This window comes from Podarcis tiliguerta (assembly GCF_965153285.1).
Source record: "Podarcis tiliguerta genome assembly, chromosome: 9".
Classification (NCBI taxonomy): domain Eukaryota; kingdom Metazoa; phylum Chordata; class Lepidosauria; order Squamata; family Lacertidae; genus Podarcis; species Podarcis tiliguerta.
Genome location: NC_139542.1, coordinates 28,197,253 through 28,341,431, shown reverse-complemented (window position 1 = coordinate 28,341,431; position 144,179 = coordinate 28,197,253). Strand labels below are relative to the sequence as shown.

General features: G+C 42.5%; 2 protein-coding genes across 2 annotated transcripts; both read left to right on the top strand.

The window, feature by feature from the left end:
* The first annotated feature begins 8,908 nt into the window (after positions 1–8,908).
* On the top strand, positions 8,909–37,820 carry QRFPR (pyroglutamylated RFamide peptide receptor). Its single transcript, XM_083457466.1, has 6 exons — positions 8,909–9,686; positions 25,908–26,066; positions 28,226–28,287; positions 30,752–30,987; positions 32,855–32,952; positions 34,769–37,820. Exons 1-6 carry the CDS (start codon positions 9,347–9,349, stop codon positions 35,164–35,166), a joined length of 1,293 nt encoding a protein of 430 aa, XP_083313592.1. The 5' UTR covers positions 8,909–9,346; the 3' UTR covers positions 35,167–37,820.
* Positions 37,821–69,723: 31,903 nt separating this feature from the next.
* On the top strand, positions 69,724–130,122 carry TNIP3 (TNFAIP3 interacting protein 3). The gene is made up of 13 exons (XM_083457485.1): positions 69,724–69,783; positions 81,503–81,605; positions 91,023–91,100; positions 91,728–91,802; positions 93,208–93,273; positions 94,697–94,828; positions 97,736–97,843; positions 103,854–103,973; positions 109,031–109,156; positions 112,771–112,824; positions 113,485–113,643; positions 117,481–117,541; positions 128,754–130,122. Exons 1-13 carry the CDS (start codon positions 69,752–69,754, stop codon positions 128,831–128,833), a joined length of 1,194 nt encoding a protein of 397 aa, XP_083313611.1. The 5' UTR covers positions 69,724–69,751; the 3' UTR covers positions 128,834–130,122.
* Positions 130,123–144,179: the final 14,057 nt, after the last annotated feature.

Here is a 144,179-nt window from a genome sequence, read left to right as displayed (position 1 = left end):
GTTAAACTATGGAATTGCTTACATGAGAGGTAGTGATGGCCACCAATATAAATGGCTTTCAAAGGGAATTCAACAAATTCATCGGGAATAATGCTACGATGGCTACAAGCTGCCTCTGAATACCGATTGGGGGAATAACAGGTGCAAAGAATGGCATTGCACTCAGGTTGAGGGTTGGAGCTTTCCATAGACCTCTGGTCAGCCACTGTGTGAGACCAGAATCCTGAACTAGATGGACTTTGATCTAATTCAGTAGGGCTTTTCTTATGTTCCCTTTTCTAGTTCTGCATTGTGCTGGAAGCATTTCCAACGTCTGTTTCTAGAGTGCTCAGCTTGACTGTATTTTGGGACTGTATACTGAATACAACATTTTTAATAAGGATTGAGGGTCTTCAACAAAAAATGTCTGCCAGTACTATAATGGAAAGACAAATATACCAATAGTTTGCCAGAAATATTTGATGCTGATGATGTTTTCAAAAGGGGAATTCTCCCAACTAAATGGCACTAACAAATCACTTGTTTGGAAAAATTTCCTTGTTTTTGTTGTCCTGGTGCTTTGTGAGTACTATTCTTTCAAAGGCACCCTTCCAATTAAATAGATTAATGGTTTTTTTGGATGATGTTTTCAAAGCATTCTGAGAGAGGTTGACTGTGGAAATCAGTACTCCATGGTGGATTTTTCAACCAACACAACATGCTGCTCTGTGTATCTCAAATGTGGAATAAGGAGTCAAAACTTAATTGGCATTTTTCAGCTGCCCCAAACAAGCACCAATTCTTTATAAGTCATGCAGAGATCCTAACATGCAGTTGTGCGCATATAACTCGCTACTGTGTAAAAAGATGGGTGACATCTGGCTTGAGAGCAGTACATGTGAAAAGAATCTAGGAGTCTTGGTTGACCACAAACTTGACATGAGCCAACAGTGTGATGTGGCAGCTAAAAAAGCCAATGCAATTCTGGGCTGCATCAATAGGAGTATAGCATCTAGATCAAGGGAAGTAATAGTGCCACTGTATTCTGCTCTGGTCAGACCTCACCTGGAGTACTGTGTCCAGTTCTGGGCACCACAGTTCAAGAAGGACACTGACAAACTGGAACGTGTCCAGAGGAGGGCAACCAAAATGGTCAAAGGCCTGGAAACGATGCCTTATGAGGAACGGCTAAGGGAGCTGGGCATGTTTAGCCTGGAGAAGAGGAGGTTAAGGGGTGATATGATAGCCATGTTCAAATATATAAAAGGATGTCACATAGAGGAGGGAGAAAGGTTGTTTTCTGCTGCTCCAGAGAAGCGGACACGGAGCAATGGATCCAAACTACAAGAAAGAAGATTCCACCTAAACATTAGGAAGAACTTCCTGACAGTAAGAGCTGTTCGACAGTGGAATTTGCTGCCAAGGAGTGTGGTGGAGTCTCCTTCTTTGGAGGTCTTTAAGCAGAGGCTTGACAACCATATGTCAGGAGTGCTCTGATGGTGTTTCCTGCTTGGCAGGGGGTTGGACTCGATGGCCCTTGTGGTCTCTTCCAACTCTATGATTCTAAGACCTGTGGGTTGTCATCAGTGTTGGGCTGAAGCCTATTTCTCCAGTTTCTTGGAAGTCTTCTTCCCCACCATGAAAGAGGCTTTAAATGTGTCATTCAAAGAGCAATTCAGAATCTACTATATGTTTTGGAAATTTGTCTTTCTGTTCTCTATGCATTTGGGCACCTCTTAATATATCATGACCACAATTTTGCATAACAGTTCCTGAGATCAAGGACATTTTCTTTCTTTTTTGCCATATCATTTTTATTAATTTTATAATAATGCTTTCCAATACAATCTCTCATATTATACAATTTGGCTTTTTAGGGCCATGACTTCCTTCAAACCTTCCTTATGATTTTCTATCTTTCATTTCGAATTTCTGCTTTAACCATTGCTTTCAAATCAAAAAGAGCAAAGCATCATATTTTCTTATTCTTCTCTGCAGTGATTTTTATACCTTTCCTTACAAAGCTTCTTACAATCCTACCAACATGTTTGATTGACTACAATTGTCTTTCAAATAATTTACAAATTTAGAGATCAAGGACGTTTTCATCAATGTTTAGTTTATACATTCATTCAAATATTTCACATGAATATACAATTTCACCAATGAATATTGAAAATATGCAACCCAATCCAAACGACAAACAAAGCATTCCATTTACATGAGTCCAATAAAATAAGAGCAGTTATTGAATTTTGATTGCTACATCTGCCTGGAATTCTTCTAAATATGTTTGGAAAAGATGTTTTTGTTGTTTATCATTTTCGCACACTCGACTTTATTGCAGTCAATAGACCCAAAATACACATTACAACGGTAGTATATATCAACAGTTATTAAGGTGTTTGCTGTCCTGTACTCCTTTGAGGTGAGGATAATTTCAATAAATGAAATGAAATAAAAACTGCACTGATCATTACCAAGTTTTGCATGATGGCAGTGGGCGACCTTGGGGTCTCAAATTTCAGTGGTACCCTATGTGATGCTGAAATTTGGCATTCCTTACCTCTCACCTTCCATTCTACATCATAGATCTACATTCTGCATCCCGTGCCTCCGACGATGGTTTCTGAGATCAAGGAGAAGATTTTCGCCTATGTCTGGACACAGTTGGTCAGCATTTTGACTCAAGATGGCAGACTGTATCTTTAAAAGCTGCATTATTTCTTCTTCTTCTTCTTCTTCTTCTTCTTCTTCTTCTTCTTCTTCTTCTTCTTCTTCAGATTTCTTGAGCAATGCAGCTAAAAGGCTGGTAGATTATCATTTTGACAGTTGCAAAGTTGACCTTACTTTTCCATTGTGAGGTGGTCGTGGGTGGTGTGTCTGTGCGGGTCTGTCTTTCTTTCTGTCATGTATTTCCTCCAGGACGTTGCCACTCCCTTGGGTGCTTGTGCTTCCTGATCTGAAAAATCTCTGTGGGAGGAGTTACCTCGTGACATCTCCCTCTGGCCAACAAACCCACTTTAAAAAGAAACAGCAGACTAGTCTCCATATGTCCCTACGCATACACCCAGCAATTTAAAATTTAGTCCAGAAACAGAGTTGGGTTCAGTGCAGTTGGCATAGTGGCAATGTCCCGTCTCAGTTTATAATCTAGCAGTTGAATTCTAAACTAACTGCAGTTTCTGAAAAGTCTTCAAAGGCAACTACACATAATAGTAGTCCAACCAGGAAGTTATCAGAAATGGATAACAATTTATGTCTCCAGAGGTGTTTGATTTTAGTTATTAAAAGTGCATTATTAGCCTGAGGGGAAAATAATTGTGGTGTCTTCTGCTTTTATATATTATTGTTTCCATTTTTGGCTTTACTGGTTGCTGTGTTCCTTTCATGCCATTTAATTTTTTTCTGTTAAGTTTTAGTGCTAAATTTCATCTTTAAGGCTTTTTTTTTTAAAAAAAAATGTTCTCTTTTGTTAGCTGCCTTGGAAACTGCTGGGTTTTAAAGAAATTGAATTGCTTGCTTCTTATGGAACAGTGTGGGCATAGGGTCATTTGTGCGAAGAAATCAATAACTTGGCCTTAAACTTCTTTATTTTTGCCTAGAAAGGAACGAATATCTGAAAAAGAGTTATTATGGGATGATCAGAATCAAAGGCAGCAACAATTTAACAATTTCATTGGAACTAAAAACCATTCTGAGTATGAATAGGTTTGGGTTTTTTAAAGTGCTGAAATTGTGACATCAGAACAAGGACAGCTACCCTACAAATCAAGCAACCGTTGAAAAACCTGGGCTGTAAAGATTAAAGCTGTAGGGATGCAGGTAGGGGACAGCTTATGTGCCCAGAAAAGGTTTTTAAAAATGATTACAAAATACTAAAGCAAATTTCTTACATGGCCATGTTTCCTTTGCAAGTTAAGATAAATAGTGCTGCTACCAAGAGCTTGTCAAAAATGGCTTTGCAAGTCATCTGCATCTTTGCAAGCGAGCTAAACATTACATGCAGTCACAATTAACAAACACAGTATAATGAAGACTGGTCAGCACCTTGCCTCCTTTTAATTTTTTTTTATTTATTTGGTTTTTCAGATTGAAATTTTACAGTCACATATCCAACAGAAAAGCTAGCTTCCAAGGAATCTCTTGGACTTCCCTCCTCCCCTTTGTGGGTCCTACTGTTAATCATTTCCTCCTGCATCTTTTATAATAATCCAGATCTTTTATCTCTCCACTGTATCCAAAATTCAGCACCTTGCCTCCTAATCCAGGCTTCCTCAACCTCGGCCCTCCAGATGTTTTTAGACTACAATTCCCATCATCCCTGACCACTGGTCCTGCTAGCTAGGGATCATGGGAGTTGTAGGCCAAAAACATCTGGAGGGCTGAGGTTGAGGAAGCTTGTCCTAATCCTAACCCCAAACCACAGAAAATGTTCGGCCTTGAAGCAAAAGTGCCATTTTTGGAAACAAAGGGTGGCTATTTATAAATATGCAGTGAAGATGGAAGCGTTGGGCCTGAAGTATCATTTTGGGAACAGTTTCAAATGGATGTTTTGCTGAAGGAATGCTTCAAGCCCCAGCTCTTACATTGGCTCACAAATCCTAATCCTCCTACCCTACTACCCTCGCAACCAACAGCCCTGTGAGGTAGGCTACTCTGAGAGAGAATGATTGGCTTAAGGTCACCCAGTGAGCTTCAGTGCTAAATGGGCATTTGAACCAGGGTCTCCTTGATCTAGGCCCACAATGTTAACTTCTATTACCTGGGTTATGAAGGCGCCCTAAAGACGTTAAAGCAAATATTATGGGATAATACACACAGTGACTTGTGATCTCGATCACACGCAGTCTGTAGTCCGTTGGCAGTAGGAGTACAATATGGGCATGTCTTTAAGTTAACACCTTACATAAAAAACCTGACAGTACCAAATTATCGAAGGTTATTCACCAAAGCCAGACTAAACGTCTTTCCTTCTGCAGTGTTGGATGGCAGGTTGAGAGGAGTTCCCTACCAGGACAGACTTTGCTCGTGTGCTCAAGACATCGATTCTATAAAACATATTTTGCTGCACTGTGCGAAATACAAGCAAGCCAGGGCTGAACTGATATTACCCTTGCTGGTACCTTTCCCAGGAAAATCAGAGGCTCACTATATCAGGTATTGGAAGACCGGACAAACGCTAGAACATTAACAGTGGCGACGTTTTTTATCGGTGGTTGCAAGAACCAATGATCCCTATCTTTAAGTCTGAACAAAATGCTTGTTTAACCTGGAGGTAGGCTGTCTGAATTGTGCATTGCTTTGTAACAATTTGTTGGGTCTCTGGACTGTAATAAAGATTGATTTATTGATATTCCTGAACTTCAACCATCTCCAGCAATTCTTGCCTCTCATTTATCCAGTTCACTTGTGCTCTGTCTTGGCTCCAGAACTAATCTTCCACTCCAACCTTAGTTTCTGCACAACAGGAATGGGGAAATCTTGTTCCTCCTGAAGTCCTCACAGAAGACCTTCCAAGGATCACCTGCTACCAGGGACAAAAGTGGGGGAGGCAATAGATGTGACTCTTAACTTTGTACAGTAGGCTACATTCTAGTCATGCAAAATACAGGTTTTCACCACAGGCAAGCAAGAGCCATCACCACAGTTCAAGGACACAGGGTGCAGAGATGTTGGTGTTATGGCCAAGGTAGAGACTTCACCCACTAGCTGAATATGTGGACAGCATAGCTGCTCTGTGCATTGACAGGGGACGCGAGGGTTATCCTGTACCATCCACGACCTCCTCATGCATGGGAGGAGTCCTTCACTGAATCGGGTCGTTTGTCCTTCTAGCTCAGTATTGTCTGCACTGACAAGAGCGAGCTTTCGAAGGTTTCAGAAAGGAGTCTTTCTCAGCCCTCCCTGAAGGTGTCAATGATTGTAACAGAGACCTTTTCCATAAAATGCTAAGATGAATAAAACATTAAAGGGAATTAACTTTCGGGCAGTTTGAGCCTAAGGGCAGACTTACACAACTCATTTAGCACAACTGTAATGAATTGATGAGCTCAGTGCTTGTGTTGTTTCACTGCTGCAAAGCTAGAGTCTAGCTTGTGGGTGGAACTGTCATTATATGTGCATTATTTTTTTGCAGCTCAAGGACCACGTCCCCTTCAAAGGGCCACTGGTGGATGGGGCCAAAGGAAAAAGTGGGCAGAGAAACAAATGTAAACTTCTCCTTTGTGGAGGAGGCTCATTTCTACGCACACTCACCCATCGACAATTGTGTTGCAGCATTCTGAACCAATTACAATTTCCAGACGAGAGCAAGGGAGGATTCACACAGATTGCTTTGCAGTAATCCAATCCTGTGTTGGGAGCAGAGATAGAAGGATCTGTCAGTTTCAGCTTGCTAATTTCCCCAATCTTAAATTCAGTGCAATTTTTTTTAGAAAAAGAGGTGCCAGAACTCACCGTGAACACCTCCCTAGTTCTCTTACAATGGAAATGGTGCCCACCTGAGAGGTATCAGAACTAAATTCTGGTGAGTTCCAGCTGAAAAACAACCACTGGTTCTTCACATTTTTGCAGCAATTTCTGATTTTTCTTCTTTTTTATAATCCTCATAAAAACCCTTCAGCACTTTCATGCAAAAAATCCTCTCTTTTTTGACAAGCAATTTCTCCTCATATAATGCCATTTTTGCATGCTATTTTTGCTAGTATATTCATTTTAATACACTCCCCCCAATATGTACATTTTTGTAAACATTGGTAGATTGGAGAGCACTTAGTTTGGCTAAGTGCATATTTTGAAGGATGGCTGTGTTTCATTTCTCAAATTATTTTGGTAAGTGTGAATTGATAAATTCATATTTAAATGTGAGCTGAACTGAATTTCTCTCCCATCCCTAGTTGACAGTAAACCTTAATTTTTGTTTTTCTTTCAGCCTACAATCTTTGCAGGCTATTGATATGTGGGCTCCACTGCAATATACATATAGTGGTACCTCGGGTTAAGTACTTAATTCGTTCTGGAGATCCGTTCTTAACCTGAAACTGTTCTTAACCTGAAGCACCACTTTAGCTAATGGGGTCTCTTGCTGCCGCCGCGCCACCACAGCACGATTTCTGTTCTCATCCTGAAGCAAAGTTCTTAACCTGAAGCACTATTTCTGGGTTAGCGGAGTCTGTAACCTGAAGCGTATGTAACCCGAGGTACCACTGTAATAAACTCCAGCATATTGAAGTTACCTGTGCCTTGACTACTGTGGCAAAACTCTCCTACTCCATCAATATTATAGCAGCAAGAGTTGGTAAAGGGTACTCCTAGCTGAGGGTACCCAGGCTTTCAGTGAGAAAGCTGGATTCAAAAGCTGCCCCTAGATTATTTACCCACTCTTTCACTGGGACAAGACAGATTGAGCATATTACACTAATCCTGGCCTGACAGCACTGGCTGCTAATTAGTTTCTGGGCCCAATTGCAAGTACTTAAATGACTCAGGACCGTAATACCTCAAAGTCCATCTTTCCCTTAACCTGGACTTTGCAAGTATCATTTGAGGCCTTTCTTCATGTTCTCCCCTCCATGAGAGGTCCATAGGATGGCAACATGAGAATGGGCCTTTTCTGTGGTGGCTCCCTTTGTGTAATGCTCTTCTTAGGTATTCTCACCTGGCATTTTCATTACATATCTTTAGGTGCCAGATTAAAATGTTGCTGTACAGCCAGTTCTTTGGCTGACTGAACCATCCATAGCCTTTTAAATGAGTTTGGGGGTATTGTTTATTAATATCATGTTGGGCAATTTGTGTTTTTATGGGCTTGTTGGGTGAAAGGCAGTATATAAATGTAATTTTTAAAAAGAAATGGGAGTGCAACTGCATTCAGGACAGTCAACTGCCCAATTCTCAAGCACCAGAACCAGCTCCATCCTGCCAAGATTCAAACTCAGCTTATTTCCCCTCAGCCATCTCACCAGATGGTGAAATAAAGCTGGGTGTCATCAGCCTTCTCATGGCACCTTGTGGCCCCACCACTTTCCTGAGGGCTGCCCCACACCTGGTGTTGGCTCTCTTTAAAGTTGTTACACTCACTTTGGGACCAAATCCCACTGAGCGCAGGGGGGACTTCCCTTCCAAGCTGTACATCCATAAGGTCAAGCTTTAACCTAAAGAAGTTTCAGACTGATGTGCAAATACAGTGGTACCTCGGGTTAAGTACTTAATTCGTTCCGGAGATCCGTTCTTAACCTGAAACTGTTCTTAACCTGAAGCACCACTTTAGCTAATGGGGCCTCCTGCTGCCGCCGCGCTACCGGAGCCCAATTTCTGTTCTCATCCTGAAGCAAAGTTCTTAACCTGAAGCACTATTTCTGGGTTAGCGGAGTCTGTAACCTGAGGTACCACTGTATTCCTTAAGCTGTTTTAAAACCTAGTAAACTAAAAATAAAAATTCTAACCCTCCAGCTCCAGATCAATGTAATTCATGGGAAGACATAAATCTAGGCAGTTGGTTATATTAGATTCCGGAAGCAACGGTCTCACAGGGACCCATCGTTAATTTATTACAGCTAATCCTTCATTTTGCTTCGGCGTGGAGCAAAGCAGAGCACGTCCGCCTGCGCCTGGGGATCCTTCTGCGGCTTATTTGGCAGAGTGGCGTCCTGGACCTCCAAGGCTCCAGAGTCTTGCCCTGTGCCGCTCCATAGCCTCCATTCTGAGCACGCAGCGCTCTCCGATCTCCGCCAGGTCAGTTCTCCGGCTGCTTTGCAGCCTCGCTGCGCCCGCTCCGAGCCGCGTTCCAAGCGCCCCTCTCCGCCCGAGGAAGCGTCAGTCGCGCCCCTCCGGCGACTCCCCAACAAGCGCCAGCCAATCCCCGAGGAGCCCCTGCGCTCCGGGAAACTTTGAAGGACGGGAGGCCGAGAAGACGCTCTTTCTGCTGACCGATTGGCTAGCGGCTCGGAAGAAGTCTCCAATAGGAGCCCTTCGCTGCTTTTCCCAAGCTCGACTTTTCGCTCCTTCCTCGCCTTCTTCTAGACGGGAAGGTTGCGGCGCGCGCGGCGGGTGGACGAGGGCGTCTCGCTCTCAAAAGTTTCACACCCTCGGTTAAGCGCCACCCGTTTGCTCTTCGCTTCTGCTGCCTTTCTCAGACGAAGGACAGATCCTCGTGGAGACGTCTGGGCAATGAATAAAAGACGAGCTGGGGCGCGGATCTTGCTGCAGCCCTTAGCTGTGGGCGCCGTCGAGCACGGCCGAGAAGTGCCTCCCCAATTTTAAATTTTAAAGAAAATTCCGTGGTTTTCTAAGCCTCCCGCCAGGAGCGTCCGCTTGGTCCGGCCATGCTGCAGAGGATCGCCGTCTGACCCGCCCCGTCGCCGCCATGCGCTCCCTGAACATCACCCCGGAGCAGTTCGCGCAGCTGCTGCGCGACAACAACGTGACCCGCGAGCAGTTCATCGCGCTCTACGGGCTGCAGCCGCTGGTCTACATCCCGGAGCTGCCGCGGCGCGCCAAGCTGGCCTTCGTGCTCACTTGCGTGCTCATCTTCGCCCTGGCGCTCTTCGGCAACGGCCTGGTGCTCTACGTGGTCAGCCGCCGCAAAGCCATGCGCACCGTCACCAATATCTTCATCTGCTCGCTGGCCCTCAGCGACCTGCTCATCGCTTTCTTCTGCGTCCCCTTCACCATGCTGCAGAACATCTCCAGCAACTGGCTGGGGGGTGAGTGGCCGAGCCAGAGGGAAGGAGGCGGGTCTCCTACTTCCAGGGAGGAGGGAGAGGGGCGCTTGACCTCCATTCCGACACACCACAACGATTCCCTCCCCCCCAAATTAAGGGAAATGTTGGGGTTCTTTAATTTTAAAAGAACAAGTTTGTAGTCCTCATGGAGATACAGAAGCTGAATACTTTAGAAGTGTTCAGTGAGTGCAGAGGAGAAGAAAGCGGATTCATAGTGGTGCAAAAATAAAACTGCTAACACCTGTGCAAAGCTAAGCTGGGTCAGGTTTGGTTTCAGGGAACCATGTGTTGAGATTCCTGCATTGCAGAGGGTTGGACTAGATGACCCTTGAAGTCCCTTCCAACTCTACAATTCTATGAGAGATTGCTGCGCAAGCAGCCACAGCCATACACCTGGGCCTTCCAAGTCAGGTTTGTAAGTGGAGGGGCTATCTAAATGTGGGGGAAAGTTTTGATTACCTTTCCTTCCAGCATCATTTATCCTCAGTCGCTTTAGGGCAGGGTTGCTTAACATGTGGGACTCAAGATAATCCCAACTCCCATCATGCCTGCTCCTTGTCAGCACTGGCGGAGCTGATGGGAGTTGGGGTCCAACAACACCTGAAGAGCCACAGTTCAGTCTCCTCTGCTTTAGGCCAATGTTTGCAGATCAAGGCAGTGTGGTATAGTGGTTGGGAGTGTTGGACTAGGACCTGGGAGACCAGTTTTCAAATCCCTGCTCAGCCATGAAACTCACTGGGTGACCTTGGGACAGTCAGTCTCTCAAGCCTAACCTCCCTCACAGGGTTGTTGTGAGGATACAATGGGGCGGAAGCATAGGGGCCAAGGTCCCTTTGGGGCCCCCCAATAAAATATTTGAGGGAGGCACCCCCTCCCAGTAGATGGGCATTGTCATTCAAATAGTGTGTGTGCACAGTCTTGTGACTGATTATGAGGGGCAGGATGCTTACCTGGGTCCTCCCAATATTTTATTCAAGTTGGCACCCCTGGATGGAAGAGAGCTGTGTGCTCCCCCTTGAGCTCCACTGGGGAAAGGTGGGGTGGAAATGGGATAAATCGATCTTGTACCAATGTAGCAAAGTTGCAGGGAATCACAGGTGAGTAGTGTTGTTGTGACCAAGTTCTGCTTTGGGGCTTCCCGCAGGCGTCTGGTTGGCCACTGTGAGAGCAGGATGCTGGACTAGATGGGCCATTGAGTCAGAAGGGACCCTGATGATCATCTGGTCCGAGTCCCTGCATTGCAAAAATATGCAGCTGTCCCTTATGGGAATCAAACCTGCGACCTTGGAGTTATCAGCGACATGCTCTAACCAACTGAGCTAGTCCTAAGAGTTAATCATGCTGCTTGATTTCCTATAGCAGCATCCATAACTACATTATCTACTGTCCAGCAGTTAATTCTCCTTCACAAGTTCCATTTAGAAGTGTGTGAGAATGCAAATCTTAGCAGAGTGTGGTCATAGTTCAGACCCAGCTTCAGGAACAGACCATGACATTACTTGTAGTTCAGACCCAGCTTCTGTACTACAATTAGGGACACTGATTAAAGAACACTATATACCGGTAATGTACACAATATATGTGAATTATAACTGCGGGGAGCTGATGGACTCCTACAATTTGCATTGTGATTGAGCGTAGTGACTGAGTGTTCAAAGCACTTCAAATATTATCTTGTAAAGATAATAATAACCCTGCAGGTATTACTATAGTTCTGCAGATGGGAGACTGAGGAGGAGTTGCTAATGAACTCATGGCAGAGGTAGGATTTAAACCTCCTAATTGTAGCTGTCTTAGCTGCTGTGCCACATCAGTCCTCTCTCCCCAAAAGGCATGTAGCTCCAGTTTTCTAAAGTAAAATAATAATTCTAGCATGGCATAATCGTTCAGGCCTTTTTCATACTGTGCACTAATAAATACAATAATTATGTCTTTTGCATTTTATTATGAGATTGACAAATAGGAGAATGCACAGAGCCTCCAGTCTATCCCAGATGTTCACAGCTGCAGTCTTCAATGAGATTTAGGAATTTGGCATTATTGTGACAATTGCTGCAAGTACTAAATGTCACCAACAGAGCATGGAACTATTCATAAATGATATCAGTGTTGCAGAAACATAAGCAAACGCCAAAAGTAAAGTTGCAAAGCATTGTGCTTGGCACTCGTATTGTTCATCCATGCATGTGTAGTCAGTATCCATGAATTGGCTTGTCCCTTAGTCGCAGGGCTGTAAGGAGTTACAGAACTATATGGCAACAGTACTCTCCCAGCTTGTGACCCCCTGCAACCAGCATTCAGAGACTGAACGTTTGTGCAATGTAAGTGTTTAGCATGTTTAAGGAGATATAACAGACCAGCTCATAACTGAGGCTGAAAAACTACATTAATAAGAATAGTGTAATTATTGCTTTTCCAAAAGTGTGACACTCAGTTGGATCCCCATCGCATGTGTATTGTTATGAGTTTGGGGCTCAGTCCGGATGATACCTTGGATCCCTCGCAGTCCATGGGATCCTGAATCTGTGTGGGTAGAATGTGTAAGGGGAACTTGCTAACCAGTTCCTTTGTCAAGGTAATGGCTTTGGCTGGCTAGTTAAGGACCATGATTTTAACATATCCTAAAAAGTTACTGTGTGCCATTGAAGAAAACAGATGGGCCTTTGCCTCACCCATCTGGAACCAGAATTGCTGTGGGTATGAGCTAGAAGCTGGGAGACAGAGAGACATGTCTTGCTTTGTGCTGAATCCAAAGCTGCACTTGGGGTTCTCCTGGAAACTGAGAGGGGAAGCAAGGTCTTTTGGAGTATTAATGCTGTGAGACTCTCCAGCCTCATGCCCAGATTGCATATAAATAAAATTATATTTCCTAAAGACACCACACATTCATAAACACACACATTCATTTCAAGGAAGCGAAATCCTTGGTAAAGCAAAGACACCCCTGGACTCTCTCACTTCTTGGGGATTGGGGTGGTGTGTAATAGTATAAAGTCAGCTTTGGCATTTTGATGGTGCCAGCACCTTGCTGTCCTGTCATTATATATTTTGCATAGTTTCACGTGCTACTGAGTTTCCAGTCTGATACAATGATCAGTTTATCAGAGCAATGAGTAGAAAGTATCTGAAAATCACAGTGAGGGGCAATGTATACATACTCAGAAATACAATGTTTTTCAAATTAGGAAAACAGACTTCCATGCTAATAAGAAATGACTAGACTCTAGGTCAGAAGGTTGGAGGGGCATAGCAAGCTGGTGGAGAAGGGAATTAGTCTATTACTGCTGCTGTCACTGCCGATTAGTTGGCAACATTACCCAGCTTGCATAGTGTAGGCAGGCTGCCTTCACAAGAATGAAGTAGCTTTGATTGACAGCAGTAAACAACATTAATGTTTCAAGAATTAGGAAATGATGCTTAGAATCAGTGAGAGTCATTGCCACCAGCAGAAAGACTAGCCGAGCTCATCTTGAATTTTTCTCAGTCCTTGAATTCTCAGTCCTTGAATTTTTCATGTGCTTTTAGGAGGAACAAGTGGGGGTGGGGTCAGGGGAGTGGACTAGCAACACAGCAGTGGGGGCTTGGAAGCAAAACCTTTTGCATTCCACTCTTTGAATCAGGCGTGGATTTTCTTCTTCTTCTTTCCCCCCAGCAAGGGCTGTTGGCCTATAGAACAAGTAAGTGGGGGCCACAACTGATGGTGGGTAGAGTGGGAAATAAAAGTGGGCGGACTTCACAACAGCGCAGGATTGTATAGCACAATCTTTCTCATTGCCATCATATTTACAGGCCATATAAAATCAGCCTTATGGCTACAGGTTCCCCACACCAGCTTTACAGCTTCCCCTCCCTGTATAATCATAATATATTTTAGTCTTTAAGACAGCAATGGGGAATCTGTGTCCCATGCATGTCCCATGTTAACCTTTCCCATCACTGGAGGCTGGTGGGGTTGCATGGGTGGAGCCTATGAGGTCACATGAGTAGAGCCTAGGAGGTGGTCGCTTGTGAGGTCCCCTTGCAAATTGATAGTGGACACTTAAACCGTACAGTTGTGCAAATGCTTAGCACCCAAGTGTCTAACCTTGATTCAGAAGGTGTCCCTGTTCACACACTTGCTTCTCTGCAATCATATCTGTGGAACACCAGCTGGAGGAAAAGCATTTGAGGAAATCTAAGCATCACGTCTCCTCTCACAGTTTACCCCCTTGAAAATCACCCTCTGCTTTTGCAACTTTGTGACTGTATGTCTGACACCTAGGATTCTGCCAAACTTATTGTTACCACCTCAAATCTTCAGTCTTACACCACTTTACAAGCAAAGTCTGCTAGAGTCTGTATATTGTATGAAAAGCAAACAAGGCTCTTTACAGTGACAACTGGTGATCACGGCTCTGCAGAAAACAGCATGCCTAGAAGCAAATTTGGCATCATATGTTTAATGGAAGGCAAATGCTGGAGGTAATGGAATATTAGTACTCCCACTGTTGTTCCAGTTACTAACAAAGACAGTGTGTGTAGAGAAAAACAAAAGCAATAGTAGTGCACATTATATTTTTGTTGTTGTTTTAAAAATTGTATACCGCTCATTAGCTGGAATGCACTCTGGCAGTCTAGCTGTTCGTTATGTCAGGTTTAGATTTCCAGCCATTCCACAGACTTTTAGTTGCATGTGCCATCATTTTATTCAGCTTTTAACCTAAGAACTCTGCTGGCTCTGAATCTGTGAGAAACCAAGGCATCAGTTCAAGGTCAGTTGCAGCAAAGAATTTGGTAAAGTGTGTGCAATCGAGGCCCCATGTACACCCTTCCCTCTCATCCAACATGGTCCCAGGTTCTTTTTCTGCAAAACAACAGATTTTGCAGAGCAGCTCAAATATGGATTTTTTTGGAAAAGAAAATTAAATACATTACAACATGTGTGGATTCCAGCTAGATAAAAATCAAAGAAAATGGAACTCACTGTTCCAAAAAGGAGTAGAAAATTGTGTGATACAGTATTAAGTTTGGGGTATATTAAGTGGTTTTGTGTGTGTGGTTTTTTTTAAAAAAAGAATTCATTTACAGTGCATTCCTATACATGCCACGTTGAATCTCAGCTTGGGATAAAGGTGGGACAGAAAAATATTAAATAATAATAATCGTGTTTACTTGGAAGTAAGTGCCATTGAGCTCAGTGGAGCTTACTCCCAGATAAGTGGGGATAGGCTTGAAAACTTCGTTGCAAAAGTCAGCGACTGCTTTAAAAATAAAAACCACCTCCTTCTCTAGCCAGCGCTCTCCCCAGATTACAATATAAGCATATCCAGTCTCCAGAATTAAATATTGTGTTCTGTTGCACCCATCTCTCACAAGCAATAGAAAAACACATCTCTCCCCTCTAAGCCAGCTCCCTTCGTTATACAAGCCAGTTCACAATTATCACTCTTTATGTCTCTTCCCCAGCCAAGGACAAAACACCCCCTGATGTAGATAAACAATTTCTTCTCCCCCCTTTACAACAGAAAAGCAAGCTGTTGCATGAGGGACCCCAACCTTTTAAAACAAAAGAAAGACCTTCAGGAACCAAGAAATAAAGGATTTTTCTTTTTTGCCTCTTTGCCTGCACTGAGGAAAGTAACCTGGCTGGGCTGGTACTAATGTCTTGCTTTCTCACGAAATAAATGTATTTTTAAAAATAAAGAAAGCTGAAGCAAGAACCTAGCGCACCCTCTCACAAAAAAGGCACACACATCCTGCTGTTTGAGGAAAAAATGTGTACCAACAGGGAAGAACAAACAGCCGCATGGTGGCTTAGGAGGGCAGTCACAAAGCTCTATGCACGTCACAGTCCATGTCTGGTGCCACAAGGCCATACTCCTGAAAGAGAAAACATGAGATGGTTGCTTGTGTTTAACTAGTCCCTCTACTTGGGAGGCAGGGGTCGAAGTCTACTGCTAGTTTTTTAATGGCTGGCTAAGCAGAGAAGATGGATGGAAGCCTCTCAGTACATTGGAACTGTACTGATGTTATTACGTGTGTCAGAAAAAAGACTGGACCATGGTTTGGGAGGTTTGAGGGTGTTTCCCCCTCCCCTGAAACTTCACAGGGCTACTTTGCCCATGAGGGGCCTCCCCTGCATATGATGTCAGGCACAGGAAAGGTAAAACTGTAGGGCTAAATTGAAAAGGAAGAATCGAGAACACACTCTAAACATGTTAACCCTTCTTCCTTTCTAGCCACATTCATCTTTTTTATGTCCCACGGAGGACCTTATGGTCTTCAAACAAAAACATCTTGGAGATCCTGGGCCACAGGGAGGTTAGGCTGGCCTCAGAACAGAGCCAGGGCTTTTTTGGCTGTGGCCCCAATCTGGTGGAATGCTCTGTTACAAGAGACTAGGGCCCTGCGGGACTTGACATCTTTCCGCAGGGCCTGCAAGACAGAGCTGTTCCACCAGGCCAAGGCACAGTCTCACCCCCTCCTTTGGTAATCCTCATAGAACTCTAGCCCAATGGTTGCCATTAATTTGATTCTGAACTGATTTTAGAATGAATTGATTTTAGAATGTGTTTTAATTAATTGATTCTGATTTTATGTAAACTGTTACTTTTACTGTTGTTAGCTGCTCTGAGCCCGGCTTTGGCTGCGGAGGGCGGGATATAAATAAAATATTATTATTATTATTATTATTATTATTATTCAGTTTGGCGCCTTTTCTTGTCACTGGACTGTGACAGAAAAGGTGCCTGATTCAAAAGGTGCTAAATTACAGTTGGAAAATAAGAGTATATCAAGGTGGGGGGTACGAAGCTTTTCTTCCTGTTTGGATACAAGCAGGTGATGTCCCTCACTTTAAGGGTCCTCTATAGGGGATTTTACTGGGACGTGGGTGGCGCTGTGGTCTAAACCACAGAGCCCAGGGCTTGCCGATCAGAAGGTTGGCGGTTCAAACCCCCACGATGGGGTGAGCTCCTGTTGTTTGATCTCAGCTCCTGCCAACCTAGCAGTTCGAAAGCACGTCAAAGTGCAAGTAGATAAATAGGTACCGCTTTGGTGGGAAGGTAAACGGCGTTTCTGTGTGCTGCTCTGGTTCGCCAGAAGCGGTTTAGTCATGCTGGCCACATGACCCGAAAGCTGTACACCGGCTCCCTCGGCCAGTAAAGCGAGATGAGCGCCGCAACCCCAGAGTAGTCTGCAACTGGACCTAACTGACGGGAGTCCCTTTACCTTTACCTATAGGGGATTTTACAGAACTTGCCTTCACAGTGGCTTGGTTAAAGTGTAACACCAAACTATGGTTTGGCTCTTTGTGAAGAGTCATTCCCTCATTACTTCCCTTGCGCGCTCCAATTTAATCTGTCACTTTGAGCTAGGGGGCAAAGTGTAACTTGCCTAGTTCAGATGTAATGGCAAATGATGGTTTGTGCTAACCATCATTTGCCCCAAACCATGATTGCAAACCCAGTTCAAACTACTAAACTAGAATTGAGAAGAGAAATTGGGGCACACATAAGCACTGTTCTTGTTAATGTAATACCAAATCATGCTTTGGTGTTGTGTCTGAAAAAACCCCATGAGAGAGAACAAAGCCTATTTTTTAATCATCTTGTATGGAGTACAGTACTATCTCAATTGCTATGCAGTGAAAAATGTTGGAGAGAAAAAAGCAGCTTTATTCTTAAAAATCAAAACCTGGTATCTTATTAGTCTCTTTGTGCTTGAAAACATCTTCTTTCAGTGATTCCACAGCTGATGCTTCTCAGAGGAACTAAATATTCTTCTCAGCAACTGTAGCTGAAAGATTGCTTGTGCCTTTTACCCTCCAGAATAAGAGATAACACCCCAAAGTGCTTTACATACTGCAGCCATTTATAAAAGCAAATGCCTCTGGTGTGTTTATGCATAGCTAAGATGATCTGAAGGCAATTTAAGCATTGTGAGAAGTGAATTGACTTTCAAAATCAAAGTTGTCTTTGAAATAAACTGCTGCTTATCTCTGATTACTATATTGGGGGAAAGCTTAAATTGTATTTCTATGGTTGATTTCAAATGCCCGCTATGGTAATTGCTATGAGCAGTGTATATCACAATGTTTAGCTGGTGATCTAGCATGAGGTTGAACACCAGATATTGCCCAGCCCTACATATAAGCCTAATGGCACAGCCTGTCTCTGTTTTTCATGCCTTTGTTTGATGAAAGGCACTTTGGGAAACTATTATTGTCTGAAAAGCAGGATAAAGGCATGGTAAATAAATCTGTGAAGAATTCATAGCATTTTCCTGTGAACAACAAGAATAATCATTGGCATCTGTCTGTTTCTCAGGAAGAGTGCACCTGACGGTTTGGGTCAAACCATCAGAGAGTTACAGTGCCTGCTGTGGCTGTATGGGACCAATATGGGAGAGTCATGCTTTATTGCAAGTGGGGTAGATGAAGGTGTCCAGTTTTGCTGCTACAGGCGTACGATGGTCGCTGCTGCATATGCATGACCCGACTGTCTGTCTCCAGTCACTGTGATCATCTGCAAGGAGTTCCCATACAGTGGGGCAAATCTTGCCAGCCTTCATGCCGTGTTTGAAGATGTCTTTGCAATGCAGTGTTTGTGTGCCAACAGGCCTAGTGCCTGAAGCCACTTCCCCACAGAGTATATCCGCTGAGCAGAAGTGTGTACATACTGGGAATATGGGCTTGGGAGAGCACGTCTTTATTTTAGACTCTGTCATGCCATTTGATACCCAAAATCTTCCTGACACCATGTATATGGGAAGGTGTTGAGGTGTTGCTCCTGGCAATTGTAAGTTGCCAACAACTCACTTCCATAAAGCAGTGTGCTCAACACACAAGCCAGGAAGACCTTCATCTTGGTATTGGATGTTAGCATCACGTTCTCCCATACCCTTTTGGAGAGGTGAGCCATTGCCATTGCTGCCTTGCCAATACATCTGTCCAGTTCAGCATCATTGGAAAGGTTGGTGGCTATGTTGGAGGCCAGGTAGACAAAAATGTCTTCCACCTTAAGCATGTGGTCACCAGTTCCGATGCATGGAGTGCTGGTGACTGAGGATAATGGTCTTCATCAGGTTGATGGTGAGGCTGAGCTCCATGCAGGCTTAGGAAAAATGGTTGATAACACTATGCCAGTTCCACAGATTGAAGCAGTTGAGTGGGCATATATGGGGCAAAGTGATCTCACAGGAAAACTGGATCCAAGTTGTGTGCTTGGCCTGGTAGCAAATTGTCAACCAGTGCAGATATTTCGCCGTAAGTGGGTCTCCCTCCTGTCAGCAATGGTGCTGACTATGTCATTGCGTTGAAAGGTTTTGCATTAGATAATGTATTTTTAAATGGTTTATACATAATAATAAGTAAAATATAATCAGGTTTTGATCTGTGGGTTCCATCTTTTTAATGCAATTTTATTTACTTCTGATGGAGACTTGCTATATACCAGTTACCAATCTTGATTGAAATATCTTCGGGTGAATTGTTGGAGGTTCTCCCCTTCTGCCTAGCTTCATTATTTTATAACAGAGTGGCATTGTTAAACGCTTAACGTTTATTGACTTAATGGGAGAGTTTAAAAATATGTCATCTACAGATGGATAATTGGCTCGGCTTGCTCTGAAGTCAGGTGATAAAACAAATGTTGCTCCAGTTACATTTAATGAGCTGTAAATGCCATCCATTACACATCAGATGGGATGGCGGACTGAGTGACTCAGCAAAGTTTAACAGCAAGGGCTTAATGAATTATACGTTTTTACTATCATTAAAGTTTTTCTTGGTTTACAAAAGTACATGCCTTGTCTCTTTTCTCAAGTTGTACAGTCTTTTCTACAGATCGGTTACATTTGTTATAAGACATTATTGTTGAGTATAGTATAAGGTCAGGAAGGAGGGGTAGTGGTGAAATTTATATTTTTTGCAGTGTACCTTTTGCGTCAGCGGCAGGTTCTCGTTCTATTCGCTTGTTATGTTTCTGGTTGGGGGACCAGGATATGGTTGGTTGTCTGTGGTTGGCTGCAATGGGGTTTGTTTTCCTTTGGGGGTGGAGGACTTGTTGGGTCATGCTGTTGGTGGGTTCTTATTGTTGTCTTGTTGGGCTGTGTATGTGATAATGGGGAGCTATATTGGGGTGAGGCATCTTCTTCTATTTGTCCCCGTGTCAGTTTTGTTTTATTGGTTAGCTTTTCTAGTGAGACTGTTTCCCATATGATTTGATACCACTGGTTAATGTTCACCCCTGACAGGTCTCTCCAGTGTCTGGCTATGAGGCTTCTGGCTGCTGAGAATAGGTGGGTTATAAGCTCTGTATAATGTGAGTGGTCATTATGCTCTTGGAAGATGTTCAGTAGGGCCAGTTCTGGGGTGAGTTCTAATATCTATTTAGTTATTTTGCATATTTCTTGTAGGACTGCTGTCCAGAAGGGTTGGGTTTGGGGGCATTCCCACCACATGTGGAGGTATGTGCCTGTGGAGGTGCAGCCACGCCAGCATTTTGGTGAGGTTCTTGGGCATATCAGTGCCAGTTTCCATGGTGTTAAGTACCACCTGTAGGTGAGTTTCAGAGTGAGCTCCCTTATCTTGGCTGAGATGGATTTAAAGGGAGGTTTAGACCACATTCTAAGTAGGTCTTTAGTTTTCGCCTAAAGTTGGGCCAAATGCATTTTCTTAAAATGCAAGTCCAGGGAGAAAGTGAAGGAAAGCTAAACCAGACAGCTCTGTGAAGCTCATAACAAGGAAGCAAACTTTATCATTAAAGCTGTACTAGGTAAAATTAATGGTCTTCTTGGTTTTTATTTATTTGGAGTATTTCTACCCTGCCTATTGACCAAAGTTCTTGACCGATCATTAAAATTCATAAGATAGACAATAGTGCAGGGGCTAGACGTACCTGGAAATGCCAGGAATCAAACCTTTTATACGTGAGACATGTGCTCTACTGCTGAATTATGCCAGAGCTGGAAGTGTCACCTCATCTTGTCTGCCTTTATATGCTTTAAAGTTCCATGCTGAGACTACATTTTAAGCCATTTTAGGTATTTCTTTGTAACTGAATTACCATTTTAAGCCTGTTTGAACAAAGCTACTGTATTTGTTATTCTTCAACAAGTATTCCGAGTGAGTAAATGGTATGTTTATCTTTTTTAATACTTTTTGTGTGATTATTGTTTTAACGGGGGGAAGGGGGAAATACCAGAAAAAAATCCGTTCTGCCTTAAAGCATTCTGTCTAATGTAATAGTACTGCTCTGCCCATATCCTTCAATCATAACATGTTCATAGTTATGCAATAGAACAGTCCTTTTAATCAAATACATTAAAGTACAGTGCTCTGAGCTAGGGATCTTTTTTTCCTTGTAGAAAATGATGGTGGGTTTTGAATTGTACAAACACAAGGGTGAAAGCAGATATTTAGAGACAAAGAATCCAAAAGTGTTCTAAGTATAAGCTTGTCATGCTAGCTTTTGTATTTCTTGCTGAGAGGTTACTTCATTATTTCTGTTGAAAAACACTGCCGGTTTGAAAGGTGTACTTTACTGAAGTTTGGATGCTTGGCAGAAACTGCAGTACTTTGAGCCAGCTTACAATGTTTGTCAAAACAACTTCTATGATAGAGAGACCACAATTCTGTTGCTAGGCAATTTGGGGTATCAGAACGCCTTCTCTAATGAAAAAAGGCTAACTTTCTTATTAGATCCTCTGCTACAAAATTGTATGCAACCAAGTGGCCTTTCATGTCTTGTCAGGTTTCTTTTGTCTGCATCCTAGAAGCTCAATCATGCTGAATTAGAGAAAAACTGCATCAGATTGATTACCTCAGAAAGGTGAATAATGATGTCACTCCACTGGCAGTATGAAGAAGAAGAAGAAAAGATAAAATTGTGGAATGTAGAGTTTGAACTTTTTTTGGGGGGGGGGGGAGGAAGTAAAGGCTAATTGTCTCCCTGAGGAAGAGCAGCTGCAGTCCTAAACATGCTTACTTGGGTGTGTAACCCATTGCACCTAATGGCATTCACGTCTGAGTAAGTAAGCATAGGATTACAACTATATATTTGGACCCTGACAGGAGCAAGGACTGCTTCATGCTAATAAAATCCTACAGTCTTCCTAGTGTTATAAAACTTGAGGCAAAACAACGAGTGAGCAATATATGATAATTTAGGGATATGCAATTGAAATGTTCAAGCTGGCTGAAGCACAGAAGGCACTAGAGGAGAAGAATTCTGCAAAGTGGCTGGATTGAAGTGCGCAAAATGTTTTGATATTTATTTTATTGGATTTAGCATCACTTTCCGCTATGTGCTGCTACTGTCATGCTGACAGGTTCAAACCCATAAAGATGTCTGAGGAAAGAGAAGGGCGGAGGAAATGAGTTAGAAGAACGGATTTTCAGACTTTCTGCCTAGCTACTGCAGAAGACAGTTGCATGCAGGAGAAAAAGGAGCCCTACAAACTCTTTCAGTGACAATAAGAGCAAGTATGAACTAGCCAAATTTACTTATCTTCATTTCAATGAAATGCCGAGCCAAACTGTAGCATGTGCACACTTCTACTTTGTGGCTGAAAGCTTGGAGGGCTTTAACCAACTTGGGTGGCTTTCAAAGAGGATTAGACAAATTAATGGAGGATAAGGCTATTAATAGCTTCTAGCCACAATGTCCTCCCTCCACTGTGAGAGACAGTTTGCCAGTTGATGGGAGAACATCTGGTTGGCTACTTTCTGAAATCCATGAGCATCTGGTTGGTCACTTTGACAGTAGAATGCTTTTTAGATCCATCACCGGGAGGTAGTCTGTGAGGTCCTGGGGTTCTTCTGTTTTGTTTGTTCTTATCTCACAATTTTTCCTAAGAGCTCACCCCAGTAGACATGGTTTTCACTTTCATTTAATCCTCATTGCAACCCTGGGAGATCAATTAGGCTGAAACTCAGTTCATTTGCATTATTTAGTTTAATGGGAAAAGGATGTAATCAATCCAAATGAAGAGGCATGATAAATGATAAAAGCTGAGAGAGGGGTTTTTAAATTAAAAAGGAGGACCGAATTGTTACCTCAGCACAGTAGAAAAAAGGAAACCAGTTATTTTTCCATAAAATTTACACACCACTTGATTGAGGTTTTTTACAAAGTGGTTTGCAAAAGATAAAACAGAAAAATCAAGAGAAAAGAAATCAAAAAAATTTACAATTTATGTATATACCTGAAAAGAGGAGGAAGAGGAACATTAGGATGTTAATTTTTGTCCTCCTTGTGAAACACTTGCTTTAGATCATAATAAACCATAGCCCCACTCCTCCCCTTTGTGTGTCCTTATCCTCAACTGTGGTGTCTACTTATTTTATTCACCGTGTATACTTTCCTTACGCAAAAATACTAGAGTGGTTTACAGTTTAAAAATTTAAAATAAGCTGATGTAGTCCAGATGGAGAAGAAAACACTAAATACAGGCTCATAAGCCTCAGTGCGCCATGCTGCTCATCCGCATTGTTGAGATAAAAACAACGCAAAAAGGAATCCTGCTCACCTTCTATTCTCCCAAGTGCAGTGCCCAGGGCACACTTAGATTCCCAATTAGCATTCCATTTTTTGTGTGCAAAAGCACCCCCTCCCCCACTGCTTGATGTTGAAGGTCTGACCCAGAGGTCCACCCCTTCAATGGCTCTCTTGGAATCCCTTTGACTCCCTCAGCTCAATCCTGCAGGCAGTGGTCTGGAGGTAGACAGTTGAGCTAGACTTTGGGAAATTGTTATTGCTCACTCTTGACCCAGAAGTCTACCCTGCACTTGCTTTCTTCTGCCCTGCTGGCAAAACGATGAGGTTGCATAGCCAAGCAGCTGAAGATTCTTCTCACCACGCTGCACTTTGCCTCCCAGATCAGCAACTTGCAAGCAGTTTTCCCAGGAGCCTGCCCTCCCTTAGGATCTTGCCAGAAGATCCATATTTGTCCATTCTGAACATCACCACGGTCCTTTGTGTTAATGTTTCTGCTTGTTTGTGTGATTTCTGAATAGCGCACCAAACTTGTGTGTGGACCTGAAGTCCAGTTTCAGCATGTGATGAACCCCGTCTTGAGTTTTTTCTTTCCAGTTTTGACAAAATGCTGTTGGCTCCCAGAAAAGGAACGAAAGCAAAGTCCTGTAAAAGAACATTGGTAGGTTTGCCAACCAGAGATACAGTGGAGCTGAGGTTTTCCCACGCATGTATGGAAGAGATCCAGACGTTCTCTGGAGTTCATGCATCTCAATGCAAGGGAGATCTTTGAGTGTCACATTAGAGTAGAAATGGGAGAAAGTGAACTGTGTATTCCTTGCACCACATGCTCTATGGCGACATCCATCACCAAGGGAAGGTGATGGCCCAAGCAAGATGGAAATTGGCAGGCCCAGAGTTCTGGACCAGACTGGATTGCAAGCTTAAGGAAAGGCATTGTCAGGACCTTGGACAAGGGCCAAGGGGTCTGGTTACAGTCACAGTTTGCTTCCTGCAGTTGGAGCACAAAAAGGAAGTTTTCTCAGCAGCATTTTTGAATTTCATGTTTTTCTAAATAAAGCTAAGAATGTGCTCTTTAAAAACCAAACTGAGAGTTGTTGCTGGGAACTGTTTAACACAACGAAGAGCATGTTCCACCCAGTAAAATGAATTCAACATGCTTCGACTGAATGCTACAGCATTAAAGCTTTTAGCATTTCTTCTGGGTAATATATAAAGGTGGCAAGGCTTTATGTATTTAATTCATGTAAGCTAATTATATATCATGGAATTTAGCAAGGCTTTCAAAAGAACTGAAGAGCCAGCATTCTGGAAGGCAAATAAAGCTTTGGTAGATTACATTTACGTGATGTTTTTAAAGAATATTTCCATTTTTAACCATCAAGACTAAAGTAGAAATGGCTCTCAAAACAGGACTGAAAGTGCTTCTGAAGGACAGCTATACAGAAAGTTTTGTAGTTAACCACAAATAGCCCAACTATCATTCCATACAGACAGAGACCCTCTTCCTCTTCCTTCTAGGTCCTTCAACTACATTTGAGTTTAACCTCTTCCATTCCAAGTTGATTCCCTGATCCTAATTCAACACAGATGAATTCAGAGGCAGCCTGAATAAGGAACTGAATTTTGGGCACCACTCTGCTCTCTGCTTTGACTCATATCTTCCCCACTACCAACCAGCCTGTGCATTCTGAGGTTCTGCCCATAACATAGCCTGGGCTGGATGGGTGATGGCGCAATATAGGGCATTCTTGGTAGTGGCCCCATGCCTATGGAACTGCCAAGTGACAGTGCCTGCCACAACCATAGCAATATTTAATACAGGATGAGAAACCAATGACTCTCCATATGATCCTGAACTCCAGACACCCATCATCCCAGCCAAGTCATCCATGGCCATTAGCCATACTGACTGAGGCTAATGGGGGGTAGAGTCCAACAAAATCTACAGAGCCATGGGTTCACCATAACCAATTTATGACTAAAGGTGGAGCAAGGTTATCATCATCATCAGAGTTCAAGATTTAGGAATTGGTTCCACTCACAATCCATGTTGCATTGCTAAAACATTACCTGCTTCAAGAACAAACAAGCAGGAAGTCAACAGGAAGACAATAAGGTTTATAAGCTCATAAGAAAAAGCCTGCTAGATAAAGCCTCAGGTCCACGTGGTCCAGCATTCTATTTCCACTTTGGCCAACCATATACCTATGTGATGCCTATCATGGGTGCAGTAGCCTTCCCTAGCTCATATTCTCCTGAAATTGCTATTCAACAGCATATTATCTGTGATTCTAAATAATAGCATTTCAGTACAGTGGTACCTCGGGTTAAGTACTTAATTCATTCCAGAGGTCCGTTCTTAACCTGAAACTGTTCTTAACCTGAAGCACCACTTTAGCTAATGGTGCCTCCTGCTGCTGCCGCGCCGCAGGAGCACGATTTCTGTTCTCATCCTGAAGCAAAGTTCTTAACCTGAAGCATTATTTCTGGGTTAGCGGAGTCTGTAACTTGAAGCATATGTAACCTGAAGCGTATGTAACCTGAGGTACCACTGTACTCTAATAGATCCTCTCAAGGCACTTTGGGTTACAAAATATCCTTCTGGGCACAAGGCACTGAATGAAAATATGTATGTTGCCTCCATTGGTGTATTTTGTTCTGTGGTATAGTATAGATAATGAGACCCTGTTGATGACTTGCTTTGTTTGTTTCAATCCTTTATTAGGTGCTTTTGCTTGCAAGATGGTGCCTTTTGTTCAATCCACTGCAATAGTTACCGAGATTCTTACAATGACCTGCATTGCGGTAGAAAGGCATAACGGGATCGTCCACCCTCTTAAGATGAAATGGCAGTACACCAACCGAAGAGCATACACAATGCTTGGTAAGGTCCTGGGCAACTTTGGTATTGCACGACACAGCATGTTGCTAGTGATTTCTCACTTTTGATATGTCAGCTATAGAGCAGTGGCGAGGAACCTGGGGATCTCCAGATGTTGGACCTGACCTTTGGCCATGCGGGTTGCAACTGATTTGAGTTGCAGTTCAACAGCATCTGGAGGGATGCAGCTGCTATCAGAGAAAATTGGTTTTTTTAAAGAATATTAAAGAAAAACCCACTTTGTATGCATTCAGATTAAAACCCCTCCCTCACTCCAAACATACATACAGAATCAAATGGAACTAGTTGTTTAATATATTTGTATATGGTCTACTCTGCCTTTCAGTAACTGTTCTTCTAAGGTAGCCTACAACAATTTTAGCATACAAGATACAAAAAGATCACAATCTTAAAAAATCAAGTTGAAAAACCCAAGAAGAAACTGGAGCAATAACAACACAATGATAATGTTGAAATGCAAAAACAAATGGGTTCATTGCTTGACTGAAAGCCAAGAGAGAGGGAGCCAACTGGGCTTTCTTATGGAAGGGCCTTCCATAAAATGGCACTACTGTTGAGAAGGTCCTGCCTTGTGTCCTACCCCGGTAATGCTCTGAAGGAAAAGGAACAGGGAACAGCCTGTAATGGGTAGACAGACTAATGGGAGGAAATGCAACTTCACATGGACCCTGCTAAAGCTCTAGTAATATTTTATAAACAGGCCCAGTGCAAAAAAACCTCTTTGGACAAGCTACATTTTTGCAGCCTCTTCAGCTAATGTTCACTGTAAAAATGATCTAGTCCCATTTGATTCCCAATGTAAGATTGCTTTCTCTCCCCCTCCCTGCCTCTCTCTCTGCCGCTCTGTCTGTTGGTGGTGATAAACCCGTAGGAGGACAAAAATGTTTTGTTGATGCATTAAAATATCCGTTTTGTTTGTGCATGAGCTGTACTAGGACTTCTTCCTTCCTGAAACCCTCATGACCTGACTTTTATATGCGCAGAATTATTGAAAAAGCACTCACAGTGCATCCTTTGAAACAAGATAGTTGGCAGAATGCCTCAAGAGCCTCTGTTGCATCCAACACACGAGATTTACCCTAGATGCCCATATGCATGCTTTGTGGGCTGATACCTTTCAGAACAAAACTGAATGTGACCCTGTCTCAATACTCACTGACTGGGGTGGGAGAGGAGTCCCAGATTCACTCAGGCGTTGGCATTGTTGGGTAACTGCTGATGCCCACACCTCTGCAGGAGCCCTATGCTGAACTCCACAGTTCCTGGCCATGCTCTCCTTTTTGCAAACGTGGCTTGTTCACTACCCTTCTATGAGCATGTGATTTGTGACAACCGTAAGAAGATGGAGAAGTGCCCTCTCCTTTTCTTAGGTTCTCTCTCTGGGCAGTTGTGAGGATTGCTCCAGAAAAAGAAGGCAGCTGAAAGGGCAGAGGTGGCAAGTCTAATCAGAGAGGGCACCTACTGAGTGCATCTCGCCTAAGCCCCCTGGCAAACCTGGAGATGGCACTAAATTCACTTTCAAATTTCTCCCTTCCCAGTATTGGTCCATTTTGTGATTTGGACATGTAAAATTCCATATAAGGTAAAGGTGAAGGAGCCCTGGATGGTTAAGTCCAGTCAAAGGCAACTATGCGGTGCGGCACTCATCTTACTTTCAGGCCGAGGGAGCCAGCTTTTGTCCACAGACAGCTTTCCATGTCATGTGGCTAGCATGACTAAACCGCATGACATATTTATCTACTTGCACTGGTATGCTTTCGAACTGCTAGGTTGGTGGGAGTTGGGACAGAGCAGCGGGAGCTCACCCTGTTGTGCGGATTCGAACAGCTGACCTTCCGATTAGCAAGCCCAGTGCCACCTGCATCCCTTGAAAATATACTTTATTCTTAAAAACGAAAACAAAAGAACTTGTAGCTCATTGCTCTGAATTCAGCTCCAGGGCAAAATTCATCTCACAATTAGTCCTAATTCTAACTGCCTTCCTCATGCTTGCTGTAATATCTTGTCCAAATACTCCATATGGCCACATCACCAACGAATATAAAAATGCTAATTGCTCGCTCTAATTTCCTGTTTTTTCTCTTTAAAACTAGCAATTACATCATCATTATTGTTATTGTTATTATTATTATTATTTTCAGGCATAGTCTGGCTGTTGGCAGCTATCGTTGGGTCACCCATGTGGCACGTACAGCGCCTGGAGGTATGGTTTGTTGCATTGTGCAATTATATCTTTATAGGTCAGTTTTGCATTGAGTTTCAGCATGAGTAAGGCTAGTCTTCAGGAGATGAATATTATGTGCTATAGAAAAATGTATAAAGACAAGTACAGGCTGCGACGGCACAATAGCACTTTCCCCCCTGGCGCCGTTGGGACTGACCTCACTTAAATATAATGCACCCACCTCACAGAACACCAGTTCCAATTCCTACAAACTACCCCAGATTATCTTGTGGGGGTCTTGTGTGAGGGAAAACTTAATAATTTGGAGTCTCAGGCAGGATTTGATCAAATAAACAAGAGAGATTTTATTTAACAAAGGAAGTTTATGGCACAATTTGGGTAAAACATAGGATAATGTTATTTCACTTCAGTTCTTTCTCAGTTGTTGCACAGCTGTTGCCACTTAATACTTTGGTTCTTAAACCTGTCAGTACTTCCTGTCAGTTACACACCTGTAAGACAGCCCTACTCCTGAGGTACTCCAAGTAACAGACCCAAGGGATCTCCACACCCCCTTAACTGGTTTGGGAGTCTTCTCTTTTTGTAGAAGAACCTCTCCCCTCCTGACTGGAATGAGTCCTAAGTAGACTGCATCCTCATAGCTTCTACTTCTCCTGGCTCAGCCTCCCAGTTAATTGCTGGCCTATTACTCTTACAGGACACCACACACTGTCCTTCACCCTAAGCTCAGAGACTTATTTCTCTAGCTTGTGATATATTCCTCAGAGTGGATGTTTCTACCCAGAACCAATTCTGTCTCCTCTCACTCTCTATCTCCCAACCTGACTCCTGACCTATCTCCCAACCTCTATCTCAACCTCCCAAAACTGTCTCTCCAAATCCTCTCCTTTTCAACCCCCTCTCCTGGAACCCCGACCAATCAGAGGTTGCCATTCGTTAACCGTTTGCTGGCAGGGGAAAAGCAAAAACACTTGGGAACCCAACCTGCCCAGCAAAACAAACTTTTCTGTCACACAGGCATTTAAATAGTGACCTTAGAAATGAGTATGGACCCAAGCAAATAAGGCTTGTTTCTGTCGAAGAACAACTGGTTTTAGCAATTGTTAGCTCTCTTGGAAAGTACTGTTTGCATGGTAAACCAATGTGAGATCAGAACTGTGCTGAGTTGCCCTGTCCAGATATCACATGCACTGACCAGCTTTGCTCCCTGGCATCTCTGTGTACATTGTGGACAGCCGTGTGTGTGTAGCATTGCTCTTATGTGTGCATTATACTCCTAAATAGGGTGATAGTCTGTCCTAATTGTTAGAGCAGAAAATATATGCAGTGGTACCTCGGGTTACAAATGCTTCAGGTTACAAACCCTTCAGGTTACAGACTCCACTAACCTGGAAGTAGTACCTCAGGCTAAGAACTTTACTTCAGGATGAGAACAGAAATTTCATGGTGGCGGCATGGCAGCAGCAGGAGGCCCCATTAGCTAAAGTGGTACCTCAGGTTAAGAACGGACCTCCGGAATGAATTAAGTTCTTAACCAGAGGTACCACTGTATTTACAAAGCAGCTTGTGCGATGAACTTTAAAAATAATTTTTCACTGACCTGCCATTGTGTCTGGGTCAGATACTTGGTTTAAGTCTTTCTGTAGTACCATAGTTTACTGCTTCTGGCCCTAAATTATAAATTCAGGGAGTGTTCACGCTGTTCCTTTTTAAAGTTTACCTTGTGTTTTGCCATGGCTTTCCTTGTTGTTTCATGGACCTTGCTGTTTTATCCTACAGTAAACAGATGGCAGATATTCATATATTTGATTGTTGTATTTTAAATATGGTTGTGTTTAAAATAGTTGTACAACCCATCCCTGATTTAGCTCAATTGGTTTGATCAGAAATGCATGTCTGCATGTGTGGGTTGCACATTGCTCTGTGGTAGAACAGTTTTGTGTACAAAATGTCCCAGTTTTGGTCATTGTTCGGCAAATAAGATTGGGAAAGACCTCTCTGCTTGATATCCTAATGTGCTAGCCTAAATGACCCAGTGGCCACCCCTGTGTCAGGGCAAGCCAATCCGTACAGGTTTTACTGCGGCTCCAGAGAAGCGGACACGGAGCAATGGATCCAAACTACAAGAAAGAAGATTCCACCTAAACATTAGGAAGAACTTCCTGACAGTAAGAGCTGTTCGACAGTGGAATTTGCTGCCAAGGAGTGTGGTGGAGTCTCCTTCTTTGGAGGTCTTTAAGCAGAGGCTTGACAACCATATGTCAGGAGTGCTCTGATGGTGTTTCCTGCTTGGCAGGGGGTTGGACTCGATGGCCCTTGTGGTCTCTTCCAACTCTATGATTCTATGATTCTATACACATCCAGCACTTAAACCTCTGCTCATATTTGATGAAAAATATGCACCTTTTCCTTTCCTTGCCAATAGGCTAGGAGTAAGTTCTCTTTTCTGTACTGAGTGTGACTTCAACTTAATTTGTTTCAGAATAAATATGACTTCCTTTACGATAAAGTGTACGTTTGCTGCCTGGAAGAATGGGTCAGTCCTGTCCACCAGAAGATATATGCTACTTTCATTTTGGCTATTCTCTTCCTGCTCCCAATGATACTGATGCTCTTGCTCTACAGCAAGATTGGTTATGAGCTTTGGATTAAGAAAAGAGTTGGAGATGCTTCTGTTCTGCAAACTATTCATGGGAACGAGATGTCCAAAATAGCAAGGTTTGTATAGTCGGTCTTTAGCATTCAGTATTAAACTCCAAAATGTATGTAACTTTATTTTATTGGAGTCTATAAAGGAAATCCTTGGCTCCCCAGTTTTCTTGAATTCTTTGAGAGTGTCAATGATCACCTGTAGACATGTTACAAACAAATGTTTGTTATGAAGGATCAGAAATGTTTGGCTCATCTCTCCCACTCTGCTCCCCCTTTTCTATTTTACATACATACCTGGATTATATCATTCTCAGATGGTGGGGGAGATATGTTACCTTTTTACCCAGTGGCGTAGCGTGGGTTGTCAGCACCCGGGGCAAGGCAAGTAATTTGCGCCCCCTAACCCGGGGCAAGGCAAGTAATTTGCGCCCCTCCCCCGCTGCACTGTCTCTCCCCCAGATAGTCCCTTGCTCTCTCTCCTCACCGCACCGCACACCTGGCACCCTCCCCTCCACAGTGGGCGGCGACCCGGCGGCTCGGATCGGATTCGCACAACCAGCAGTGCAGTGAGAGAGAGTGAGTGAGCCAGGTAGGGGCAGAGAGCTGCGAGTGCGGGCGCCCCCCCAGATGTTGCGCCCGGCCCCCCTGCACCCCCACGCTACGCCACTGTTTTTACCCCATTCAGAATGAAGATCCAGATGTTGAGATCAAAAGATAAACCTAGCAACTTTGCAACCAAAGTTCAGTCCTCAGCAGCGGTATTTGAATGTGTTTTAATGAGTTGTTAATTATTAACCTTAGCATTATGCCTTTACTATCTGTGTTTATTTATATCATGATGTATTATTTATGATGATGAAGTCTGTATGTTTGTTCTTCAAAATCCCAAGTGCCTTTGGAGGAAAGGCGATTTTAAAATATTTTAAGCAAACAAACAACAAGGACAGTGCCAGCCCTTCTCCATTAACTTCTCCCCCCAACAGTTGCATGAATGTTACCCCGCAGCTGTGAAAAATTACCAACAAAACAAAGTCGTAACAACAGGTTTTAGGGTTTTTAGAAATTAATGGCTAAAAATAAATCAATCTCAGCACAGGTAATCATTTTATTATTTCTATAGCCCTTAACCCCACTTTTAAAAAAGCAGTTTTGACGTGGGAGCCAGTTCAGTGCAGCTCATTTCGCTTGGGTAACATGGGAAGAGTCTATGCTGTAGTTTCTTCCTGTGCCAATGTTGATTCAGTTTCCACCAAGGGTGGAATCAGGTGTGGGGATTATTGCATTGTTTTCGTGGTTCTAAAGCTCACACTCCCTTTTATATTGCCTTATCTGATGGGTTCTCACAATCATATATACAGTATGTGAGAAAATTAATAAAAATGCTTTATATCAGATGAACTGGATAGCTCATTTGGTTAGGGCATGGTGCTAATAATGCCAAGGTTGCAGGTTCGATTCCCGTATGGGACAGCTGCATATTCCTGCATTGCTGTGGGTTGACTAGATGATCCTCAGTATCCCTTCCAGTTTCGATTCTATGAACTTGTTTGCAGAACTGTGTACCTCGGTCAAAGCTGCATACCAAAAAAATGTTCATATTAGGAGAAATGCTGAAGAATTTCAGTGTTGTTGTTTTAAAATCACAAATTGCTGCAGAAAGGTGGAGCTGAATTTAAGATTGGGAAAACGGGAACTGAGGGGCTGGAAAGTGACAGATCCATCCACCCTTAGCTGCAGGCAAAGGTCTTCCCCAGCACCTACTGCCTGAGAACATTTAGCTGGAGATGTCAACATGGAGCCTTCTGTAAAGAAAGCATGTGATTTACTACGGAGTTCTGGTCCATCCCTGTCACCTGGATTCCCCCCAAGTCACCAGGAGTCACCTATATACCTGTGCAGAAATTTGCAGTACAAGCTCTCTTTCCTCTTTCAGGAAAAAGAAGCGAGCAATCATCATGATGGTAACTGTTGTGGTTTTATTCACCATCTGCTGGGCTCCTTTTCATGTAATGCACATGATGATAGAATACAGTGAGTAGCTTTTTCTTTTGAAATTGTAGTAGTTGGTTTTGTGATCAAGGTGGCCAGTGAAACCCCACCAAACTCAAAGTTTTTATGGCATAAGCATATAAAATGCCCAGCACATATATACAGTGGTACCTCGGGTTACATATGCTTCAAGTTACATATGCTTCAGGTTACAGACTCCGCTAACCCAGAAATATTACCTCAGGTTAAGAACTTTGCTTCAGGATGAGAACAGAAATCACGCAGCGGCAGCAGGAGGCCCCATTAGCTAAAGTGGTGCTTCAGGTTAAGAACAGTTTCAGGTTAAGAACGGACCTCCAGAACGAATTAAGTTCTTAACCCGAGGTACCACTGTATTTCACTAAAGGTCTATAGCAGTGGTTCCCAACCTTTTTCGGCCATGCCCCACCTAAGCATCTCTAAAATCCTGATGCCCCCCGTCCATGACATATAATTCTTATTATTCAAAAAATGAACTCCTATTCACGGGGAGGAAGCCTAAAAGGCCATTAACTGTTAATAACTCATTTTTGAATTGCCCCCCCCCCTTAAAAATCAAACTGCCTCCCTGTGGGGCATGTGCCCCACGTTGGGAACCACAGGTCTGCAGGGACACTGAAAAGAAAGAATTAATCTATCATAATCGGAATAATAATTATAATAATAGTTTATTATTTATACCCCGCCCATCTGGCTGAGTTTGGTTTAAAAAAAGATGCCTTAATACATTTTACCATTTATAAAATTCAGCTATCCAGCACCATTTTGAGGTAGCGACTCTTTGCTTTTTTGTGTTTCATTTAGTCTCCTTCTTACACCTTTCTTTCCTTTGTAGGTTTTTTATATCAGCCATCTCCTTTTATTCCAGTTATCTGAATTGCTTCTTTAATGCCTTTCTCTCTCCCTCCCCATCTTGAATTATAGTTCACTCTCTCAGCTAAACTTTGTCCTTGAAGTAAATGAACAAACCGTGGCAGTTCATTGTTGTCAAGAATTATGGCACTTGAAATTGTGAAATATAGATGTTTGAAGGTTTTTTATGGTATTGCTATTGATTTTGAAGTGAAAAACATTATGTACTCTTATGGAATACAAGTTAAGTGAACGCCAGGGTGCGATGGTATGGGGCTTCATTGTAGAGTCATCTATAGACGTTCTCAGTTGTCAAATGTTCCATAATTCAGAACTGATTGGGATTTTTAGCAAGAGGTCCCCAAAGCCTCTCTTTTGAGGCTTGAGAGTTGGTCTGAAGACTTGGAACTGGCTCATTTTTCCTCAGACCAAAGTTGCCTTGGATTCAGGTAAAAGTAAAGGTAAAGGGACCCCTGACCATTAGGTCCAGTCGTGACCGACTCTGGGGTTGCAGCGCTCATCTTGCTTTATTGGCCGAGGGAGCCAGCATACAGCTTCCGGGTCATGTGGCCAGCATGACTAAGCCGCTTCTGGCGAACCAGAGCAGTGCACGGAAACGCTGTTTACCTTCCCATCGGAGTGGTACCTATTTATCTACTTGCACTTTGACGTGCTTTTGAACTGCTAGGTTGGCAGGAGCAGGGACCAAGCAACAGGAGCTCACCCCGTTGCGGGGATTCGAACCGCCAACCTTCTGATCGGCAAGTTCTAGGCTCTGTGGTTTAACCCACAGCGCCACCCGCAGAGCCAACCTGAGTATCTCCAAGGTGGGGGCATTCTCACATCCGACTTGTGCCTCATCTGAGGCAAGTTCGCATCTTAGCACTTAATGTACTGTATCATCAAATTACCAAGTAATGCTTACCAACACAAAGCCAGTTCTTAATGGGTGTTTTCTTCTCTCCAGGTAATTTTGAAAGGGAGTATGACGACGTCACCATTAAGATGATCTTTGGCATAGTTCAGATCATTGGATTTTCCAATTCCATTTGCAACCCCATTGTGTACGCCTTTATGAATGAGAACTTCAAGAAAAACTTCCTCGCTGCCCTTTGCTTTTGCATTATAAAGGAAAACCTGTCTCCATCCAGGCGACGTGGAAAATTAGGGATTACAATGAAGCAGCAGAAGGATGAAGGCTGCAGGAGACAACCCAACTCCTCGGGGGAGAACAGAAGAGAAGCATTCAGCGAAGGGAACATTGAAGTAAAACTCTGTGATCAGTCCTTTGCCAAAAGGAATTCCAGAAGGCACCTTGCTTTGTTTACCTCTGAACCCAATGGGCATGCTTCACTGGGACACTAGCATCTCACTGGATCCTTGATACTTGAGAATTCTTGCATCATATCCTAGGCCTGGCCTGTCTGAAGGCTTCATGTAAATAGTCAACAAAACAGGCTTTGGCTCCTTCAGTTGTCAGCTCAAGCTGCTGATCTCAGGGACCATAGAATCACAGAATCCTAGAGTTGGAAGAGACCCTGAGGATCATCTAGTCCAAGCCCCTGCAATGCAGGAATATGCAGCTGTCCCGTAAGGGGATCGAACCTGCAACCTTGGCATTATCAGCACCATTCTGTAACCAACTGAGCTAACCATGAGCCCTCTAAGTCTGGATTTGGTGTGTGCCTTTTCATGGCACTAGTCTGGGCCTGACACTGAGCTAAGAACTAATCTAGCCTATTCACTGACCTTTTGAAAATTAGCACAGTATAGGTGTTTACTCCTACTGGACTACGTGATGGTGCAGCATTTTCTTCTTTTCTTCAGTTCCTTCTCCCCGTTCCTTTGTTATGCTTCCTGGAGACTGATGTGGAAGCTCTTTCTTTTCTCTTCTATCTGTTCTTCTCCAATCTAAGAACAACAATCTGCTTAATTGCAAGGCAAATTGCTTTCGCTTAGTTAACCTTGAAGATGGCATCCTCACCAATGGTATTTGAGGATTATTTGCGTGCATTTGAAACAGACAATTGTAAACAAATTGCACTATTTGATTTTGCCTAAAATTGAAGGATCTTCACAGCAGTGCAGTGGTTTCATGCTCTGTTTTGTTACTTGTTACTAGTGTTCTTTTTTAGAGATAGGGTTGTATTTAACTAACATTCTCAGGGTAGACCCACTGAAATTAATTGACCTAGGTTTGTCATGCCCATTGATTTCAGTGGGTCTACTCTGAGTAAAAGTTGAGTACAAGCCAGTTTCTCCAAAACCTGGCTTATAGTGGAATATTTTTTTATAACTGCATGCAGCTTAGCTAAAGGAAGTCTGTTTTCCTTTATATAAAATGTTCTGTTGCCTTCAAATTATCAGCCAAATAATCAAATAGTACAACAAAATAACCTGTAATTTGTTTTGCACTCATTCAGTGCACAAGGCCAATATTTTTTAGCAAAGTTGTGATTACAAATACAATGTGACATTTAATTTATGAAGACATTTTAATGCTGTTGCCTTTTAAAATGATTGTATACTGTCATCTCTCTTGCTTCATCATGCCCTTAAGCCCAACTTTTATTCATAATAATTTCCCACCCCCATTACTCTTGAATTCAAATAGCAGCCCTTCAAAACACTGAGCATTTGCTGCATTTTCAAATGCTGGTAATTTGTCCTGTATATGCATTAAAAGTGGACTATTTCCATTTATCTGATTATGCACCTCATTTTTAAAGTGTCTAAAACTGAACAAGGATCATATGTAATATAGTGGCCCCCATGGGCCACTATATTACATATGATCCAACTTCTAGAATTCTCTTTGAAAATGTGGATTTCTCCAAAAAGGGCACCCTCAAGACATCAGTATTTCCCACATTTCTAGGTATAATTTGCAGGACTGGATCACTCAATGGCTATATTATGGAGCCACTATTATCATGCTTTAAAATTTTATTCACGGCAGAGATTGCCTAAGCAACTGTGAGTGGTGACACCTGTTTGAGCACTAAACTTGAAGATCTGGATTTGCATCACAGCTCTGAGATGAATTCACTTGTCCTTGCCCAGCAGTTTCAATACATGCCATGACAGGAATTATGTGCCCATTTAAAAGTGGAACAGTGTTTTCAGAGCTGCATTTAGGTACCTCTTAAAAAAGGCGCGCACACTGTGTGCTTGCTTCACTGCAGCAAACACTTGTACTGAGAAAAACATAGTGATTTATGTGGATAGGGAGATGAGCCCCGCTCCGCTGCCTAGAAAACCATTTCTTTTCATTCCAGTACTCTTACCATGGGACTAGAGTAGATGGGGATTACAGAGGGAAAGGCTGCTTTCCCCTGTCCTTTCACCACTCACTGAGCATTGTCTGCAAAAGTGAGTTGGTTGGATGTATCTGTGTGTGGTATTTTACCTGTGCAATTAGTAGTTACAGACTGGTGACATTGTCAGAATTACAGGAGAATCTGAGTAGCTATGAATGCTATGGGAGACTCTCGGTTTCTGCATCTTATCATCCTTTCAGTATTATCAGTTGAGATGCTTGCAATTAAGGCTTAGAATATGGACAGGCTTGCCATATTTGCAGGAACAGTAATGAATAGTTGCCAAATAGGAAATTTGCTGCAAAGCAGTGCAATGATGTGGATTGTTCGCTTATGTTTTTTGTGTACATTAGTGATTCTACATTGTTTTTAAAAAACTGCTTGAGAATATCTGCATGTGCCTGTGGTACTATCCCTATTCTTTGACAAAGGATATAAGATTCTTATTTTGGCTGAGAATGTTGGCTTATCTTTAATTTGCACCCACAGTATACTTTTTATGGGTTCCGTTTATGGAAATCATGGTTTTTCAGTTTCCTAGAGGAGGGCACTGTGAGGTCTAACTACATATTGCTTTGCACAGTTCTAAGAGTATCGGTTGAAAGATCAACTAAATAGAAAAATGTGTTGCATCAGAATGATAGTATTTCCCGTAACTGGATGTTTACAAATAGGTTTAAAAAAGGGGGGGGGGGCAAATTCCATGCTAGAAGTTAATAGCAAAAGGACTGGATATCAATCTGTCAGTATCCTGATGCTCCCAGGGAAATGGGATTAGGATTGCAGCTTTAATATGCTTCCTGCTGTGAATTTTAAGCACCAACAGAATGCACTATTGATCATTGTTTTTCTCACGTGGAAATAAGTGGTCTCTTTTGTTGACCGTGGGCTTCAATCTGTGCTCCTCAGTTAAAGTCTGAAGACTTCGAGCTGTCAAGCACAAAATCATGTTTACTACAAACAATTTAAAATATAAATTGAATGTTATTTCAGCAGATGCACAGAGCACCACTTTCTATATAAAATGCTCAGTTATGAAATAAAATACTGCAGTGCAAAAAAGTGGAACTAAGAGTGTCTATAAAATGTTTTCATATTCCCCCTGGAATTTATACAATTCAGTATATCAAGAGGGTATTAAAACGATCTTTCCCAGATGCTTGAGGGAGGTTAATTAGCAGGATTGATTTTTTACGGAACTGTAAAATCAAGATGGACTTGTGATGGGAAGTTAGCTACTCATTAGCTTTGTCTTTAAGATGCTACAATGCTTGCCCCCCCCCAAGACTTAATAGGGCTGCTCCTCTGGAAATCCATTATTCAGCACAAAATGAATGTAAACATCCACCGAAGACTGATATATGCATAGCTATCATTCACTATGATATGTGTAAAAAGAAAATACACATATTTTTGCACTGTTGTTGTTTAGTCGTTTAGTCGTGTCCGATTCTTCGTGATCCCATGGACCAGAGCACGACAGGCACTCCTGTCTTCCACTGCCTCCCGCAGTTTGGTCAAACTCATGGTAGTAGCTTCGAGAACACTGTCCAATCATCTCATCCTCTGTCGTCCCCTTCTCCTTGTGCCCTCCATCTTTCCCAACATCAGGGTCTTTTCCAGGGAGTCTTCACTTCTCAATGCGGTGGCCAAAGTATTGGAGCCTCAGCTTCATGAACTGTCCTTCCAGTGAGCACTCAGGGCTGATTTCCTTCAGAATGGATAGGTTTGATCTTCTTGCAGTCCATGGGACTCTCAAGAGTCTCCTCCAGCACCATAATTCAAAAGCATCAATTCTTCGGCGATCAGCCTTCTTTATGGTCCAGCTCTCACTTCCATACATCACTACTGGGAAAACCATAGCTTTTGCTATACGGACCTTTGTTGGCAAGGTGATGTCTCTGCTTTTTAAGATGCTGTCTAGGTTTGTCATTGCTTTTCTCCCAGAAGCAGGCATCTTTTAATTTCGTGACTGCTGTCACCATCTGCAGTGATCATGGAGCCCAAGAAAGTAAAATCTCTCACTGCCTCCATTTCTTCCCCTTCTATTTGCCAGGAGATGGCAGTACCAGAGAAAGACTCCTGCAACATAAACTGATTGCAGCAGAACAAAAAATACAGGATGAAAGTTCAAATGGCTGTAGAATGAGCTCTTCACTGGCTGGGCTGCTGAAGGCTAAATGAGCAGGAGGAGGATTTATTATATAGGAAAAATAGATTCCAGAGATCCTGAGAGAAGCAGATACCTGCACTGAGCAATTATCTGAATCTCTCCAACATACAGGTGGTTTGACACAGCACTGCTCAGCGTTGGTGCTGCATTAGTGGCAAGGCCAGTACACCTTGCATGGGAATTTAAATGGAAGCTTCCCTCAGCACTGGTTACTTTACCCTCTTTAATTTAATTTTTGGACAAATTTTAAAGGGATTCATCTGGACCAGCAGAGGCTTGCGTCACCTTGACCAGGGCCTCAGCACACTGGCATTTTTGCCCAGCCACACTGTGTGCTGATATTGAGCCTGGTGAATGAAGTGCTGGTGGGTTTGACCAAAATGTTAAAAGCACTCAAGTTTGTTATTTGTTCAATATTCCTGGCAATTGACATTGTTTTGTGCATATGGCCAGTGACTGTGGTCACTGTAGTACTGTGGATTTTATACTATCCTAAATCATGTATTATTGCTTACACTGTTTTCATTGTATGGTTTTACTATTTCTGTACACTTTTTGACATTTTTAAATGTAGAACAGTATGTAAATGTATATAAACAGTGTTCACTATTCATAAAAACAAGACGCTGTTAAAATTGAAAGCATGTATTTGGAATTGTGTTTCTGGAAGTGGAAACTAAACTTTGCTTCTTAATATTTCTGAAGCCTGTGTAAAAATATATATATTTAAAGTTGTCTGTCCTTCTTGGACTCTCCAGCTGTGGCCATAGCAAGGCACCACCCTGTAATTAAAATGTCAACTTAAGCAAGGAGTTGGGAAGAAGCAGAGAATGGTTGAGAGTTTCCTTGCTTGAATATATAGGCCTTTAAAAAACAACAACCCAGAAACCAGAGCTATTAGCAGATTGCCAGTTAGAATTGTTTCCTGCTTGCAAAGCAGTTCTCCATGTGGTGGGGATTATGCAGGTGGAAGAGATGAAGACCTGTTCAATCTTGCTCAGTGGAAACTGAAGGGAGGTGCTGGCTTGTCTTTATATACATCTTTCCTGGAATCCAACCTTCCCCTTAAGATGGCTTTGTCCTAGAGACAAGAGGTACAAGAATGGTGACTAAAGTAGTTCTTCACAGTTGGTTACTCTAAGCACATCTAAGCACTTGAATATTCAATCATTAAAAATGCATTCATCCCAAAAACTTATGAAGTTGAAACCAGCTTGGGGTATTGGCTTGAATCGGTGTGTGTCTGGCGACATCATGTGGTACCATTTGGAAAACACATTTCCCAAGGCTCATTTATAATACATATGGCTTTTTCATATGTGTATAAGAATTGTATTGATGTAACAGTAGGTTGGGCATGCAGTCAATTTATACTCAACCTGAAATAATTCAGGGAGACACTTATATAGAAGAACAGGCAGAACACCACATGTATTGAATACAGTCAGGAAAAAAGTGTGAGAGCTCTCATACACACCTTAGTGCACTGGTGGACTTACCCTGACACGCTCATACAGTAACCCATATTCTGCAGGGCTATATTTACCAGGGATAGGTTCTCTGGCTGTTAGATGGCAGTCCAGGAAATGATGAGATTGTAGCATTAGATTCCTCATTGAGGTAGATTAAGAGTTCTTGCTGTCTTCTGTCCTACCTCTTGTACTCTTTTCCCTAGCTACCAGGAGACCAGTGGTTCATGCCTTTTTCTTTTACATCTTTTTAAAATTTTGGCCACAGGGTATCAGAGATGCTTTATCCATCGCTGTGCTGATCCTGGGATGTGCTTGCAATCTGAGCCCACACTTTCAGAGGCCCAGCTGAGCACTTATAGTTCCAAGGAGATTAAGCATCTCAGGCTCAGACATGGCATCTTCAGCCAACTTTGTTGGAATACCAAACTTTGTGACAAAGTTAACATTGTCTGCTGCTCTTTAGAGCTCTTTCCTAAACTAAACATTTGGTATTCACTCACAACATTCACTACTGATGAACATTGAGGACATTAAAGACTGGCCTACACCTGAGGGCAATATTGTAGAAATGTAAAGGTAGCTTATAAAAAAAATGTATAGAGTTTCTGCTTAGAAGGCTGACTGGAAGCATTAAAGGCATCTTACAAAGGGAGAACATACGTGAGTGCTTGGCATGGAAAGAGCATAAATGAGTACAATAAAAACACTGCTAACTTATTAAAATGTGTTTAAAAAACATTTGTCTTGCTTTAATTGCCTTGTCTTTCACTGCCAAGATTTCTGCTTCATTATGAACATAGGAGGTTTAAAAGATAAAATGAGCCAAGCCCTTGTAGATCTGTTGTTTATAGTAAGTAAAAGAAGTGCCATATGTTTTGCTAGCACTAGCAGCTGTTTAGTGCGTAGGCATTGTCAGATCACTGCTACTTCTGATAAGGAAGAAAAACTAGGATGGTGTGAGTCCCCCACCCCCAGCTGCACTTTGGGGTCATATTTGGTGCTTCAGATTTGGTCCCTGTTTGGTTTGGATTATTTGAGGGTAGGAGGCGACCCCTAATCCAAAGCAATATTCAGAAAACTGAAGCTTTGGTCCTCCTATTGGCTTTGCATTGGGAAATCAAAATGGCAGAAGTCAGAAAAAAGAAAGAAAGAGACTGCAGTATTCCGATTGGGCACAATCTTGCTACAGTTAAATCTATTGGCTTAGAGGCAAGACTGTTGCATAAGGATGATTCATATTACTTACTTTCTTAGTTTTACTCTCTTTGTATCCAGTACCTTTCTGTGTAAACATTGTTATGCTTGCGCCACTTTTCCAACTGGTGAGAAGTTCCAGCAACTTACCTAGGTTTGTTTTCCAATGGAAGGAGGTAATGGAAGGTTTAAAGGCATTTCGTAATTATCTACAAATATGCAAGATGAGCATAGATTTGAATTCATAGCAGAACAGACAGCCAAATCCACTACGCAGCAGATCTCTAGGGGCAGCCATGCATCCCCCGCAACTGCTACCTTACAGACTGCCCCCAACTACACAGCTGTCTCAAAAGCTGTCAAATAGCAGTCAAAGTGACTGCTAACCTGGTTGAAAGCCACCATAAAAAAATAATATCAAAAAATTCATTTATTTACCACTTTCTTTTACTAAAGATGTTCCTAGATTCCTTCCAAGCAGTTTCCAAAACATTCAGTTGTAATCTAGGGTCTGGAAACCAAGCCTTATGAGGAATGGTTGAGAGAAATGGGTATGTATAGTCTGGTAAAAAGGAGTCTGAGTGGAGAAATGATAGCCATCTTCAAAGGGCTGTCACATGGAGGATGAAGCAAACTTGTTTTCTCCTGCTCTGGAGGTGAGGACCCAACACAATGGCTTCAAGTTACAAAGAAAGGGGATTCCAGCCAGTGTGGTGTTGTGGTTAAGAGCGTAGTCTCGTAATCTGGGGAACCAGATTCGTGTCTCCGCTCCTCCACATGCAGCTGCTGGGTGACCTTGGGCCAGTCACACTTCTCTGAAGTCTCTCAGCCCCACTCACCTCACAGAGTGTTTGTTGTGGGGGAGGAAGGGAAAGGAGAATGTTAGCTGCTTTGAGACTTCTTCAGGTGGTGATAAAGCGGGATATCAAATCCAAACTCTTCTTCTTCTTCTTCTTCTTCTTCTTCTTCTTCTTCTTCTTCTTCTTCTTCTTCACCAGGAAGAACTTTCAGATGGTGAGGACTGTTTGGGCAGTGGAACAGATTTCCATGAGGTGGTAGACTTCCCTTCCTTGGAGGTTTTTAAGCAGAGGTTGGATGGCCATCTGCATGGATGATTTAATCGAGATTCCTGCATTGCAGGGGGTTGGAATAGATAACCCTTGGGGTACCCCCCAACTCTCCAATTCATTGATTCTGTGATGCTATAGTCAGTTCTAAGTACATAAATAACACAGTTAAATCTTACCAGATCACCAGTGTACTAACAAACTTATAAACCAGAATCCATTTATGTTCAGATGCAGCAATCAAAAATCAAAAGCCCACTGATGCTTCTTTATTTCAACTGGTCCACTTTGCGTTGAACTTTCATTAGATACGGCCTACAATTCCGGTTCAAAAGAATCTGAAATTTCAGTTGTTATTCCATGATCCACTAGAGAGCGCTGCCTATCAAAAATGCTAACTGTACAAATGTAAGGTGTCTTCTGAAGCATCACATTTCCAAAGAACTATTCAGCAAACAGATTGTACTTAAACAGGTTATATTATTACTAACATCTTGACTGATGGGGGAATCATTTTTAAACCAGGAGGAGGACTAACCCAGCAGCCCACGCACCTGATGCTTCTGTTCCTACCACCCACCACCTTGGTATGTAGGTTTTTATTCTCTTTACTAGAAACAGCGCTTACCAAAGATGACCTCTCTGTTTACTGAAAATCTGAGATACACTGTGATTCATGGGCTAAAATTGACAGAGGTAGGGAATGACATTAAGAAATCTAGACTTATGCAGTACTTTCATATCAGAACACTTTGTTAATTCTCCTTTCATTAGACCTGTATTTCTCCTAAGGCAAAAGTGCAGGGCAAGTCGAAGGCTGCATAGCCAAGTGTCTTGATGGTGAGAGCAGAGCATAATCAGGGGTCAACTCTGAGCCTGTTTTCAGTGTCAAGGTGCAGCCACAGAATCCAGGAAGTAGCATATGAACTAGGACTGCAACCCCAAACTGATGAATCAGTTGAAGCATTGTTGTGTTGTGCAATTAAAACTTAACTTAGTGGTGTCACAGTGCTGTGAAGGGGATTAACTTAGTATCAACCTGTGCACTTCTCTAATCAGATTTATAATTTATTAATAGTGCAATCCTATGCGTGTTTACTTTGGGTGGGATGCTACTTTGTGCTTGGGTGCCAGCCTCAGACATATTGCTGCCTTAGGCAAGGACAAGATGCCACTCCACATTCCACAGACAGAAGCCAACTGGGCTTGCAGTTGAATCATTCATCAACATAGTGTCCTCCACTGCCCCTGAGGGTGGCAGGGTAGTTATGCATTTAGAAGACAGGCCAATCAGCTCTGTTCTCTACCAGAGGCAGGCTTAGGAGCTGCTGGAAGGTTGCCACAACTGCCCCAGCATCTACTACCTGAGGCAGTTGCCTCATTCTGCCTAATGCTAGGACTGGCTCTAGACTTGTGTGTGTGTTTAAGACTGCAGCCTGAAAGTATACTGGTGTTTCTGATTACAAGCCAGATCAAGTATTATCTTCCACTTATTCAAGTTAGCATTGTATCTCTTGCCTGTGCAAACAAGACCTGACTGTCAACAGTTTACATTTCCTCTGGAAAACATTTGTTTCTTTCCTTCCTTCCTTCCTTTTAAATGATCTGCAAGACAGCTGCTATATAACAAGATTTTTAAAGCACACAATAAAACAGGCATAGAAACAATGGAGCAGCTGAGTAGAACTAATAAACTAATCACAAGCTTTAAATTTGGGATGAGAGGAGCTCCCCTGTTTTGTTCCTTTTATTGTTTCATCCATTCTCTCTGCGCCATGTGCTTTCCACTAAAAGGGACGTGGTTGGCACTGTAGTCTAAACCACTGAGCCTCTTGGGCTTGCTGATTGGAAGGTTCAAATCCCTGCGATGGGTTGAACTCCCATTGCTCTGTTCCAGCTTCTGCCAACCTAGCAGTTCAAAAGCACACAGTGCAAGTACCGGTAGATAAATAGGTACCTCTGTGGCTGGAGGGTAAACGGCGTTTCCGTGAGCTCTGGCACTTGTCACGATGTTCCTTTGCACCAGAAGCAGTTTAGTCATGCTAGCCACACAACCTGGAAAGCTGTCTGTGGACAAACACTGACTCCCTCGGTCTAAGTGCCACACCCTATAGTAGCCTTTGACTGGACTTAATCATCCAGGGGTCCTTTACCTTTACCTTTTACCCTGCTTTCCACTCTTCCTGGATTCTGGTTTAAGTATTAGCTATGCCACTTCTAAGGCTGCTTCAATACTATCACTGTTTTTAGATGGGATTCAATCATATACTAGTAAATTCAGGTTGTGCAATTATAATTGACTGGTAGGTCTGAGCACTGGAGTTATGGGCTAGTAATAGTCTGTCCCCATCAACAGTCTAACCACAGCATTTTGCACCAGCTGGAGTCTCTGGACCAAGCATTGTAACCCCATGTAGAGTGCATTGAAATAATTGAGTCTTGAGATTGTCAATGCCAGACTAATACAGGGTACAAGGACAGCTGTCATTAACATACCATCCATAGCTGATAAAAAGCACTCCTGCCTCCCAAGGCTACCTGAGCTTCCAGTGACAAAGGAGGAGCCAGGAACATTCCCAAACTCTGAACCCTGTTCTTTCAGAGGGATTGCAACCCTGTCTAGAACAGGAAACTGGTTTATCTCTCAAACATGGGAACCACCAACCCACACTACCTCCATCTTCCAAGGGTTCAAGCTCAGTTTATGGGCCTTCACTCAGTCCATCACTGTGCCCAGACAATGGTCCAAATAATGCACAGAATCTCCTGGCTCAGATGTTATGGAGAAGTGTGTCCATCAGCATACTGATAATGCTTTGCCCCCAAACTCCTAGTGGCTTCACATAGATGTTAAGCAGCAGTGGGGACAAGATTGCACAAGAATCATTGTGCAAGAACACTGTCTGCCAAGTGCTACTCTCTGGATATTACCCTGTAGGCAGGAGCAGAACCATTGGCCACACAGGTCAGAGTTCAGCCTCATCTGGAAGACTACAGGTTCCCCACCTCTGATTTAAAATGTGGGGAACGTACTTTTAACATCATAACCACCACCAATCTGATCTTGCATCAGTCGCTAACTTGCTATGTTTAATTGTTGTTGTTTAGTTGTTTAGTTGTGTCCAACTCTTCGTGACCCCTTGGACCAGAGCACGCCAGGCACCCCTGTCTTCCACTGCTTCCCGCAGTTTGGTCAAACTCATGCTGGTAGCTTCGAGAACACTGTCCAACCATCTCATCCTCTGTTGTCCCCTTCTCCTTGTGCCCTCCATCTTTCCCAACATCAGGGTCTTTTCCAGGGAGATTCTTCTCTTCTCCTGAGGTGGCCAAAGTATTGGAGCCTCAGCTTCAGGATTTGTCCTTCCAGTGAACACTCAGGCTGACCTCCTTAAGAATGGATAGGTTTGATCTTCTTGCACCATCTCCTCCAGCACCATCATTCAAAAGCATCAATTCTTCTCCTTCATAGATCACTGCCTTGCCGTGGCACAGGGGCTTGAATAATTCAGAGAAGCTATGAGCTATGCCATGCAGGGCCACCCAAGATGGACAGGTCATAGTGGAGAGTTTTGACCAAACGTGATCCACTTGGAGCAGGAACTGGCAAGCCACTCCAGTATCCCTGCCAAGAAAACTCCATGGACAAAGACAACAGGCTATGTTTAATACATATTCATTATTGTTACCTGTTATTATGGCCAGTGGCTTTGGAGGCCTGCTGCCAGGAAGAAAGATAGACTATAAATACTTTAAATGGCAGCATTGGCATGAGACTAGATGAAATGATGCAGGGAAGATAGATGGCATCCTCACTGAGAGCACACCCACATCTTACATATAAAGTGCTCTTATACCACTTTAATAGTCATAGGTTCTCCCACGGAATCCTGGGAACTGTACTTTGTTAAGTGTGCCAGGAACAGCAGGTCTGTGAGGGGTCTCCTGACATCTCTCAGCACCCATAACAATCTGCAGTTCCCAAGAGTCCTTGAGGGAAGCCATACCTGTTAAAGTGGTATGAGAGTTCTTTGGATGAAAGCTGTGCATTTGAATGCACACCCGACCTGCACCTGCAGTTCTTGATCCAGTAAGTAATATATGCATGGAAGCTTGTTTGTATGCACAGATTTCCTTAGCTGGACTTGGGCAACTCTGTATGATGGGGTTTGGCTGTATCAGTAGATCTGGAAATAATTAAAAGAAAGAATCATAGAATCATAGAGTTGGAAGAGACCACAAGGGCCATCGAGTCCAACCCCCTGCCAAGCAGGAAATACCATCAGAGCACTCCTGACATATAGTTGTCAAGCCTCTGCTTAAAGACCTCCAAAGAAGGAGACTCCACCACACTCCTTGGCAGCAAATTCCACTGTCGAACAGCTCTTACTGTCAGGAAGTTCTTCCTAATGTTTAGGTGGAATCTTCTTTCTTGTAGTTTGGATCCATTGCTCCGTGTCCGCTTCTCTGGAGCAGCAAGAAACCTCAATGAAGATTTTAAAAAAAGAGAAAGACAAGATGGAACAAAACAATGAGTTACACGAGGAAGTTTGCCCCAAAAACCATTCACATGACATCACAGTAAAAGTATCAGTACATTTACAAGGCATTAACTTTAGTGCTTAAATATACCAATAATGGAGCAGGGCAGTATAGGGCACAGGACAAGAAACAGATGCACCATAGTAGCATTTATTGGAATAAATCGCATTAACACCAGATGCTGCAGTTTAAGGTTCCAGTTATAATTCATGTTTGTAAAGTAGCATGGCCTCGTTAGTAGTTAACTGTGTGACTGCAAGGAAAAAGATTCCCTGCACAGAGCACCTTACAAGCTGTGGCATTTAAGTTCTTTGACACTAAAAGCAAATAAAATAACTGATGCTTCTGCATTATCGTGCTACAAGGGAACTAAGTGACCCCAAACCACAAAAATGTACAGCTTCCCTTACTGTTTGACTAATTCTTCCTCTGAACAAATTATAACACTTACCGTGTTGGAAGATACGGGGATTTCCTTTGCTAAAAGCCTTATGCTGAACCACTGACGCAGGCTGAGGTTGTGCTTTATAATAAGGCAAATGAAAGAGGGGCTTTTAGCGATGGCAAACATCCCCCTAGGGAAATATTTAAATATCAGGGCAAATTGGAAGGCAAATTGGGGGCATTCAATGTAGCTCAACAACCACTCAAGCTGAAGCAATTCTTGTGTAGCTTTCTTTCTTTCTTTCTTTTTTAATGCATTCATGTGCATCTTGTGAGATGCTTAGAATTTTGTGATCCACATAGTAAGAGTCCACTTAAGACACATTATCCTTGAATTCTGTGCCTCATACTGGTTATATAATAGACGTTTTGAAGGAATTCAAAATATTTATTTTAGTCTGATAATGTTGTTGGTAATAGTAGTAGTAACAGCTGCTACATTTAGATTACTTTCCTGCAATTCACCATGAGGTTCCAGGAAGAGTTACATCAATTTAAAAATACAGTGACATGTATTTGCTTTTGCTTTAGTTCTGACTGATTTATCACCAATGTTATGGGAACAATGACTTGGAAGTTTCTTCTGTGGAAGGCCCAGGGAAACGTTATCGGAGCAGTTCAAGAGCACAATAATATTCTTTTATTGTTCCTATGCACCTTTGAAGGAATTTGCACAGAGGTTTCCCCAATAGATTGTGCCGATAAAAAAGAAGATAGATCAGAATCTCCTGGCACAACACTAAATAATGTGCAGGGAGATCGGCCGGGGGGTTCTGTCTCCCAATTGTTTTAACAATAGAAGGAAGAAAATAGCAGCCCAAACGTACATTAGATTGCTGAAATGGGGTAACCAGGAATGGATTTTTGTTTGGCATGACTGTGAGCTCAGCTCTGTGTTGGTACACAAAACAAATCCCTGTGCTCAGAAGCATCACATTTGTTACTGCTAAATGTATGGCCCCCTTCAGTCTTATTTTTGTCTGTGTGTGAGTATATTTTGCAGCATGTTGCTGATACAATAACAGAACATTAGTGAAGGATTTATTCTGGACCATCCACACACCATTCTGCTTTATTAGTAGTTCTGTGGTGCTTCCCCAATGTTACCATATTATTGCTGTCTGGAGGCGCACATTTTCACTATAGTGCAACTAAAGTAAGGCAAGACCCCCACCCCACCGTTAGGGACACCTGTGCTCTGAAAAGTTACAGGATTTCAACTGGAAACTATGGGGCATGAGCCTGCTGCAAGCAAAGCAGTATGACTGCCTTGAAACTTTTGCTGGTGCGAATGGTATTGAAATTGTGGTCATGTGTAACTGTCCTCGTAACATCATGAGGACCAATCATGATGAGTGCACAATAAATGGGACATCTATGTCTTTTACCACCTGCCTTCTGGTGGTGGATGTCAGACCTTTAGTAAAACACAAAAGGGATTCCACAAGTCTGAAGTCTGCTATCCTCTAGATTGTGCCTTAGATGTGGTTTTAGGACACAATTTTCATTCCAGCCATATTGCCTAGTGCCCATGGGGTGTTTTGTTTTGTTTTTTTAGCAACTCTTCCCAATGAGAGGTGGGGAACAAAATGAGAAAAGAGATTGCTGGCGAGAGTTGGGAGACAGTTTTACTCCGTCCTGTTTAGTATTAATGTGTTAAATTAGTTCGGTTTTATTGCATTGATTTACTGATATGCCTTAGTTTGTGCAGTATGTGTTCTGATAGGCTACTGTAATATAAAATAAAAATGAAAACAATAGATATGCTTTTTGCTTTCCACACTCAGCCATAGCTCCCCCCCCCCCATTAATCATAAACTATTTCACATTTCAATACCCCCAAAGGCATTAATACTGAGCTTTTGGTAAACCACAAGTGTTACTTAAATATTCAGCACAATCCTACAAACAAGCAAGGCAGGTTATGTTAATGCAGTACTCAGAATACTAGTTTGGTGAGTTAAATTTTTACTGTTGGAGTAAGCATTTGCCTCACTGGGCATGTTATTGTTTTTTATATAATGCAGACTCTTATTTTATTTGCTGAATCCTATTTTTTTGCTGCGGCTATTTTATTTCTTCTGTGGGATAGTTTTGTTTTTCATTGTCATAAGCCACCCTGAGTGATGCAAATGCATTGGAAGGGCAAGGTAAACATCTACTAAAGAAAGAATGAAATGAAATTTCCTTAATTAGCAGGCAGCCCTGAGACTCATGGGAAGATAACGAGATTATTCCGTTTCCTATCCCAGGTGTTAACTTTCTTTAAGATCATTTGTGTGCACAGATGTGCGCCTGGGATAGAGTAAGATTCTATCTTGACAAACAGAGAGTGTCATATATGCAATGTATAACATTAATGGACATAAACAATTATTTTATGGATTTATAGGTGATGGAAGAATAATATATAGCCCCGCCGTATCCTTTCAAAACCCCAAACGCTTGTAAATAAGTGAGTCTCATGCTGTCCAAAGCATGATGAATCACTGCTTTTACAAACCATAGCAAAATTATTCATTTTTACACCCTTTCTCCCTCCGTTTCAACAGTCTTTGTTTTTCCTGCCTATTCCCCTGTGCTCAGGAACTATATCTCTACATAATTTTATGAGTACAAATCCAAAGATCAGATGGGTGCCGTTCCCATTAAACAGGGATCATGTAAGTTAAGAATCACAGCCGGAGATCAAGAGTGATTCTGTTTTTATAGTCTTCTCAAGTGAAAACAGGAAAGACACCTAAGGCACTCCTTACCCAGACACACTGGATTTTATATGTGAGGAGGAGGACATGTGCTGGAAAGGGTTTTTACCAGATTTTACAGATTGGCTACATATAGCCAATGTGGTGCCGTCCAGATGATGGACTCTCTCAAAATATTTGGCCATTGGCCATGTAGTCTGGGGCTGTTGAGTGTTGTAGCCCCACATCTGGAGTGCACAATGTTGGCTACCTGTGATGGCCTGGGATTCCGATTCGGAGGATGAAACAGAGGAATCCCGGCCTGCACAGGAGTCCCCGCCTCCAGGGCCGGCTGAACTGGGGCCAGGCCTAGATGCTGAAGAGCCTGCACCTGTGGCAGTGCATCAGGAGCTGGCCCCAGGTGAAGCCCTTCTGGCCCCAGAGAGGCTTGACGACTCAGTGGCCACAGGTGAGCCTCCTCCAGGGCCCAGTAACCCTTCGGCCTCTCCTGATCTGCAGAGGTTTAGAGCAGAGAGGCGAAGGGAACTGGTTGCCCCCAGGAGGAGTGCTCGCCTTAAGGCCAGAGGAGGCGGGGCTCCTGGGGGTCGGGACCGCCCCTGGCCTTAGAAGAGGATAAAAGCCCAGTCAGCCCGGCCCCAGGTTGCGGGAGCAACGTCGTTGTTGGCTTCGGACCTTCCTGCGTTCTTGATCCCTGCTCGGCCTCCTGTTCCTGACTATCCGGTACTCCTGTTCCCTGCTCGGCCTCCTGTTCCCGACCATCCGGTGTTCCTGTTCCCTGCACAGCCTCCTGTTCCAGCGTTCCTGTTCACCGCCCGGCACTCTGCCTCGGACCTTGCCCCTCTTCGTGTGGACTTTGCTACACCCAAGGTACCTTACCCCCGGGACCAGCACAGTTTGCTCCCGCCACCTCCCGCACTCCCCCTTCGTCGGGGTGCGTTCGGGAAGAGCCAGAGGCCATGGCTGAACAGGCGGCTGCACTGGTGGCTTTGGCCCAGGAGAACCAGGCCTTGTCTCACACCGTGCAGCAGCTCAGTGACGCGGTTGAGGCACTTCAGCAACGCTTGGAAGCCCTACCGGCTTCTGGGGCCGACGCCCCGGCTCCGGGCAAGTACCCAGTGGCTTTGCCTGAGAAATTTGATGGAGCCCCGGCCAGCTTTCCCATGTTCCTGGCCCAGGCCAAACTGTATATTCAGGGGCGAGCCCGGAACTTTCCTGACGACCGTACCAAGGTGCACTTTTTGATTAGCTTGTTAAAGGACCAGGCGGCCAAGTGGGCGTTGCCGCTACTCAGGCAAGACTCCCCCTTGCTGGCAGACTATACGGGGTTTTGCAATCGTTTGGAGGCCGCGTTCGGCAACCCCCAGAAAGAGAGTCAAGCCAACCGGGCGATTCGGCATTTGAAACAGGGCAAGTCCACGGTGGCCACATATACCACGGAGTTCCGGCTGTTGGCACAGGACTTGACCTGGAATGACTCGGCACTGCGGGACCAGTATCTCGAAGGGCTTTCGGACGAGGTACTGGACCAGTTGGCCACAATGGAACGCCCCACCACGCTGGACACTCTCATTCAACGGAGTCTACAAATAGGCGACCGGTTGGAGGATCGTCGTCAGGCCCGGGGTCGCCGACACTTCCAGTTCACGGCACCAGCTTTTTCCGGCAGCCCCACGGTCACAACTGATTTAACGGAGGAGCCTATGCAGCTCGGGGCAGTGCGGCCACGCCTTTCCCCCGCAGAGAAGGCGCGGCGTCGGGATGGAAATCTCTGTCTTTACTGTGGCGGAAGTGGACACTTCGCTCGGTCCTGCCCTGAGAAACGCCAGCCGCAGGGAAACCGCCAACCCCAGTAGCTGATGGCCCTAGCTACCGGGGGTCCCAAACCGTACAGAATGGGCCCGCACCAATGGACTTGCAACATCTTATGGTTTCGGTACGTTTATACCCTCCAGGTGGGCCCTGGATCCTCACCCATGCTTTGGTAGATTCAGGGGCAACCCGCTCCTATATGGATGCTGCTTTTGCCGCCCATCATCAGGTGCCACTTCGGAACAAGCCAGTACCGGTCCAGGTGGAAGCGATTGACGGACGACTTCTGCGTTCAGGTGCCGTTACTCAGGAGACCCAGCCTCTGGTCCTGTGTCTCCAGCAGCACCGGGAGTTGCGAACTTTGGACATTGCCTCTATGCCCCGCTTCCCCCTGGTGCTCGGGATGGACTGGCTGGAGGCCCACAACGTTCAGATTGACTGGGTCAAACGGACCGTGCACTTCCCAGACCCATGTTCCCATGCTCAATCCGGAACGCTGGCGGCCGCGCCCTCAGAGGAGGCAGCACCCACGCTCCCGGCCGTGTACCAGGACTACCAGGACGTGTTCGAGGAACGGGGGGCAGACCAGCTGCCGCCGCATCGGCCTTTTGACTGCGGCATAGACCTCCAACCCGGAGCGCCTTTACCAGTGAGTCGCTTATATTCCCTAACAGAGCCAGAGCGCGAGGCTTTGCAGGACTTCTTGCGCAAGAACCTGGAGCGTGGGTTCATTAGGCCTTCCACCTCGCCCACCGCGGCGCCGGTGCTTTTTGTTAAGAAGAAATGTGGGGAACTCCGCCCTTGCCATGATTACCGAGCCCTGAACAAAATTACCGTCCCAGACCGGTACCCCTTGCCCCTTATCTCGGAGCTGCTGGAGCGGGTGCAAGGGGCACAGGTGTTCACCAAGCTGGACCTCCGGGGGGCCTACAACTTGATTCGGATCCGAGCCGGGGATGAGTGGAAGACAGCGTTTGGGACCCGGTACGGGCAGTTCGAATATTTGGTTATGCCTTTCGGTTTGTGCAACGCGCCTGCTGTGTTTCAACGCTACATCAACCACGTGTTTCAGGACCTGTTAGACAAGTACGTGGTGGTGTATTTGGATGACATACTGATTTACTCCCGTGACCCGGCTCGCCATGAGGGACATGTCCGGACCGTGCTGCAGCGCTTGCGTGAGCACCGTTTGTACGCAAAGCTCAGCAAGTGCGAGTTCCATCAGCGGACTGTGGACTTCCTTGGTCACCGGCTCTCTCCAGATGGGGTGCAAATGGACCCGGGGAAGGTGACAGCGGTTCAAGAATGGGCGGCACCCCGGAACCGCAAGGACCTACAGCGTTTCCTGGGGTTCGCCAATTACTACCGGACCTTCATCGCTGATTATGCTCATCGCACCACCCCGTTGACCCGGCTACTGCGCCCAAAGACGCCGTTTTCCTGGGACAAGGAGGCAGAGGAGGCGTTTCAGGGGTTGAAGGCCTGTTTCCAGAGGGCACCAATCTTACAACATCCTGACCCCTCTCGACCCTTTGTGGTGGAGACCGACGCTTCCAGTACGGCTCTCGGTGCCGTCTTGTCTCAACAGATTGGTCCTGAAGCGCCACTCTTACCCTGTGCCTTCTATTCCCGCCAGCTCCTACCAGCGGAGCGTAACTATACTGTGTGGGAGCGGGAACTACTGGCCATCAAGGTAGCCTTTGAGGTCTGGCGCCACCATCTTGAGGGGGCACGACATCCGGTGGAGGTGAGAACCGACCACCGGAACCTGGAGTACCTCCAGACCACCCGCAAGCTGAACCAAAGACAGATCCGGTGGGCGTTGTTCTTTTCCCGGTTCCAGTTCCGGATCCGCTACATCCCTAGCTCTCAGAATCAGAAGGCGGATGCCCTGTCCCGGAAACCTGACGACAACGCAGACACGGTACAGCAAGCAGAACCCACCACGATCCTACCTCCGGCTGCATTCCTGGCCACCCAGGAGGCGCAGCCACTGCAGGTTCGGGTGCGGGAACAGCAGCGGGTCGACGCTTGGGCCCAGGAACGACTCCGGGAGCTGGCTGAAGGGTCCAGCCCACAGTATCCGGGGCTGGTCCTGCATCAGGGCCTTCTGCTGCACCACGGTCGTTTGTACATCCCGCCAGGGCCACTACGGCTGGAGGTTCTCCGGATGGCCCATGATGCCCCAGCAGCGGGGCACTTTGGACGGTATCGGACCACCCATCTGGTCAGTCGAGAGTTTTGGTGGCCCCGCCTGAAGGCTGACGTGGCTCGCTACGTTGCTGGTTGTGATGTCTGCCGGCGCGCCAAGGGACCTACCGGGCGACCCCCCGGCCTACTTCAGCCATTGCCAGTTCCACCGCACCCTTGGCACACGGTTTCGTTGGACTTTGTAGTGGACTTACCCTCGTCTCGTGGCTGTACCTGCCTTCTGGTTTTCTCCGACCATTTCACCAAGATGGTGCACTGCGCTCCCTGTCCATCTGTACCCACAGCCAAGGAAACTGCTCAGCTGTACCTTCAGCATGTCTTCCGCCTGCATGGCCTACCTGAGCGCGTGGTGTCCGACCGGGGCGTTCAGTTCACATCCCGGTTCTGGCAAGCACTACACCAGACCCTCGGGACGGAGGTCTGCCTCTCGTCAGCCTACCACCCACAGACCGATGGCCAGACGGAACGGGCGAACGCGGTGCTGGAGCAGTACCTCCGGTGTTACTGCAGCTACCAGCAGGATGACTGGGTCGACCACCTGGCATTGGCGGAGTTCGCCTACAATAACGCGGTGAATGCGTCCACCCAGCAGACCCCGTTCCAGGCCAGTTATGGTTATCATCCACGGCTGTTTCCAGAGGTGCTGCCGACATCCGCAGTCCCGGCGGTGACGGAGTGGCTTCAAGAGCTCCAGTCCCAGCAACAGCTTTTGGTGGAGCAACTGCACCAGGCCAAGGAAGCGTACAAGGCCCAGGCCGACCGCCACCGCCAGGTGGGGCCGGAACTTCGCGTCGGTGACCTGGTTTGGCTCTCCACTCGCCACCTCCACCCCTCTCGACCTTCGCGGAAGTTGGACGCCCGCTTCACCGGCCCGTTCCCTATCGTAGACCAAGTCTCTCCTGTGGCATTTCGTCTCCGGTTACCCGCAACCCTGAAGGTTCACCCGGTCTTCCACAGGTCCCTTTTGAGTCCGGTGGCCCCACCCGACGAGTTCCACCCGAACCGTCCCCGACCGCAGCCAGTGTTGGTTCGGGGAGAGCCTGAGTACGAGGTGGAACGCATCCTGGACTCCCGATACCGCAGGGGGAAGCTGCAGTATCTCATTGACTGGAAGGGGTACGGACCGGAGGACCGTTCCTGGGAACCAGCGGCCAACGTCCACGCACCTGCCTGCCTCCGAGAGTTCCATGCGACGTACCCCGGCAAGCCGGGTCCGGACCCTCGGTTGAGGGGGGGGCCTGGGAGGGGGGATGGTGTGATGGCCTGGGATTCCGATTCGGAGGATGAAACAGAGGAATCCCGGCCTGCACAGGAGTCCCCGCCTCCAGGGCCGGCTGAACTGGGGCCAGGCCTAGATGCTGAAGAGCCTGCACCTGTGGCAGTGCATCAGGAGCTGGCCCCAGGTGAAGCCCTTCTGGCCCCAGAGAGGCTTGACGACTCAGTGGCCACAGGTGAGCCTCCTCCAGGGCCCAGTAACCCTTCGGCCTCTCCTGATCTGCAGAGGTTTAGAGCAGAGAGGCGAAGGGAACTGGTTGCCCCCAGGAGGAGTGCTCGCCTTAAGGCCAGAGGAGGCGGGGCTCCTGGGGGTCGGGACCGCCCCTGGCCTTAGAAGAGGATAAAAGCCCAGTCAGCCCGGCCCCAGGTTGCGGGAGCAACGTCGTTGTTGGCTTCGGACCTTCCTGCGTTCTTGATCCCTGCTCGGCCTCCTGTTCCTGACTATCCGGTACTCCTGTTCCCTGCTCGGCCTCCTGTTCCCGACCATCCGGTGTTCCTGTTCCCTGCACAGCCTCCTGTTCCAGCGTTCCTGTTCACCGCCCGGCACTCTGCCTCGGACCTTGCCCCTCTTCGTGTGGACTTTGCTACACCCAAGGTACCTTACCCCCGGGACCAGCACACTACCCCTGGGTTATTCAGTGACTAACATTGCAATCCTATCATAAAATTACACTCATTGGCCAAGGATAGGACCACTAATAAATCTCCTTGCACCCACAGATTATAAAAATACAGCATGGTTAGAGTTATGTCAGCAAAGTTAAATTGTTTAACAGACATTACATAATGGGTAGGCAAATTAAGGCCCGGGCCTAGTTCCAGCCCAATCGTCTTCTAAATCTGGCCCACGGATGGTCTGGGAATCAGCATGTTTTTACATGAGTAGAATGTGTCCTTTTATTTAAAATGCATCTCTGGGTTATTTGTGGGGCATAGGAATTCGTTCATTTTCTCTCTCCAAAATATAGTCTGGTCCCCTACAAGGTATGAGGGGTGGTGGACCAGCCCACGGCTGAAACAGTTTGCTGACCCCTGCAGGCACAATAGCTATGCAGGTGTGCACCAGGCAAGGGAGAAAATGGCTGGAGTTTGGGACATGGCATTTGAAGGCATTTTTCCTGGCAAAAGGGTGGCTGCATTTGGGCTGCCAAGAAGAAATCCATGTGCATCTCTGGTGGAGCTCTAATGCTTTTGGCTGCAGATGTCAGCTGCTGCCTTCTAACTACTGCACTATGAGCGGAGGAGACTGTTTTTTCCTGGCAGCATGCTTGTATCTTATGTGTGGGAGAGGATCAAAAAAGCTACATGACACCATCCTTTTCTGTATTGATTGGTACTGCTATGCTGGGCACCACAGGTGGAGTCCTTAGAGGAGAATCCAGAAACCGCACGGGTAGAGGATCCCCAAAAGCCACCCAGTTGTCTGAGGAAGCAGTGGAGCCATTTCCCATTCCTTGAGAATGCTGCCAGCAAAAAGTCTATGACCAGGCCAAATAATGTTCTACATAGGATGCATTTATGGACCCAGAGACATTGCCTGGTTCATGAATAAGTGTTCCTGAAACACCTTTATTACTAGCAACTGTGGTAAGGTGTGGTCTAGGAGGCTAGAGTATTTAAGCTCTTGAGCTTTCTAGATGCTGGAAATTACACAGGTCTTTGGCTCTTGTTACTGAGTCTAGTTGCCCTGGCTTGCTTTGTTATACCTTGCCTGAGGTATAAACAACTCAGGTCCCAAATATCTGAAAGACTTCCTTCTTTAGATCTTCTCAGATGTAGTACAGAAGCTGGGCTGGGGGAACAACCCAGGAAAGGACATTGTCTGTGGCAGCCCCTAAGCAGTGAAACTCCCTCCCCACAGAATTGTGCATCAAACTTTCATTATTCAGCTTTTGAACTGTTTTTCATGTATTTTAAATTGCTGAAACAGGTCCTGGTACCTTTGGGTGAATGTTGGGTAATTGATAATGATGATAACAATGATGATATTGGTTTATTTTTATTATTTCCTGAAGCAGGAAGAAACATTATTGTTCTGTGCGCAAGCAGTTGGATCATATTTTGTTTAAAACATATCCCGCCCCCCCCACCCCGCTTTTTGGTTGACATAAGGTCAATAACCAACAGAGCAGGATAATACTATGTATAATGTATATCTGCTACAAACTGTTCCAAACTTTCAGGAGAAAATGTCAATCTCTGGAACATTTTAAGTGCATAACTTCATCTATATTAAAAGGTACAAAGGGATTTAGTCACAACTGCTGGCACTGTAACAGCAATAGCTTTGACACCTATTGACTGAGCTGATGTGATGTTCTAGAACATTCTGTCTAATGAGGGAAGTTGTCAGTCTTTGAACCTTCATAGCATTCCAGGCTTTTAGAGTCAAAGTAAATATTCAAAGGCTGAGGGAAAATGGACAGGGAATGACAGGACAGTTGAGTGAAGCTAGCAGGAAGTATTCTTAAAAACAGAAACACAAAAGATGATGACACAGACATCTGAGGGAAAGGATGGCAGACCTGACTGAGAGTTCAAAAAGACGGGCTAATGACTGGGGTTGGTTGCTGTGGCAAAACCTCCCACAGCCAAGGAGAGAAAATGTATGCTGTTGACAAGAAACAATGAAAAAAGGTTGTAAGTCTGGGGGAACAAAAGAAAGTGCAGAAATTCAGAGGTGCAAGCAGAGACCTGAAGAAATAATGGTAGGAGAGTCCAAAATTAAAGTGAGGTTGGTCTGTAGCTACACACACACACACACACACACACACACACACACACACAGCTCTATGGGCTGAAGGCAGGGACTGGAGAAGGAAGTTGTGATATTGTGGGTGCTAGGGTTCAATTTAATAGTTCTGGGGCCTAGTTAGTGCTTGTTGTTGCCTTGCTACAGTTGTGGAAGACTGGAAAGCACTGCTGTGCTTTCATGTTCTCTTCATGTTCTCCTGCTACCCTGAGCAACAGGAGTCTCCTTCAGAAGTTACTCCACACATTTCAAGAGTGTGTGTGACGAGAGGGCACTGCATGGACCTGGACCTGGACCATTATATGAAGGGGAATTTGGCTTAATATGCGTAGGCTCCTCCATGCAATGGAGAACCTAAATTGCACAGTGTTGCTGATTTTGTGGAGAAGCCTGTGTGCATTCAGCTAAACGTGCATTCCAAGTGTGCATAGGTTTCCCCTTAATACCTTCTGCCCAGCATGTGAAGGTCTTAGAGTGGAGCTGGCAGGTATGGGGATATTGTGGGTGGAGCCAGGTGTGTCTTTTCTTTCCTCATCATTGCAAGAAGACAATGGGGTGAGCAATCATATCAATTTTAGCTTTTCACAGTTTCTCATTTTTCCAGTCTTAATTTAAATTTTCTGCATTTCCAGTTGATTTTTTTTTTTAGTATTCAGCATTCTAGTGAAAATTCTCCCTAATATACATGTTTTTGTATGCAATTTTTCTCAATATACATGTTTTTTTCAAAGCAGTTTCCTTTAATATAAAGCATTTTTCTTATTTTCACTAATATATGCATTATATGCTTTATATTCCCACTTTACATCTGTATATGCATTTTGTATATTTTAAGCAATACTGGAAAGGTACATTTCAAAATTCAGAGAAGTGCAAATTTTGAAAAATGGCTTTGTTTTGGTTCACATATTGTTTTGGGAAGTGTGAATTTGTTGGTTTGTCTTTAAATGCAAACTGAATTGAATTTCTCCCCCATCCTAAATGATGGATAAAACCATATGTAATGAACCCCCTCCCCTTTCTGTGCACCTGCTGGTGGGGGACTAGAGACAATAAAACCCTAAGAAAATGAAGAGGGAAAAAGTGTATAACATATCGTAAACTACATACCCTTCAACATTTCTCGATGAATGATATTTTCTAGTTATTTCATTTATTTATTTAAATTTTCTATTCTTCATTTTTTTACAGTTTTGCAGTATCATTCATAAGCTCACTTCATATCATTTCGTTCTCCTAACCTTTGTATATCAATAAACTTATAAAATCATTTAAATTAATAAAAAAAAAAAATTCTCGATGAAAATAGGGGCATAACTAGCAAACTGGGGGAGGAGGTGGGGGAAGATCCTGTTCTGTATTATTCTGGTGACTAACCCTTCAGTGAGGCATGTTAAATTGAAACAGAAACTAGGACTTGGTCATACCTGGCTAGTAGTACTAAAGTGCAAGAGATGCTCCATCTTTTTTCTAGAAGGACTGTCATGACTGAAAGACAGGCAGAAATGTAACAACTGTCCTTTCCCCAGTACAGAAATACAGATTTGGGAATTATTGCAACTTCCTGTGAAATGCACAGCTTTTAAATATAAAGGAGTCTTGCAAGGGATGCAGGGGAGATGAGTAAAAAATAAGGAAAGAGGAACTGTTTTCTGGATGTACCTCGGGTTACAGGTGCTTCGGGTTGCGTGATTTCGGGTTGCACACTGCACCGAACCCGGAAGTACTGGAACGGGCTACTTCCGGGTTTTGGAGCTTGCGTATGCGCAGAAGAGCTAAATCGCACTTTGCACATGTGCAGAAGCGCCGAATTGCAACCTGCATGTGCGCAGACATGCCACTGTGGGTTGCAGACACTGTGGATTACGAATGTGCTTCCCGCCCAGATCACGTTCGCAACCTGAGCATCCACTGTATCTTTAGAGGAAAGTGGGAGGTTCCCCTGCAAAGGGCACTGAGCCAAGGGGGCTCAAAATTGAGAAGATCCATAATTGAGAAGATCCATTTTGGGGCACCACATTTTGGCCTCACACAGGATATCACATCAAGAAAGATTACCAAAGTTTGCCTCTGCATGGAAACATCAAAGTTTTCTATAGCCCCACCCAGTATCTCCAACCAGGCTATTGAGAGGCATTGGCGCAGTTCAAAGACACATTCCAGCCAGGTGAAAGCACTCAAGGATGGTGAAGGCGTGGCCTGAGGAGAGCAGCAGAGCCTGGGAGACTCCTGAGGGCTGGATATAAAGGTTTTTCACTCCTTTCTTTAGCACCATCTCCATATCTATCCATGAGTCCCATAGAATGAGCTGTGAAGCTTATTATTGGTGGGAACAACTCTCTTTCTATAACAACTTGAAGCATAATACTGCATGGCACAATACTAATCATGACATCATGCAAGTCACTGCAGCAGTTTGATCTGCAGCAAGTACTGTACAATAGTTGCTTTCATTCACAGGCTGATTTCTGGATATCAAAGGCTCAGAGGCAATCCAAGCAGGGTTTTTGGTGGGGGTGGGGGGATGGGGTTGTCAGCACACCAGAGATCATAGAATCTAAGTTGGGAATGGGAGGGACCCCAAGGGTCATCTAGTCCAGCCCACTGCAATGCTGGAATCTCAACTAAAGCATCCATGACAGATGGCCATCCAACCTCTGTTTAATAACCTCCAAGGAAGGAGAGTCCACCACCTCTCATGGGAGTCTGTTCCACTGCTGAACAGCTCTTACTTTCAGAAAGTTTTTTCGAATGTTTAGTCATAATCTTGGTTATTATTTTTAACCTCTCTGAGCTCATTCTGGGCTTTAGCCAGCCTGACTTTCCCCCTGCAACTGTTGGCTACACAGGTATACTCCTTTGTGATTTCCCCCTTTCTTCTATTTCTTATACATGTCCTTCTTAACTCTCAGTTCATCTGTAAGCTCCTCATGCAGCCACGTCTGTTTCTTTAGATGCCTCCTGCTTTTCTTTCTTGTTGGTAATGTTGGTATTCTTTCCTGTTGGTATTTGGGCCTTCACTATTTCTCCTTTTAGTAACTCCCATTCTTCTTGGACTCCCTTCTCATTGAGTATTTCTGACCATGGGATCACACCCAGTAGCTCTTTCAGCTTGTCGAAAGTGGCCCACATGGGGATCGAACCCGCAATCTTGGCATTGTTAGCACCACGCTGTCACAGTCCAATGCCCATCAGCCTCAGGCAGCACAGTCAATGTCCAGGGACAATGGGAGTTGCGGTCCAGGAACATCTGCATGTCCACGGGTTTCTCCATCCTGTCCTACATTCTCACCTGAGATGGAGCAGGCTTGAAAGGCTAACCTGCAAAAAATAATGGCAGCTTTCACTAAAGAAGAATACAGAGCTAATAACTTATACTGTGGTGTAGTGGTTAAGAGCGGTAGTCTCCTAATCTGGGGAACCGGGTTCGCGTCCCCGCTCCTCCACATGCAGCTGCTGGGTGACCTTGGGCCAGTCACACTTCTTTGAAGTCTCTCAGCCCCACTCACCTCACAGAGTGTTTGTTGTGGGGGAGGAAGGGAAAGGAGAAAGTTAGCCACTTTGAGACTCCTTAAAAGGGAGTGAAAGGCGGGATATCAAATCCAAACTCTTCTTCTTCTTCTTCTTCTTCTTCTTCTTCTTCTTCTTCTTCTTCTTCTTCTTCTTTTACTGAAAAAGAATCTCTTCCACCCCATATTAAAGATATACGGTACACTTTTTCAGTTCTGAAACTGACTGCAAATTGATCTAGGATTGCAGGTTTTTAAGTATGCAATAAAAATGGGTGCACAGAGAAGTTACAGCTGTGGCCTTGGGCTACTCAGGAAAGATATTTGCCTGTACTGAAGATTTGTCTTCTTAAATGGTCTCCTGAATGCAGTGGGCTTTTTTTTTTTTTTTATGTAAGTAGCTTCTCAATTTTGGCATCTAGATTAGCTGGTGACAAACTGGATTGACCTTTAGCTGCCAGTTGATTACATTTTTGTTTTAGGATAATGGAGCGTGAGTGTATTTTAAAGTTACTGTTATCTACCATCTGTTTTTATTTTCCTTTTATCTGCTATATCTCCGCCCTTTATTGTATTAATTTTTTGTGCCTAATTTTTGTATATATTGTTAGCCACCATGGGTGAAAGAATAGTACTGGAAGAGCAGGGTAAAAATGCTTGTAAATAAAACATGCCTGTTAAGAAGTATATTGTACACTACCTGCTGAGCTTGTGTATCATCACTTATGCTGAGAAACAGGAGATGCTTTTTCTTGAATAATGGATCTCTTTCTAGACTCCCCACACACCAAACCCTGCCCCCCAATGTCCAAAAGTGTGCTGTCAAAGCTTTTGCTTTATTACATTCCCAGAGAGAAATCTTGAAACCCTCTCAAGGTGGAAAAAAATATATTTCTCTCCAAGTTCCTTCCTGGAAGATATAGTTCTCAAACTGGTTTTAACTCTAGTTCCAAATAAACGAGCAAATATCTGTGTGACTTTCCAGTTCCCCTCTCTTCCTCATAGAGGATTCCCCCCACTCCCATTGCAACATGTCAACTGCTAATTAACAGCATGATCCTAGACAGTTCTACTCAGAATTAAATCCCATTAAGCTTGTTGGGGCTTACTCCCAGGTAAATGTGCATAGCACTGCAGCCTAACCCATTTACAAGGCACTTGGGATCAACTATTATAAGCTGTTGTCTTCAAAATTATATTACATTTTCTCTAACTCATTTCCTTATTATTCCCCAATGGAAATTCCTAAACAAACATGTCTTCAGCGGACAGTAAAACAATTTGGATGGCAGAAATCCAATTTTTGCTCTGTCTCTCTCTAAGTGGCTTGGTTATGTATGAGAAATAATGTAATGCTTTATTGTCCAATTAGTTTGTTCTGTGTAACGAAAGTGTGGCGATATGTAGCGAAGTACAAAGGAAACCTGTTAGAGAGCTCATATTTTCCTCCCACAACTTGAGGATTTCCCTTCTCCATTCTGCTCTTAAAGGCGACTCCACTTCCTTCCTGACTTCTTTGTTGGGTAGGGTGGTCTCTTGGTTTTGCTGTGAGGGAAAGGTCATCTGTTTCGTAATGAATAGGCACTTACAGGTATTGTGGAACAGTATGGTTTGACCCTTGAAACTCATTGAGTAATAATTCAAAAACAATCCGGCGGCTTCATCAAAGCCTATTTCTGTTTTCCTTTTTGCACCTCTTCTTTTGTAAATGCTTCACACAGGCTTTAGAGACCTGAAGGACGTGCGTCATCTAACAAAGCAATCCAACATGTCTACTCAGGCACTGGAAATTACAATTATCTCCTATTACACAATGCAGTGGTGATCAAATGTTCATGAAGTGGTTCTTATTAGTGTGTTTATTTCACTTATTATCACTGAATGAGATTTCTGTAATTGATCCAGGTATTTTGCAGGTTAGCCTCTATCATGAGTGGACATGGGTTTTTTTAACCAAGAACTGAAAAAACAACAACAGACACACGCATAAAGAAGAAAAAGAATAACCCACCCATACCTAGTCCCTAGTTCAAAAGTTACCAACCACCCTCTACTTTTCCCTTTAGAAACTTTTAAATAAACTGTCAAGTGCTGCCTAAAGAGTCATAAAGGTAAAGGGACCCCTGACCATTAGGTCCAGTCACGACCTACTCTGGGATTGCGGTGCTCATTTCATTTTATTGGCCGAGGAAGCCGGCGTACATCTTCCGGGTCATGTGGCCAGCATGACTAAGCTGCTTATGGTGAACCAGAGCAGCGCATGGAAACGCCGTTTACCTTCCTGCCAGAGTGGTACCTATTTATCTACTTGCACTTTGACGTGCTTTCGAACTGCTAGGTTGGCAGGAGCAGGGACCTAGCAACGGGAGCTCACCCCGTTGCGGGGATTCGAACTGCCGACCTTCTGATCGGCAAGTCTTAGGCTCTGTGGTTTAACCCACAGCACCACCTGCATCCCTATAGTGTCATATTAAGGGTGTTAAAAAGCCTATGTGAATGAATGGTAGAATACAGCATTTCGACAAATCATTAATCAGATGAAACCCAGCCTCGTGTTCATTCCACGAAATGACAGTGTGACTTATTCAACTTTACAGTAAACAGAGCCACTTCAAGATCAATATTTGGGTACCGTACCATTTCTCGAGTGGGGGCGTTGATGCAACCTTTTTCCATGGCAGGGGACTCTCCCACGGTGTTCCCTCCACTTGATGTGGGAGTAATGTTTTGCTTCTGTTCCACGGTAGGCGGAAGAACGAGAGGGAATCCTCTGTGCTCTTTCATTTTGAGTACTTTCAGTTTGAACTATGTAGGTTGTGCTTCTGTGCAATATGATTAAGCGGTCTTTCAACTGTGGATATTTTAGAAATGGATTTCCCTGAACGTGACCTTTTGAGATATATATGTATCTCATCAAAGCACTTTGTCCTGTGATTAAGGCTGTGGTTAATGTATCGTAGCACCAGTGAGTATCTTGACTATGGTGAGTACCTGAAGATTTCTTTTTTCTTTACTTCAGTTCTGCTTAGATACATAGTTTACACAGTTTTTCAAGTTTTTAAATATTTCTTTTATTTTTTAAAAAAACATGCAACTTTACAAAAATTACTTATATATTTTAGTTTGAAAAATGCAGCACTCAAAAATCCATGCATCATTTTCTGATCATTGGTTGGTCCTGATAAGATATTATTTTATTTTATTTGTGAGTTACTTGTTAGCTAGATTATCAGTTTCTTCTCTTTTTTCCTTTCAGACCTTTGTATGAATATGGTCAAGGAATATCAGCAGATATGCATCTCTGTAGAAGCTGTCGTGTAGACAGTTTTTAGGATCAAACAAAACTTAGTATAATGATTATCCCAAACATATAAACCATAATCAAATAGAGTTAGGTGCACTTGTTGTTAAATCCTATGTATACCATAGGTAATACATATTACCTATGTACATACAGTACATACAGTAAAACCTATTGGGTTCAGTGGGGATTACTCTCAGGTAAGTGGGTATCAAATTGTAGCCTTAAACCATTGGAGCCATAGTTCCAGTTCTATAGGTCTTTACTTAGACGTAAGACCAACTGTGTTCAGAAAATTGCAGCTTCGCTCTGTATTGGATTATGGCCATTAACTTGGAAGGTATTTGCACTCATATAAACATAATTGACTGCAAAGAGAGTGTGCTTAAAATTGCATCATAAAACACGTGTAATACCTGCTGGAGATGAGTTAGGAGGATAAGCAAGTTGACTGTATTTTGTTCAATAAACCATCACACTAGTAAAAATCAGCTGAGCCCCTAGGTTTTAATTAGCTGAAATCCAAACAGTTCAGATTGTTTGTTGACCATGGCTCTTCATTTGTTGCTTTTAAACAAATAACAATAATGGTTTATTATTATTAATAATATAGTAAAAATGTCAGTAATGTGGTTTTTGTTTTTGGTTGCTACACTTATTAGCTAGTATGTAATTTTAAAAACTTCATCGTGCATTTTTTGGCTAAATTGTGTGGCATTTCTCATAAGTCATATTCTCAAGGAAGTCAGCTGTCATTTCTTTTTGTCTGCTTGACAAAAATATTTTAAACATAGTTTTCATTACATTACTTCACCAGAAAATAGTTTTAAACCTTTGCACATTTTAAAGTAGCTAAAATCAGCTCCCTATTATATATGAGGCAAGGACTATCCTGGGGTTGATTTTCATGCTAATTGTATTTCACGGACCGCTCTGAGAACTTCACAAACAGTATATCAGTAATCTCTACTAACAATAATTAAGGCATGAATGTAGAATTATGCCCATATAATAATGTGGGGTGATGCTGAGTGGTTTGCTTTATAGCTGGAGAAGGAGGCAGAATTTGAATGGGGAACTTTCTGATTATTTTAGCCAGTGTGCTGCATATGTCCCACTTGACCACTTGGATCTGTGGAACTGACAGGGAGCTGCCACATAATACTTCTTCTGCATTTGTAATAAAATGCCACATTTAGTGTGGCAGCACCAAACTCCGGAATTCCCTGCCTATTGGCATCAACCACGTTCTTTCACCGTATTCTTTTCATGCCTGCATAAAACATTTTGTGTGTGTAGGCAACACTATCCAGACATGTAGAATGCTGACGTGTATTATAATCTCTATTTTTGCATACTGTTTATTTTCACTGTCTTTTGAATGCTTTTTCAATATCTCATTTTTAACTGTCTTTTATCAATCCTATTATTATTATTATTCACTTTCAATCAAGCAGTATGTAAATGTTGCAAAATAAAAACAAAACAAAGTGGTTTTCAAATCATAAAAATAGCAAGGTGTGCAAATATACAGTGATATCAGGGCCATTCCAGAGTGGGGTCCAAGGCAAATCACACTGTGTACCTCCCCATGCATTCATCTCTCTCCCCCACCCACCGCCACCTCTACTATCCCTCATCCTTTTCATGGCTATGGTAGTGACAGAAACTTACTTTCTGTTGTGTTATTTTGGGGAGCTTGCAAAACTTTAGTAATTCTGGCCAGTGGCGTAGTGTGGGGGGTGCAGGGGGGGCCGGCCACAGTGGGCGCAACATCTGGGGGCGCGCGCTCGCACTCGCAGCTCTCTGCCCCTACCTGGCTCACTCACTCTCTCTCACTGCAGTGCTGGCTGTGCGAATCCGATCCGAGCCGCCGGGTCACTGCCCACTGTGGAGGGGAGGGTGCCAGGCGTGCGGTGCGGTGCGGAGAGAGAGCGAGGGACTATCTGGGGGAGGGACAGTGCAGCGGGGGTGGGGGGCGCAAATTACTTGCCTTGCCCCGGGTTAGGGGGCGCAAAGTACTTGCCTTGCCCCGGGTACTGACAACCCACGCTACGCCACTGATTCTGGCCTCTGTTCTCCTTCTTCTTTACATTTTGTGCACTGCTTTAGCTGAGACAGTTCTACCAAGGCCTTCTGCTTCATCTCTCCATGGCTTGATCTAGGAAGAAAGGCAGTGGAGGGTCTCATCATGTGGGTGGGAGCAGCCGGGCTGGCCAGGGAGCATGGCACAGATCCCAAGGCGGCTGCCCCTATTTGAATCGCCAGGAACGGATGGGGATGGAGGAGCAAAGGGTTCTCTCCCTCAGTGCAGTACAAAATCGTGTCGCAAGAAGGTAGAAAAAGATTACACCTGTATTATCCCCTCATCACACCTTTTTAATCCCAGTTCCTTTCATCACTGGTTTGATTGAGAAGTGGTGCAATTTAATGTGATTTTGCACTAAACTTTCAAGGCAATATTCCTGACTGGGGATGAGACGGTGTTCACATCAAATGTGCCAGCAGGATAACAAGACCAGACGAGATGTACTTTAGACATGCACAGGAAGACTTTAAAAGCAGAACCCTGTATACAAGAGTTATTCTGGCTTGAAAAGTATACGTACATCTTACTAACAATCTTGTGATCTAGTTGTTTATCATTCTCTTGTTATTGTGGCAGTAGCAGGATTGCCTTTTTGTCTTCTTCTTTGACTTTTAAAGTCCTGCAAAAAGCCTTGGGAAAAAACCCCATGTCTTTCTAACAAAATAAAGAAAATTCTTCCAGTAGCACCTTAGAGACCAACTAAGTTTGTTATTGGTATGAGCTTTCGTGTGCATGCACACTTCTTCAGATACCAATAACAAACTTAGTTGGTCTCTAAGGTGCTACTGGAAGTATTTTTTTTTTTTTTTTTGACTATGGCAGACCAACATGTCTACCTACCTGTACCTTTGTCTTTCTAACATTAGCACTAATCTCAGGTTGCTCACCAGGGCAAGACAGTTTGAGTGTATAACACAAATCATGGCCTGGCTGCACTGGCTGCCGATTCGTTTCTGGACCCAATTCAAAGTGCTGGTTTTGACCTATAAAGGCTTAAATGGCTCAGGACTGCAATAACTCAAGGACTGCCTCTCCCTGTGTGAACCAACACAGATCCTGCAATCATCATTGGGGGCCCTTCTTCATCTGTCTGTCCCCCCCCCCCCGGTGAGAAGTCCGAAGGGTGGCAACACAAGCCTTTTCTGTGGTGGCTCCCCATTTGTGGAATGCACTCCCTGGAGAGGCTCGCTTGGTGCCAGCATTATATATCGTTAGGCACCAGACCTTGGGCTAATTAAACAATATATGAACTTTTAAACTGTGTTTAGGGGGGTAGTGTTTCTGTTTATTACAGTGGTACCTCGGGTTACATATGCTTCAGGTTACATATGCTTCAGGTTATAGACTCCACTAACCCAGAAATAGTACCTCGGGTTAAGAACTTTGCTTCAAGATGAGAACAGAAATCGTGCTCCGGCGGTGCGGCTACAGCAGGAGTACCCCATTAGCTAAAGTAGTGCTTCAGGTTAAGAACAGTTTCAGGTTAAGAACGGACCTCTGGAATGAATTAAGTACTTAACCTGAGGTACCACTGTACTAGGGACGCGGGTGGCGCTGTGGGTAAAACCTCAGCGCCTAGGACTTGCCGATCGCATGGTCGGCGGTTCGAATCCCCGCGGCGGGGTGCGCTCCCATCGTTCGGTCCCAGCGCCTGCCAACCTAGCAGTTCGAAAGCACCTCCGGGTGCAAGTAGATAAATAGGGACCGCTTACCAGCGGGAAGGTAAACAGCGTTCCGTGTGCTGCGCTGGCTTGCCAGATGCAGCTTGTCACACTGGCCACGTGACCCAGAAGTGTCTGCGGACAGCGCTGGCTCCCGGCCTATAGAGTGAGATGAGGGCACAACCCTAGAGTCTGGCAAGACTGGCCCGTACGGGCAGGGGTACCTTTACCTTTACCTTTACCCCTGTACTATGTTAGGGGTTTTTTGTGTTTTTATATTGTAAACCACCATGTGATTCTCAGATGAAAGGCAGTACAGAAAGTAAGTAAGTAAGTAAGTAAGTAAGTAAGTAAGTAAGTAAATAAACCCTCTCCCCCTTTTTTTTTAATTATTAGAGTGACCAGGAAGGCTCTTGGAAGTTTCTTGATATGCATACCGGTCATCCATCGGATTCAGAAAGGTATTAACAGATCAACACATTTTATTTCGCTTTTTGGTGAAGACTTGCGATACCTCAAATAAACTGAAACTGCTCTATCTTTTTTTTTTTTTTTAAATAGTAATCATTCTATTATGGCTCAAGATGGCAAATATTCTAAAGCCTGAACTATCAGATGTTAGTGAAACTAGATTAACTGCAACAGGTGCCAAGAAGTGGATGGATTCTGCACAATCTATCAGTGAAATAAAAGAGAAACAAAACTAATGTAAGGGTGTGATTGAAAGGCACCAGTTCCTGATTTATCAGCTTCTGAGACGGCAGTGCACAAAGCACGTGTGTCAGTGTACTTAATCCTGTCTATTCACATTTGAAGTGACATGTAGCCTCATCCCGGGCAAGTTTTCTTGGTGTTAGCCTCCACTGAACTCAGTGGGATTTTATTCCAAAATAGCTTTGTGCAGGATTACAGCCTAAGTGATGTTCATCAGATTATATATTTGAGATGCATGGGCATGTGAGATTTGAACCAATTGTCAAGGTGACTTCATAGCAGGGGGTTCCTCATTGGATGACTGCAGCTTCAAATCACTAGCTGCAGCACTTCTTAGATCACTTTTTGGGTTCCCCCTCCATCTTAGTTTTCCATTATCTGTGAACAGATTCTCTTCCCTGACTGCTTTCATCATATATGGAGATCTGAAGCAACTCTAATTTTCTTGTTTAGATATCTGCATTAATGATTCGATTTTTCCACACTCCTGAATATGTAACACCTCATTGGCATGGCAAAATTAGGCCCCCGTCAGTTAGCAGCTCTCAGGAAGACTTTCAGGAAACGTTCATGAATTCGTTTTGTAGCTTATGATGAGAGCAAGAGGTAATTATTTTGGTTGGGCACAGTTGTTTCTGACTGGCTTATTCACTGTGAATTATGACTATTTTAGTCATAATAGTCATAATTCTGTAGAACAGATCATAAGCAAGGCAAGAAATTATGTTTATTTATGTTGATTATTTTATTAGAATGATTTACCATGCCTTTCTGCTAATACAACAGTCAAGGCACCAACCACCACATTATTTATTTAAAAAACATACAATAAAAAAATAAATAAGAGAGGCAACATTCATGTTATTGTGAAATTATCATCCCTGCTGGAAATAACAAATGTCAGGTGGTATTGTGAACATGTGCCCTGCCTCTAAAGTATCACGAGGAAGAAGAAAACTGTTCTACGTTGCATTGCCTTAAGTTGTGATGGAGATATAAACTCACTCCAAGAACATATCCATTTATTTATTTTTTTTAAATCTAGAAAAATGTTAAAAAAGGTATTTCAGAATAAACTCAACATATTCCAGCAAAGGTCAGCCAGAGAAGATTAAAAATAGCTTCTAAAACTGATAAAAACAAGAGAGATCAAGAAGGAAGAGTCCTTGCAGACCACACTGTGGTATGAACTGTCTATCACCACTCCTGTAGAAACTTCAGATAAAGGTCAAGGCTTAGACTGCATAGACATTCCCATTAACTCTGCATTCATTGCACTTCACTGCTGTTTTGGGAAAGCAGTGCACCCAGAACACTAGCCATCATCTATATTAATCCTATGTATTCTAGCCTGTCATCTCTTACGATCTCCCAGCCTTAAAGTAGTCCAATGTAGTCCTTTTCTTGCTCTTCTATGCATAGTTCCTTTAGACGGCAGGAGCCACAGCAGCTATAGCAACAGTAGGCATGCACTGAGCAAATGTGCACAAATGAAGGCTATTTCTTTTGGCTGGAAAAATGCAGCTCTCAGTGTCTCAGAATTCAATACACCTTGGTTATTTGCCACTGCCCCAGGCCACAGCAGAGGGAAAAAGCTCTTTGGCTCCTACTGCCATCTCTTCTTCTTCTTCTTCTTCTTCTTCTTCTTCTTCTTCTTCTTCTTCTTCTTTCTATACCACCTTTCATCTGACAATTACAGGGCAGTTTAGATTATAAAAACCACAAAAAACAACATAGTAACAAACAAAAACAATAGCCCCTTCCCCACAGTTAAAAATGCCATAGGTTGTTTGATTAGCTAAAGGCCTGGGAGAGGAGGCATGTTTTTGCCCGGTGCCTAAAGATATGTAATGAAGGCACCAAGAAAGCTTCCCTGCAGAGAGCATTCCACAAACAGGGAGCAACCACAGAAAAGGCTTGTTCTTGTGTTGCCATCCTCCAGACCTTTTGTGATGAAGGCACACAAAGAAAGGCTTCAAATGATGATTGCAGGGTCCAGGTGGGTTCATATGGAGAGAGGCGATCCTTGGGGTATTGCGGTCCTGAGCTGTTTAAAACTTTATAGGGCAAAACCAGAACTTTGAATTGGGCCTGGAAACTAACTGGCAACTAGTACAGCTGTGCCAGGATTGGTGCTATATGCTCAAACTGGCAAGGAAATAGGCCACTGAATTCTGCACCATTTTCTGAACCATCAGCAGCCCCACGTATAACACATTGCAGTAATCTAACCTAGAGGTTACCAGGGCATAGACAACAGAACTTAGGCTATGGAAACCATGTATTTCCATGAAGAGCATGTTTTCTTTTGTTGTTAGTCATATGGCTCTTGAAATTTAAGCCGAAGCTATTAGGAAGCAACTGGTTCAGTCCATATTAACAGCACTGTTCTATTCCAAATGTGTCATTTCACAGCTAAACAGCTGCTGACGATTAACTGTTCTTTAAAAGCATCATTCCTTTTTTCATAAGGGGAACAGAAGCATGGAGGCGTTTATAGGGTTGAATCAGGATTGAATGAAACCTGCACTTGTTTTCTCTTTGTTGTGCAGATCACATTCTTCATTGTCGTGCTCACCCTACTTCTCCAAGCAGTGAGAAGTTCTAGGGGTACAGCATTTGGTTTCCTTTCCAAGGAGGCCACTGGAAGCTTATGGACATTTACAGTATTTGCACTTGTTTACGGATATACAGGTTGAGTCTAGGTGGAGGAACACAGCCTAGAAGCTTTGACATCCAGCCAAAGGCTACTAAAACAGCTAGCACCCAAAAATGCTGTTAGCTTACAGATTCCAAAATACATCTCTTTGCCTTTATCCGCCTCTCTCAAACTGCAGTCTGTTCCCTTCCAGACAGGCTGAGTACACACCATAATTTAAAGCACATCCCGTGTTTAAGAATTGTGGAAACTGTACTTCACCCCTTACAGAGCTACAATTCACAGCACCCTTAATAAACTACAGTTCCCAGAATTCTTTGTGTGTGTGTGGAGGGGTGGGTTTTAAATATATGGAGTGTTCACAGCCATAGAAGCACCTTGTCCCCTCTCCCTGGCTGGATTTGAAGCAGGAGATCTGGATCAGCCATCTTCTCTGACCATCACCTAGCTTCTTGGGCCATTTTAGCTTTCATGGAGACACACCACAGGACTATCAACAATATTTGGTCAGTTCTAAGAGAATCAGTAACACAGACACAACTGTTCTCTGCTGCTCTAGTAGACAGGAGTAGACCTAGGCTGTGTACACATTTAAAGCACATTCCTTCCCTGCAATAATGATTGGCACTGTAGTTTATGTCTACAGAGTTACAATTCCTAGCAACCCTTAACAAGCTACCGTGTCCAGAATTCTTAGAGGGAGAGAATGTGCTTAGAATGCGCTTTAAAGGTATAGTAGGACATAGCCCTAAGGGCTTACATTACAGGAGGGTTGATGTTGGTTGAACACTAGGAGCATATTTTTGATGGAAAGAGCAGTCCAACATTGGAAGCAATCACCTAGGGAGGTGGCGGGTGAGCTTCCTGCTACTGGATGGCTTCAAGCAGGCTGAATAGCCATCTGTTGAGGAAGCTCTAGTTCTGGATTTCCTGTCTCAAACAAGGGGTTGGACTAGAATGGCTTACAATTCTTCAAGGCAGGCAACCACAAATCTGTTTTGTTCTATGTCCCACCACCACTGCCACCACTGTAATAACAGCTTCAAGAATCCTTTGCCTGAAATACCCACCCACGGTGACAAAAGCATGTGTCAGGCCCCTTGTCTCTGGAATTAATTTCCTCTCAAGATGAGAGACAGTTAGGGTGGGTATGCCCTCTTTAGAAGCCCTTGTTCATCATTAAACCTTGTGGTACTTCATGAGTGAGCTGATCACAAGGATGGCACAGAACAAGTTTTTCCCATTTCCTATTTGAATAGAGCTGTTTCTGTGCAACCAAGCTCCATTTACAGTATATCCCACTTTTTCTCCAGAGTGTGTAAGATGGTATATACAGTCTACCTCCATTTTGTCTTCCCAGGAACCAGGGGAGAAAAGTGGATATTGAGGGCAGTGGTCAGATTCTAGAAGGCTAGGACTCATTCTCTCATGTAGAAACCCTTTACCCTTAACCCAATGGTAAAGTAACTCAATGGTTACTGTTGTTTTATAATTTGTTGGAAGCTGCCCAGAGTGCTTTTATTATTATTATTATTATTATTATTATTATTATTATTATTATTATTACACCCCTCCCGATATTCTTACTTAATATGTAATATGTTCCAGAAATAAAACCTTGCTTTGAAAATTGATATTGAAGCTAACCCCAGATGAGTCATCCCACCAGTTAAGTCCTGGCAGGGGGCACAGTCCAAATACAGTTAACAATCATTCTGTACCTTAAGGATGTTATCAAAATTAAGTGGTGGGGAGAAATCTATAAAGATAACTTAGTCCATTGCACTTCAAATCATGGGGAGGTTATGGTTATGATTACAATTACAAATAGGTTGTGTTCTCCAAATTAAGGTGGGCTATGTTAGTAGCAGCAGCAGCACTATACTCAGCTTGTTCCTATTTGTTTTTGGGAGGAGGAGAAAGCCAGAGAGAAAACAAGGGTGGGGGACGAGAGAGAGAGAGAGAGAGAGAGATGACTCATATTGTAAAACAAAAATAAAACTGTCCATTTTTTTCAGTTTGGGACTAAAGGTGGGTGGAAGTCTATTGGCTTTAACCACTTGCAAGATTTTCTGAACTCAGCAATCTTCACAGATGACCTTAGGTTGTATGAATAGCTAAAGATAAAGATTCTATTTTGCCATTAATCTGCAGGAAAATGTCATTGTTTCTTTGGTTCATTCACACAGCTGCACCTTTGAGGTGTAGCAGTTTGAAATGTAACTTCAGTTATGCACCCCTGGATACTCTTGCCACTTCTCTTGCAATGTTGCTGTCAACTCTTCTTATCTCAGTGCAGATCTGAGGTTTAGATTACTGTTCACACGTTTCTCTGTGCAGGCAAGCACACACTCAGGTGGAGGTAGGGCTGTACCCAGATGCCTGCCTTTGCCTGAAGTGATAATGTCAGGTTGTAACAGTATTACTCAGATGGAGGTTGCAACTTTAATAAGCAGCCACTGTGGGAAATCACCTTCCTAGAGTGGAACTGTGTACACACTGTGACGTGCATGTTTTATAAAATGGACAAACTTCTTAATTCAGATTTATAATATTTTCAGCGAATAGAAATCTGTATCACTCCTGGCAAGAACATTTCCTGTTACCTTTCTTGTTGATAAAGCAGGCAATGTATGCACCTGGCAGCAGTAGCAGTGGCCTGTGTTGTTTTATTGCTTGTTGTGCTGGCTTTTCTAAGCAGCTGAGAGCTAAGACTCGTGACCTCCCAGATGTAAGAAACTGGTCACTTGTCTTCTGTGCCATTGCCAGAACAACCTCAAATTTACTTGCAGATGAGTCAATGAAGAGATTTCTAATATATTTGCAAATACATGTCCAAGTAAGCCCATTGATCTCAGTGGGACATTCATCTCTTCTACGTTTGCGCTGGATTGCACCTTAACTAGCTCTGACCTGCACAGGCTGCCATGGCTCTTCCTCTGCATCTGCCGAAAAGCACCATGTGGCAGGCAGGCACGCAGGCAGGCAGGCAGGCAGGCTTTCCCGTGCACTTGTGACACAGTCTACTCAGTACTGTAAATGTTGAGACCTTGCAAATGGGTCAGTTGCAATATTTTAATTTTTCCTTAACTTTTCACATTTCTCTCGGACAAGGGCACACAGTAATGTAGGAAGCTGTGTTATTCCAAGTCAGTCTGTTGGTCCATCTAGCTCTGTATTGTCTGTGTCCAGGACAGCTGTCTACCAGCTCCATCTGGTATGCAGGCTGAGACCCTACCTGTCTCGCCAGAGTGGTGCATGCTCTAGTTATTTCCCACTTAGACTACTGCAATGCGCTCTCCCTGAGGCTACTTTTGAAGGTGACCCAGAAACTTTAACTAATCCAGAATGCGGCAGCTAGACTGGTGACTGGGAGTGGCCGCTGAGACCATATAACACTGGTCTTGAAAGACCTACATTGGCTCCCAGTACATTTCTCAGCACAATTCAAAGTGTTGGTGTAGACCTTTAAAGCCCTAAATGGCCTTGGCCCAGTATACCTGAAGGAGTTTCTCCACCCCATCGTTCTACCCAGACACTGAGGTCCAGCACCGAGGGCCTTCTGGCGGTTCTCTCACTGCAAGAAGCAAAGCTACAGGAAACCAGGCAGAGGACCTTCTCGGTAGTGGAGCCCACCCTGTGGAACGCCCTCCCACCAGATGTCAATGAGATAAACAACTACCTGACATTTAGAAGACATCTGAAGGCAGCCCTGTTCCGGGAAGTTTTTAATGTGTGACATTTTAATGTATATTTAATCTTTGTTGGAAGCCGCCCAGAGTGGCTGGGGAAACTCAGCCAGATGGGTGGGGTACAAATAAATTATTATTATTATTATTATTATTATTATTATTATTATTATTATTACAGGGCTGGTGCTATGATTAGGCCATTTAAGGCAGCCACCTGTGATGCAGACCTCAGAGGAGTGCAGTACTGACCTCTGAGGAGCCCATTTTAATACATATTAGTTTTTGTTATATCGTAAAGATAATATTTTACTTTTATTGTATATTTTGAAAATGTATCATTTTGGGGGGAAGTAATTCATACATTAGAATTTTTTGAGGTGTGTGTGTGTCTGCAAGTAGTTAGCCTTGCCCGGGGCACAGAATTGTCTGGCACCAGCATTGACTGTCTACATTGATTGGCAGTGGCTCCTACATTTCAGGGGGTTGGACTACATGATCCTTAGGTTACCTTCCAACTCCTCGATTCTATGATTATTCAGGGTTTCAGGCAGGGAGTATGTCCCAGACCTGCCCAGAGAAGGTGGAGATTGAATTTAAAAATTCAGATTAAATGAGTGAAAAATGCAGGCTGGTATTCTGATGTCAATGGTGCTATATGGATTTTCCAAAAACCTGTATGCATGAGGACTACTGATCCCATTTGGAAACATATGAACATGCAGAGAAGCATGCATAAGATTGGGATGTTAGGGGGAAAAAACTTGTTTGGTTTTGGGGTGACAATCACTTCCAAAGTTCCTCTCTTTCATGGCTGATTTTTCCAAAATAGAAAATGCTATGTAGTTTTGTTCCACCCACCCCTGTGATTCCAGTGTTTGAAACTAACGGTTGCATAACAAGCACAAAGTAAGAGGTGAAGTTTACTGTAATAACTGCATTTGAGAGAAGCTTCACCTATAACATTTTGACTAGTCATGCAGCTGTTACAAGCAGAGGAGCCCAGCTAGAAAAAAGTTGCAACTCAAATACTGCACAATTGTCCAAAGGCTTTTAAGAAATATTTTCAATTACAATGAAAGTCAGGCCCCTGCCTTTAGAAAAGAATATGTTCTCATATCCCCAGACAGAAACCATATTTGAATTTTTTGACGAATATAGAGTTTGGTTATCTAGTCACAAACATAATGAAGCAGAAATCTGTTCACAGCAATTGAGAGGCAAACACTTTTGTTTTTGAAATCACCTTAGAATGTCTTTAAATAATAGTTTGGTTGTTTAGGTAAAGTGCTTTCCTGACTAAATTGTGAGTGCCCTCTAGACTTTAAAAATAAGTACTGCAGTATATTGTTTTTACATATACAGTGGTACCTTTGTGTTCAAGCCATTGTGCCCCACACATTGTTTTGCTGGTGGTTCCGACACGATTCAAAAAGTTCAGAACTGTCTGGTAAAGGAAATGATTTACATGTATATTTGCTAAGGCAGAAGTCCTTAAAATGTTACCTGGAGAAGGAAAGGAATATTTCCTGGTTGAGAAGGTGTTACGTAATTCAAACCTTTACAAGGCAGAGTGGGAATTTCCTGGATTGCACCTGTTAAATTAAGTAATCAGGAAAGTAAATGAAGTGTCATTCCTACTTGTAAACTGGACTCCAATCTCCTTTATCTAGAAAGCCTTTTTAATCATTCTTTCAGATTGGATGAAGTTCTTAGCTGCACATCCCCTCTCCAGGAGTGATCACATAAAAGGACATGGCCCTTTAAAATGCTGGCCTTCCTCTGTGGCATATGCCCAGTCCTCTAGACTTCAGAGGTATGGCAGTCTCATAACTTGTCCTTTCTTCAGTCTTTGTTGGTGCAATTTATGTGCCCTACCCCAAATCTCTCCCCTTTGTTACTCATTGTTTTTATCTGGGAATGTCCACATATTCGTAGTAGAGTTGCTTGCTCCTGTTGAAAGATAGGTGGGCATGCAGAGTTTTGAGGCACTGGCCTGTTTTTTTGCTTTGTTTTGCCAAAATACGTGCATTTTGTCTTGGGCTAGGCCTGACCTTTTAAGGTAGGGTACTGAACCTAGAAGGGATGCGGGTGGCGCTGTGGGTTAAACCACAGAGCCTAGGACTTGCTGATCAGAAGGTCAGCGGTTCGAATCCCCGCGATGGGGTGAGCTCCCGTTGTTCGATCCCTGCTCCTGCCCACCTAGCAGTTTGAAAGCATGCCAAAGTGCAAGTAGATAAATAGGTACCGCTTCGGCGGGAAGGTAAATGGCATTTCCGTGCGCTGCTCTGGTTCGCCAGAAGCGGCTTAGTCATGCTGGCCACATGACCTGGAAGCTGTACGCTGGCTCCCTCGGCCAATAAAGCGAGATGAGCGCTGCAATCCCAGAGTCGGTCACTACTGGACCTAATGGTCAGGGGTCCCTTTACCTTTTTACTGCACCTAGAAAAAGCTAGAATAAACAAGTGGAGCCTACAACAAAATATTGTTGTGTATACTCTTCCCTCCTAAGAATAGTAGGTGCTCCTGTTTAGGATTCCAGCGAGGCATTCTGCCCCCACCCCAAACCGAGCACTTCAAACATACACATGGCACAACATTCCACAATGGTTGTTTCCCAATTGATACTCAATGGCTCCTGAACATCCTGTTTTCATTGGGCTATCTCTGAGGGTGGGGATCCCCTTAATGTTGTTAAAACTTCAGACTTCGAGGTTTCTCTGACCATGCTCATCCCACCCTTGTTTTTAAAGATATTGACTCAATTTCTGTTGGCATTAACTATTACATCTATTTCACTCTGTCTATTCTAAATGAAATGAAATAGGACACACCAAACTGAGGTGAAAATAATTTCACCTTATTTATATTATATCAGAAATGATACAACACTCCTGTAATGTAGGTCAGTATTATTGTACCCACATTGCAGATCAGGTCTGAGGCTAGAAGCAGCTTGGCTATGGCTACCAAATTATTTATTTACTACATTTACATCCTACCCTCCATTTTATCCTCAAAACAACTACATAATGGAAGCTCATCTGAAAGGCTCAATTTCACCTCCCAAGCTTCATGGCTGAGTGGGGATTTGAACCTGGGTTGCCCTGGCCATGGCCCTAGTCCAACACTCTAACCACTGCACCAGAATTACTGAAGCAAGATTTGAGGAATCAGAAACTTCCCTTCCAGTGGCTCTAGCCATTTCATTGCATAAGCTCCTGTGTCCCCATTCTACCTACAGGTTGGAAATAATCAGGAATTGCTTATTTTTTTAAAAAATCCATAAGGTGCCAGTCTACAAATTGTGCTCACTCATTATGTAAACAATGTTCAGTTCAGTCTTATCTCAGCTGAGTGACTGCTTTCATAATTTAACCTCTGACTGCTTCCAAATGTCATCAGGCCTGCTTAATGCAGGACAGTACACGATACTGTGCAGTAGAATTACATTTTGTGCATTAGGCATGCTGACAAGCTGTGCGAAGTTGAACCACATGCTCCTGATGGACATGGATGAGAGAGTAGCGATGATGACTGTTCTCCTGGCTCATGTTGAGAGTCATGTAAAAATCCTAATTAACGAATAAAAAAGTGAGTCACAAAACATATAACCTCTGGGATCTTAAAACACATGTTTCTGAAGTTTATCTTGCAATTTATTTTTGCAGTGTTCCCAGGCATGCAATTTTATTAGTCAAGTCAAGTGAAGTTAAAACGGTAGATGAGTCTCTGTGTGTGATTGAGCTGTAACTTTCATGACAGAGAGGTATTCACAGTGCACTGCCAGTGAATTGCAATACATTGCAGAGAGCGTTGGCTACAGAAACCCAGGTTCAAATCTTTTTCTCTAATCTGAATTTTATTTTGTCACCTTTCTCAACCTTTCAGGTATGAATCAGCCCCAGGTGATGGGAAGAGGCTGGATTGGTTTCCCCCCTTTCCTCCTATAGCCACATTCTACAGATTGCCTTGCTTTTCCTCTGTAGCCACATCCAGCTTTTTAAACTCTGGTACTTGTTACATGCCAGAATGTAGTTTTACTGGTCATACCACTGAAATAATTGTCAGTTGAGCACAATCTAATATTTCACTTAATAATACATGCTTAAAATACACTACCCTCTTAATATTTACCCGTATGAGCTGGGTAAATTTGTACTCTGAACTAGTTTGATAAAAACTTCAGTGATATCCCCTGATTGTTCAGGGGATAATTTAGTAGCACACATTTAGAAGAAGCAACTTCACACCAGCAGCCTCCACAAATCTCCTCACTGTGCTTCAGTTCTTCCTAGAGTTTCCAATTAAGGTGGGGAAGATTTTAAAAGCCTGGTTTCTTTTCTCTCAAACAGAGGTGAACAGACAACTTTGGGGCTGGTTTCTGTCCCTAGACTTCCATCTCATAAAACTGATTGAAACTTTGGTTTTACTCCTAGCTCCATTGCTGGTCCCATCATGGAGTGTGTCCCAGCTTTCAGATATTTTGTTAATAATTTCAAGAGCTAGCAACACCAGCTGCTTCCATAGCCATCTCTTTCAAAACTATTTTATAGCAAATCAGTCTGTGCTTACAGAAGCTGGAAAGCAGTTCTTGTCTAAGTATGTGTATATATACCCGTGGGTATATTTGCCAAAATTGTAACAGAAAAATACAACAGATCAGAAAACTTGCAATACTTATATATGTTTATTCCATTTTAGTGAATATTTTAATAAATATTTTAACATTTTTAATTCAGTTTAGTAATAGTTTATATACATTTTAAAAACAAAAGCATTCATGATATTGCATATCTTTGGCTATGGCCTTAGTCATAAGGGCAGGAAGGAGCTTTTAGTCTTTCCTTCCCCTTGTTCTCTTTTTATACACCCTAATTTACATATTTCTCCTAGAAAAGGTCATTTTTTAATTAAGAGATGAGCTTTTCAGAGTTGCTCTTCTTTTACCTAGTAGATTAGCTTTTTGGAGCTTGATGAAAATCCAAAAATAAGATTTAGCAAATAGCATTGATGATTGAAAATATCGTGGATTATTAGTAAAGAGTAGCATTTCTATACCTGATGCATATTTGTCAGTTTTAGAAGATAAAGCGTTTTTTCCTCTTCCTTAACTAGATGCGACAGCACAGAGCTTGATGATGAAATAAGGATTCTGATAGGAAAGAGTGGTGCTTGGGAATCCTGTAAGAAGCTGGAGAGCAGCTCACATCCCCAGAACGTAAGCAACTTTCTTTCCACTTTGTCATTCTTGACAAGCTGCTTTTAATCATCACGACTTGTACTGTGCCGTTGTATACAACTTCCTTTATTGCTTATATGATGGGAACAAGCACTTCATTATATCTCCCCTCTGTAGCTGCTTCCTGATTTTAGGGGAAACACTTGTATGAAATGTCATTACTTTTCAGGACTTTAAACCATCATCACCACATCAGTGCTTTCACATGGGGCAGTGATACACCAGTTTTATGCTACTCATTTGCCTATGATCAAAAGCCAGAGATTCAAAATTAACAAAGCAGTGTCACTGATGGCAAGATTGTTATCCCACTGGTATTTCATATTTTTAGGAATGGTGGCAATGCTGGGCCATCTTGTTCTGTTCTCTGTTTTTGAGGTATGCAGCACCTGCACAATTTCTCTCCCTCCTGTGGCAGACAGGAAGGTAGGTCTCAGGTGTGACTTGGAGTTCTTCTTGGAATAAAGGTTATTCATCTTGGCACTCTGGCTGAATAGGTGATGCAGTTTTGGGTCTCATCACTGCAAAGGTAAAGGTAAAGGTACCCCTGACCGTTAGGTCCAGTCATGACTGACTCTGGGGTTGTGCGCTCATCTCACTCTATAGGCCGAGGGAGCCGGTGTTTGTCCACAGACAGCTTCCGGGTCATGTGGCCAGCAGGACTAAGCCACTTCTGGCGAACCAGAGCAGCACACGGAAACGGCGTTTACCTTCCCGCCAGAGAACTGCTAGGTGGGCAGTAGCTGGGACCGAGCAACGAGAGCTCACCCCGTCACAGGGATTCGAACCACCGACCTTCTGATCGGCAAGTCCTAGGCATTGCATGAATCAGGGGTGGGGAGATTGTGGCCCTCCAGATGTTGTACCCCGATTTTCATCAGCCCCAGCCAGCTTGGTCAATGATACAGGGTTATGGGAGATGTAATCCAGCAACATCTGAAAGTTCATGGGTTCCCCATCTCTGTCTTAGACACATAAATAACACCACATGCTCATGTATTCCTAGCTCTCACCCAGAAGAAAAAGAGCCCAGTGGTTTCAGAAACTTGAAAAACCAATAGATGGAGCATGTATGATATTTTGAATAAGAAGCAAATATTGCTAGTACGTAGAAAGTAATTTTTTAAAAAACATGGCACTTTCCACTAAAGATCTTCAAGGCAACACAATTACTAAAATGCTGTTACATACTTGACTTAGGTTATTTGAACATTTCATAATGTTACATTTCTCATGTCTCTTCTCAGTGGTTCTCAGGTAACTCTTTTCAAATGGAATTGTATAAGAGAAGGGAAACAGCAGCCATTTTGCCCAGAGAGCATTCATTCGTATTCCACTCAAACTTAGTGGAAGCAAATCAGGATGAAAGCTTAATAAAGAGGTCATTTGAGAGAGCCCTAGGATCAGGGAGCCCTGGGTTCAAATCGCCACTCAACCACGCAGCTCGCTAAGTGAACAAACCTAAGCCGGACTTTATCTCTCAGCTCAACCTTATAGGGTTGTTGTGAAGGGCAAAGTGTCCTGAAGTTTGGGATAAAAATGGATTAGATAAATGCTCATCCCTTTTTGTACTGCCACAGATTTGGTTTAGTTTATTTCCTCACCCTCACCCCCATTTCTTTGGCTTTAATACATGGCTTGGAGAGGAGAGATTCAGCTCTTTTTGTTTGTTTGTTTGTTTGCTTCCTTGCTTTATTTCTATGAATTGATGTCATGACCCACCTTGGGGGTTGAAGTGTGGGACATAAATATTTAGATAAAGAAATGAATAATTGTTCCTTGATTCCCTTCTGTATCTATTTACCCCTGACTGCTATTGATGCAGCTGGGCCGCTTCTCTGGTGGTACAAAGTGGTTGTTGTTACTATCTTCTGTTTATTTTAAGTGTTCTTTTTTAATTGAAGGCAAATTTTAATGTACTTCACTCTAAAGAGAAACAATGTTTATATTTAAGGCAAAAACATAAAGTAAACAAGGAGACAAGCATTTACATAAGAACATAAGAAGACTTGCTGGATCAGGCCAATGGCCTAATCCAAAATGTTTTAACCTAAAATACATATTTTAGCCTTTATTACGAATTTTTGCATCCATCTAAACCTAAAATATGTATTTTTTTTAAATACAGTGCACATGTTTAAAAATAGTTTTTTTGTGACACAATATTCAGGAAGTATGACAAATGAAGGATAGCTGTGTTCCAGATTGCGTATTAATCTAGGATATATAAATTGGGCCAGTTATATGCTGAATATCTGCTTTAAACTCAGAAATAACTGAAAATTGCACATTCAGTCCTCAGATATTAAAAAAGCAGGAGAGATTAGAGTGAAGAAATGTGAAGTTAAACAGAGGCCAGTTTATTTATAACTTGTATAAACTGAAATGCAAAATAGGTGGGGAGGAGAGAATATAATCCAGTAAAAATATATATGGGGGAAAGTGTTTAATAGATTGCAAAAGTTATGTGCTATGCCCTGTGTGCTTGAAGTTCACTTAGATCAGATTTCATACCTATCTACTTCAAAAGAAGTTAACAACATGTTGTATTTTTGGGGGGTGGAAGAACAAAACAAAACAAAACAAAAAACCTGTACTGCCTTCTGCCTGAACAAAAATACCTGGCTGCCTTCAATTTCCCTCAGAAGGCAGGTGAATCACACAATTCGCTGCATGTTTTTGAGGGTGGGATCCTGGAGTGTTTATCTGAGTCTTCTTGATTTTCTTCTGAGGCCCTTTTTCGCAAACCCATTTGGGAGCACAGTGGGTCTGCATGCCTTTCTATAATGTTTACAATTTCTGAAGCAGAGAATTCAGATGACATCCCATAAACTGACATCTTGTAACCCAAAGGCTCTTTCAAAGCTGTTTTCAGGACTTATGTGTAAACAAATTCCCTCTGCTTCCTTCCCCCTTTTTTATACAAACCAGGAGATCTTCACAGGGAAAATAAAACTAGGCTTAAAAGGTACCACATGACTGTGATCTGCTGTGAGAAGCTAATGAGACTGTGAACATCTGCTTCATGCACCAGTAATTGCATCTGTAATGGTTTTTCATTACAGTGTGTTGCGATATCCTAGGCCTTTCTTGGGGTGTAGTGATCTTAATTATCCTTAAGTTAAGCCCACTGTATAACTTGAAGAGAAGATTCAGCTATCAATCCTTATGAGAACAAGATGAATGCTGTCAGCTTTGTTTCCCTCCAAGACAAACTCTATTGGAAAGCTCCTCTAATAGAAAAGCACATTTGTTCTCATATGATGTTTGATTCCTGACATATGCTGTTAAGGCTTTTCAGGTATCTTATTTGTCTGTGTGCATGGAACCTTAGAAACATTAGAAGATAAATCTTGAAACTATAGAAGATAACAATGTAAAAGAGTTTGGATTTGATATCCCGCTTTATCACTACCCCAAGGAGTCTCAAAGCGGCTAACATTCTCCTTACCCTTCCTCCCCCACAACAAACACTCTGTGAGGTGAGTGGGGCTGAGAGACTTCAGAGAAGTGTGACTAGCCCAAGGTCACCCAGTAGCTGCATGTGGAGGAGCGGAGACACGAACCCAGTTCACCAGATTACGAGACTACCGCTCTTAACCACTACACCACACTGGCTGTACAGGCTGATACACCTCCCCACATCCATAAGGATATGGTTGCATCCAAAGCAGGCCAAAAACATAATTCCTTTTCCAAGAGTTTCTAGTATCCTCTTAGTCCAGTAGAAGATATGGACAGACCAGCTTTCAATGAGAATATTCTGGGATCCTGGGGCTCCTCCAGATGAGCTTGATTCATCTTGATTTGCTTGCACACATCGTACATGGGGATTATGCAATGCCCACCTTTTACTGAACCTTCATCCTGGTTCACTTGTGCATATGTTATATGTCTTCCCATCAGTCACTCATTTATCCTACTCTTTTAAATGCATTTCCCCTCTCCCTAACTACAAAAAAAAAATAAAAATGCAATTTTTAAAACAGCAGATACATTGCACTGGTCAACCTTTATCCACTTGAATTGCACACACATTTTTGGGTAGGCGATTGCATCCCTCCCACAAAATACTGACAGTTGAGAGGCGACGCTGGCTAGGATGAATTACTGGTTTGATTCTAAACAGTGCCACAAATGCACCTTTTTGGCACCAGCATCTTAAGATGCCTAGAAATATGATGGGTAAAGTTAACACCAACATAACTGTTGAAACCATGTTCAGAAAGAGCCTTAGAAGCTGGTCACTGAATTTGAAGCTTAGCAGGTAACGGTGAGACAGGGGACATGGTAGTGTGCTGTTTTAAGCTTGTTGGGTTTCCTTTGGTAAACTTAAATGTCATTTGTGAGCCACTAGATGGTCATCTCTCTTCCAAGCTAGTAGTGGGAGGAAAATCACCCTCTCGCTTTGCTTCAAATGATCAACATATTTCAGTTCAGTACTGCCTTAGAACAAGGGTATGCAAAAGTCAGCTATAAAAATGCAGATTCTTCACCAGAAAGGAATACAGCCCAAGGAAGAGAAAGACTTGAGAAATCCTGGAAATGGAAGGGATGCAATGCAAAAATGATAATGAAAGGCAGAGCCCAGCTTGTAGAGATGAAAGGAGACAGAGAAGAACTTGGGCGCCCATATGAAAAGTGTCTGACGATCATGGGTTTTGCTTGGAACATAGTGTCTGTACTTTAGGAAGGAATCTTAAAAGGGAACATAAATTGTAAAATGAGTTCTATGAATACTTTGATGTGGTTGGTTGTGTTTCATATGAATTTGGTCAGAGAGGGTGGAAATGTCCTCCTAGGTCAATGATATGAAAACTGCCAGAAGAAGATTTATGAAGGTTTTCAACTATATTGAGCACTGCTTGAGTTGCCATTCCACATCCTTGTGTACTCATAGAAAGAGCCAAAAATAAAATGTAAAAAGGTTATTTGGGTGATGTGCAGCAGTGGATATAGTTGTTACATATGTTTCTTAACAGAGTGGAAACTATTTTGGCTCAAATAAAAAAAAACATTCTTCAGATCTTTTTTTTAAAGGAAGGATATCGCTGCAACTAGGGATGGGTGAATCTGTCAATTTTGTTTCTCTCTATTTTTAATTTTTCCAGTCTTAAGTTCAGTTTTCCACATTTCCACTTTGCAAATTTCTTTCAAAACAAATCTCACGAAAATTTATCAGTATTTTTGTGTGAAATTTTTGTTACACAGTGCCCAGGGTGCACATTTTTTGCAAGGCAGTTTCCCTTAATATAATGCATTTTTAATTTTATTTTCACCAATATCCACATTTGATTTTCTTCCCACTTCTGGTTTCACTGGAGGTTCATCCATTGTGCCCAGTGGCCTGTTGTTGTTGTTATTGAATTCTAGTTTGGTACATAATAAGGGCATGCTGCTCCATGAATGCTGGTCTGTATAACTGAGACCTGGTTGGGGGAACCAGGTGGACCAGACCTGGATGAATTAGACCATAGTTCTTCTATACCTGGGTACTCTGTGCAAAACCAGTCCAGTCCAGAGCCGAGCAGACCAGAGGGGCACCTTCCTCATATCTTCTATTTTCAGTGCAACTTCCTACAAAATGCTAGGGTAGGTTGAATAATACATATTTAGTCACTCCAATATTATAAATGCTGCTGCTGCAGGAAAACAATGGCAAATATTCTGAGATATCCTGTGTCTGCAAATTAAGATGGAGGAAATAATGTTAGACCTACATTATAGGGTCATGGTAAACATTAAAGCGATAATAGATGTGGAAATACTTTGAGAATTCAGGGGATGTATTAAATAAACACTAAGATAAAAGATAAAGGTAAATGACCCCTGGATGGTCAAGTCCAGTCAAAGGCAACTATGGGGTATGGTGTTCATCTCACTTCAGGCCGAGCGAGCCGGCGTTTGTCCACAGACAGCTTTCTGGGTCATGTGGTCAGCATGATGAAACCTCTTCTGACAGTTTATGCAAATACTGTAAAGCTGAAGCATTAGTTTGCATTTTAATTTGATATGCTTTTGCTGTTCCAGTGCATTCCATGCCACTCCTCCTTTCTGAGTAAAGAGCGTCGCTGCACTTCATTGCAAACGTTTACATATTTTTACCTTATATGTCCAGTCTTCCTGCTTTGTTTCCTAAGGTGGACTTTCCTGTCATGCATTGTCTGGATAGCATGAACATGCTTTTTCCTTTCTTTCATCTACCTCTCATTCTTGACATACTTTGCAATCTTACATTGCACATACTGACTAAATCGCATCTGTTTTGTAATTCTTTTAGTTATGCTAACTAACATGGAAGGCAATGGTGAATGGACCATTTTTCACAGCTTTGTTTCATTATTTTGGCTTAGAGGGAGGTATATTTGATGGGGATTCCTCAGATACTTACTTATGCAGAGATGATAAGACCTAAAATCCAGCACATACTTTTCCTGGGCAAACTTTGTGTTGAAGCATTGGGTATAAAAGTTTTGAATGGATGAATGAATTCATGTACAGTCCGCAATGCTTGTTACTCAATTCACACTTCTGACAATCCACCCACCTTCAGCAATGTGCAATTTTAAATGTGTGAAGAACTATATATACTACGCAATATAACACGCCCACGAAGGAGGTTTCTGTTCCATAGAAGTAAAAGTATTACCACAGTTTTCTTTATCTGCATTCTACCTTTTCAGTTTCCTGTCTGTTAAACCTACCTAGGTAACAATAGGGAGAAACCAAAACTGACTTTCAATTCAAAATCTATATCAGGGCAACACTTTATTAGGCGAACCAAAATGTCACAAAACAATGTGCAAACATTCAAATTCTCCAGAGCCCTTTATCAAGCTATATGGTAAAAAGGAGGAAGGATGGCAGCTGGGAGAGGAGAGGAGGAAATATGTTGGTGGGTGGTGAAGACATGGAGTCTGCATTTAAACTTAATCTAAAGGGACGTGGGTGGCACTGTGGGTTAAACCATAGAGCCTAGGACTTGTCGATCAGAAGGTCGGTGGTTCGAATCCCCACGACAGGCTGAGCTCCCGTTGCTCGGTCCCTGCTCCTGCCAACCTAGCAGTTCGAAAGCACATCAAAGTGCAAGTAGATAAATAGGTACCACTCTGGCAGGAAGGTAAATGGCGTTTCTGTGCGCTGCTCTGGTTTGCCAGAAGCGGCTTACTCATGCTGGCCACATGACCCGGAAGCTGTATGCTGGCTCTCTTGGCCAATAAAGCGAGATGAGTGCCGCAACCCCAGAGTCAGTCACAACTGTACCTAATGATCAGGTGTCCCTTTTCCTTTACCTTAAGGATGGAGTGTGTGAGGACATAGCAGACACTCTGGTGAGGGTTAGGTTGTGCATACACTGTACCTTTAACATGCACATTCTTTCCCCCAAAGAATTCTGGGCACTGTTGTTTACCCCCCACAGAGTTATAATTCACAGTAACCCTTTATAAACTACAGTGCCCAGAATTCTGTGAGGGAAAGAAAGTGATTCAAATGTACTTTAAAGGTATAGTGTGTAACCTGCCTGAGTTAGGTGCTATGTAGGCTTCAGGTTGTATCCAAGGCTGCCGTGAAGAAGGAACATACAATGATTTGAAAATGTACAATTTGACTGTGATGTAACTAACTAAGGTAAACTGAGCCAGACAAGGATACTAAAAGTGATGGATGTGTGTACTGAGTAATAGCCAAAATGTATAGGACTGAATGTGGGCCAACCAAAACAGGGGGAAATTCATTCTTGAATATTTAAAAGTTTAATGCTGCTCTGATTTGAACTGCACTTACTTGTTTATAGGAAGTTTTGACTTAAACATTAGTTTCTAAAGTAAAATTGCTGTTTAATCATTAAGTTGTCACACAGATGTCTGGGATTCAGCTGCAGAAAATACAGTACAGTATCAATACACTAACCAAATGAGTGGTCAAGTTGCCCATAAAGTTGTGGTATTTCTCAAAGAATGGTTTACATTTTAATATATTATATGTTGGTGCTTAAAAATAATGCATGATAATAAGTGAAATGAATTGAGAACATAGGACCTTTTTAAAAATTATCAATATTCAATACCAAACTCATATATTTTCAAGCTCCATTCATTTTTGGTACATCATTTTTGCCCTCCGCCAAGTTTTTGATGTTGTTATCAGTAATTTATTTATGAGTCACCTTTTACCTGTGTCCCAGGTGATTTACAGATATACCATAAAAACAGCTATATTGAAAGTATATAAATAGAAAGAAAACTAAAGGCAGTTAAAAAAAAATAGAAAATGAACACCTAGGACAAAGACCTTTTCACCCTGGTGGAAAAACTTGTTGAAAATACCTTCAGTTGTTTGTGTCTGGTAGGAAACAATTTTGGCCCAGTGGGCCTGATCCTTATCTCTTTTCCCTGCCATGGGCCAACTCTGACATCACACCCTGAACCTACCAATCATGATTTCCCTACCCCACCCTTGTAGATTTAAGGCTTTATACTTCATTTGAATCCTCTGATTCCCACCCTCTATGCAACAACAACAACAACAGGAATGTAAAAAGCCAACTTTACTAAAACCCAGAACTTTCTAATTACAGGTACTTTAACAATTATACGTGACTTGAAATTATTGCCAACCACTTGCTACTAGTGTAATTAGAAAATCACAGTTCTGTGATATTCAGTCTTAATAGGAACATACACCTTGATTTATTTCCTTGTGAACTCACTACTTTATTACTTTGTTACTAGCCAGCAAATATTTGAAGAGGCAGAATATGTTTATGTGTGCTTAACTGGGGGGGGGGGGGGGAATTGCACACCCAGTTTGTATAGGTTTTGTGCTACATGGTACATATTGTTCTTATGTTGGACATTTCCTTCCCAATTGTTTTCGGAAGCATTGCTCATATTTTACATAAACCATGACTCACTTATTTCCCTGTCATGGGCAAATATACAGTATGTCTTAACATCCCATCTGAAAAGTTCTCCGAATGTGCAAGGACACTTTTTTTTGGGGGGGGGGAGATCCAAGAGGAAATGCTTATCAGTGGCAGGAGGGAGGGGTGTGTGACCTAGTCAGTTTACTCCCATTTTTCTTGTCTGTACAGCTTCCCCTCCCAGAGAACAGCTGGGTGACAACAAGGAAGCTGCAGTTTACATACCACAAGAAACAGCCAGCTATCTTTTCACCTGAATCATAGGCTACATAACTTGAGACATTTTGGGAAGCCCCCTAGTCTGTGAAGGATTCAAATACAAGTCCCATCACTTGCTGTATTCCACACACAGAGAGAAAGACGTGGATGCGTTTTCTGTGATGCTTTTGTGAAGTCTTAGTGGCCTTCTTCTTGTCTTGAATGAATTCTCCCACACAACGTATGTGACTTGTTTTCCTTCATCTGCTTTAAAGGCCTTTAGTGAACACAACACCCGACAGATGCAGGTGGGCATGGAGGATGAGAAGAGAACTTCAGGCAGCCTGTCAGAGGTAAAGGAGTGCACTGGCTGGACACATGTGTCTGTGGCAATTGGACTTTTCATTTTGTGCTAGGACCATCTTGTATCGGGCTGTAATTGTTGCAGTACTCTAACCTAGAGGTTACCAAGGGTACTGTCTTAAAGGCACCCCGATTTCTCTGCTTCTTTGTCATGTATGTAGAACTTTTTCATCTTCTTGTTATGAAAAGATGCACAAGCTCCTGCTACAATAAGTTTAAAAATAATAATTAACTATTGACAATGAAATCAAGAAGTCTTTTTTCTTTCTTTTTTCAAAGGTTGTTCTTTGTTAATATAAGATATAAAAAGTATCTAATATTATATATCTATTATTGCTGTGAACTCTGGAAACTTGCCGTATTTTTTGCACCATAACACTCACTTTTTTCCTCCTAAAAAGTAAGGGGAAATGTCTGTGCGTGTTATGGAGGGAGTGCCTACGGGTGGCATGCCTACGGATTTTCCTCCTCTAAAAACTACGTGCGTGTTATGGTCGGGTGCGTGTTATAGAGCGAAAAATACGGTATATAGTTTGCTTAAGTCACATTTTTCAGGGGGCTCCTAATATACACTGAAACAGTACCTAATATACATATGTTTTCTTTTCTTTTCATAGGATATATTGACAAAGAAGATGCCAGTAGGTGTACTGGAACAACAGATTATATCATTGGAAAAACAGAGGCAAGAGGTAATTTGTAAGCATTTTTTTTTGGACAAGCTGATGCACTGCAATGTGTTGTTCACTTGGAGTTTTGGGTTGTAAATTCATTGTCGTAAATGCACATTAATCTTTCTGGAGGAAGCAGTGGCTAATCTTGGTTCTCCTATGCATGAATTGCATCATGCATGTGGTTAAAAACTGTGTGCATAATTATGGTTCATGTTTATATGTACATGTAAAATGTGTCAGGTATAGATGTCATAATAAAACCTAGTTTTTGAAGCAGCTTTGAGCTCAGCTGGACTTTCCTTACCCATTATGACCAATAGGTTTGGCCTCACATGTTGACAAAAAAAGATTTTGGAATCAAGGTGGCATATATCCACCTGTACAGTTGTCTATTTGAAGTAGCCATCTATTTGAAGTATTGTGTGGTCCAAGTCTGGTTTAAACATAGAGACTTAAGAAGGAAATTGTGCCTTGAAGTTGCCTATTGACATCACCTGAAAGGCAGAATAAGCAGGCACACAGTTCACTAGGTTATAGTCTTCCCACTATGGTGTATTGTAATGTATTTCTATTAATATTTTCCCTCTAAATTTTCATGTATACATATAAATTAGTATATGCAAATGTTATGCAAATCTGTGACCTCTTTTGCCCTTTTTCTTGGTAGTGTGTTGTAAGGGGCTATCCTGTCTGGAATGCTTACATGATATAAAGGATGGGAAAGAAGCACATTTCATGCTGCTGTGAACTAAGTGAACTTTCAGAGCTGTGAGGGAAGTCTGCTCATCTTAGAAATCCCTGCAGAAAGTCTTGTGTTTAACATTTGCATTTCCACAGCATTAAGCCTGACTCAGCTGCCACTCCCTATTCGTCTTGCCCTAGCATTCATTCCTATGCTTTATATATCATACAAGGCAAACGGGACAAAATCTTATTGTAAGTGTTTTGATAGTAATACAAAACAGCTGTAAGTAGTGCAGTTAAGAGGTTGGAAGCAGATATAATCAATAAAACCTCAAATGACCTGAGGCTTCCATGCTTTAGGAGCCACATTCTTCCAATGACTCTTGCATATCTCAGGAAATACCAGTGTTGGGGAAGGCCCTGTAGGTCACGGCTCACAGCAGCTTTGAAACTTCCCACATTTAAGAATCTACCAAAGTCCTGTCCTCTGTTTCTTCTGAAATGTTTTTCCTCAGGCAAGAATTTGATGGCTGATTGAGCATTATTTTACTTGGTTAAATTAAAATTTAAAATATTTATGTTTTATCACTATTCCTGTTCTGAGAATCAGGAAATAAGGCAAATGAAATTTCTAAAATAATATGCCAGTTCCAAGGTTAAAATACAAGACCACTGCAGGTTTCACACTTGTAATGTGAGAATAAACAATGTACCTAACACAATTAGTTAATAATTTCAGCTGCTGGCAGTGAACAATCAATGGGATCAGCAGTTCAGGAAAATGAAACAACAGTATGGAAAAAAGGTAAATTTCTATTTAAGTGTGACAGAACTGTGGAGGGACCTCCAGAAATTTGGGACTACAATTCCCATCATCCCTGGCCACTGGTCCTGTTATCTAGGGATGATGGGAATTGTAGTCCCAAATTTCTGGAGGGCCGGAGTTTGCCTATGCCTGGGTTAGGGAGTGAAATTCAGAGATGGCACTGTTTACCATTAGTTGTGGTGGTCTTCTTCCCCCACTCCCTTTGCTACCGCATGTGCACCTTCAGCAGATAATGAAAACTGTATGGTGAAGATGTCAGATGCATTTTTGGTGAGGTGTGAGTTTTACAATTTAGGGACTGCCGCAGAGCCTCCACCACCCTGATCCTCTGCTGATCTTAACACCCAAGAGGGTCTCCAGATGGATTTGGTGTTGCCCTGGAGCACTGTGGGGTAAAAGATGGTGGCTAGTACAGTAAAATGGCCACTCTAAATGATGCTAGGTTCAGGTAGTTTGGAGAAAAGAAAATGGCAATGGGACCTATGGAAGGAAAGTGCTAGTCTTGCAGCTGTTGCCAAAGGTAATGAGAAAGAGAAGACCATGATACTACTGTTAATGCTGAGCTGTCCCATTCACCCAAATTTTCGTCCCCAAAATGTTTGCTGCTTATGAATGGGGTTGTGAGCTCAACAGGTTATCTGGTCTTTGCTCTAGTCCTTTGTTTAAGTTGGGTAAAGCTGAGTTCTGGGTCTGAAAAGGTTTTAGAACATAAAAATAATACTAGTAAGTTGTGATCTAGCAAGTTTTAAAAGTACTTTGCACACAGCATTTCAATAATCTGTACAGTGGTACCTCGGGTTACATACGCTTCAGGTTACATACGCTTCAGGTTACAGACTCCGCTAACCCAGAAATAGTGCTTCAGGTTAAGAACTTTGCTTCAGGATAAGAACAGAAATTGTGCTCCGGCGGCGCGGCGGCAGCAGGAGGCCCCATTAGCTAGAGTGGTGCTTCAGGTTAAGAACAGTTTCAGGTTAAGTATGGACCTCCGCAACTTAACCCGAGATACCACTGTACAACAGTCCTGTAAGGTTGGCTAATATTAACCAATAGGAATGTGGGCCAGTGGCTGAAGATTAGAATCAGTGACTTGTCTTTTTCTTTTTTTAGTTACCTGAAGTAAGATTTAGATCAGGGATTTCCCCTCATGCAGCTAACTTTCCCCCCTTTTCTATATAGGTGTATCATTCCCCATGGGACAGCTCATCACAAGCTTCAGAGGCTCAGCAGCTTTTGACTTCTAAATCTCATAAGCTTAGTCATACAGATTTGTCCTGAAATGTATTTTACAGCATGTGGTGGTCCCTGCATTCCCACGTTGACCATTGTGTTGCCCCGCCACTGCACCCTGGTGAAAGAAAGGGATCTATCTTGCCTCAATTATCCTTGTGTCACATTGCAGGTCACAGATGTGAAAGCACAACTGGAAACAATGCAGAAAAGTGTCAAGGAACTGGAAAAAGAGAGGCACCAAATGCAGCAGGAATGTAAAAGGCTGGAAGCCCTGACTACAAACAGCCTCCTACAAGAAATGGTAGGAAACTGTTGTTTTACTCTTACCAGGGGGTGGGGGTGGGGATTTTAGTGTTCATTGGTCTAGTTAAAGTTGCGTTTGCAGTTCAAAAATGACTGAGCCCTATAGTAGTAGAAAAGTTATCTAGCTGACAGCTTGTGTTGCTCTTAGACAAAGAAAAAGAGAACAAATGCTTCTATAGGTGCTATATGTGCATTTATATATATGCAGCTATACTCATTAATGAGAAAGTTTTCGGGGGTAAACCCTGAGGAAAAATCAGTACCCACTGCCTTTCTTTGGTAGAAGAAAATGCTAAGGAGTAAACCCTACACAAGTCTGGAGTGGAGTCCCTAAGGCAGTTGGATGGTGTTTTGTATGCCTTCTTTTGGCAATTCCTGCAGCCGAACTGGTGGCAAATGTATTGCCCTGTTTTCCTTTGGTCCTCATCAGCGAGGCTGAGAGGTCACTTTGGTGCTGCCAATGCAGCAAAAACAATTCAGGAGAAAGCAGTTACAAGTCTCTGCAGCCACAGCAGGTGCTGTGATTCTCCAGACTTCATCCCTGGAGGAGCACTCCATTGTCTCTCAAGACAGAAAAATGCCAACAGCAGTGCATTTATATACATTGAGCTATCACTTGGGTACAGTTTCAACCAACTCTTTAATAACAGGAGCTTTGCAATCTCACTGAAGAAGAAGAAGAATGAACTTTATTATGGTCACAGATCAGCATAGGAAAAACATATACCGCATTTTTCGCTCTATAGGACGCACTTTCCCCCCTCCAAAAATGAAGCTGAAATGTGTGTGCGTCCTATGTAGCGAATGCAGGTAATAAAGTAGCGGTTAGGAATTAAACAGATAATTGTAAGAGCAAATAAGGACAAAGAAACAAGCATAGGATAAAACATGTGAATAAAATGTGAGATTAAACACTGATAATGGATGAATAAAAACTGATAATAAACAGATAAGAGCTAAGAAAAAAAAAGAATAAAAAACACGCAGTTAAAACAACTGTAAGAGCATAAGGACTAATAGACACACAGTTAAAACAACTATAAGAAGTAAAACTTAAGGGGGTACAGGTCTTGCAATATGGGCCTTCAGTTTAGGTCTGGTTTGTGACACAAACCATCCTTCAGTGAATATCCATCATGGAGTGCAAAATCTAGCAACTGTGTATGTGACGTCTGGGTTTTCATCCTGGAATAGTAGGGAGATGTTAAGTTGTTCTGTACATCCTGGGATTTTTTGCTGGATAGGCAATCTCACTGATTCCCCCCCCCCCAATGTTTTCTAAGTAGCATAGAACGAAACAGATGGAGGCTTTTGTAGGTCAATTTCAGAGAGCTCTTGTGCTCATGTCCTACTGATAAGCATGTGCAAACAGAATGCTGCACTAGATGGACCTTTGGTCTGATCCAACAGGGTTCTCCATAACTCTCCAAGGGCCATAAATTCAGAAATATGTGAAATTAAAATATTAGAATATAAGAAAATCTAATCTGCATGCTAAAATTTTGACTAAGTAGAGGTAGAAAAAGCATTTGCAATGGAGAAGCCATTTATCAGTGGCCTTAGGAGGGATCATGGTCCATTGATGGAGTACACACTTTGTATATGGAAGGTTCCAGATATAGTCTCTGTTATTTCAAGTGTGGTCTGAAGGCACATGAAACCATCTCCTTGATGAAGCTAAGCAGATCTGGGTCTAGTCAGTGTCTTGGACAGGTGACATGGGAATCACATGTATGTTAGCATGGGTTGCATGATGAAAGAAAAACAGAAAATAAATCAAGTTGCACATGATGGGAAAGGGCCCTTGCCTGAGACCCCAAAAAGCCACTGTCGGCCAGAGTTGGCAATATTGGAGTATATAGACAAATAATCTAACTTCATCTAAATGTATCTTCCTCTTTTCTGGTTTTCAAAAACAAATTATTAATCTATTTTCTAGCAGATGATTGGTCTTTCAGACAGAGTGAAACTACCCCTTTTCTTACAGAATCTGGCACATTTGATGTTAGGCAGGTATCACTGGAGTGACTCAGACTGTTAGTTTCATTTATTTATAGCTCTTGACCTCGGAAGTCAGTTGACTTTTGAGACAACTGAAGTATTCCGTTTACATTTCAATTTGGATAAAGTCTTAGGCTAAGCTGTCGTTGAAGCACAGCCAGTTTTACCATTAGGCAAAATGAGGGGTCCACCTCAAGCAGTGGATTTTTGGTGTCATGAAAGGGCAGACAATTGGGGAAGAGCCACTTATGAGATTCACCCATAACTTTTCATGCTGTGTTTTTACTTCCTCTTAACTGTCTGGACTTTGTGTCTGGAATTGTTCTTGTTTTAATTATGTTGTAACTTACCCTGGAATCATATGATGAAGGGTGGCCAGAAATATTTCAAATAAATCTGGGGGGATCTCCTCCTGCTTTCTCTCCCCCACCCCCCCGTAAGTGCTGTCTGCCTTGAAACTGTAGGGTGGAACAAATTCAAGATAAAATACAATTAAATCCCCCCCCCCAAGATGTCATTCCTTTGGCTGGGGATTGTGGGGCTACTCTAGTGCTCCAACCATGACCTCTGCTGCCTCCTTGACAGACACATCGTCCAACAACAAGGCCTTCAGGGTGGTATTTATAGATGTGAAGGGGTAAGCTCTATATTTCTTCAGCTACCTCATGCAGTTTTATGACCTATATGTGCCACATGAGAGCCCAAAAGGTAGTCAATAGAATTTCATCAGACTTTAGTGTATCTGGGATGAGCTATCCATCAGTTTTGCTGCTGTTTTCTTTCTGAGAAGTTTGGCATGCTTCCTTGGAATAATAATAAAAAAAAAATACAGCACATCTGTCAGACCAAGAAAAAATGCAACCATCTGCACTTTATCAACAATCTATGTGTTTTTACATTCCAGAGAGACAAGAAAATCCTAAAGGAAGAGAATAGACTTCTGAAAGAAGAAGCCTCCTTAGCAAATACAAAAAAGATTCATTATGAACGTGAAATAAGTCGGCTTAACAAGGTAAGGATATTCTTGTTTCAGAATATTGATCTCTTTGCTTTGAAACCTTTACCTGCTCAGGTAAAGAAGTTTATCCATTTGGCAGCTACTGATTTTAAAGTCGGTGAGCATTCTTTTTGTCACCTGCTGCACTAATAGCTTCTGAGAACACAAGGTAATAAAATTACACGAAAACATTATTTTCAAAGAGCATGCTTAAGGTGGCTGTCTTTATTTTAAAAGAAACACAGCCATGCAGGGCCCCAATCCTTATCATGCTGCTGGTCCAGATTGGGGGCTAGACCAGTACCCCACTGAAAATGATCCCTAATGCTATTTGCTCCCTCAGCTGCTATTTTTACTAAGTCGCACCTTCAGTGGCAAATAGCAGCTGTGCATTTGTGTATGAGATTTTTAAGGAGAAACCAGGTCAGGAAGAGGATATTTTTTTGGTAGGGGGAAACATGTTTGAACTGAGTTGGAAGTTTGTCCCCCCCTTCACTCTAGGTGATGTGAAGACTATTATAACAACAACCTACATTATTGCATGTTTACTCTGAGGAAACATCATTTGCAATGCACTTCCCTGCTTCACACTTGATGTGAATGCTGGGGAACCCAAACAGAAGAGAGCTGTTGTGCTAATGCATTTGCTTGTGGGTTCCCATGGACATCTGGTTGGCTTCTGTGAGACAGAATGCTGGACTTATGTTTGGAGGAGATGGGGAACCTCCAAAATGCAACTCCCCAGCCCTCTATATCTGGCTCTTGGGACACTGTCCAGATCGTGTCTCCTCTCCCCAAGCCACACTTCTCTCTGGCTATGCTCCACACTCTCCTCACGTCCTTGTGCCTGGCTGGATTGTTTCCTTGAACTGTACTCACCTTGATGGGGGGATGGAGAGATGTAAGGTGTGTTTGTGTGTGTGTAGAAACCTGTGGTTTCTGTGTGGCTGGAATGTTGCCTACTGAACGAAGGTAGGAGTCATGCCCATCCACTTTTGGCTCTGGCCCTGACCACCACTGGCATGCCGTCACTGGAAGGGAATGTGGTCCCTGAGCTGCAAGATGTTCTCAGCCCCTGAGAGAGGCTAATCCATCTGATCTTTTTATGTTCTAACTGATTTTGCATGATGCAACAAACATTGTAAATATCTTAGAGTAGAAGTAGGGAATCTGTGGCCTTCCAAACATTGCCGCCTATTGTAGCTGTTTGGTAAAGTGCAACTAAATCCCCTTAGCTCCTACTTTTTATTTTTACTTTCTGAATGCCACAAATTCTGATTTATAGTTTATATCATATCATATCTACTAACAGTCATCTCAGTTCTCTGAACTGTCGTCCTTATGCAATCAAATGGTGGTGCGCTCACACAAGAGGCAGACTATCTGTATACTTCAAGTATAAAGATAAATTTTTTAAGCCCAAAGGGAAGAGGAGTGTGGGATGACTGCTGAAAGGGTGAAAACAAACAGAAAACTAGGGCATGGTGAGGGAATAAATAATATGGACTGGAATATTGAACAGGAACACTCAGTGCTGCAACATTTTGTTGCAAGCCCCCCATGTATGTTATACTTTAGCTGTACGTTTTTGCCTTGTACTCAGGAGGCTGTGTGCCAAAAGGATGGTCTCCCCCTGCCTGTGTCTCTACCTCCCTTTCTCTCTCATGTACAAGAGAAATGGGATGGTGTATGTCTCTCTTGATTATTTGGAGAAAATGGCCCGGATCCAAATCTCCGCATCTTAAGCAGCTGGAACTAGGTGCTCATAACCTACTTAGATACTCGGAACACCAAGAATAAGTTGTTTGGGGAAGTGAAAGCAGGAATAATAAATCCAGTCCCTGCCCCCGTCTTGAAACTATGATAGGCAGAAGTATTCAACAGGGGCTCTGCATCACACCCCAGTTCTTGGAGCAGGGAAAGGAAAATCATACAAGCAGCAGCTGTTTGTACATGCAGATCCATACTGAGCTTTTGCACACAAACCAGCCCTGGCTGGATACTCCAGGTGTACAGCCAGCTTCTAAAATGTTGCAAAAGAAGAATAGAAGGCCATTGCTGGAGAGGCATAAAGCATATTTCCACCAAGAAAGGCTACATAAAGCAATGAGGGTATTTCCTTTTAACCCTATCTCCTGGTAAACCACGAACACTTCCTGAGGAAACACATTTCTCTGAAAAATAGTTCTATCTAGCTTTAAGCTAAGCGACAAAACACAAAACTTCAAGCATGAAAAATACACTGTCATTAAAATAAAAATGTTAGTTCTGGTCCACTTGAATCCTGCAATTAATTACAGGTGGAGAAACAAAATGAAATGTCATAGGCTAGCATGCAAATAAATATTGACTTTCAGGAAGCATATTGTTGTTATTTACAACCCAAGATTTTTGAGTCATGACATGAATTGTGAGAATCTGAGGGTGGCAAAACTGCCAACAGTATTTTTCATTGCACACCAGTGGAAAGTTATAGAAAACACCTCAGCATTTACAGCTTAAATGCCTCCTCACCACCCAGATGTTTACCTATGGATATGATCACGTCAAGCTTTTCACTTGAATGCAAGACTCTCATGATATCATGAATTGAGAAGTACCGTATTTTTCACCCTATAGGACGCACTTTTCCCCCTGCAAAAATGAAGGGGAAATGTGTGTGCGTCCTATGGGGCGAATGCAGGCTTTCGCTGAAGCCTGGAGAGCGAGAGGGGTCGGTGCGCACGGACCCCTCTCGCTCTCCAGGCTTCAGGAAGCTATCCGCAAGCCTTGGGAGCCCGCGGGAGTTTCCGCTGGGCTCCCAAGGCCTGCGGACAGCAGCCTGTAGCCCAAAACCTGGGGAGCGCAGTGGAGCCCTGGGCTTCGGGCAGATATCCGCAAGCCTGGGGAGACCGACGGGAAGTCGCACTGGTCTCTCCAGGCTTGCGGATAGCAGACTGTTCTGGGGGCTGGGATCGGGGGGAAGCTTGGGCTTTCCCCGCCCCAGCCCTGCGCCTGAGGGGGAAATAATTTTTTTTCTTTATTTCCCCCCCCCCAAAAAAACCCACTAGATGCGCCTTATGGGCCGGTGCGCCCTATGGGACGAAAAATACGGTAATTGGGAACTACCAGGGTGGTGGAGAAGTATGGTGGAGATGCCCTACCCTCATTGTCATTGTTGCAGCTTACTTGGATAGGGTAGGAAAATTAATTAATTAATTAATTAATTAATTAATTAATTTTAATATCCTGTCTTTATTCCAAGGAGCTCAAGGTGGCATACATAGTTCTCCTCCTTCCCATTTAATATTCACAAGAAGGCTAAGAGCACAGTCAGCCCAAGGTCACCTAGTGAGCTTCATTGTTGGGTGGGAATTCAAGCCCTGGTCTCCAATTTCCTGGTTCAGTACCCTAACCACTACATCACAGTGACTGACTAAAGAAGTGCTATAGGAACCTACTCAGTGTTAGAATAAAATTGTGTTTATTTGGATATATAAACATGTCTACAAGAATCCATAGGGCAACTGATACATTTACAGCACAATCCATTACATGTCTGTTTATATGTACTTCCTGGTAAGTTTATATGTACTTCCTGCTGTGCAGTCCTGTGCACACTTACCTGGTCCACTGATTCCCACATTGATGTCCAGGATTGTGCTGAAAGAATTACATGTTTCAAATGGCAAGGAGACTTAAAAAGGTAAAGGGACCCCAACCGTTAGGTCCAGTTGCAGATGACTCTGGGGTTGCGGCGCTCATCTTGCTTTACTGGCCGAGAGAGCTGGTGTTTTGTCTGCAGACAGCTTCCAGGTCATGAGGCCAGCATGACTAAGCTGCTTCTGGCGAACCAGAGCAGCACACAGAAACACCGTTTACCTTCCCACTGGAGCAGTACCTATTTATCTACTTGCACTTTGACTTGCTTTCGAACTGCTAGGTTGGCAGGAGCAGGGACCGAGCAACGGGAGCTCACCCTGTCGTGGGAATTCGAACTGCCGACCTTCTGATCGGCAAGACCTAGGCTCAGTGGTTTAGACCACAGCTCCGCCCACGTCCCTTGGCAAGGAGGCTTAACATATGGCAAAAGAGAGATCTGGATGTGGGGGAAACAACCCTCATCAAGAAGAAAAAATGACATAAGGTCATCTTTGGATAAGAGAGCCTTGAATACAGCACGCGAATGTATTGTCATCTCCACAGGTGTAAGCCACATGGTAACAAGAAAAGCCAAATGAGATCTCGTGCACATTTATTGCAGGGTTAACAAAACATATTGAAGTCAGGTTACGATTTGGAACCAATTAGAGGAACTCTTTAAATGTAAATGCACTTTGAGTCTGTTAGAATGTAAGGGTTTTTGTTTGTTTTTGCCTTAGTTCCATTCCTCCTCTCATTTGTGATTAGTTACAATAATATGCCTTATTTAAAGCTATCAGTTTCTAAGTTACTTCTAATTTTGACGAATTAGTTAGCTAGGACTGCATTGTGTTGGGATCTGTCTGTCTCAAGAGGCAATGGAGTATATATCCAGGGGTGAAGTTAAACTGCTGTGTTAGCAGCACTGGAGCGACCTCTCTAGGGCACAAAAGCCTAGGCAGTGTGTATGAAGGCCCTGGGCTGCCCAGATGACAAGACCCTGCTCTTGGCCTCACTGATGTGGTCAAAAGGAAAACAGAGCAATATGTTTGGCACCAGTTTAGCTGCAGGAATTGTTGGGAGGAGGCATACAAGCACCACCCACTTCGGGTTTGTGTAGGGTTTACTCCTCAGTCTTTTCATCTTCTGAAGATATCCTGCACGGCAGCGGAGGTTTCAGATTAGTTTTCCTTCTCTTAGATGGGCTACCTTTCCAGGTTGACGAGCTTCATCTGCCCAGCTAGGACTAGGAGCTTGGTTTTCTGATAACTTAGAGCACAATCCTAACCATGTCCACTCAGTGGGGTTGGGATTGCAGCCTAAATAGTACTGTTGCCTAATGTGATTTTAATGACATAATATGCTGGCCATATGTATGTGAGAGTTATTTTCTTTTATCGTTGCTATAAAGAATTACACAGTGTTCTATTTATCAGTTAAAGTCAGCATATCAGGGGCCGATGTATATACTTCTCACTGCTGATTTTTCTTGGTTCAGGGCGTTCTGCTATGACCAGTTTCAAAATCAAATAAAAGCTTCTCTAAATACAGAGCAATCCTAAGTAGGGATGAGGAGAAATTCAATTCAGTTCATATTTAAAGCCTAATCTTTAGCCAAAATTGCATAGAAGAGTGTGCAACCTTTCTCAACCTTTTTGAATTTGCCCTTCTCAATGGAGGGTGCAATCCCACACACACTTACTGGGAGGAAAGCGCCAATGACCACAGTGGGACTTGCACATAGGACTGTACCATAGGACTACCTTGTTGTGTGGGCTCCATTGCCACGACCAGCCCAACCACAATAAAGGGCTCTGCAGGCGAACGTGCTGAAATTCTAATATGCAGTTGAATGCAGCCTGGTGGGAGTCTTTGGACTGCGGTAATAATACTAATCTAACACCAAGTTTTTTAAAAAGCTAGAAAATGAGGTATTTGACTCCTTCAAAAAACTAGCATATATGGTTTTCCCTCCAAAGAATCCTGGAAAATATAGCTCTCTGAGGAGTAAACTACACGTCACAAAATTATTTGGGGAAGCCATAGTTATTAAAGTGGCATAAATGTGCCTTAAATATTCTACCACCTTTAGGTTGGGCTAATGGGACTGGGGGGTGGGGATTGATCCCACAGATGCACACATATCTTTGCTGTGTGTGTTGGGGATGGTGGAAGCTGCTCATTTATTCAAGACCTTAATATCATTTTATCTTCAGGTGTCTTTGCACCTCCAAGGAATGGGGGGCTGCCCTCCCCCAGTTTGAGAACTCCTCTTGTGACGCAGATTCCCCAACCTTTACTAGGGATTATAAATATGTTAGTTAGAAAGGCTAATGAAGATTGTACTACTTAAAAAGCAATGATTTTTATGTACTTTTTCCCTTTTCTTCCTTTTTGGCTACAGGCGCTTCAGGATGCCCTGAAAAATCAAAGTGCCCCCTTGCATGTAACTCCTGTAAATGCCCAGGATATGAACTGCAACCATGAAGAGATGAAAATGCAAATGGAAGTTCTCAAGCAACAGGTATGAATGGGTGGCATATGAACTGGAGCAGTAGCATTGCAATTCATTTAATTCTAAAGGTAGAACTCCTAGGTTTTAACATGAACATTTTATTCTACATACATTCATGTCCATGAATTCCACGATGAGCTCAGAACCATTATAAATGAAGGTTGGCATTTTCAGTATAAAGTCTGGTTTTCAGATGTAGCACTACCATTTATACTAGAAAACTTCAATAATAAACAGCTAGATCAGCTCACACATCCTCCCCAACTGGTTGATCTAGATTTACGTTTTGTTTTCATACTGCTATTTTAGTTGCAATACTCAACTCACCTATCAAATGCCACCGATGGGAGTGGATAATCAAGAAGCCATGTGCCCTTTCCCCATTTTTGTGAGACTACACGTTGCTCATGAATCATGTTCTTCTTAGTGCAAGACTTTTCTTTAGTTAAATATTCTAAGTGGACAGATAAAATAAAGGCATATAAAGTGTCCCCAACTGGCTCAAATTAGCTCCATTATCTGTGGAACGGAAGATTGATTTAATCAGTGTTGCAGAACCTCAGGGAAAGATGTGCTGCTGCTACCTCTCTCTCTCTCTCTCTCTCTCTCCCCCCCCCCCCCCCCGGTTTCCTTTTAGACAGGAACCCATCCGTTTAAAATTATGTTACTTTTCCAGTTAACCTTAGGTTTAAAGTCTGTCATTCTGGACACTGTTAGAGTCAGTTGCTGAAATACAAATGTGTAGGATGGGAAGGCCCGTGGACTAAAATACTTGTTTCTGTCACGTTTGAAAGGCTGAGCCAGATTTTACTCTCATGTAATGCATGCCACATGTGGAAGGGTAAAGCCTTGAATTTGATTGTTCAATAATGGATTGTACACACAATAAAACAGAGGATATCATTCCCTTCCCCCCTTCCCCCTATACTTCAGAGGGCACTTAAATCTAGAGTCTTTTTTTCTTTTTTTTGTATCATTTCATTTTATGCATCCGTTGAGACGCTGTGGAGTTCACACTGCATATTGGAGGACAGAAGGTTCCAATTCCTTGTTATAAGGACATTTTGCACTACCTCCTTTAGTTTTCTAAGCCTCCTTCATGTCTTAAGCTTGCAGTAATTATAATAAGGGTTGTGGGGACGATATAATAAGGGGAACCAACAGCAGGGCCCATGGACAGTTTTCCAGCCCCAGCTCCCCTCCTCCTCCCTTATCGTGTCTGTTTGTATGGAAAGGGTAGGAGAGGTCACAACCATTCCCCAAGACTCAAAAATAGAGGAAGCTTAGCCAAGCACAAAGGACTCTACTCTTTCCCAAAGAGAACCAGGATGGAAGCCAGCTGTGTGAAAAAGCAGATAGCATATGCCCACTGGCTGATCAGTATCAACTAAACATCTAGAGCGGATTATCTACTTGCTTTATGGCTTCGCCAGCCCTGAATTGCTTCCACACTGTAGTCATTTCTTCGTTCAATTATTACAACTAATTTGAGAAGTTATTGCCAATGTGATTTATACAATGTCTTCCCTCACCTCTTTTTAAATACCAGGTTGGTGGTGATTTTAAAACAAAGCAGATACTGCAATTGCATCTCTATTCCTGAGCAGGAGTGCTATTCTAGGGAGTAGGTTCGATTAAAGCAAATGCTTCTGGATAAATGTGTTTTTGATCTCCCTTTAAGGCTGCATTAACACATCAGTAGTGCCTGAGTACTTTTCCATCTGCTGTGGGGAGAGACATTGCAGGATTGCTGAATACAGGAGCATACAGTCCTGTGTGAAACTACAGTTCTAATTCTGCTTCCAGAATTAATGTGGAAGAACCATGAATCAGCAGCGCCAAGGAGTCCTAAGCTACATCAATACTATACTTTTAAAGCAATTCACAGCACAAATTTCTCCTCTCAAAGAATCCTGGGAATTGTATTTTGTTAAGGGTGCTGGGAATGGTAGCTCAGTAAGGGATGCACTGTCTCTTTTTTGTGATTCAAATTCAGAATTGACTAACTTTGGCTATAAGGTTCCGAAAATGGTATTTCTAAACTCTGGGATTCTGAGCACATCAAGGAGAATTCCCTGGGAATGTGCAGGATAGACTGCATGACTCATGGGGTTGATAATCCAGTGACTACAGTCACTGGTGCATTATCACTTATCAGCATTTCCAGTAAGTGGTTGTTCATAATGATTTTTAATTGAAGTCTTCCTGACTTACTCATGCACTAGCTGTCAGTGATTTGCTCCTTACAAGTACATACTCATGGGGGGAAAGATCATGACTGATGTAAGCCTAGCCAGATGCATAGACATCGTCATCTTTTAATCTCTTTTTGGTTTACTGATGATGATGATGATGATGATGATTTAAAAATTTTAATACCTTGGTTTTAACTATTGTATTGAATATTTCCGGTAAACGGTTTGGAAGTTTTATTACAATCAAGTAGCATATAACTTCCATTAAATAAATAGCAGGAGGAATTGTGTCAACCAACACCAACACCCACCCAGCCCTGCCAATAATGCGGGAAATGGCAAGTCCCCTGTAATCCTTTAAACCAGTGATTTTCAACCAGTGTGCCCTGGGGTGCCTTGAATGATGGTCAGGGCAATACTGGCCTCTGTCCCTCTTTCTTTCCCTCCCTCCTATGATGCCCTCTCACAGAAAAAATGTAGTTGGTCAAGGGAGCCATGGACTCAAAAAAAGTTGAAAACCTCTGCTTTCAACTACAAGGAGACAGAACCCTTCATTGCATAATGGAACACTTTACAAGAAACACAGGTTTGGAGGGGTGAGGAAGCCCATTTTCAGCCACAGTCTGAAGTGAAGTAAACAGTAGACCTATCTCTGAGCAGTGCAAGATTCCAGGCGATCCGGGCGCTTTTCCAGGGTTTGTGTTTCCTTCAGAATGAGGCACAGTGGAGAATGTATCTTTAGGATATATGATTCATTTACACATATACAAGCTGAGTCTATGATGGAGAGATTCATAGCATTAGCACCCGTTTCTCCCATAGCTGTAACCTTGGATTCAACCAGAAGTGAAACATTGCTCTGTCTCCCCATCTCTCTCTGTTCCTAGTTTGTTGCTTTGCTTCTAGTTCACACCTCTCCAAACTCTGCTCTCCACTCTGTCCTTCTAAGTACCTGGACCTGGGGGACCACACCCATTTACCATCTCACACAGATCCACTTCCTTTGTTCCCCTTAGTGGCCCATCTCCCAGGCGATTACCTCACCAGGAAAGTAGCCTTGGCTTATATTTTAACACTTGCTGGGTCCAGGGGTTTGAAGGGTCTCGGCATACAGCCTACTCCCCCCCCCCCCCGCCCCGTGTATTCTTCTCTGCCACCAGTTCTTGGCACAAACAGAGCAGCTGCTCTAAGAAAGTTTTTTGAGGGAGGAGTAGGGAGGGTGCTGGGCCAGGCATGGCTGTCTTAAGACTTGTTGAATCTGCTTTCTTTTTTTACTGGAACTTCAGCAATAGCTATGTGGGAAAGATGCAACAGACAGAATAAAAGAACAGGGCGACTCCTAGTGAAGTCTAAGCATAGGACTTTGTTTTCAGTACCAGAAATGAGCTGAACCCACACTCCTTTAACAAACAAATCCACATCTGGCTAGCTTTCTTCATTTCAGCAGCCTAATTTGAGTGGGAAAAGTAAATTTCTTGTTAAATAATTAGGTGTTGGAAACCCTTGTCAATCTACTGCAAATGACCCAAAGATAAAACAATCTAGTTCCAATCTATCTTTTGCCCACCTCTGCCCTGGACTGTCTCAGAGATTGCCACCTAAGGTGGTGTAGCTTAGCACAGTGTGTATATATAGAAAGTGAGTGTGTAATCTGATAAATTGCCAGCAATTGTCTCAAGCCACAGTTGTCTCTCTTATAATCATACATTTTGTAAAATATTTGCCACAGTCGGGTATGGATAGTTTTTTAATAGAATCTCATTCTCTAATGTGCTGCTGTTCTTGTTCCATCCAGAGGTATTTAAAGATGTGTTGTGTTTTCCCTTTTTTAAAAAAATCAAAGCCTTTCTGACTCTTGATATATGAAACAGTGAGGGTAGTCCTGGAATACTAAAATTAAAGGGTGATTTACTATTGACATAAATGGAATTCAAATTGCACCAGATGAGTTGAAATTTTACACTAATTACTTATCAATGGAATATAGTCGTTTGAATTGCTAAACATTTTCTAATCATGCCTGCTTGAAGTTGCCAAAACCCTTTGTCCTGGAAAGTACCGTATTTTTTGCTCTATAAGACTCACTTTTTTCCTCCTAAAAAGTAGGGGGAAATGTGTATGCGTCTTATGGAGTCAATGCAGGCTGCGCTGCTATCCCAGAAGCCAGAACAGCAAGAGGGATTGCTGCTTTCACTGCGCAGCGATCCCTCTAGCTGTTCTGGCTTTTGAGATTCAGAATATTTATTTTTCTTGTTTTCCTCCTCCAAAAACTAGGTGCTTTTTGTGGTCTGGTGCGTCTTATAGAGCGAAAAATACGGTAGCTTTCTCTCTCTCTCCGGAGCTGAGAATTAGCCTGTAGTTGTATGCATGTTTACCTGGGAGTAAGCTCCATTGAACACACTGAGGCTTACTTCTGAGTAAAAGTACATGATTGCTCTGTATATTACCATTTAATTTTGTTTGATGGATGGAACTAAAAGCCTGTGTAAGTAGAGGGAATTTATAGGAAAATACCAAATTAAAGCCAGAAATCCCTATAATCTTTCTGTGATTGTTAATTGTTATTAATTATGTGATTATGGATTCTTTGAATATTAATTCTTATATCCACACCGAATATAAAAATCATGTAAAATTCTGTGAGATCTCTGGGTATAGGGCGGTATATAAATTCAATAAATAAATTAGAGGGGAAGGTTTGTGAGAACAAAAACTTTTTTTAATTACTAAAATGTCAGAACCCACCAAGACATTTCCTTTTAAAGCATTTTTCATGTAAATGGATAGACTTGCCTATTTTGTACCTTTTATAAAATTAAGATTTGGGGCATTACCTCTACTGAATATATATTACATTATCCTCATTTGTAGGTTCAGATATATGAAGAAGACTTTAAAAAGGAAAGATCTGATAGAGAGAGACTTAACGAAGAAAAAGAAGCACTGCTGAGAATTAATGAGAGAATACAGTTTCAGTTGGACACCCTAAATTCTCAGGTATGAATAAAAACAAATGTATCATTGCCAGAACATGTGCATTTCCTCCTTATTTTCTCGCTTTCCATTCAACCCAATTCTGGCTTCCGTTCTATTCTGGCTTCCGTTAATTGACACAGATTTTATATGAGGTCACCATCTGGGATGAAATCATTCTGGAGTAATGTTGGTGATGAAATGAGGAATAATTTGAAACCCACGCCCTGAACACACACAAACACACACACACTAACTAAATGGAGTGACTTGTGAAAAATGCAGTGCCTCATGAAATATTTTGTAACAAGCACCAAAGTTGTTTTTTTGATCTCTTGTTTCTGACCCCAGATAGTTTCAAGGGAATTAAGCAGAATAACATTTTCTGGCTATTCTGTATGATTTGCGCAACTAAGGCTGCATCTTATATATGCTTGCCTAAACTCTATTTGCATACAACAGAGTAAACAGAGTAAAGGGACCCCTGACAATTAGGTCCAGTCGCGGACGACTCTGGGGTTGCGGCGCTCATCTCGTTTTATTGGCCGAGGGAGCCGGCATACAGCTTCCAGGTCATGTGGCCAGCATGACTAAGCCGCTTCTGGCGAACCAGAGCAGCGCACGGAAATGCTGTTTACCTTCCCGCTGGACCTATTTATCTACTTGCACTTTGATGTGCTTTTCGAACTGCTAGGTTGGGAGGAGCAGGGACCAAGCAATGGGAGCTCACCCCGTTGCGGTGATTTGAACTTCCAACCTTCTGATTGGCAAGCCCTAGGCTCTGTGGTTTAACCCACAGTGCCACCCGAGTCCCACAAGGTATCCTGAAGCAATTTATAATAATAATAATAATAATAATAATAATAATAATAATAATAATAATAATTTATTATTTATACCCCGCCCATCTGGCTGGGTTTCCACAGCCACTCTGGGCGGCTTCCAAAAGAATATTAAAATACTGTGATACATCAAACATTAAAAGCTTCCCTAAACAGGGCTGCCTTCAGATGTCTTCTAAAAGTCTGGTAGTTGTTGTTCTCTTTGACATCTGGTGGGAGGGCGTTCCACAGGGAGGGCGCCACTACCGAGAAGGCCCTCTGCCTGGTTCCCTGTAACTTGGCTTCTCGCAGTGAGGGAACCGCCAGATATTTACTATATATATAAATATCACATAGGATTGCTCCGCTAATCACCTGCATCTAAAGAGCTATAAGTAACAGTCAACCCATGAATATATTTTGGAAGACTAAGTTCAAATCCTTGTTCTGCTAGGATCTCATTAGGTTAGGCCCTTGTATCCTTGAAGTGCTAGCGAGGAAACATGATAAGCTGAATTTGAATCCTGGCAAGATGGGGGCACTGTGGATGAGTGGTCTCTGTGCCCAAGAAATCAGTCAATTGCCTGCGCCCGACAGGATTGCACTCCTCCTGAAGGAGCAGGTATGAAGGTTGGGTGTGCTTCTGGATCCAGCTCTGTCACTGGAGGGCCAAGTAGCATCAGTGGCTAGAAGTGCCCTTTACCAGCTCTGACTTATACAACTTATACAACTGCCTGGACCAGGAGAGCTTGACCACATCGGTCCAGGCATTGTTGACAAAATAGGATTACTGCAACATATTTTATGTGGGGCTTCCCTTGTACTTGCTCTGGAAGTTAGTGCCGAATGCTGCAGCACAGCTGCTGGCAGGAGTGAGACCCAGTCTGCATATTACACCTCTGCTCAGAGATCAGCACTGGTTGCCCATTGGCAGCTGGGCCAAGTTCAAGGTGTTCCTATTAGTATATAAAGCCCTTGACAGCTGGGGACCAGCTTACTTGCAGGATCACCTTACCCATAGGCGCCTGCTCGGCCACTTCTGTCTGTATAACTGTCACTATTACAAGTGCCACCTTTAATGCAGCAGCACCATATCCTTTGGAACTCCCTGTCTATTGGCATAAGATGGGCACCTTCACAGTATTCTTAAAACATTTTTGTTTAGGTAAGCCTTGTCAGCTTGCATTTCTTAGTGCAGAAAGTATTGATCTGATGTTTAGAGATCTTTCCTATTCTACTTGATTCAAGACGGTTCTGGAAGCTTCTCTGTGTGAAAGAGATAAGCAGAAGGTTTATAATGTTAGGTTATACCTTCAGAAAAGCTGGCTTAAACTGGCTTTGTTATCTTTTCTGTCATGGTCATGCTGACTATATAAGTAGGGCCAGAAGGAGCCAGGGTTTCACTTTGTCTGTCTGCCTCTCTTTCCTTCTGGTGTGGACTTCTGTACATAGTATGTATAGTGTTAAGGTTTAGTCTTATTATAAGTTAGTGTAAGTTTAAGTTAAGTCTGCTGCAACTGGATTTCTTATAGACAGTGCCAGTCCTGAATGTAGTGGATTTGTGACCATTATGTTCATTTGCCTTTAGTAGCAGTAAAGCTCTGCTGGATGAAATACAATAGCCTCTGGTCTATTTTTGAGAATCCTGCAACGTGTTTAAGTTTTTACTTTGCTAACTATACATTGGAATCTATGCTGGATCAATATTGAGTAGAATTTCAATGACAAGCCTACCAAGACATGCAGAAGTTACATATGATTTGTCTCTGTTGATTTTCATCATCTTTTGAATATTTTTAAATACCTATTTTTAAATATATATTTTTAATCAATGATTTTATTTTTATTTTTGTAAATGGCTTAAGGGTTTTCTAGCAATCAAGTGGTATGTAAATTTGGTTAAATAAATCAAAAGTGTGCATGTGCCAATCACTAAGTCAATGTCGCCTTGTGGTTCCACTCTGTTTGTACCTCCATCTTGCGTCCTTGCTCATTAAGCATGTTATCCTTCTGCAGCCATGGTGCCTTCCTATAAAATCAGAACATTATATTATCGTTGTAGAGATTGTATGGTGTGATTTGACATGCTTAACTGTTATATAAGTAATACATAAATGCAGTTATCAGGTTTGTTTGGGGCTCTTCTGGTCAACTTTTCTTGCAGGAATTGGAAAGGAAAGATCGAAATGTAATTCCTCACTTGTCAGGTGTCTCAAATGAAGAAGGAGTGGCAAGTGAAATGGGTTGCAATGATGCAAGGAAGCTTAATATGGGACCATAGAGCGAACAACAACATCTTATTGGCCAATTCTGTGAACTAAAACAGGATACCCAACCAATACTTGTGCAACTATTTCCTAGAACTATTTATAAAGGAGACCTATGGCATTCCTGGGCAGCTTGCACTATGATTTAACTGCCCTTTAAGTTTAGATTTCCCCCCCACCCCCAAAAAAATATTTAGCCTAATCTTCATCAAGTGAATTCAGACCGGACTGTAAGAATAAATATGTTGTCCACAACAAGTCCAGTTGCTGGCAATGGCTGGCATAATTTGTCCCTTCTCATGAATGAGGGCTTTGGCTTTAACAAGCAAGAGACATTCTGTTGGCATGACCCAAAACAATTTCCCTCACTGTTTCCCTCACCTTTGACTTTGGAGCATAAAGCAATTTTCGCCTAATGAGCCTGTTAACTTAGCTCACTAAGCTTCCACAAGGGGGCATGAGAGTTCTTGATTTCAGCAATTGCTTTTTGATAACATACTTCTATGCATGCATGCACTTTTTCAGTATGAAATTAATTTCCCCTACACAGGTTAAAGACTGTCAGGAAGAAAGGGAACTACTTGAGAAGCAAGTAAAGCAACAGGTGTGTGTTGTACTTCAGATATGTTTTTTCTAGGAGGCTCAAATGACACACAGTTGCAATCCAACCGAACTAATTTTGCTAATGTGATGAACAAAGAATTTGTCTATAGGACTCAGTGCATGCCATGATTTTGTGCAAGTACAGGCAAAGTGCAAAATATGGTCCCAAGTTGGAGCTAATTTTTTGTTGAAGCTTAAAGGTTCCAGCTATTTTGGCTGCTTTGACAGAGTTGAATGTTAAGTGGACAACATCTGGTGAAATCTCTAAGTTAAAGGTGAACTCCATACAATTTCCAGTAGTCCAGGGAATGGCCTTATACCTCACTATGACCATCCAAAGCAGATTATGTTGATTATGCAAATTTATGCAAATAGGTTTTTGTGCCTAATGCATCCAGGTTATATATTTTTTGCCATTTCTGGTGCTGTGTTTTAATGTTTCATAGTGCAGCAGGCTGTAGTCCCATTACTGGCAAACTTGTTATCAGTCTTGTGTTGCTTACTTAGAACAAAGGATGCAACTAGCTGAATAGAAAGGCATCAGCTACCAGTTGTACGCTGCAGTATCAAACCAGGAGTACAGGAAATACTAAGATGTTACTACTTTAATTGGGAAGTGTTTATTTTAATTTATTTATTTATTATTTCAATTTTTGTATAGGCAAGAGACCTCCAAGCTCTTACAGAAAAACATGGCTTCCCACATCAGATGTTTGTTCCTGCATGTTTTAGTTGCAGGAACTGTGGGTTACTTCACCCTTACCCTGAACCTCAAATAAAATTGGCTCCGTGCAGCATTCACAGAAAGCAGCAGCGCCCAGTAAGTAGTACTTCTGCCATCCTTCGTTTCACAAAGTGGAAACCAACATTGTACAATTACAAATGCAAGGATTCTGCAGGAGTAGAATAATATGTGAAATGTAAACACTCGCCTCTCTTTCTTGCCTTGTCATTTTGATTTTTCTCAGATAATTGTTTTCGTAACTCATAATGTACATATTCCCATCCTCTTTCAAATAGCTCACATCTCCTGCAGAGTATTTTTTTTAAAAAAAACACTCTCTATTTTTTTCCTCTGACCACAGAACAAAATATCTTTTACTGCATTCTTGGTATGCTTCAGGGCCCAATTCCAAGTAATAATCTTTAAAACCATTAATGAGTTGGGGCCACACTGGTTGAAGGATCATCTTCACCTATACAAACCTGCCTGTCCTTTGAGTCCTGAGGACCTGATTTTGTGTCCTTCAGTGAGAGCTATAGGGTTGACCCCACATCAATTTGTGGAATTCTATCCTAACTGAGACCCCATCAATTCAGGCCTTCAAATGAGCTCTGAATAACTTTGCTTTGAGTTGTTTTATCTTGGACTGATAACTGGGTTTTGATGTTTATAAACTGATTGTTCATTTGCCGGAAATAGTTTTCATTATTTTTATAGGCTAAAGTACCTAAAGTAATGTTAGCAAAAGTAGCATTGTCACTCACGCAGTCGCACACAAGCTGTCACAGTGTATAGTAACTCTAGCAGTTGTACACCACCTTGTGCCAAGGGCAAGACACACATTAGATTTGACTGCTACACTGTGCTGAGATTGAGGCTCCTGCTAGGGGAATAATGGTTGTTCAAGCGGGTTGCCACAACTGCATTCCTTCACATTATGGGGAAGAATGCAACATGGATGGAGTTGCCATTATCTTATTTCTGCAGGACAATCTCTTGCATAAGCCACCATGGAAGTGAATGGAACCTGCCAAGGACCACACATACTTAAGCTTAGATAAAACAAGGAAAGAGCCATAGATAAGCAGAGCTTTTGTTTAAGTATTTTTCCTTCTGCTTCTCTTCTCTTATATGAGCTTGTGGGGGGAAGGAGTTTCTCACTAAAGTTTAAAACTGAGGCCCAATTAATTTTGGCCGCTGTCCTAGAGCTTTCACCATCTGGGTTTCTAGCTGTGCAATGCATCCTGGGGGTTTATAAATTTTGCCTTCCTTTAGAAGACTGCTGGAAGGGTGGAGTCCTTTGCTGATTGGTTGTTTTGAAATCTATTCCCAAGTCCTTTTGTGACTGTTTTCTTATATAAGTGTAGCTGGCTCCAGCAGGTTTTTTTTTTTATAAAAAAATAATAATTCCCAAGCTATTTGTCATCAAATGTGAAAGGTGTTAGAATTGAGTGAGTGTGTAGGCTCAGCGTATGGAATATAGTACAGATACTTTGTTATAGTTTGACTTTCTACTCCTTTTCCCCCCTAACTCACATTTACTGTTTACTTTTCAATCATCCGAGAAATCTTTTGTTTAGTCTGATTTTGAATCATGTCTCTTTATCCTTTGGAATACTTTCAAGATCATAATTGTGAAAATTATGTTAACTGCCTTGCAGTAGTGTTCACACGTTGTTGTTTGGGTCTCTGAGAATACATCATATGTTTGTAGTTGAGTATGGCTTATTTTACTAGGGAGTGTTTTGCATGTTTCATTGAATATTTATCCCATCCATGCCCTGATGTCTTTGGGTTGAGGCTTAAAATAAAAAAGTTAAGAGATAAGATATTTAATATGATTTATAATACAAACTAAGTTAGACCATTGGGCCATCTAGCCCGGCTCTGTTATATGATACCCTTTTGAAAATTAAGGTGCTTGTGTAACATGGTTTATTTGACAGCAAGCTGCTGGAATTCAGTGGTTTGCCATGTAGGTGTGACCACTTCCCCATGCCATTGCAAACATCCAAAAAGCAAGGTTGGATTTGACTCCATTTTTTCTCCTTGTAAAACATCTCAGTAAGGTCTCCTCCAGACAACCTGTTTATGGAGCATTCGTTCTGGGAAAAGCTGTGATTTGTTTAAATTATGGCTTGTCCAAAGAGATATCAAACCTTGGTTTCTGGCTTGTTTAGATATCCATAGTTAGAATTAACTGTGATTCTTGCCCAGTTTCCAGATGAAATGACAGTCTGCAGGTATTTTAGCATGGAAGCTGATGCTTCTGATCTCCCCATTGTGAGTGTGCTGGAGAAATGGAGAGAAGGCTCGTGCACATAATACTATGCTATGCTTTAGCATTGCATTTGAACCAGGTCGTAAAACTCCCAGTCACTTAACAATTACATCATCCACCCAGTTATATTAACCACTATATCTGCAGCAGTGTTACCTAATGGTGGTTACTTCTCCATCCAGGAACTGAAACCATATTTAAACCATTGTTTCATGTTCTGGAGCCCTCGCCTTCCATAACCACAAAAATAACACCACTGCAGGTGTCATAGTTTACAATAGTTAGAACCTAAGGGGAAACTGGTGTTCCATAAGAGAGAGAGGTGGGCCTTTTGTGGCCTGATCTTGATTGCCTAACCATGGTTAAGCAATCAGGAACATTCCACCTACCCCATCTCAAAAGAAGTTATCTGCACAGGAGAAACTTTGTGTGTGGAATGCATCAAGTCCTGCATCAAGCTTTGGAGACATAAGCATCAACACAGGGTTTCCCTGGCCTGTGAACTAGAGAAGAACAGGGTGATTTACAATTTGGATTAAATGATTTGGATAAGGAAGTGTAGAGGAAGGATCAACTGCAGTAATGACTTTCTTCTGTAAACAGATCAAGAATATTGAAAGTATAATCCCAATAGCATCAGTTTTCCATTCTTTTTTCAGACGCCCAATATAGCAGGAGTAGGGAACCTGTGGCCCTCCAGATATTGTGGAACCACCAACTCTCATTTTAAAAATAAATAAAAATTTATTGAACTTATATACCGCCCTTTACCCACAGGCCATCAGCCCTAGTCAGCATGGCCATTGGGATGATAGTAATTTACTTAGCAGCATCTAGAGGGCTGCAGGTCCCCAACCCTTGAACTACTGGAGCACTAAGGTGACATTTCAGCTGGCATGCTGTATTATTCTTATTTTTAATTTTGAAAATCTGCCTTACGAAAATTATTCTAGTTCTGTAATTAGGAGCTGAATGTCAAAATCTATAAGAATTCGATTGAAATGTTGCATGTTTTTGTAAAAAGCTATTTTTTTCCTTATAATAATATTCCCCCCCCCCCCAAAAAAATCATTTTAAAGTTCAAATGCTGACCTGCTGCCATTAGAGTGGGAGATTAGAATTCTGTTTTGTGAGGTCACCAGGGTTTGAAAAGAATCCTAGCAAACTGCGAACAAGTTCCCTTTGGAACACGTTCACCTGTCATGTTGATGCACACCAGGTTTCTCTTAGCCTCTTAGCAGCTGACATTGACTGTTGTTAGAGACCTAACTGTTTATGATAGAATCAGGTGCATTCCATCTCACCCTGTCTTCTCCTGCTCTGTTTCAAGGTTCATGAGGCTTTCGGAAATCTGGTTTGTTAATGTTAATAAAGTTTGTTTTGATTTGTGGGATCTAGGAGGTTTCACACAACTCTTTAATATTGTGCTCACCATCCAAAAGACACAGCAATAAAAAGAAAAAACAGCTGAAGAACTTAATCAGAAAAAAAATTATTTGATCAAAATAAGAAGGAGATTTTGGGGGTAAATTACTTTGGTATGACTAATGAAAGGCTTCACAGTATAATTATATTTACCATGCTGCTATTCTTTTGTTTGAAGTGTCTATGAAGTCCATATTGCTGTAATAATGTTTTATTGTTCTGCGCAGCCAGACTATCAATGGTATGTTCCCGACCGGTTTCCGCCAGATGTGCCGCACAAGGCAAATGGTAAGGCAACAGCTGTACTGAACACACTTTTTAAGAGTTTCTTTTTAATGGGCTCTCTCTCTCTCTCTCTCTCTCTCTCTCGGTGATCAGTAGTAAACTTTCATAAGTACCCAGTGTGTGATTTGTATACAGCTCTATTTTGTACAACTGCAATACATGCATGCAGCCAGGGCTGTGAATATAATGCATTTGTGTACAGCTTTTGGTATTGCCAAGCTACTTTAAAACATCTAACATGCCTTAAAGAATCATATAAATCCCTTACTGAACACCTAAGAAAAAGGAAGGACATTGGAATTGCAGTCCTCCATTCATAACTTGGTTGACAGTTGAGCAAATGGTGCATCTAATATATGGTCTCTAAAAGGAGCTCAGTCTAGCCACTGTGGGCCTTTCCTACAGCCAGTAGAGAGGACAGTGGCTGACGTCAAATCCAGCTAAGACTTTGCTACCCTAACACTGCCACCATTCTGTCTTCACACCAAATAAGTTCAAAGGCCATGCAAGATAATTATTAGTCCACACACCTCAACTCTTCTGGTTTAAGGGACCCATGGATGATGTCATATCTGTGGGTCCCCCAAAATCCTGGAGAAAACACTTTCCAATATATTTTACCCAATTCTGTTTGCTGCATTTTCAAGTGCATAGCTGGTTCAGCCTCAGCTCAACCCTATAGAATAGGAACATGTTTTCCTTAGAAACACAAATGTTTGGCTTCTCTGGCTTCTCTTAGGCTAAGCTGAAGCTGCTGGGCAACTTAATTTGTTTGTTTGTTTGTTTGTCAAGTAACTGTACAATTAGTTCTGAAGCATTTGCATACTATCTTAATACATTTTCCTCTCTGTTTGCACATTCCTTTCCTATTCTTTCCTGTTTGTTGTAAGCACCCCTGGAGAAGGAAAATGTTTTTGTTTCAGAGGCTGTATGGTAGAGGTGGGCAGAAGTAGAATTTGGTCCACCAATAAACCCTTGGCCACTTTATGGTGGGCCAGCTGATGCTTGGTGGTTGCTGGGATGCTTGCAAAGAATACTGAATTAGGCAGAGTTTGATCTTATACAGGAACCACTTACATTCTTAAACAAGAATTCAGGCTCTTTGAACATGGAGTATTACCAGTTAACGTGGGCTAGTTGCGCATTAACTGATAAAAAATCCTAATCAGCATGGATTCCAGGTTCAGATGGAGCGAGGTGTGTGGCGTGGCACATGAGCAAGATTCTTCCAGTGGACTCTCCCCATAACAGGCCATCACCTGCTCACTGCTGCTCATTTGCATGCCAGTCCTTCTTTCCTTCATATTGCCTCCCAGCAAAGCAAGCCCTACCATTTGGAGAAGGGTGGCAGCTGCATTAGGCTTCTGTTGGTCCATACAGTTAAAAGCAGAACATGCTAGACTGATAGTAACCCACCTCTTCTGTGAGTGTGAAGGACATCTTTTCCTATCCCTCATCCTATCAGAGCAGGAAGAAATGCAGGAAGCCTAAGCAACTGTCATGGGCAGAACAAATGGATTCACAGTTTGGGACATTTATAGGCTTGTTGGGATCATACTGAACTAGTTGTGGGGTGGGGGTCTATCAGAGTCATGTAAGTCTGAGAATTGCAAAAGTAGGTTCTGTACTAGAAGGCGCAAGAGGCATTTATTTTGAGTTGCTTATAGGACAGCAAATGGGGAGAGAAGATGGGATTAGAGCCATGCACAATTTTGTACTGCAGACATTAGATAGCCTTGGGATTGCCAGATCTCTCACTTTGATAATGGAAATCCAATTGTGAAGACTGCATGGCTAAAAGATACTGGAGCGCGATTCCTTATAGAGGCACAGACTGTCATGGAAAGGATGTTTGTGCAATACCCCAATGTGTAGATGGTTAGAAAGTGAAATTTTATGCCCTTCCAAACCCTTCTGTGACCTTGTGCAAATGTATTTTGATGAGTCCCACTTGCTCAGAATTTTACAACAGTCCCTTGCAGATTGTTTCACAAATGAAGCATGAGATATCCAGAAAACTGCCTGTTGTTCTTAGAACTAAAGCTCCTTACAAGCCATGAATTGGTTAGCCATAAAATTGCTTGGTAAGCTCTCCATATGAAAACTCTGCAGCCCTTATAAGTACTTAATAACTTGAGAGCGTAAAGCTTAGCCTTGCTGAGCCAGCTAACCTAGGAGATCAAGTTGGCTGGCTGCATGCATTGAAGCCTTTAAGTGCTTAAAAGCTTCAGTTTATAAAGTTGTTGTGGTTTGGGGGGCCATCTGTCCCCGGGGAACCACATGACTTTGACAAGGAAAAGCAATCTTCAGCTTTGGGAAAAGGCTTTTGGAAAGTGCATGAAATTTCCTTCGATGTTTTGATTTGTTTACATGTTCAATCTGCAAATGAGAGCCTGAAGAAAGGGGAGAAAAATCTTGGAATAAGCGACCAAGTAAATAAGTGTACTTATAGAAGGTTAGTTATTGTGGAATCTGTGATCCTAATGCATGCAGGTTTTTCACAACATTGGCAGCAAAAGGGCAACATGTATATCCTCCCTCCCCCAATTTAATCCAGATTTGCCCTATCCATGAAAAACCCAGTATTTTAAAACAATAGCACTCTGTTGCCAAAAAGCCATTCGCAATACACGAACAATCCATTTGCAATATTAAGCCTCCCTTTGAAAGCCCCCTTAGAATTGTTATCTCTGGCATACAGAGATGAACCAAGTTGTGAACAATCCAAAGGGGTGAGGAAAAGGGCTTAGTAGAAGTAAAGGAGTTCTGATTTGGAAAAGGGAACAACCTAGATTCAGCAACTTTTCACTTAGTATCAAAAATAGTTCATTGGAAATTACATTAGCAGGTGCAGAGGATGAGCAGCATCAGAACTTTCCTTTTCTCCCCTACTGTAGTCTCATTTCTCCCCTACTGTAGTCTTATTAAATTTTATACCATCCTTCATCCGAAGATATCAGGGCAGTTCACAGCATAAAAATACAAAATAAAACCAGAAAATACATAATAAAAACAAGAACAAGAACAAAACTAACCAAACCAATAACGCACGCACCCAGACACATTTAAAAGGGCATAGAAGAGGAAAGTTTTCACTGGGTATCTAAAGATGTATAATGAAGGTTCCAGCTGAATCTCCCTAGAGAGAACATTCCACAAATGGGGAGTAACCACAGAAAAGGCCTGTTCTTGTGTTACCACTCTCTGGACCTCTCATGGGGAATCACAAGAAAGGCCTCAGGTGGCTATTATTATCCTGGGATAGCTCAGTTGGTAGAGCATGAGACTCCTAATCTCAGGGTCGTGGGTTCAAGCCCTAAATTGTGCCAAAGTTTCTTGTATTGCAGGGGGTTGGACTAGATTACCCTTGTGTTCCCTTCCAGCTCTACAGTTTTATGATTCTATTATGATTGCAGAGTCCAGGTTAATGTATACCAGATGAGGTGATTCTTGCAGTATTATCAGCTTTGGGGGAGGTGAATTTCACTGGGAATAAGTTGGGAAGGAAAGGTTTAACCCCACAAGGTCTTGTGCCATTGCACCTCTCCTCACACACGCCTCTTATGCAATACAAGAGAAAACTAATTGCACTTGGCAAACCACAGTTTCCTGTTGCAACTGATCTTGGAAACTGTTTAATATTGGACTACAAACTACAACACGAAGCCAGCAGCTGATCACAATGTATGAAAAGAGGCAACATGTGCTGCCTACTGTCAGTCATTAATTTTGCATGATTTCCAAAAGTTTGTTCTTAAATCCTTTTTTGAAAGAAGCATCTGAATGCTCATATGCAGCATATTGGTGGTAAATGCTGCATGAGTGAATAAGGCAGCAGTTCTTTCCCCTCTTCACAACAGTTTAAATCAAATTTAATCTTCATCTCTACTGCTCTCCTTGAGCAGTATAATCACTGAGGTGTCTAAACTCAGGTTTTGATGCATATTCTGTTTTCTTATCAGAAGCACACAAGGGGGCAGACTTCAAAAAATTGTTAGGAATATGAGGAACATGATTTGAAAGAAGTGTGTGTGTCTGTATGTTATCCATGCATGTATCAAGGTTTATTACTGTTCCACAGTGACAATTGCTGTGGCTAAAGAGGTATTTTGACTCTCTGCACTACTCATTTGGGCAGGGTGAGGCAGCACAACTCAGATCAGAATGGTGGCTAGAGAGGCAGCAACAGTCAAGCTAAGGTTTCATGTTAAGATATTATCAGTAGTTATCCATGTACTCAGCTCATGGCCCACTCAAAACAAGTGTTTTAATAAAATCCAGAAATTAAATACACATCTTCCCAGCAGAAAGTGTAGGAGTGAGCATTAGCTGTCTCCAGCTTTAGGCTATGGAGACAATTTAACAACCACTTAAAAGCTCTTTTTTTAAAGCACCATTATTTCCTCCTCTTCTCTAATGATGCATGCTATCCACTTGCTGCCCTTCACATATGCAGGATATTAACTCAAAGGCATTTCCATGGCTTTGGGTAGCGGACGGTGTCATGCTATGGGGGTTCTTTTAAGGCATGCTGATGAATACAAGCCATAAAACTGCTCTCCCTGGTCCATTCCCTTCATCTTCCTCCTGCCTTCCTACTTTAGTCTACTGCGTCATAAAGAGACAACCCCAGGCACATCCTGGTGGCTAGGATGTGGGGGACAGGGTGTCTGTGTCACTCCCTTCTGATCCCTACAGCCTAGACAGTCTTTGCACACAGCTGCTAGAAACTGGCTGCCTTCCATAGCAATCATGGGAGTGTCTGGACATTGTATATTTTCCCATTCTTTTACTATTTTTTTATTAGCATATAGTAGGGTGTTCTTATTCACCAGGCGGGGTTAGGGGAGAGATTCTGAAAAGGAAGTCTAGATATGTTGAAAGAGGTTTCCCCACTTGTTGTCTTCTACCTTTCCTGAAGCGGTGTGTGAAATAAAGGCTGCATACATGCTACACTCAGGGACGTGGATGGCGCTGTGGGTTAAACCACAGAGCCTAGGACTTGCCGATCAGAAGGTCGGCGGTTCGAATCCCTGCAACGGGGGGAGCTCCCGTTACTCGGTCCCTGCTCCTGCCAACCTAGCAGTTCAAAAGCACGTCAAAGTGCAAGTACATAAATAGGTACCGCTCTGGTGGGAAGGTAAATGGTGTTTCCGTGTGCTGCTTTGGTTCGCCAGAAGTGGCTTCGTCATGCTGGCCACATGACCCGGAAGCTGTATGCTAGCTCCCTCGGCCAATAAAGCGAGATGAGCGCCGCAACCCCAGAGTCGGCCACGACTGGACCTAATGGTCAGGGGTCCCTTTACCTTTACCTTACATGCTACACATCTGAAGTACATGACTTCCCCCCAACAATTCTGGGACCCACAAAGCTACAGTTCTCAGCACCCTTGACAAGCTATGGTTCCCAGGATTCTCTGGGGGAAGTATTGTGCTTTAATTGTGTGCTGCCTATGCAGCTGAAAAATAGAGAAACGTGGAGAAAGATCTATGGGATCTGTTTGTGGGTGAGAGATGTGGGTTCAATCAAAGGGCAAGAGGATACTGGTATCATAAGTGTGGTTTCTATTGAGTCATGCTTACTTATATCTCTCACCCACTCTTTCCTTAGCCTGTATTATCCTTTTTGCACGTATATTTTGCTGGGTACCAGATCTAAAAGTTAACTGACTTTCTTTTAGTCTAGCTAGTGATCATCCTTCCATGACAATGGCTTCCTTTTTGGGGGAGGAGGCAAAGGATTCAGGAACAAAGGACAAGAGAATTCCAACTAGTGTTATGAGTGTCAGCTTATTTTGGCAGGTGGGATAGTATGATTTCCTTCCTTTTCCAACTGTGCAAAATTGACGAGACAGCTTAAAAATTGGGCTGGAGCTTTTCCCTGAACCTACTTTTAATAAAAAAAAATTCTCTGGGAAAGAGGTTTTATTGCTCAGGGCTTTCTTTGCATACTTGTGATTCTGGCAAGCAATGTCAGTTTTGCTTCCAAAAGTCCATTTAGTGGGGGGCATACAATAAGATTGGTTCCCCCAGCACTTGTATTTGGGAACCACAGTTATTCCATGAAAACCTTAATTCAATGACTGGGTGTCTTATTGCTAAATATTTGACTATGTGTCATTTTTTTATTATTTAAGGCTAGTATATAGCTCACAGTGCGCAGATGAAGGGATACCACTAATCTCTCCTCTAAACACATCTTTTCAAGGGCGTTAGTGACTTATTTTGCCTATACAAGCCTAGTGAGTTAGGAGTGGGATTACAAACGGGGAAAATCAGAAGAGCTAAGGAGCAGTTCTGACGTTGCAAATATATTATTTCAAGTGTGTAGCGGGACCTTTAAAGTCCACTCCAGCTGTCCTCTTACCAGATAACTTTGGTTCCATAGCTGGATTACATAATATAATATACATGTGCACATATTTATTTCCACAGGTGAATTCTGATTTAAAATTCAGTAAAAGAATTTTGATTTTTTTCTTTTGTTGAGGTGAAGAATGGAAGATCAACATAAGCCAACAGGATCTTCCTTCAAAATAAATATAGTGCATCCAAGAAGAGCCAATAAAGGTTGATCACAGGGCACCAAATCTGATCACATATTTTATTGTTGAGCCATGGCAGGAAAATACAATTCCTGGAATTGTAAGCAATAAAAACACTTCTCTTCCTAGTTCCAGAGATAGGGACTACATGTGTCCTAGGGCAACTGAAGATACTGTCACTGATGACAAGAGAAAAGTCACAATGCAGTATAGGAAGGATATTCAGGATGTGAAAGCAAAAAGAAGGGGTGGGAGGATTGCCCATAGACCATCATAGGGTTGGTGCAAATTTGTGGCAGGGATTAAAGAGATTTCAAAGGCCACATTGGATGCCTCTGATAAAGCACAAGCTTCTCCTTCCAGCACATCTGCTATTGAAGTTAGGTTGCTGGAAAGCTGATGAGGCTCTTTGTACATTATCTAACCTACAACAATAGAGTTGCAATGCACTCCTATCTTACCCTCCTGATTTTCATTAAACTTAGCTGGGACTAATTAGTTTTCTAGTCTCATTAGGCACAGCCTCCCAGCAGCTTCTGTAAATAGAATCAAGATGAATGCCAAGCTCCTAATAGACAGCGGAGGGAGACTTGATCTATCCCTTGACATCATTAGTTATGATGGCAGCTTTCATTATGCTGTGGCCATAGTAGAGCTACGTCCTCCATACTGATTTACTGCTGTACATTGAACCAGAAGTGGGTGAAAGGTACCTCGAAGAAGAGCCAACACCAAATTTCAGGGGCATATGCTTAAAGTCACTGTGGTTTCAAAACAGTCTCTTACTTGGTAGCACCCAGGGATGGCATTATTGTTAAGGCAGAGAGAGGCCACTGCCTCAGGAAGCAGATGCTAGAAGATGAGAAGGTGTTAGAAGATAGAAGACACAGCTCTGTGTGACTTGCATTGCACTCCTTCAGTTTGCCTGCTGCTGACAGGTGCTGCTGTATTATCACCACTTTCAAAGAAAGACTGAGCTGCCAGTGTGGTCAGTTTTCTTCTTGTGGGCAGCAAAATGACTTGGGCTGTATGTACCCCGCATACAAAGGGTAGACACACTTCTTGCTTAGCCACCAGGTTTTAATCCAAAGGAAGATTAGGCTTTGGCCTTAGCTTTGCATACTGCATTTCTTGACCATCACTCTCCTCATGGTGTTGGGGGCAAAGACAGCTGTCTGTGGGATATCCTTGACTTTGGAAGTCCCCAGGGCATGTGACGTTGTCTGCTTCCTTGAAGCTAAAGCAAGTTTGGTCTGGTCCATACCTGGATGAGAGACTACCTGGGAATCCTAGGTGCACTACCTTTAATACCATAGAATCATAGAGTTGGAATAGACCACAAGGGCCATCGAGCCCAACCCCCTGCCAAGCAGGAAACACCATCAGAGTAATCCTGACCATTATGGAAAAAGAGGTGGGATATAAATATAAATAAATAAAACCAAAGATAGTTCAGTGTAATGGAGTAAGTAGATTTTCAGATAAACTCAGGAACTATCTTCCAGCTCAGGTATCCATTTCTGCCTGAGGTAGCTATCCAGAGCCAGAGAGGAATTGAACATGCCCTGATCTCACACCTTATCTCCTCCTAGATACTATTCCAGAGCCAAGAAACCCATGATCAGACCATTTGAATCAAAATAGTTTAAAATCAACCATTAGTGAATGGGATAAACAACACAAAAAAGCTTGCTTGATACTTAAATCCATTATCTTTTCCACTGGTAAATCTACTTTTATTCCACCCATGTGTTTAAAACTGTACTTCCTTGACCACACTTTTTTGCATTCAGAAATAGCCTTGATGTAAGAGTCATAGTTTTGCTGAAGGAAGTGCTTTAAAAAGGAAGCTCAACAATAAAAAATAACAACAGCACCCCCAGTTTAAACAGTAGTATGGTTTCGGAAAAGCAGCCTTTGGAACTGAATGTTCTAAGATTTATTAATTTCCTGTTTAAGAGTTAATGGTCAAGGTGATTGTAAAAGGTTTCAAGTATAATGGTTATCTGGTATGAGGATGCCTAGGGAAGATATCAAAGCATCTTTATACGAACATGTCTTTCTCTGGTTTGCATTGAAATTGCATATGGCATTGGTAATCCTGGTATTCTAGTAATATACTTCAAATTCCCAGATGTTAATGGGCTGTATTTTCCCCCGTTGATTTCATGAGGCATTCATTTAACATATGGAAAATCTTTGCCTTCTCATCCATTATCTGGAGAGGGGATACAAAATTAGTTCCATGCTATCTGTTCACTAATATAGATGCCACAACCTTGAAAGAGTTGAAGTTGTGAGTGTTTGATTTGCTTAACCTTTTAAATTGAAACAGTTGCAATTGCTGCTTAAGTAAAGACTAGCCTTTTCCCCATCGTTTTCTCATCTGTTTCTCACTTTGCCAGTGTTCCAAATGTATCTGGATTTGAGGACAGCAACAAAGATTTGTTGCAGCTAGGGATAGATCGAATGTCAATTTTGTTTTTTTCAGTTTTTTGGTAGGATCACTTTTCAATGTGAATTGAACTGAATATTTAAATTCTTCTCCCCTCCACAATTGAAGCCTGATCCTAATATCCTAAACTTTTTTTTTCAAGCAAGTCCCACTGAATTCAATGAGTCCTAATTCATGGTAGATGTTTTTAGCATGGGAGCTGTACCTTCGCTTGCAGCTGTGATCCTGTGCCAATCCTCCCTTCCCAGTCCTACTCTCTTAAAAAGATACTTCAAAATAAGCCAGTACCAACTGGGTTCAAGTGAAACCAGACATTCTGAGGGCCAAGGAATCTATATATGCAGTACTCTAATCTTCAACTGTCTTTAACTAAATGAGGGCTGTGCTGTTAAAGCTCTGAATGCAGCCCTAGGAACAATTTTGCTTTTCAGGACTTGGTTCTAAGCCTGAAGCAATAAAGGCAAGAGGGTCTCTTGAGTATTTGCAAAATGTATTTCTCTCATCATTAAATAACTGATGGCTCTCTCTATACTAGAGGCACACACAACTCAGTCATTTCTATTAACTCAGGAAGGTTGCATCACTACTTTAGATGAAAAGCTATTTTTCAATCTTCCTGGTTCTTTCCTCACTCACAGTGTGCTTCCCCTTCTGTCTCTGTGTCACTAGTGGATTCTCTGTACCCATTTCTCTTTCAACCTTTCCTCTTTTGTGCTCTCCCTTTCTTAAAAAACGTGATCATTATCTTTCTTCTTCCTCTGTGCTCCATGGAGCTCACTGTGTCTTCGGTCACGTCCAGATGTCATGTTTATTGAGCATTTATTACCATTTGTTTGTGGGGAGTGTATATGTTGTTGTATCAAGCCATTGTTATCCCACATTTTTCAATGCTCTCCCACCATTGCAAAAAGTTCAATTCTGGAGGAAAATGGGAGGTTTTTTGCACAAGAGTGACAAATCAACTTCAATTCTGCAACCTAAATTTTCCTGGTATGTTTTTTGAATCAAATCCCAAAATAGTGACAGCCTGGAAGTGTTATTTATCTCTCCCATGTGTTGTGCTTGTGTTTCCTCCCTCCCCCATCTGCTCCCCTCCCCTCTACACAGTCACTTTCTCTTTTTACTCCCTGCAGCACCATGCTTCTCTCTGCACCTCAGTCTACATTGTTTTCTCTTTCTGTATCCCATACTTCACTTCCCCTTTTCAGCTCCACCTTTCCGTTCCTTGTCGCTTTTGTGTCTGTTCCCTGCATCTGTACTACTCCTTTCCAAGTTCAGCAGCAATGGCACGTAAGGTGTCTACTTAACCATCTACACAATGAATGAAGTCTCCAGAATGCAAGTGAGCAAGTCATGCAATGTGACTAGTGGTCTGTCTGCAACAGCCTAGAGGAATTAGTTAAATGCCTCTGGACAGGAGGAGCAATGTGAATGTACAGTATTGATTCAGTAATTATCCCATTCCAATTCTCACTTTGAATGTAGTTTGGATAGGCCTTAGGTTTTGTTTGTATGCTAAGCTGGCACTGTACTTTTATAACTGTTATTCACATTAAAAATGCCATAGGTTATTTAGTGTTTCCTTTTCTGCCTCTGTCAATAGAAGGCTGGCAAACTGCCACCGATGGCTTGCATTGCACAGATCCATTTTGCTTGTGTGACATGGCTGTGGGATATTATTCCTTTATGGCAGTGTTTCCTCATCCTTGGCTGATATAAGCAGCCACAATATGTGAAATAAATGGACAATCCAACCAGGATTATGCAAGAGATTTCTGAGTTTCTAGCACAGGATTAACTCTGCTCCCAACTGTCTAATGTATCACAAACTGAGAAGAGGAGGGAGTGAAGGCACCAGTACAAGAAGCCTATTTAGCATGTAAGACTGTTGGAGTTTTTCTGAAGAAACTGGTCTCTTTACCCAAGGTGCTTTTTGCCTTTAAACTAACCAATATGCTCCTTTTTGAGACTTTTCTTTTTCATTTCATGATTGACTTAGTCTGGATTCGAGCCAATGTGTCCTTGTTTCTCTTTTTGGTTTATTTTAGAATATTAATGATTCCTATTGTTGTTGTTATATTATAATATTAGTTTCTTAATATTTTTTAGTCCTGGGGGAAAAAAATTTCAGCTCAGGGTATACTTATTAAGACAGTGAAGCTGAAGACCTGAAGATGTCTAATTTTGTTTCACATATGTATCCATTTATTCATAGATGCCTCCTCAGAAAACGAAGGTCCCCACTTGTACCATACGAAGAGAATGAATCAAAGCAAAGACAAAGAGGCATCCTGACATCGTCTGTAACGGCCGTTACATTTTTTTGTCCTATTGCACTCTGTTTTATATGATATACCATTATATAACATACACACAATGGGAGATTTCTATGACTGTGGCAAAGAGACAGATACACTTCCAGCTATAGTTGTTGTGGAAATACTTTCTCCCCACCCCGCCCCCCACACCTTTCTTTTAAAATAGACTGTACCAAACCAGTTGCAACTGTTCAATTATAAATTAATGTCTGAAGGGTTTTAGGAAATGTGCAAGTGAGTGGTGTTATGGTGGTCTGCAAGGCAAAACGTCTGTATGCGGATCAAGGAGAGGGCAATTCTGTCCTTACCTTTGGGCACCAGAGGAGCTGTGAGGTATTGCAAGCAGAGTTGTGCATATAAAATGTGGCTAATGGGATGTTTGTCCCATCCACATGGAGCTTACTGTGTGGTCTAAACTCTGCATTTGGTCAGGGTTGACTGTAGCACCTCCCTCACTTCACCGTCACTCAGTGCCTAAAAGTAAAGCAAGTTCTTTTTTCTATGTCGCCCTCTATGTTGTAGATCTGCTTTAATAGTCAGGTTCCTGCCCTGAGCTAGGGAGTCGCAGCAGATGACCTTTAAACTTCCTACTCACTGTAAGATTCTATGGCCACCACATGGCAATCCAGCATTTTTGTGAGCAGCCTGACTCACTGGCTGCAGCAGCAAATGTATTTGGTTTTACTGCTATTCGGTTGGGCTGCGTCTCAATCCCCATTTTTAGTTTAAGAATCATCTTGTTGTCATTCTGAATTCTACAGTGCATCTCTTTGAGTACGTTAGTCTGCTAAACTGGCTTGCACAGTGTGTGACCCACCACTTCAAACGTAGCCAACCAGACACGCACTGTTGCTTTGCTGGAGGATTAACAGTCTCTGTACTTAGGCAACCCTTTGCAGACAGAAGAACAAATGTGTTTCATAGAAGTCCTGCTGGGCCACCTTAGAGGGCTATTGGGCAGCAATTGATTTGGTGGGTCAGTAGCAATCCATCAACCGTTTATAATGGTCAGTAGTCGTGTTGGGCTGTATTGATTGTGATAATACTTGCTGTGTCCTCAAGCCAATTATTCAGAACAGTCTCATCCATATCAGTATAGCTACTTGTAAGGTTCAATGTTGCAATCTAAATACTCAATAATAACTTGTCTTCTATTGCCAGAATTAAAATCTATGGTTAAAAAAAAAAAAGAGAGCAAAAATGCACACACATCCTGAACTTGCTTGCATTTACACTGAATGCGGATGGAAATCTGAATGTATGATACAGAATTAAAACCATATCGGTGATATATGTGTATATGCATATATGTGTAAATGAAATATTTCTAGAATTACTGTAATATTTTGAGCTGAAGATTAAGGGCAGAACAGAGTTTGGCATGTTTAACCCCTGAAATGATTTAAATGTGACTTAAGCACGCAAAACTGGGTACTGGGATTGTGGCTCAGCTTTGCTTTACCCACTTTGATAACATTAAACATAATTTCCCCTGACGTACAATTTGAGAACAAATGTAATGCACCTAAATGTAATTGCATTTTAAAATGTGAAAGAAATAAGCATGGCAGATGTTTGAGAAAATACTGCAGATTTTAATCTGCTTACAGCATTACCTTTCCTTCTCTTAATGGGGTAGTCCTTGCAGGATTCTATCAGAGCTTAGACTTCTAGCGTAGTTGGTCTCAGACACTGTATTGGCCAGATAGCCATTGGACCATCTTATCAAATCAGGAATTTCTGTATGCCTGTATCTAACTTTATGCAGCAATATCCACCAACCACCCTATAGTAGACTTGCCATTCAGTTGTGGAAGACACATCTACTTTCCCTTGGTATTATGTACTGGACATAATTGCCACTTTAAATTTTTTTTAAGTCATTTGGATTCCAGGTAATGAATGGAGATGGTAGCATTAAAAGAATAATCTTAAAGGATTAGGTGTGTTAAGTATTTGAGCCACAATGGAATACAATTCGTGGTTAGGGATTTCTTTGCAATTAAACTGATTCCCTCAACAGCTTCATTTTTACATTCATATATCAAGGAGACAAATCACCCTGACCCTATCACACCGTATAATGGAACCTGTACAACAAGCCTTAAAACTTACAATTCTCCAGAGTATATATATATTTAAAATATATCTGTGGAAGTCAAAACCACATTGCATTTTCAGCCGTGAGAGAATAATGTGAATTCCCTCTAAAGGAAGATGGGAAAGATTGGTCTCTATGCATGTGTTGGAAGTTGGCTTAAATAGCTACTATAGCAGCAGATAATTTAACTAGCAGGCAGTGTAACTGTGCTATTCCTGATTAGTGATTTGGCTAATAAGGGTGAGATCATGGAAAATGCTAATGCAGCGCCTTAGGAAAATCCAATTATAATGTAACCTAATTCAATTCAGGCTCCCAGCAGGTGACCAGTGTTTGTGGGAAGAGCACCCCAGACTCAGGATTGTCGTGAATGCACCAAACAGACAGGCCTCTGTGTATCCAATGTTTGAGCCAACAAACCCCATTTCATTCCTTTCAACACTTCAGCTCAACTAATTATGAGGGTTTCGTCTTCCATTTGTGAAGCTTAACTCATTATCATTAGAGTTCATGAAAACAGAGATGAATATATGCCAGCTACTTGGAGTAAAAAGGGGAGGGGAGGAGAAATGCAGACATTTTTGCAGCCTCAGGGTGCTTTTCTTTTCTTAGTGTCAGCACCTGCCTTTTAATGTTTTGCTGCCAAACATCTGACCCAGCAAATATTTAGTCACCTAAATCCTACTGAGACAAATTGTGAGAAACTGGTGAGGTTGGAGTCATCAATGGGGGTAGGAGGGGAGAGCCACACACACACACACACACACACACACCCCTCCATTATGGAATAATGCATTAATTGTATTTAGTTTTAACTCTACAGCTAAAGTAATGTAGCCAGAGCAGAGCATGTTTAAGGACTTCTTAGGGGAAAGGTATAGCTTAGTGGCAGAACATCTCCCAAATTCAACCCTGGCATCTCCAAGGTGGGCTGGGAAGGACCTCTGCCTAAAACCTGAGCAAGGTGAACCAGTGGTCTGACCCCACAGAAGATGGCTTCCTACTTTCCTATATTTGCCAGTCCTGGTACCCTCCAGTCTACAACTGGTGGGAGTTTCTGTCCACAACATCTGGAGGGCACTAGGTTGTCAAAGATTGCATTAATGAACACAGTTTGCCATATTTGTGTTTGTTTGTTTTTAAAGACAACATACTCTCTTTTTTAAAGTAACTGTACACCAAACATAATAGGTCATTTCTAGTCGCTGCGGGAACACTTTTAGCAATTAAGGATCCAGTTTTGACCTTCGTTTACAAATGTATAGCAACTCCATCTATATGGTTGCATCGAATGGTGTCTCTCCACTGCTTGAATAATTTTTGATCTAGCAGTCTCCCATACCACCTCTTACCTTGTGCTGAGAGGTCCTCCAGACCCCTAGAGATGTGGGGTTCAGGAGAGATGGGCATCAGCAAAAACTGCCTCCTTCCCAGTTTCACTGATAGAAACCTTTGGAGAATCAAAGTGCCTTGTGTGAGTGGAGGGACAACTTTAGTCACCAGGCTCCTTGGCCACAACCACACCAAGCATTTAGAGCACTTTAACAGTCATGGCTTCTGCCAAATAAGCCTGGGAACTGTAGTTTACCCCTCAGCAGAGTTACAATTCTCATCACCCTTAAACTACATTTCCCAGGATTCTTTGGGAAAAGCCAGGTATGGTTTCCAATGGTATGGTGAGGATGTGACCTTAATTCAACAGACGTCACTAACATCACAAAGTCTTCTTAATAAATACAGTAAATCATTTTCCCAATATGAACCAATGGCTTGCTGGTCAACTTTTCCCCTTTACAACATCCATTGCCTGCTCTGGGCTGCTTTCACTTGTTCTATAAACAGGGAACCCACAGGTTTTTTGCTTTCAGGGCTGTATATCTGGCCAAGAGACCACATTGTGAAACATGAAATGAGGAAGGGAGGGGGATGGGGAATGAAGTGATTCTAGCTGTTTTTATATTTGCTCCTGGCTAAGGGTGTGAACAAGTATAATTTGTGGCAAAGCACCTTTTCTTTATGAAAGCTGTCTGTTGCAATATGAAATAAAGTTATGAGGTACTGAAAATATGGACCAGGTTTCTCAGACACTTCCAATTGCTCTATTACTAGGTATTGTAAAAAGCGATTGTGCTGGTGTCATTTTCTCCAGCTAGTAGGGGAGGGTCATTTTGGAAGCATGCTGATGTGCATTTTGCTTTGACATTAGAATAACCTGCTAATATGGGCGATAATATTGTTGAAAGAAGTATATTTTTAAAAAATCTACACCCAAACCATAATGATATAAACTAAAAGTAGCAATTCCAGTGGTGTCTATAAAAATGTCTGGGCTAGTGGCCTATTGCAGAAACAGACACCCCCACCCCCAATTCCTGATGTCTTGTGTTAAATCCAGAAAGTTCAGTTGTTGTTATTTGCCTATACAGTGGTTACCTTCAAGGGTTGTTTAGTCGTTTTGTCGTGTCCGACTCTTCGTGACCCCATGGACCAGAACATGCCAGGCACTCCTGTCTTCCACTGCCTCCTGCAGTTTGGTCAAACTCATGTTAGCTTCAAGAACACTGTCCAACCATCTTGTCCTCTGTCGTCCCCTTCTCCTTGTGCCCTCAATCTTTCCCAACATCAGGGTCTTTTCCAGGGAGTCTTCTCTTCTCATGAGGTGGCCAAAGTATTGGAGCCTCAGCTTCAGGATCTGTCCTTCCAGTGAGCACTCAGGGCTGATTTCCTTCAGAATGGATAGGTTTGATCTTCTTGCAGTCCATGGGACTCTCCAGCACCATAATTCAAAAGCATCAATTTTTCGGCGATCAGCCTTCTTTATGGTCCAGCTCTCACTTCCATACATCACTCCTGGGAAAACCATAGCTTTAACTATATGGACCTTTGTCGGCAAGGTGATGTCTCTGCTTTTTAAGATGCTGTTGCTTTTTTATTTATAAAATCAGGGAGTTTTTCATAAAAGATAGGTTAGAAATTATAATATTTTTTGAAAACCAGGCACCAGTGGCCTCCCTTCTGGTGATGTGGCTGTTGAGTGCAAAGATAAAGGTTCTCCAAAACCAAACAATGATGAAAACATTATAGGTCCAAATTATTTGCCTATATCTGGAGGTAATGGAACATGAGACATGGACCATCTCTGAATTTTGCAACATTGAGTAGTGTGTAGAGAAATGCATACATTGGGGCAAGTGTACAGATATTAGGAAAATATCAGGCAAAACTGCATACTAACATGTATATTCGCATATATTTCCACTATAAATACGGAATTTTTTTAAAAGTGCAAACTAATGTGCAAATATGGAAAATTGAACTTAAGACAAAAAAGAAATTCAAAACTGAGAGAAACAGTAATTGGAAGATTTGCCCATTCCTACATTAGATGCAAAGACCCACATTTAACATTATGTGTAACTTTGCCCTAAGTTTGTAACAGGACTGCAAACTAAACTGGCCAGAACACTCATCTGCATTACAAAAGCCTCTCTTCTACTTTTTATTTTCTAGTGAACAATGATCAGGTGATAGGACAGTATGTATGAGGGAGGTCCATAGGTGAAAACACTCAGGAAAGCCTATGTAAGAATTTACTAACTTTTTTTGTTATAAAGCCACTAGATGGAGGTGTTGTTTTAAATGATGCTGTCTAAATCAACTGCTGAAACTTTCAGGTTGGGTTCTCAAAGAACATGTCTCTCTCCTATATGGAACTGAGCAGTTTTTGATCACTTGTCTGTGATGTCGGTTTTCTGCAGCCAGCGCTGCTTACTTTAAAGTTTAGGGTCTGAAAAAATAAATAATTTGTCACACTCTTAAGTGACGTTTTCAAACTTTCTTGATCCTTTAATCTCTATTTTGTATGGGTTTCGGTTTTGCTGAATGTTTCCAGAGGTCAATTTTTTTTCCATTGAAAGCCCCCCCTCCTCTTTATGCATCACAGATGTAAAGGAGTTAAAAACACCTTAATTATGAAAGTTGACAGAAGTCAGACCGCTTGCTTAATGGGTGAGAGAGGAAAATGTATAATTTGCAGGGAGGGCAAAGCCCTCAGCCTTAAACCTGCAGCGTCTGACAGAAAGCTAATAAAACCTTCAAGTGTGGCAAAGAAAACAAGGTTTAGAGCTGAATGACTTTTAGGCCTGCCTGTCAGCTTTTTCCACAGATGCTGACACACCACGGACACCATATATCTTTCCAAGTTCCCTGGTGGTGTATACTTTCTCTTACAACTATTTTTTTGCCTCCTCTGGAACTCCTATTTCAGACCCCATTTGTAGCCTATGTAACTATACAAACATGTTCATGTATCGTAAACTTATCTAAACTTACCTAATAATATCCATTTAATCTCTATGCTATCTAAGGCTTTGGGGCCCCTGTTGCTATTGAAATCAGAGAGGCACCTACAATTCTCATGGTCATTTCCACAAGTGTTTTTACAGAATTAACTTGATTCAGTGTTCATCATTTCTTCTGTATTTTGGGAACTTATAATTTTACTATGTTTTCATTATTTCATTCCACACCACCAGGATACCTTTGAGTGAATTGGTGATTCATAATTATTCTTATAACAGTTTACCCAAGATAACTGCAATTATCAACATGGGTGGTATGGCTGGAAAAGTCCCACTCAGTGCAGATCAGAGAATAATACCAGCAAACAGCCTGGCCCTTCTCTTAAGTACTTATTAACAAATACCTGTATACCACATTAAATACAAAGCTGAAAACACAAATATTATGAAAGTTTCTTTTCCTAAAAACAAACTCTTCTAAGTTTCTTTCGGCCGTTACAGGCAATCTCAGTGTTTGTGACATTTTGACACAAAAGTGAAATTATCATGTGAAAAATCTGCAAAAAGAAATCAAAATAACAGTTGCTTCAGTTCCCTGACGGAATGATGCAATGCAAGTCAGCACCTCGGAGAGATATTAAAGGGTGCTGCCATCTGGTAAACTCAGTAACAAACACAAGGGCTTCAAAGGGCCTTGCTGGTCACCCATTGTGCGTGCGACGCTCTGTTTTTCATTTGTATGTTTCTTGCTAACTTTAGCTTGTCAAGAAGTTCACATTGCATGTTATCCATAATTAAGGCTGTATTTTGTTCTCAGGATCTACAGACTTTCTGTGAAAACCTACTCGGTTAAGGAATGGCCTCTTTCTTAAGGAAATGCCGATTTTCACAGTGAAAATGTTAAAATGTATCTTTCAAAAACTGTGTTGCATTTTTAATTTGGAAGCCTGGCTGTGTTTATTCACCCTTCTAACAAAACCTAAGGTCACTATTCGGCTCAGCTGCACTTTTCTTTCATCCCGTGATATGCAATGGCCTTTCAAGAAAGCTAAATGTATATGTATTTGAACATTCCTGCCCAATCAGAAGTCTGTTAATGCTGTCAGCTTTGAAAAGGCAGGTCTCTGATTTGGAAGGGTGTGAAACCTAACTCCAGGCTACTCTTTCACCCTGTCAAGGGTAACAAGGGGCAGCATTAATTATCCCACTTTCCATACGGTGTCCAAGTTGGCAGCATTATCCAATGTTCTATGCCTGTCATGCAGATCCAGATCCAATGCTGGGAATTAGACATTTCCCCTCAAAAGTGTTAGATGCAGAAACTTAGTCCAGGAATCAGGTGCACAGGTGCCCTTTCACACACATGGTTCCCAGTATATCAGAAGCTGCATCTTTGTGGACAGACTAAGTATGAAACAAACAATCTGGGAGAACTACAGGAGGAACCACAACTCTGTGGCAGATAGACAGCACTAAGGTTTGCATGCAGAACGCCCCAGAAACATTCTGGGAAGAAAGATCTCTGCCTATCAGAATAGACAATACTGGCTAGATCATGGGTAGGCAAACTAAGGCCCAGGGGCCGGATCTGGCCCAACCACCTTCTCAATCCGGCCCACGGATGGTCCCAGGAATCAGCATGTTTTTACAGGAGTAGAATGTGTCCTTTTATTTAAAATGCACCTCTGGGTTAATTGTGGGGCATAGGAATTCGTTCATTTTTTCCCTTCAAAATATAGTCCAGCCCCCCACAAGGTGTGAGGGATGGTGGACCGGCCCACAGCTGAAAAAGTTTGCTGACCCCTGGGCTAGATCGACCAGCAGTCCAACACCAGTATAACCCAATTTTATATTGTTGTGAGTTAGGGGAAGAAAGTCGGCTACATGCCAAGATCCTTCTAACCCCAGGATCCAGCCAGTGTGAAAATATACAACAGGTTAGTTTCCTAGTGAGGTGATCGCCAGTGGAGATGGACCATTAAGGGGAACGGTAAATATGCATGGCCCGCTCCCTCAACTCACAGACAGATAGAAGGACAAAGCTGGAATTGAGAGCAGAGAGTTTGCAGTGATGTAAGCTAGAGGCAAAGCAGCACACTGATAACCAAGTGAGAGAGAATGCTGTTTGGTTTCTGTTCAGATCCAAGGCTGTGGCTATGGAAGAAACAAGGCTCTCTTGGCATGTTAATGCTGTGAACCCCTCCATCACAGGCTCAGGTTGTATATATGTGTAAATAAGCCATGTATCATGAAGACACTACATTCTCCACTGTGCCTCATTCTGAAGGAAAAACAAACCCTGAGTATCATCATCATCATCATTTTACAATTGTACACCGCCTTTCCATAGTTGAAACTACGCTCAAGGCAACTTACAACATGCCGAGATTTACATAATTACAAACATAACAGAAGTCATAAACAATAAATAAAACACATCAAAAAGTACACAACCAAATGGAAACAATTTCCACGTAAATCATAAGATCTAAAACGAAAGATACAACAATAATATCAATAACAGCAACAGCTCTCTCAACCCACCGTAAACAATACTCCAGCCCAATAATCTGTTCAACAGCTTCAGCTTTTGTAGTTGGAGTCAGTCAGCATCTCCCAGGCCAGATGGGAAAGGGCCAGTAAGGCAGGGTGCAGGTCTTCCAGGGCTCACAGCCAAGATGGTCTCATTTAAAACAGCACAGATAAAAAAGTTCCAGGAATAAGCACCTGGAATCTCACACCGCCTGGAGACTGGGGCGGTGTGCAACAATATATTAATCGTAGCAGGCTTCCCTTGGGCACAGCAGACAGGTAGGGCCAGGGGATAGAAACAGGAGCCTTTCTGTTGAACTTAATGTCCATTTGTAACAACAGTAAACGTATAAAACCCCAAAAGAAACAATAAAGGCCTGTCTGGTTTTGTACCACCTCAAAAGTACCACAGCTACTGGGTTATGGTTTAAGAGATGGTATAGATATGTACCATGGTGGAAGTGGGATTCAAACAGAAACTCCTCCACACACTTGGTGAATCAGCAGCAGTAAAAAGAATCTGGTTTTCCTCATAGAAAGTGGGGTAGCTCACCTCATACATACTAAAATAACATAAAAGAGCTATAACATTGCAGCAGCTTGAAATGAATCTGGGTAAATGCAAACTCAAAAACGTACTTTTATTATTTGCTAACAAGTACTATGTCATACTTTTGTTCCCTGTGCCTTTTTGTCAGTTCTACACTCTGCATACATGAATTTGCACCACATAAAATTAGTTCTTAACGCCTTACTTTGCCAGATTGCTTAGGTGTGCAAAATGAAGCTTCCTGCTTGTAATTTTATTCACACAAAGGTGATCCACATAAGGAATTCCTATAAGAGAACAGAATCTAGCACAATGCTATTATACATGTGCACGTGCACAAAAAGAAATATATTTCTTTTAAATTCAACTTACCTTGACTATTTCACTGTGCCATTGAAGCTCTGAACACTAGGAATGCTTTTGCTTTTCAGGACTTGGTTCTAAGCCTGCAGCAATAAAGGCAAGAGGGTCTCTGGAGTATTTGCAAAATGTATTTCTCTCATCATTAAATAACTGATGGCTGTCCCTATACTAGGGGAGCACATAAATCACTGCCTCGGCCCCTAGGAGTTGGTGCCTATGTGGATTAGTTTTATATGTGAACCCAGAACTCAAATTTTACCATGGTTTATTTGGCCATCTCACCCCAGATGCTCATTTGCTTGATCATCCATGGAACAACTTAATTTGTCACTTGCAAAACATGGCTTAGCCAGGGCCAGCCCAATACATTTTGCTGCTTGATAAGGACAAGATGGCACCCTTTCTCAATTCCACTGCTAGAGGACGACTGAGCGTTCTTCTACACTAATGATGGACCAGCATCCACCAGCACACCTGAGAAAGCAGGCCAGGTTCAGGGGCTCAGGAAAGGAATGTGACAACTGAAGGGAACAGCTGGGCACCCAGGAGGAAGAGCTTGGAGGCTGCTGCCGCTACTCCAACATCAACCACCTTTTGCTGTTGTCTCACTATGCCTCGTGGTTAGGGCCAGCCCTAAGCTAAGTATTATTATATGTGAACCAAGTCTTTTCACTCGTCAGGCTGAAAACAGTGCCCTGTCCTTGACCTAGGCAATTCTGCTTCTTTCCCAAGAGCACTGGCTAGCCAGCCAGAATTGTATAGAACAATTCCCAGCCAAAGCAGTTGCTATTGCATGCAAGTAAACTATGTCAGCGCATACATGCATATTGAGTCTTCATGTGTTTGTGGTGACCTCATGTGTCATGTAGAGCAGATGTTTCTGCTGTGAATAGTGTGTACTGCGAACAAAAACGCTTGCCTCCTGCCGTTCCTTGTAGATCCCTTCTTCCTTGAAGAGGGACACAGGCGCCAATGCCACATTGCAGTGTGCATTTATGAAATGTGTGCGTGTGTTGATCTCCTCACAGCTGCTGTGCAGATGAACCAGCCAGCCCAGAACAGAAACGGAGCCTCTTTCCCTCTCATGAGGACATTTGTCAGGTGTTTAAACAACCATGCTTGCACCCAGTAAATAGCACATTCAAGAAAAGAGCCAGAAGGGAGCAATTTCCACGAGAAAACCAGCACAGGGCCCTGATCTGGATATATTCCAAACAGGACCACCATGGCTACTTTTTCTCCAAAATAAAAGCAGCCAGGTTAAGCAGGCTTGTTTGAACTGCAGGCAAGTGAGCACCTGGAAAGAAGTGTTGTTAGGTGAAGTAGCTGCCCCTGAAAGATAAAACGGAAGCAAATCTGGAGGGTTCTATTCAGGCGAAACATTTTGAAGGATATTTGACAATATTTGGTTTACTGTATTGGCCCGAATATAAGCCGCACCCGCAAATAAGCCACACCTTTAGAATTGAAGGGGGGGGGGAGAGAAAAAAAGACAATACCCAGGCTGCTTCCTGGAGGGAAGCTTTGCCAGTGGCATAAGGTCGCGAATATAAGCCACACTTTAACTTTTCGCAGAATTTGGGGGGAAAGTGTGGCTTATATTCAGGCCAATACGGTATATATTTCAGGGCAGCCCCAACATGAAAACAAAACTCAAGGGCCACATGACACTGCGAGGAACAGTTCCCTCCATGAGACATTCTATTTAATTCCAAAAAGTGATGGGACTACCAGGATGTCCAAATAATTTTGCAGGTTACTAATGGGGAAGTGAAGTCCACAAGGAAGCCATATATTCAGGGGCACTTTGCTTTCAGATTTCTTTAGGGAAAAGATTCAATTTGAGGTATTGTGTACATTTTCAGAAACAAGTGATGTCGGATTTTTATTTTTTTGTAAAGATCATGTGACAATTTCACTCAGGCCAGATCAGATTAAGTGTGTGCCACTTTCAAAAGTACTGGTACACCTTTCAACCCAGTATGACTAGGGAGCCCATCTTATATCTGACAAACTCTCTTATTTTTTTAAGAGACATTCCTACTTGCAATTTCTCTGGGAGGAGCTTAACTCTTAAGCCATTTCAGTGTCAGATAAACAAGCTGTTGCCCTATCCACATGTACCCGGGACTGGGAATTAGTCCCTATGAATTCAATGAAACTTCTTAATGGACATATAGAGGTCCTACAGCACAGCTGCAGCCTTCCCTATATGCACATACTTGGAAATGTCCCATTGAAATCAGTGGGGTCTATTTCTGAGTAAGCATGTGTAGGTTCTGGCTGTGAAAGTGGTTTCAAGCCATCTTTAAATAACCCCAAATGACACAGTTTTACTCTCCCCCCTCCCCCTTTCTCCCCACAACAGAGTATAATTAGAACTTCAGAAATTGTGTTTGTAGCAAGGAAAGGGAACCCTGTTTCTCATTATTTTGCACATGCAGTTTTTGGATTTTTACTGTACAGCAATTCATCTTTGATCTAATTTTATAACATCATAATCAGATTTGGCACACTAAAACAAATGCTAGCACTTTTCAATAGTAATGTGACAAACTCTCCTGTTTAAAGCTCTGATTCAATCAAAAATCATCAAGGTTACAGGACTATGATTTCACTACAGCAAGGGCTGGCCTTGTGTCCAACAAAAAGAAGGAGTGTTTATGATGCAAAGACTGCATTTATTAAGTATTAATACAGATTGGCTGCAAATAAATAAGCGTTATTAATTACATTTAGGATTACGAAAGACAAGTGGAACCTGCAGCAAAATGTGGTAGCATATACTCACCTCTTCGCAAGAGCGCTCCTTACTCAGGGTCCCTTCCTGTCAACCAGTCATGCGCTAGAAGCTGTTAAGGAGGAAGGCATTCTCTTCCCCTCCATAATTTGCTTTTGCCCAGGTTACAGTCAACAGTCTGCAGCTCATCATTCACCTACCCATAGCTCTCTTTGTGTTTTGGATCACCACTCCCATCAGCCTCAGAAGGTAAGGTGAGGGATCCCTGGTTGGTTAAGTCCACTCAAAGGCAACTATGGGGTTGCGGCACTCATCCCACTTTCAGGTCAAGGGAGCCAGCGTTTGTCCACAGACAGCTTTCTGGGTCATGTGGCCAGCATGACTAAACTGCTTCTGGCACAACGGGACACAACACCATTTACCTTCCCACCACAGCGGTACCTATTTATCTACTTACGCTGGTGTGCTTTCGAACTGCTAGGTTGGCAGGAGCTGGGACAGAGCAACGGGAGCTCACCCCGACATGGGGATTCAAACCGCCAACCTTCCGATCGGCAAGCCCAAGAGGTTCAGTGGTTAAGACCACAGCACTACCCGTGTCCCCCCATACAGGGGGGTTGTGGTTATGAAGTGGGCTTAAATGTAAATAAGTAGGTAGGAAAGAAACAGGTGAGAATGAAACCCTGGATGCACGAAGGGTTTGTTTGCACACCAATAACCAGTGGGCATGATCTCAGATGAAGGTACCAACTGCCTTTTCTGATATGTTTGTAGGTACTGCAGCAAAATTTAGTTCTGAGGAGGAATTTTATGTGTTAGACGGATGAGATGGTGTTGTGGATATTTCCAATTAGCAGTTCTTCAGAAGGAAGAGTTCCCAAGATTATAATCTTCTAATTAGCCAGTGTTCTTAAATTGTTTCAGGCTGCTCTTACTGTGGTGGCTTGTTTGATTTTATTTTCCACAGGAGCAACAACAGACTGGTTCTTTTCTGGTAAGAGACATCTTGAGGAATTCCCCATCTGTGGCTTTTTCTCATACTTAAACTTGCAAATACTTGTTTAGGTTCCAAATGAGCCTTGGTGCATTTTGAATGTTATAGACAGTGACACTTGTGCTGTGCTATATGTACACAACAAAAATCTGGAACATTCATTAAAGGTGCATTGGATCAAATACTTCACAGTGAATTGGGTTTTTAATGAATAGTGCCTTTTCCCTGCTTCTAAAAAGCCAAAACAGATTACTATTTCTTTTTATTTAATTGATATTGTTGTTAGGACACTCAGAACTTTTACTCTCCTTGTCATTATAAATGATAGCATGAATAAAACAAAACAAATGTGATATAATGACCAAGACACTTATAGCCTGAGCCGTGGTGCCATCTGATTTGCTATAACACAGAGACCAACCTTGTTTGCTAAGCAAGATATTCATCTGGGGGACGTGGGGAGAGACATGAAAGAGCTGTGTGTAAAGTGGTTTTGATTTTAGACATGGGCCTTGGGACATAATTTCTACTTACTATTCCTTGTTTGAATGGATGTGCACTCCAAAATTTGTGGATGTGCTTGCACACACTTGAATTATCTCCTTTTGTCAACATTTGTGCCAACAAAAACTGACCCCCTAAAAATTTACTGTAAAAGCAAAAAAAGTAACCAAATTTTAAACTCCACCCCCCACAAGCTTTTTATTTTTTATTTACCAATTGGCTTTCATGATTTGCATGTAAACCAATAGGCATGGTATCAAGACATCAAGCAAAATCCATCTGGAAATTCTCCTGCACTTGCATCTCACAAGGACCTGTATGCTTCACAATAGATTCTGCCTTAGTAAGTGTAATTCAATGCAAAAGCTGGTGGCCAGTCCTGCAAGACTTGAAGCCTGATCCTTTACTTAGAAGGAAGTTCCATTGCTTTCAGGTATGTATGAATATTGAGGACTGTTGCTTTTGGGTGGTTGCCAGGTTGCCACATGGAGATTATGCACAACTGTAAATGAGGCAAGCACTTTTTTCGCTCTACTTCTCATTCTACTTACTACCCCAGTACTGCTGTTCACCCTTCCCTACTTTATGAAAAAAGCAGAGCTGCAGATATGCTAGAGATTATTTAATAAACTCAAAAATAAGCCCAAAATTACAGTGGCCTGATAGACATAGATGGTGCTTAACATAATGATAAATATATACAGATACATAATTTTAAAAATGTGTTTTACACCATATTTCTTTTTATGGTCTAACTCTTCTTTTTTAACTTTTAGAATCAGAGTGGCATTTTAATGCTTTGACCCATAAGATTTTGTCTATAAATTGTTATGGGGAGGAATGCTGAAAATTATTATTATTGTTAATTATTAAATTTCCATCAGCCCTTCTTCCCAGGGCAGAAAACACCACAGTAGTACTGAAGCAGAAAACAATAAGATGGCATCACACAATGCAGTTGTATCAAGAATTAGATGACATGCTGATTTCCTAGCTACTTCTCCAAGTGGCTTTCAAAATGTAGTAAAGCTAGGAACATATAATACCAGAGTGTGTACACTGCGTAGGGAGGGGAGAATAAGTGAAGCTGTGAGAATGGTTTCAGCACAATCCAACCAGCACATCTGAAACTTAAATTTTAATGTACTGTCTTTTGGAAAACTGACTCCATCACTAGATAGTTGAGGGTTGTTTTAAGAAGGGAGTGGCAATCCGTGTCTCTGGTAAACAAATCTGTG

Coding starts and splice junctions, on each gene's coding strand:
- QRFPR (XM_083457466.1), top strand. CDS start 9,347: ATGCGCTCCCTGAACATCACCCCGGAGCAGTTCGCGCAGCTGCTGCGC. Junction 9,687..25,907: donor CTCCAGCAACTGGCTGGGGG/GTGAGTGGCCGA, acceptor ATCCTTTATTAG/GTGCTTTTGCTTGCAAGATG. Junction 30,988..32,854: donor GAGATGTCCAAAATAGCAAG/GTTTGTATAGTC, acceptor TTCCTCTTTCAG/GAAAAAGAAGCGAGCAATCA.
- TNIP3 (XM_083457485.1), top strand. CDS start 69,752: ATGCATACCGGTCATCCATCGGATTCAGAAAG. Junction 69,784..81,502: donor CATCCATCGGATTCAGAAAG/GTATTAACAGAT, acceptor TTCCTTAACTAG/ATGCGACAGCACAGAGCTTG. Junction 103,974..109,030: donor TGGAAGTTCTCAAGCAACAG/GTATGAATGGGT, acceptor CCTCATTTGTAG/GTTCAGATATATGAAGAAGA.